General features: G+C 42.9%; 2 protein-coding genes across 15 annotated transcripts; one reads left to right on the forward strand and one right to left on the reverse strand.

Annotated features, from left to right (window-relative positions):
* The first annotated feature begins 10,180 nt into the window (after positions 1 to 10,180).
* LOC129818968 (F-box/WD repeat-containing protein 2-like) lies at positions 10,181 to 30,955 on the forward strand. 13 transcript variants are annotated; one of them, XM_055875374.1, is made up of 10 exons: positions 10,190 to 10,623; positions 10,955 to 11,114; positions 14,822 to 14,890; positions 15,438 to 15,489; positions 22,985 to 23,207; positions 23,473 to 23,667; positions 24,199 to 24,332; positions 25,935 to 26,021; positions 26,222 to 26,391; positions 28,253 to 30,955. In XM_055875374.1, exons 5-10 carry the CDS (start codon positions 23,105 to 23,107, stop codon positions 28,563 to 28,565), a joined length of 1,002 nt encoding a protein of 333 aa, XP_055731349.1. In that variant the 5' UTR covers positions 10,190 to 10,623; positions 10,955 to 11,114; positions 14,822 to 14,890; positions 15,438 to 15,489; positions 22,985 to 23,104; the 3' UTR covers positions 28,566 to 30,955. The 13 variants fall into 13 exon arrangements, 11 of the variants coding, with proteins under 11 accessions (XP_055731343.1, XP_055731349.1, XP_055731351.1 ...); XM_055875376.1 differs by having other exon boundaries at positions 10,955 to 11,108; XM_055875377.1 differs by lacking the exon at positions 15,438 to 15,489.
* A 5,300-nt stretch (positions 30,956 to 36,255) lies between these two features.
* slc12a2 (solute carrier family 12 member 2) lies at positions 36,256 to 111,114 on the reverse strand. Of its 2 annotated transcripts, XM_055875380.1 has the most exons (27): positions 110,020 to 111,114; positions 76,297 to 76,416; positions 73,427 to 73,502; positions 72,902 to 72,997; positions 67,069 to 67,208; positions 65,748 to 65,858; positions 65,381 to 65,489; positions 64,906 to 65,033; positions 64,618 to 64,702; positions 64,373 to 64,539; positions 63,609 to 63,716; positions 63,242 to 63,365; positions 62,921 to 63,022; positions 60,269 to 60,424; positions 58,842 to 58,941; positions 57,048 to 57,159; positions 54,537 to 54,677; positions 53,520 to 53,626; positions 52,831 to 52,910; positions 51,634 to 51,774; positions 49,430 to 49,477; positions 45,578 to 45,694; positions 44,631 to 44,742; positions 43,327 to 43,413; positions 41,314 to 41,449; positions 40,962 to 41,029; positions 36,256 to 39,473 (listed from the first exon to the last, which is right to left on the reverse strand). In XM_055875380.1, exons 1-27 carry the CDS (start codon positions 110,554 to 110,556, stop codon positions 39,338 to 39,340), a joined length of 3,444 nt encoding a protein of 1,147 aa, XP_055731355.1. In that variant the 5' UTR covers positions 110,557 to 111,114; the 3' UTR covers positions 36,256 to 39,337. The 2 variants fall into 2 exon arrangements, with proteins under 2 accessions (XP_055731355.1, XP_055731356.1); XM_055875381.1 differs by lacking the exon at positions 49,430 to 49,477.
* Positions 111,115 to 144,179: the final 33,065 nt, after the last annotated feature.

Below are 144,179 nucleotides of genomic sequence, written 5' to 3' on the forward strand. Positions count from 1 at the left end.
ATGAGTCGCATTGGCCCCTACCGTTTTTTTTGGCCAATGAGAGACGACATCATATGGTACAGACCACAGCATGTGCTTGGACTTGTCCCTGAGCCCCACCCAGTGACCAAAAGGCACATGGAGCTGGATGCCTTTCTAAGCCTTAGATACACTTGGAAACTCACTATACAGTACATACAAAGCAGGGCATAAAATCATACATTAAATAAAACATGTGTAGCTCTCAGTTAACTCTTCCCTCTATATATGTGCTAGAATTGATATTTGTAGGATCTGTAACACATTGTTCTCAAGTGCTAGTTCCAGTGTTTTGGAATCTTACTTTGTCTTATATTAATGAAATGTTTAACAATGGTTATTGTTCAAAATGTTTGCAATAAAATATTGTTTTCATACGTATTTTTTTACATAGATGTCATTTCCACCACTCCTTGTCATTTCCACCACACCTTGTCATTTCCATCACAACCCATATTTTGAGATAAATGAATATATTATGTATAATTTACATACATTTATTTGTTTTAGATATGGAAATCATATGGTTATCATAATCTCACAAAAAGGTTGGGTGGAAATATCTTATTTTTCATGATAAATAAATGTTTTCAGCTGTCACCAAGGTAAGTTTATACATTCACGCCTCATTTTATTATTTATATTAGGAAAACCTTAAACATCTCTTTAAATAATATTCAATACAAGTTCATGTACAAATATAAAAGACATCCATTATAAATCAACTGTTTGATATTTAATTTTCAACTAAAATGGATGTTTAATGACGTGATGGAAATGACATTTGTTTATTGCGGTCTGGGAAAAATGACAAAAATATATACATTCCTGAATAGTACGATCGCAGCCATTATCAGATCAAAGAGTACAATATCAAAGAGTACAATACTGGTAAAATGGTGTTTGAATAAGTTTTAATTGCTGAAAGTTTGCATGGCCAAAGTGCCCGAAGTTGCATAATCATCCATAAATGTCACTAGAAAACTGTTTTCTGGCTGTTATTTTGATGACTAAATTAGCCGTAGTTGGCATTGTCAGGACCCGGTGTGAGAAACAGTCACTAATAGTCGGCAGAACCCAGAAGATGAGGCAGACTCAGCAGTACTAGAGATGGTGGTTTAATAAAAGAAAAAGATCTACAGGCAAAGAATATAAATCCTCAACATCCAAAATAAAGCCAAGAGGCAAAAATGGATATCCTCCAAAATACAAAGAAACTCCACAAAGTGGAAAAAACAGCAGGGAAAAAACAAACCTCAAAAGACTAATCAAAAAATAAACAAGAACTAAACCAGAGAACCTCTGGAAAATCCAACACGAGAAATATATGTTCACAGCAAGGCTGGGGCTGGGTGCTAACATACAAACACTGAGCAAAGAACTGAGGAACACACAGGGTTTAAATACCAACAAGGAAACGACACACAGGTGCAAACAATAATTAGAGCAAGGAAAAAACAAAAGGTTCAAAAAAGGTGCAATGGGGACATCTAGTGACCAAAACCTGAACAATCCTGGCCAAATCCTGACAGGCATGGCTAGTAAGCATGGAATAAGAACTGGCAATGGAACAATAGTCGCGTCTCTAGCAACCCTAGATTTGTGTCGGGACTACATCTTGTGGAAGGATGAAATAGTATGAATAAATTAATCAAAATATATATATTTTTTTTTATTTATTTTTTTTATCCCATTTTCTCCCCAATTTTCGTGGTATTCAATCGCTAGTAATTACTACCTTGTCTCATCGCTACAACTCCCGTACGGGCTCGGGAGAGACGAAGGTCGAAAGCCATGCGTCCTCCGAAGCACAACCCAACCAGCCGTACTGCTTCTTTAACACAGCGCGCCTCCAACCCGGAAGCAAGCCGCACCAATGTGTCAGAGGAAACACCGTGTACCTGGCCCCCTTGGTTGGCGCTCACTGCGCCCGGCCCGCCACAGGAGTCGCTGGAGCGCGATGAGACAAGGATATCCCTACCGGCCAAACCCTCCCTACCCCGGACGACGCTATGCCAATTGTGCGTCGCCCCACGGACCTCCCGGTCGCGGCCGGCTGCGACAGAGCCTGGGCGCGAACCCAGAGACTCTGGTGGCGCAGTTAGCACTGCGATGCAGTGCCCTAGACCACTGCGCCACCCGGGAGGCCAAAATAACATTTTGAATGAAAATATATCAATCATTATTTGAATATGTTGGTAACCCTTTGTATAAAAGTGATAATGCCCTCAAAGCCGGTGTTTGAAGGATATATTGGCACAGTTTGCCGGCCTGAGACGAACCCGTACCAATATATCCTCCAGACACCGGCTTTGAGGGCATTATCACTTAAATAAGGAATCATGCAGAACATTTAGTTGAGAGGAATATGTTAGTTAACGTAGAGACAAACAATTATTTGTATATTTTTTGCCATAAAGTTAACTTACGAAAATCGCTATTTAGCAAGTTGCTGACTAGCTAACATTAGCCAGCTAGCTTGATGGGCATTGAGTAGGTTATGAAATTGTAAGTTGTGTTGTTTGATGTTTTCGGGACTCCTGAGAAAACCACAAACCAGGTTGTCTTGTTTAACAGTGGATGTAAAGAATCTAGCTAGTGTTAGGGTTGCGAAAGTTCAACTGAGATAGGAACAATAGCACACCTGAACTTGGTTAAAATAATTGTTTAATTCAAAAGTTAATAAATGGCAAATACAATTTCCGTATATACGGGTTCAATGTTTCATCACGCAGGATAAGACAGAGAACTGATTTGTTTCTGACAAAGATATTATATTATACTCCGACAGAGGTTAGTTCCCACTTCCGAGCCGGCCTGTCAGAGTAGAGACTGGGCGTGGTTTAGACTCACCCAGCCTATCGTTGATGTTGGCGCCTTAAGCCAGTCCTGGCCCCTTAGCGCATATGATGTCCCAACACTGTTGCTGTGTAGATTACGCTCCTTCACCCCAAAGACTGGGGTCAGACAGTTTTATAACATTGTCTGAGATATCTGCACCTGTATACAATGTCCTCTGTTCTCGCTCAAGGCTAACTACAGCTTCCCAGCTCTTTATCTGAGCTAACCGTTACTTCCAGCACACACACACAGACATCCAGGCGCCCAAACAGTTTGTCAATATCAAATCACATTTGTTATAGTATTCAATCACATATAATATAGTTGCTGATCACGTTTATAGTATTGGGTTATAGTGCATGACTCAGAACCTCACATATGTTTTTCGTGTGTATAGTTTATCTGTTATTGTCTGGTCAGCAGTCTCCTGATTCACCCCCCTCCTGTGTCTCTCTAAGATTAGCACAGTCCCGGCCACATAGTACAGCGCCCACACTACTGATACATTTGTTGCATACACACACATATTTCATACAGTACAGCGCTCTCTTTAACACACACACATTTCAGGCTGATATTCATGGTTAGACAGAGCACTGGTAAGAGTAGAGACTAATGGAAAATGCAGGTTCACAAGAGTCAGCAATTCAAACTTTAATGCATAAGAAGCCCTACTAGCTTATAGTTAGTTAAGCATGTCAAAAAACCTTATAAAAACCCCACACTAGCTAAAGCATTTACTGAAATTGCATACAATGTTGTAAGCTTGCTTTGCTGATACTTGCCATGCAATGCAGCTGAAGTAACATAGCTAACTAACTATGTTCTTGCTTATTGTGTAGTGGAGGATTAAAATAACTGTATGCTATGGATGTGTAGCTGGCTATGTAGCCGATCTGTGTAGGGACCCTAAAATGTTTGGTATAAATATTAGTTCAGAATCTAGCTATGAACCTCAGCTATCATAGCCGGTTGTATCGACTTCAAAACAGTCTGAATGGTATCACTGAAGCCAACGGATTGAGTAGAATATAATATAACTTTATTGTGCCAAGGGTGCAAGTTGTATATACATGTAGTTATTACCAAGCATGAGATCCTCACATTGATGCCAGTACATTGAATATATTCACTGATCATGTATCCTACCTTGGCAAATAAAGGTGCGGTCCAGGTATGAATGTCTGTGAGACATTCTTTTTCAGTCATATCCAATACCAGGAGTATCAAACTCCAGTCTTTGAATGCTGCTGTGTCTGCATGTACATTGCCTTTGGAAAGTATTCAGACCCCTTAATTTTTCCTACATTTTGTTACATTACAGGCTTATTCTAAAATTGATTAAACAAATGTTTTTCCTCATAAATCTACACGCAATACCCTTATGACAAAGTGAAAACAGCTATTTAGAAATACGTTATTTACATAAGTATTCAGACCCTTTGCAATGAGACTCGAAATTGAGGCCAGCTGCATCCTGTTTCCATTAATAATCCTTGATGTTTCTACAACTTGATTGTAGTCCACCTGTGGTAAATTCAAATGATTGGACATGACAAAAACCAAGCCATGAGGTCGAAGGAATTGTCCGTAGAACTCCGAGAAAGGATTGTGTCGAGGCACAGATCTGGGGAAGGGTACCAAAACATTTCTTCAGCATTGAAGGTCCCCAAGACACAGTGGCCTCCATCATTCTTAAATTGAAGAAGTTTGGAACCACCAAGACACTTCCTAGTGCTGACCTCTCGGCCAAACTGAGCAATTAGGGGAGAAGGGCCTTCTTCAGGGAGGTGATCAAGAACCTGATGGTCACTCTGACAGAGCTCCAGAGTTCCTCTGTGGAAATGGGAGAACCTTCCGGTAGGACAACCATCTCTGCAGCACTCCACCAATCAAGCCTTTATGGTAGAGCGGCCATACGGAAGCCACTCCTCAGTAAAAGGCAAATGACAGCCCGCTTGGAGTTTACCAAAAGGCACCTAAAGACTTTCAGGTGAAACCAAGATTGAACTCTTTAGCCTGAATGCCAAGCATGGTTGTGGCAGCGTAATGCTGTGGGGAAGTTTTTCAGCTGCAGGGACTGGGAGATTAGTCAGGATGAGGGAAAGATGAATGGAGCAAGTACAGTGAGATACTCGATGAAAACCTGCTCCAGATCTCAGACTGGGGCAAAGGTTCACTTTCCAACAGGACAACAACCCTAAGCACACAACCAAGACAACGCAGGAGTGGCTTTGGGACAAGTCTCTGGATGTCCTTAAGTGGCCCAGTCAGAGCCCGGACTTGAACCCGATCAAACATCTCTGGAGAGACCTGAAAATAGCTGTGCAGCAACACTCCCCATCCAACCTGACAGAGCTTGAGAGGATCTGCAGAGAAGAATGGGAGAAACGCCCCAAATTTGAACCCGATACAGGTGTGCCAAGCTTGTAGCCAAAAACCCCCAAAAAACAAAAAGCTTCAAAGATGTAATTGCTGCCAAAGATAATTCAACAAAGTACTGAGTAAAGAGTCTGAATACTGATGTAAATTTAATATTTTATTTTTTTATTTTAGAAATTTGCAAAATGAATTGCTTTGTCATTGTGTGGTAATGTGTGTAGATTGAGGGAAATCTACACACAATACCCCATAATGACAAAGAAAAACACTGGTTTTTAGAAATGTTAGAGCATATTACTTAGAGCATATTACTTACTTATTATTTACCTGTGAATAAATTCATGAAATGGAGACTGGATTAAACTATTTACCCATTTAATAACCAGACCTTTATACACTTAATTGTTATGTTGAATTTTTGATGCCTAATCGAAGGTGCTGCTATATGCTGCCAGCCCACCCACAGGCGAACCACTCTGGGCTGCCGGAGCGGTACACGGCAATTTACCGCATACTAATGTACACATATGGTAAAATAGGTTTCTAGCACGTTCAAAATTGACTGGAGTGATATTCTGAAAAGCCCTGCTTGCAGAGGTGTCCATAAACAGAACATACCAATGCTTTTTAGTGGACACAAATACAGTAGGTTGATCATTAGGAGGGATAGGTTTAGGGGTCAATAAACTGTCCTGTGTAACATTACGTACTTTAGAAACACAATTATCCAACAAAAGTTCGTATTACAGAACACAAGAGCAACATCAGAACTGGTGAGATAAGTCCCCTGTAGCCAGACATTTTAAGGCAGTCGTGTCACGTTCCTGACCTGTTTCTGTTAGTTTTTTGTATGTGTTAGTTGGTCAGGACGTGATTTTGGGTGGGCAGTCTATGTTTTCTGTTTCTATGTTTGTTTAAGGGTGACCTAATATGGCTCTCAATTAGAGGCAGGTGGTTTTCATTTCCTCTGATTGAGAGTCATATTAACGTAGGTGTTTTCACACTGTTTGTTGTGGGTGGTTGTCTTCTGTGTCTGTATGTTGCGCCACACGGGACTGTTTCGGTATGTTTGTTCGTTCGGTTTTTGTGTAGTCTGTTTTTCCCTGTTCGTGCGTTCTTCGTGTTGCATGTAAGTTCTTACGTTCAGGTCAGTCTACGTTGTTTTGTTATTTTGTAAATCTTTCCAAGTGTTTGTTTTAGTGTTTCGTCGTTTGTCTAATAAATCAGTATGTATTCACAACCCGCTGCATTTTGGTCTTCCGATCCCTCTCTCCTCTCCTCTCCTCGTCTGAGGAGGAATATTATGACAGTCGTTACAAGTCGCACCTGTGTGCCAACCGGTTCCAGGGCTTAGAAGTTGTACAGCCACTTAACAGAGGGGATAGAGAACAGTTGCTGTTACAGAGTGTCATATTATATCCATGCCTTACAGAGAGGCCTTAGAACTCCTGTTAGTTTGCTGCCTGTGAACAACAGGTGAGCTTTTTCTTTGCTTATTATTTATTGTTAAGCTCTTGTGGGAAACAGAAATTAACGTAAATAATGATTGAGAAAAAAGAAAGAAGCAATACTACAATGTGCCATCCTCTATAAATATGGGTGGATGTATATTGTTCTCCAAATGCTATCACAAACGCGTCAGTTTGTTTTGACCTCTGCTGTAAAGAATAAGACAATAAAACGTAAAGAATATTTCAGTGAGTGTGGGTTTTTCCTTTCCTCCAGTAAAATGTATTTTATAACGTAAGGGCAGAGTGGGGGGACTCCGTAGTTTAAAAAAAATTACGATTTAATGTAACATGAAGAATCCTGGCAGTGGTGGAAAAAGTACTCAATTGTCATACTTGAGTAAAAGTAAAGATTTTAATTGAAAAAGTGAAAGTCCAGTAAAATACTACTTGAGTAAAAGTCAAAGTATTTTGTTTTCTGTATCAACAGTAAATGTAATTGCTTAAATATACTTAAGTATCAAAAGTATAAATCATTTCAAATTCCTTATATTTAAGCAAACCAGATGGCATAATTTTATTTTTTTCCTTTTATTTATGGATAGCCAGGGGCTATCTCCAATGCTCAGACAATTTATACTCAAAGCAGGTGTGTTTAGTTTGCCAGATAAAGTAGTAGGGATGACCAGGTGTTCTCTTGATAAGTGTGTGAATTTGACCATTTTCCCGTCCTGCTAAGCATTCAAAATATATCAAGTACTTTTGGGTGTCAGGGAGTAAAAAGTGCATTTCTTTAGGAAGGTAGTGAATTCAAAGTTTTTAACATTAGTTTTACACAACATTAATGTCATAGTGCTGAGTAGATGATTCAATATTTATGCTGCAGTAACATGATTTTCACTAGGCCTTCCCTTTAAACTTGGTGGTGCAAGTTTGAGCGCATGGAAAGTTGCACTGCCGTTTGGATGACCAGGAAGTGAGACACTGTCTTGCAGCTCTAAGTAAACTTCAGGGTAAGAACAGCTAACACAATATTTGGTTAGTGATAGCATGACTTTCACCATGAAAATACGGTAGGTTTACCACTAAAGTTACCATATGGTTTTAACCATTATGCATTCGATATGGGCAACATGTAACGTTCAATGAGAGCGCCGCAAGGCAATCAATGCACAGGTGGGCTCGTAGTAACGTTTAAATTGCATGGTTTTGATGGGGGTAATCAAGTCTAGTGAAAAGGTAGGAGATGTTGAGGTAGACCTGCTTGCCACTTTAAAATCAGTGTCACCCTCAGCCCAAGAAAGGATTTCCCATGGGAGGCCCAGGTTCAGCACCCAACATGGAGTGGTCTCATAGGGAAGGAGGTCAAAGGGGAGTTTAATGTAGCGGGCGAGGTGAGGTTAACCAGCCTGCCACTTCAAAATCAGTGTCACCGTTGGGCCAAGAGGGAAATTGGTTTCTCCCATGTGGAAATAGCAGCGAGGAAAAAGGAAAGGAGTTGAGAGTAGAGGGAAGCGGTGCGTTGAGGAAAGGAGCTGAGGGAAGCGGTGCGTTGAGGAAAGGAGCTGAGTGAAGCGGTGCGTTGAGGAAAGGAGCTGAGGGAAACGGTGCGTTGAGGAAAGGAGCTGAGTGAAGCGGTGCGTTGAGGAAAGGAGCTGAGTGAAGCGGTGCGTTGAGGAAAGGAGCTGAGTGAAGCGGTGCGTTGAGGAAAGGAGCTGAGTGAAGCGGTGCGTTGAGGAAAGGAGCTGAGTGAAGCGGTGCGTTGAGGAAAGGAGCTGAGTGAAGCGGTGCGTTGAGGAAAGGAGCTGAGTGAAGCGGTGCGTTGAGGAAAGGAGCTGAGTGAAGCGGTGCGTTGAGGAAAGGAGCTGAGTGAAGCGGTGCGTTGAGGAAAGGAGCTGAGTGAAGCGGTGCGTTGAGGAAAGGAGTTGAGTGTAGCGGGGAGCGGTGCGTTGAGGAAGTTTGGCTTCATGTACAAAAAGCAAAAAACGTACTCCGGTAGCTCAGAAATTGAACCTGACAAAAGTTTGGATGAATTACCTGCGGTGGCAGGTGTGGAAGACCGTCAAGTTGGAGCCTTGCCCTGATGATGACAAAGATTATTCTGGCCCGTTGGGAATCACCATTTTTTGAGAAAATGTATCCTTGCCTTCTGGCTGATCCATATGTGGTGTCAGGTTGGGAGGAGAAGAGTTTGGGGACTGTTGAATTCGTGAAAGTAAGTCGAAATGGGCTCGTGATGATTTTTTGTGTCTCTTCTATCCAGAGGGAGTGGGCGTTCGACTCCACACGCCTCGGGACAAGACCTGTGACTTGCTTTGCTCTCCAGGGCGGGGCGCCATTGAAAGAAAGATAAATGAAATCAATTGTATTAGTCACATGCGCCAAATACAACAGGTGTAGTAGACCTTACAGTGAAATGCTTACTTACAAGCCGTAACCAACAATGGCATTAAAAAAATACAAAATGCCAACAAAAATAAGAATAAGAGTTATAAGTAACAAAAAATTCGGCTTGTCACCAAAAACATTCACAAACTTTTACAGATGGACAATTGAGAGCATCCTGTCAGCCTGTATCACCGCCTGTTACGGCAACTGCTCTACCCACAACCGTAAGGCTCTCCAGAGGGTAGTGAGGTCTGCACAACGTATTACAGGGGGCAAACTACCTGCCCTCCAGGACACCTACACCACCCGATGTCACAGGAAGGCCAAAAAGACCATCAAGGACAACAACCACCCGAGCCACTGCCTGTTCACCCCGCTATCATCCAGAAGGCGAGGTCAGTACAGGTGTATCAAAACGGGGACCGAGAGACTGAAAAACAGCTTCTATCAAGGCCATCAGACTGTTAAACAGCCATCACTAACTTTGAGTGGCTTCTGCCAACATACTGACTAATCTCTAGCCACTTTATTAATAAAAGATGTATGTAATAAATGTATCACTAGCCACTTTATATAATGTTTACATACCCTACATTACTCATCTCATATGTATATACTGTACTCTATACCATCTACTACATCTTGCCTATGCCGTTCGGCCATCGCTCATTCACATATTTTTATGTACATATTCTCATTAATTCCTTTACACTTGTGTGTGTATAAGGTAGTTGTTGTGAAATTGTTAGGTTAGATTACTCGTTAGATATTACTGCATTGTCAGAACTAGAAGCACAAGCATTTCGCTACACTCGCATTAACATCTGCTAACCATGTGTATGTGACAAATAGATTTTTGTTTGATTGGGACGTCGTGACCTGTAACATGTTATACCTGAGTAAAGGATTATGCTGGAACTTTACCAAACTCTCCGACCTGAGTTATTCACATACACATAAAAACAGGACAAGTACAAAGCACCCCCCAAATGATTATATATTTTTTATTCCCTGTTCCCTATCCCCTTTCTGTCACAAAGTGAAATGAATTCACACTCCAGAACAGTAGGCGGACACAGCCCACACAGTTGGTGGCGGCATGCAAGAACGCATGCCTTCCGGTCTTGGATACAGTTTGTTAATTTAACGTCACATTTTTTAATGTGCATTTTTAGCTAATCATGACCTAATTCTCCTTATCTGTGGTGTACGTTCTAACCTGCTACGTAAAGTCAATTTTGACAAAAGCTATATCCCTTCTAGACAAAACCCTTCCTTCCCGCCTTTGGGACAACAACTCTGTTAGGGCGGAGACAAGACCATATCTGACTAGCTTCACATTGCTGGCAGCATGCTAGGTAGCTACAGTATATAGTTAGCTTGGTTCTTATTCTATGCGAATGAGTCTGAGGGCAAAATGGCTACAGCTTACAATATGTTTCAGTTAGAAACAACATCGATTATGGCCGTTGTCGTCGAGACGGTAATTACAGAATTTAGTCCATTTTTACGCGTCGTGCCAAACTCGTACAATCCGGAGAGAGAGGTGAGTACAGCGTGACTAATGACGTTACGGAGTTGCACAAGTTAACGTTAGCTAAAGTTGCACCAACATTTACTGGTAACTAACGTTAGCTGCATTACGTTGTCTAGTAGATAGGTAGTTTATCAAACGTTGGTGTTTAACCAAATATGATCATCTCTAATGTAATTGTCAAAGTAAGCTAGCCACTTTAGCTTCATGCAATTTGCTTATCAAGCTAGCTAGTCCTCAGCTAAGCTTGTTGGCGAACGTTATTGGTTTCACATCTTTGATGTAGCACGTATGGCAATCTGGCTACTTAGGTAACGTGTTTTTCCCCCTATTCTTTACACAGTTTTGCACAATTATGAATCTGGTGACGGGAGAGGCGATTCGTAAAATCTGCCAACTATTCCTAGTGGCTTCCTCAAGTTTACAAAATGAGAACGTGAAACTGAAGACCAAGGTCGAGCAGATGACCCAGTTGTTTGAAAACAATACACAGCCTGGTAAAAGTATGCTTATTTTAACGCTCATGTAAAAATGTATGTTGCCATTAGGGTTGGGCGATGTCAACCTTTGTCTTATCGTGATGAAGTACCCATAAAACATGAAAAAACATATTTTTTAGTAACCTATTCCTCTGTTGGAACAGTGACACGTAAAACGTGTGTGTGCGCGGTAATGCAAGTGACAGTCAAGGAGGAGCCTCGTTGGCTGTGCATATTGTGACGTGTTGTAAGATGCAATTTATGCTTGATCCGAAATGTGGTCGGAGGCGCCCTGGATTGTTGGACGTAATTTCGCAACCCCTGGTGGCACACAGCGGCCAACTCGAGCTCCATAACACATCGCTGTGCGCCTGTAATGTTTTGTAAATTCGGAGGGCTCTGGTTGACAGTAGATGAGGGCGGGAGGTCCTGTATAAACACAAACTCACTTCCTTAACTTCCTTTACAACAGCTCTGCGTATGAATGCCCTGGCTTCTGCAGAGGCCAAATCACCATAAATGCTGAACATCAATACAGATAACGGATTGACCATATAGCGCCTTTTAAATCACCAAGGGGGGAAAGGTGGATACCTAGTCAATTGTACAACTGAATGCATTCAACTGAAATATGTCTAACACATTTTACACAACCCCTCTGAATCAGAGCCCTGCTGCAACTCTGCTGTCCCCAGAACTGGATAATCATTCAATGATTCACATTTTTGCACAATCTTCCTCTCTTATTAGGCCTAGGCTTCTATACTCCTATTATCATTGAAAAGGGCGTACACTACACAATTTATTTCAGAAGCTTTGCTCAGCTGTAAGTTCTTTTGACTAATCATTAAATGTTTCCATTTTGATATTGTTTGCTCAATCTCACTTGTTGCCTCTAATATTTGTTATTCAAAATAAAGCTGTGATAAAGAGTCGCATATAGACTGACTTTCAGTTCCCATTTGAAAGCTGATACTTCAGTACATAACATAATAGCTTATTTGGGAAATACTCTGCATAGCTTTTGATAGGCTATTTTAATTAGTAGGATTTGGTGTTTGGTTCCCAACGGCAAGGAGGGGGATGCATGTGTTTCTTTTATAGTAGACTAAGCTTTGCTCAACTGTAAGGTTTGTTCAAACTATTGTAAGGTGTATCTATTTTCCTATTGTTCTACCGCTCTCATTATTACCTTAGGCCTATCATGTTTTGGGGTTATTCAAAAACAACTGAAAACTTTGAGAGCCTAGAAGACCGTTAGATAAATTAATGGTTTGATCATGAGATTAAGCCAGCATGCATAAAAACTGAAGTCATATTCATATATGGACAGAAAATGTAAAATGTGGCTTTTAAAATAGACTCGAGTGTCCGCTATAAAATAAATACAAATGTAATAGGATTAGGCTACAGGGCCCAGATAATGTGACATTGAGAAGGAAAAAATATATTTTTTACTGGACCGTTAGAGCTGCTTTGATTAAATCTTAGCTATGTCTACATTCTCTTGCATTCTGTAAATTGTTTTTAACATATTTATTGAAATATGTTATGCAGTCTATAGCAAAATAATAGGCTACTTGGCATGGTCCTGCTGTGGGCTACCCGGTCGGCTCATTACTGCGTGGTGCCAGTCAAGTTGAAATAGGCTATACATCGTCTGTCATATCACAATGTCGTCATCGACGACTGCTGTCAATCATCTTCGATATCTGATACGTTTCTAATATCGCCCAACCCTAATTGCCATATATTGGAAGACTTATTTGACTAACTAAATTAGACAAGTGTCCTGTTCAGCTGGTTTATTTGTACATCAAGATGCCTCATGCTACACAAACAGGAGATCTATAGGCTAATATGTATATTACTCATATTCCTTTCATCTTTAGGTTCTGCAAATTTTTGCGGTAAACCCACAGAGACATCTTCATTGGAGAATGACTCCTCTCTGGGAGACACAGATGGACTGAATACAGACCTCTCCCCAAGAGACACTGAATCCAACGTTGAGCATATGAGAGCTGCTATGCCAGAGGGCAACGGGAGAGACAGCCATGAAAGCCAGAAAAACAGCAATACTAAAGGGACACGATCCAAAGAAACCAAACGCTTCAAGTGTGATATTTGTGTGAAGACCTTCAGCCAGAACAAACGGCTGATACAACACAAGCTAACTCACACAAGACCCTTCAAGTGTGATGTTTGTGAAAAGACCTTCAGCAGGGAAGGGTCACTGGAATCTCACACGCTAACTCACACAAAACCCTTCAAGTGTGATGATTGTGACAAGACCTTCAGCCGGAACCGCTTGCTGGTACGTCACAAGCTACTTCACACAGGAGAGAGGCCATTCGCTTGTGGTCAATGTGGCAAAACATTCACAATGTCTAAGCAGCTTGAACATCACATGTTGCGTCACAGAGACAAAACGCTCAGTTGCAAAGTCTGTGGAAATACATTCTTTACCAAAAAAGATCTGAAACGACATCAACTTGTTCATGCAGTGGAGAGACCGTTCAAGTGCCTGACTTGTGGAAAGGGTTTCACAAAAAGGAAACTGCTTATCGAGCACGAGAGAATCCACACCGGTGAAAAACCATACAGCTGTGCTGTATGTGGGAAGAGTTACACACAGAGTGGAGGCCTGAGTTATCATATGCGAACACATACAGGTGAACGTCCGCATTCATGCTCAGAGTGTGGTAAGCGCTTTATAACTAAATCCAGCCTTGAAAAGCACAAGGTAATCCATACAGGGCAGAAGCCATTTACATGTGAGACCTGTGGAGCTGCTTTCGGCCATAAAGGAAACCTTGTGAGACACCAAGTGCTTCACACAGGGGAGAGACCATACAAATGTAAAGTGTGTGGGAAAAGCTACCTTCAGTCCACCCTCTTAAAAGCTCACATGCACCGTCATGGGGCAACCAAACCATTTATGTGTGACCTATGTGGGAAGACTTTTATGTACAATTTTCTAATGAGGCGACACCATCTAAAATGGCACACAGCTGAAGGAGAGAAGCAGAAAGAACGAGAGAGAAAAGAGAGAACGAGAGAGAGAACCGCCAAGAGACCGGGAACCACAACAAAGCCATTCAGTTGCGACATATGTTTGAACGGCTTCAGCTCCATGTTAACTCTGAAAAACCATCAACGAATTCACACAGGACAAAAGCAATACTCTTGTTCCATTTGCGGAAAGACCTTTGCCTATAAACATACTTTTGACTATCACATGAGACTTCACAGTGGAGTGAAGCCCTACACTTGTAAATACTGTGAAAAGAAATTTGTTCTTAGGCAAGCTCTCGAAGGACATGAGCGAACCCATACAGGTGAAAAGCCCTTCCAATGCAGTTATTGTGACAAGACTTTTGCAGTCAACACCAATCTCAAAAGGCATGAGCGAGTCCACACGGGAGAGAAGCCATTCAAATGTGACGTCTGCGGGAGAGGTTTTGGCCAAGCCAACAACGTCAAAGCCCACATGCAAGTCCACACTGGAGTTAGGCCTTATTATTGCAAGAGATGTGGAAAGGGCTTTTCTGACATAAGACACTACAAAAACCATAGCTGTAATGGTGTGGCAGTGACACACGATCAGTCAAACAAATCTTCTGACCGCACTTTCAGAAGTAGAAAAGGAGAAATGCGGTAGAGACAGGAGTGCTTGCCTTAATGCTGCTGTGATGTAGACTCAGTGATATAATCTCTATCATTCACAGTGGGGCAACTTCCTGCTTTCAGACATCAGGAACAACAGGGATGTATTCAGCAGGGTGAAAAGTTCTGGGGTGAGTTTCTGGAATGCCTCAGCTGTCATATTACACTTCACAACCCAGGCACAAGTAAATTTGCTCCTCACAACCCAGAGCCCCTATTGCCTCATCCTAGTTTGCTCTTACTTTGAGGCATGCTCACATTGGGGAGAGCCTATTTGACTTTTGTTTTATTTCTGTTCAGCTAAACTACAAAGCTTATCTTTTTTTTTTTTGGAATTAAGGTTAGCTGTTTAGGAATTGAGGTGTGTGCCTGAGGTAATGCTTGGAGATCCAGGGTTTATGTTCATGAGCCCATTATTTTTGACAGTTTGCTGAATTGTCTGTTTAATATAATTTTTTCTATTGTGTAAAGATCATTAAAACACATACAAATATCAGAACTTTGCAGTTTGTCTATCAGACAGGACAGCTTGGTGACACTTATTCAGGTGATGGTGCAGTAGAGGCTGGTGGGAGATGCTGTAGGAGAACGGGCTCATTTAATCTGGAATGAAATGAATTGAATAGTCAAAAGGTTTCCATATGTTTTTTTGACAGCTGTCCATTTTTTCCATTCCAGCCATTACAATGAGCCCTTCCTCCTATAGCTCTGCCCACCAGCATCCACTGCGGTGAGTATATAATTTCTCCTGACTGAGTGGTGAGGTGTTATAAGTAGGTCAGAGTTCTGAGTTATTTGTCTACTGGTGCCTGTTTGACGACACTTCCGACGTCCGAGCCTATGTGTGGAATAGTTACGGCCAATTCCACCATGAACCGTAGTGATTAAATATATATATCCCTGGTGCCCTTTAGCCCCAATAGTGCATTTCAAATGCTTCATGCGCCATCAGGAGTTATCCATAGGAGTACGTGACTTACGTCAGCGCTGTCACCATCTACTGGTTTTAATGTCTATGATATTGACAGGCAGATTAGCTAGGACAAAATGGTGACAGATTTGCACGCAACGTTTGCTGAATTTAAGAATGGTGTGGTAGTATCTAACAATTGCGTTCAAATCTGTCTTTCACACCTTTTTGTCCTAGCTAATCAGCCTGTCAATATCATAGACATTAAAACCAGTAGATGGTGATAGCGCTGACGTCAGTCACGTACTCCTATGGAGCATGAAGCCGGAAGTATTTGAATTTGAAATACACTATTGGGGCTGAAAGGCACCGGGCGAAAAAAATTGCTACTGTTCATGGTGGAATTGACCGTAACGAGCAAAGGATCATGGTCGACGTAGTCGTTTTCATCCTGCCTGAGCGAATCTACCATAGCAAACGACGCATTCTTTATCAGAACGGTCTACCAACCACGAATGTACCCTCCGAAGTGGGAAAAGCATAGCGAAACAGGCAGACGCAGGTCTGTACATATGTTGCACGGTGGGCTAGATAATCATGTTGCCTTTACACATTGTTACGTATCTTGGCATTAAAACACACCGGTAGGTAGCTCTTTAAACAGGTTTTGTACTTTCTTCACTGTCAGTGGCACCACCAGTCTTTGTAATAAGTAGTATTTTGTGTTTAGTGAAGTTAAATTGGTCAGCCAGACACTACATTGCCAAAAGTATATGTGGACACCTGCTTGTCAAACATCGGCGTTCCAATTCATCCCAAAGGTGTTCGATGGGGTTGAGGTCAAGGCTCTGTGCAGGTCAGTCAAGTTCTTCCACACCAATCTTGACAAACCATTTCTGTATGGACCTTGCTTTGTTCACGTCTCATGCTGAAGCAGGAAAGGGCCTTCCCTGAACTGTTGTCAAAGTTGGAAGCACAGAATCATCTGGAATGTCATTGTATGCTGTAGCGTTAAGAATTCCCTTCACTGGATCGAAGAGGCCGAGCCCGAACCATGAAAAACAGCCCCAGACCATTATTCCTCCTCCACCAAACTTTACAGTGGCACTATGCATTCCGGCAGGTAGCGTTCTCCTGGCATCCGCCAAAGCCAAATTCGTCTGTCGGACTGCCAGATGGTGAAGCGTGATTCATCACTCCAGAGAACGCGTTTCCACTGCTCCAGAGTCCAATAGCGGCGAGCTTTACTCCAGCTCACATTTGGCATTGCGCATGGGGATCTTAGGCTTGTGACCGACTGCTCGGCCATGGAAACCCATTTCATGAAGCTCCCAACCGAACAGTTATTTTGTTGACGTTGCTTCCAGAGGCAGTTTGGAACTCTGTAGTGAGTGTTGCAATCGAGGACAGACTATTTTTATGCTCTTAACCACTCAGCGATTCCATTCTGTGAGTTTGTGTGGTCTACCACTTCGCGGCTGAGCCGTTGTTGCGCCGTTATTGAGCCGTTGTCTCCACCACAATAACAGCACTTACAGTTGACCCTTGTTGGAACAGTGGCTTCCTATGACGGTGCCACATTGTCACTAAGCTCTTCAGTAAGGCCATTGTTTGTTTATGGAGATTGCATGGCTGTGTGCTCTTTAATTTGATTTGTATACACCTGTCGGTAAGAGCTGTTGCTGAAATAGTCAACTCCACTAATTTGAAGGGTTGTCCATATACTTTAGGCAATGTAGTGTTCTTACCAACTTGGGAATTCAGGGGAAATTGTAAAAAAGATAATAATAAGTCAGATGCCACATGATAGAATTGTCAGGACAAACCAGTTAAATCCAATGTTATCATATGTTAATAGACATTTGGCTGATGTGTAAAAAATACATAGTGAGCTGAACTAAGCCTCCCAATGATCAGCTGTTGACCCTATCATAGAGGGTGGAAACTACACTTTTTTTATCTTCATAATTAGACTTGCTACTTTTTCGTCCTAGTTAAGGTGGCAATATTGCATCCCGTGAATCCACAATCATAAGGGTGAATCAGAGACAGAAGAGGAAGCATTTTTTTTCTTTTCCCCCCCCTGGTTCAATTAGGTTTTTCAATTATTAGCAGCACAAGAGTGGATAATTGTGAATTAAAGTTAAGCAACTTTTAAAATAAAAACAATACTTTTTCAGTTTAGTTGAACATCTTGTTCATGTCAGTATGCGATCACTTTATTGAAATCCTCCATTAATCTTCTTTGTGGGTTGATACTGTACAGGTGGGTGCCTTCTCCCTCGTTGGTTCAAATGTTTTCAATGAAAGTCAATTAACTAAGACCATACCCAGCTATATTGGTGTCTATGAGAGACCCACCCATTGTGACCTCTTTCCAGTACAAGACATCCTTAAGTCATGCACAGATGCAGTAAGACATCTGTAGCCTAGATTTACGTTAATACTTCTAAACATAATGTTTTGGGTTCTCATACTTACAATGATGTTTTGATTGTTGCTTGACCAGTCGCTAAGATTATATTTGGTTGTGATCTTTGCTAAATAACTATTTTGGATACAGCAGTTGCTTACACTCGTTGAGTCTGTAGCAAAAGCTAACCAAATAACCATTTTACTGGTTGAAGTGTTTGTAATGCAGTTGGTTTGCGATAGTGACAAACATTATTTTAAGCTTTCATACGAGCCTAAATAAAATTACATAAAATTACAATCCAAAAGTAGTATGAAATGCACTCATATGCAACATGTAAATAGCGGCTATTTTTGCTTGTGTTGTGTAATAAATCGTTCGTGTTCTGCCACCAACTTGCGCGCATCGCCCTCGTGCGGAAATGTTTGGCAACACAGAAAGGGCGTCTTTAATACCACCCGGTTAAGGCCTGCGTGAACTGTCGTCAGTTTTCAAATTGAGGCGCAACATCGCGGGAACGCTGGCGAAAAGACCAGGCCGGGGTTTGAGTAGTAAATGACGGAACGTTCTTCATTACAAGTTAATTTACTCATTCTAAAGACCCAGTCCAAATTCAAGCAAATGTCATAAGTAGTTGTACATGTTTTTTTATCCAATCTCGTGAAAGTGACAAACTGACACGTTTTGTCGAAAACAACTTTATATCAAAGGAGTGCATTTGATTTGAGACCCTGCACATGCGCAGTTTAGCACGAGACGACGGATAATATTAAGTGTTTCTGAACATGAGTTTTAGCTAGCCATGACATCACAGGTGCGATCGGGGATTTCTATTGGAGACAGAAATTGCTTCAATCTTTGGAGACAGAAATTGCTTCAATCTTCATACTGTTCTTTCTTTGATATTGTCATTTATCCACGGCCATACGTCCCAACGATTCCGAATAGCACTAGCCATTTATTCACCATCTTGGTGAAGTTTTAATATTTTGACAAAGGTGAAAGAGATTGACCCGGAACAACATAGCTAAGTAGCCGGAAAGAGGTTTACAGAAATAGTAGTTTGCAAAAAAGAGGGATGTATCCAGCTAGATTGGACCTGAATAGCTAACGTTGTAAAACTATTAATCTACGTTTAGGTAAGAAGTATCCCTATGCAAGGTCTTTGGTGCGTGTAATGCTTAGCATTACTTAACCTTTTAATTTACAAAATTCGGAAATAAGCAGGTTCCCTCATTCCAGCTAGCTAACGTAATGCAGCTAGCCAGTAAAGCTAACTAACGTTTTTGTTTTTCTTCACCTGATAAACTAACGAGTTGACATTTGTTAAGTTGACTTTTCTGACTAAGTGTTCTATTGTAAGAGTTTATGTTCTGTAGAATGACAGGCCAAGAATAAGTTTTTCCTGTCCGCATTGGCTGGCTAGCTTGTGAGCTAGCTAGCATAATACCTCCCACCGATACGGGTTCTACGGGAAATGGTACGTTTTGCTAGCTTTTGTATTGTACTATTTACCAACTAGCAAGGTATATACCACTTAAGTTAGTTTAAGTGATAAGGTAACAGTTACTTATCCAAGTTGCTAGCTTTGTACACTAACGGTAACTAAATATCTGCACAGCTAGCTAGTTACATTCCTTGAATTCTTACCGTTGCCCGTTTAAAGTAATAGATAACTAGCTAGATAACTTTAGAACAGTAGCTTTTCTACTCAATACAACAACAAAAGCAGTCTTGCATCTAACGTTAGCTAAGAACTAATTTCGCCGTAAACATGAATCAAACTAGGCTTAAGTAAATTATTTGGAAGTAGACGTTTACTGGTAGTGTTTTCCAAACTGGCAAAGGTGATTTTAAGTAGATAATGTTATGTAGTTAATTATCATTACTCAACCCTGAAACCGCAGGTCGTCGTTCTCATGTGCCCATGGAGAAGGCGGTCTTTGAGGGGTGGCTGGAGTCAGTCTCCGCCTCTTTCCTCTCGCTTAGTGACCAGCAGCGCAACCAGTCCCTGGACCAGCTCATCTCGCTGAGTAATGCTGTCCAGCTCCGGCACCTGTCCAATGGGCTGGAGGCGCTGCTTAAGAGGGATTTCCTGCGCCTGTTGCCCCTGGAGCTCACTTTCTACCTGTTGCGGTGGCTGGACCCGCAGACCCTGCTTACCTGCTGCCTGGTGTGCAAGCAGTGGAACAAGGTCAGGCTCTGTCATGATGGTTGGCTCTCTGGTGTGTAAGCAGTAGATAGAACCAAGTTTAGAATTCATGTTATATTCTTTTCACACCATCGTGCTGTCTAGACCAATATTGGACTATAGGAGCCTAACGTTAGTCTTTAGTCCAAGGACTTTACATGTTCAGTTTAATGGGCGAATTGGCTCTTGACGCTAAAACAGCCAAATACTTAATCTAAATGTGAATCTGTTCTCAATTGCGGTATGGTTCTAGATATATAAATCCCTTTACATTCATATCACTAAATCATTTCACAAATGCAAAATACACACTCTAAACTGTTTTCATACAGTTACATCCAACATTATTTTTAATTGAAAACACGTTTGTGGCGTCTTTCTTCCATTTACTTTCAGGTGTTCGGAGACGCATATAGCTAATTAGCACAGGTAGTCCATTGTCTTCAGTCTGTTTTCTGTAAACAAGCGCAGTAACATGGAAATATTAGTCTGTGTGGGAACCCTAACCCTTTAAAGTTGTTTCTATTGAACCTTTTAGATCTTTGAAAATGTTTTCTCAACGATATTAAAGATAAAGTCTTAATTTTTCCAACGCCGTACCACTAGCAATAATATGTTAATGTTCAGTAAAGCGCCACGCTCTTCACAAAACTTCTCCCTACAGAAGACTCCTTCGTCCGTTGACTTTTATGTGTAATGGAACAGTGATCAATGGCTATGTGCTGAACCGTACTATGCTGGCTCGGTTATTTTCTGTTCACTTTCACCTTTACAGTGTCGTTCTAGCAGCTATTGGTGGATGTATAATAGGAGCAGGACCAGTGGTTAATTTGTAAATCGGGAGGTGCTGGAACAAAAAGTGAATGCGAGCGGTGGGTGACCTGGGGAGTTCTGAGGTACCGGAACACCTTTTTATAGTAAATATCATGGCATTTGCGTAGTGACAGCGCAGTAGAGTGGAGACACTTAAATAAGTTGAACACATGGGGAACATTTTTAGTAGCCTAGGGTCTTGGGAAAATGTGGCCTTTCATAAATGCAAAAAAAAACCAAAGTATTTTCAGCCCGGGCCTAATATTCTAAGAGTTGATCCCGGTTGGGCCGGAATGAGTTTATGGTTTGGGCAACATAGTAACCAGTTTGAAACCAACGCTTGGCCGTGGCTGTGTGAGAAGCGCACCAGTATCTCTCATATAACTAGAATTAGCTAAACGTTCTATGATCTCTCCCCCTCTGTTGATAGTTGAGCCTGCAACTCATCTCTCCAGCGTTGCACTTCATTTATTTCCTTATAGAAGCGCGAAGGGTTCTGAAGGAAGTGCAGCACCCCTGATAAATTGAAATACATTTGCTAAAATGATAGAATTACTGCTGTCTGTTAATGAAATAAATCTGAATAGCCTACTACACCATTGGAAACCATTTGCATTCCAACCTGGGTTTTCTCTCAATTGTATTTGAAGTATTGCTAAAGGCCTCTTTTGTCTGCATTGTTTCTTCAAACAGATTTGCCGCATGTTCCCGACTGTAGGCTATTCCTTGTTATTGGGCTACACCAAGGTTTTTAAAAAAACAAGCTATTGATCCTCTGTGGCTAATTTATAGGCATTCTAATAGTAGGCTAGTAGGCTATTCTGAGGGAATTCATTAACAGACAGTAATTCTAAAAATTTGGCAAATGTATTTAAATTTATCAGCGGTGCTGCACTTCCTTCAGAACCCTTCGCACAGCTATGCTTCTATAAGGAAATAAATGGTGAAGTGCAACGCTGGAGAGATGAGACTTGCAGGCTCATGTCTATCAGAGCAGGGGGAGAGATCATAGAAAGTTCATCTAATTCTCGTTATGTGAGATATACTGGTGTGCTTCTCACACAGCCACAGCCTAGCGTTGGTCTCAAACAGGTTACAATGTTGTGCAAACCATAAACCCAGTATGGCCTCCAATTCATAGAATATTAAGCCCGGGCTGAAAATCTACTTTACTTTTTTTGTGGGGGCAGGAGAATTAACGAAGAGGCAACTCGAATGAACTTTGGTTGCTTTTATTATGATTTTTACATTGAAAAAAGTTAATTATTTTTTTCATGCCAAGAGAGGTACAGGATCCGGCCAAATGGGTTCCGGAACAAAACAGTCCAACACGGAGAGGTGCCTGATTCTGTTCCGGCAGGATCCGTCTCAAATTAAGCACTGAGCTGGACCATACCAGTATCGCCCTTCTCATTAGTATCGTGGCAAGGAAACAAGATATGAAGCAGATATAGCTTCTTTAGGGAAACCGCCCTAACGTTGGATGCACATCATGTTGTCATCCAGATTCACATTTATTTATTTCCCAAGCTATAGCACACACTATTTGTCATACAGCAGGTTTTTAAACAACAGAGTTTGGTCTGCTTCGTGTTAACATTTTTCCCATGTAAAATATTGCGATACTGGCTTCGTCACAGCCCTAATGCCTAACCAGACCAGTGGTTTCATTACCACACCATTATGTATGAAAGGGGTGTTTTGTTACAAGCTGGTGTGCAAGCTATTGAATAAGACCAGGGTCTACCACATGTGACACTGATATTTTTACCCCGTTACTGAGCTTCACTTTGATATTGGCTCTTCACATTTTGTACCTTTCCCCCTAAGATTTGCCACTGTTAAATTTGGGTTTCTTTGTCCCCTGTGGTTTCGGTTGAACTGTGACATTCTTTCAGGTGATCAGTGCGTGCACGGAGGTGTGGCAGGGCGTCTGTCGGGACTTGGGCTGGCGCATCGACGACTCCATCCAGGATGCGTCCCACTGGAAGGGTGTCTACCTCAAGGCCAAGCTGCGCATGATGCAGCTGAAGAACCAGGAGGCGTTTGAGACGTCGTCGCTCATCGGGCACAGTGCGCGCGTCTACGCCCTCTACTACAAGGACGGCCTTCTTTGCACAGGTAGGTTATAGGCTTATGGTTATTTTGGGGTGTAGTATTCTTCTGCCATAATATTGACGGGACGAGCCTCTTCATTTTGTCCTCTGGCTTTTTGGGTTGAATTTAAGGTTTTGGTGTAAGCAGCTGTGAGTGCTAAGTGTTGTTTTTTTTGGTGCAAAATGGAATATCTATAACAATCGCTAGTCATCTTTTGTGGTCTGTTAAAATTATGCTGTTACACTCGGTGTGTAATTCCTTATTGTAAAAGTCACAAATTATTTTGAAGGCTCTGATGACCTTTCTGCCAAACTGTGGGACGTACGCACCGGGCAGTGCATCTACGGCATTCAGACGCACACCTGCGCCACGGTGAAGTTTGATGAGCAGAAGCTGGTGACTGGTTCCTTTGACAACACCATTGCCTGTTGGGAGTGGAGCACGGGGGCAAAGATCCAGCAGTTCCGTGGGCACACGGGTGCAGGTCAGGGGACCCCTGGGTCGTCTCGAACCTTCCCATTTGCTGACTTGAGGTGTTTTGCAGATTATGCGTACTGTGTCCAATTCCTGACATGAAGGGATATTCCACAATAGTGGCGTAATGAACAAGCTTTGTTTTTTTTTAACAAAATATCTCCATATGAGCCAACTTGTGAAGAAATATTTAATTCTGAGGTTTTCTGATAAAAAGTGTTTTGTGGGTGTTGTAGTATTGCAGTCTTTCTCCCATACTTTTATATTATGCCTGGTGGTTCCTAAAGACAGCTGACCTCTGCTGATCTGTGGGGTTTTGATTGACAGGCAAATATAAACTGATTTTATGTATTAGCTGCCACTCCAAGTAGCCTCTGTTGCAGAGAAATTTTCAGTATTCTAGCATCAAATGTCTCTTCACATATCAATCCTTATATTTCTTATGTTACATGGAGAAAATAACTTCTGAGTCTATGAATTATGTTGCATAGCCCTTTGGATTGGTGTACTAACGCCAGGTCTCTCTCCTTGGCTCGGTCAGTGTTTAGCGTGGACTACAATGATGATCTGGACACACTGGTGAGCGGCTCGGCCGACTTCTCTGTGAAGGTGTGGGCGCTGTCGGCAGGCGCCTGCCTCAACACCCTGACGGGACACACCGAGTGGGTCACCAAGGTAAACCCTACCAATATGTCCTGAATTACGTTCAGGATCGCTGCTCGGCTGCAGATGGTTTTGAATCAGAACGTTATATCTGTATGTTTGTGGGGATCCGTTGAGGTCCTGGGGCAGAATAGTGCAGAATTGCAAGTCTTGATCACATAATAAGTAGCAATTTTTGGATACGTGATTTGTAGATCACTGATTGGGTATGTTGTGCATAGTCCTGATTGCAATCTCAAACGTGCACATTGTCTTGTGCAAATGCCCGCAAAATGGATGAAAGGAGAAGTTTGCACAGTGTTGCATTCCTGAGCAAAGCCCTGTCTAGCACACAGCTTTTCCTGTTGGTAAATTGTCTAAAAACTGCAAGCTGCCCAGTGTTCAATAGGAATACTAGATGAAGGATCCATACTAAGCTGCCCAGTGTTCAATATGAATACTAAACACAGCAACATCAAAAAACTTCCTCACTGTCAACTGTTTATTTTCAGCAAACTTGTGTAAATATTTCTATGAACATAAGATTCAACAACTGATTAAGTACTGCAGTGCATTTCCTCCTCATGGACTGCACCAGATTGGCCAGTTCTTGCTGTGAGATGTTACCCAACTCTTCCACCAAGGCACCTGCACGTTCCCAGACATTTCTGGGGGGAATGGCCCTAGCCCTCACCCTCCGATCCAACAGGTCCCAGACGTGCTCAATGGGATTGAGATCCGGGCTCTTCGTTGGCCATGGCAGAACACTGTCATTCCTGTCTTGCAGGAAATCACGCACACAACGAGCAGTATGGCGTGGCATTGTCATGCTGGTGGGTCATGTCAGGATGAGCATCACATGAGGGAGGAGGATGTCCTACCTGTAACGCACAGCGTTGAGATTGCCTGCAATAACAACAAGCTCAGTCCAATGATGTTGTAACACACCGCCCCAGACCATGACGGACCCTCCACCTCCAAATCGATCCCGCTCCAGAGTAAAGGCCTCGGTGTAACGCTCATTCCTTTGACGATAAACGCGAATCTGACCATCACCCCTAGTGAGACAAAACCGCGACTCGTCAGTGAAGAACACTTTATGACAGTCCTGTCTGGTCCAGCGACGGTGAGTTTTCCCATAGGCGACATTGTTGCTGGTGATGTCTGGTGAGGACCTGTCTTACAACAGGCCTACAAGCCCTCAGTCCAGCCTCTCTCAGCCTATTGTGGACAGTCTAAGCACTGATGGAGGGATTGTGCGTTCCTGGTGTAACTCGGGCAGTTGTTGTATCCTGTACCGGTCCCGCAGGTGTGATGTTTGGATGTACTGATCCTGTGCGGTTGTTACATGTGGTCTGCCACTGTGAGGACGATCAGCTGGTTATCCTGTCTCCCTGTAGTGCTGTCTTAGCCGTCTCACAGTACGAACATTGCAATTTATTGCCATGGCCACATCTGCAGTCCTCATGCCTCCTTGCAGCATGCCTGAGGCATGTTCACGCAGATGAGCAGGGACGCTGGGCATCTTTATTTTGGTGTTTTTCAAAGTCCGTAGAAAGCAGGGATGTTTCTTTTTTTGCTGAGTTTAGATGGAGCCAAACTTGAGTCTTAACACTCAAACCTTTTCCCCTGTAGGTGATTCTCCAGAAGAGTGAAGTAGAGTCCATGGTCCACTGTCCTGGCGACTACATCCTGTTGAGTGCTGATAAATTTGAAATAAAGGTAATGTGGTTCATTCATTTCTTTGTATCCAGCGTCTCGTCAACTTTCACGCAACGATTGACCCTGTGCTCTGGCTTGTCACTGTAATACTTAAGATGCCCACACGGTGTCCCCCCTCAGCTCCATTTGACCACAGCACTTATGTTTGCAGACGTGTGTGTGTGTGTGTATATATTTATTCATTTCTATGTATTTCACAGGTTTGGCCTATAGGCAGGGAAATCAACTGCAAGTGCTTGAAGACCCTGTCCGTGTCAGAGGACCGCGGTGTGTGTCTGCAGCCTCGCCTGCAGTTTGATGGCCGCTACATTGTCTGTAGCTCGGATCTGGGGGTCTACCAGTGGGACTTTGCCAGCTTTGATATCCTCAGGTAAAAACTGTCCGGGGCCTTGTTTCCTGATAAAACAGAACTTAGCGCTTCATCTTCTATGCTCAGACAGGACAGGTATGATCGGAAACGCTTACGTGTTCGGCTTTTTTACTGTCTCAAATAGCCGACTAATCAGCCTGTTACCAAGCCTTAGTAAACTTCTGGAAAAAAGGGTGTTTGACCAGATACAAGGCTATTTTACAGTAAATAAATTGACGACAGACACTCAGCACGCTTATAGGCAAGGACATTTAACAAGTACAGCACTTATACAAATTTATTGTCTGAAAAAGATTGGGGGGGGCTGTTTTGTTAAACTTCAGTGCGGATTTTGACATTGTTGATCATAGTCTGCTGCTGGCATTACACCCCCTGCTATATTGTGGATAATGAGTTACCTGTCTAACAGAACACAGAGGGTGTTCTTTAATGGAAGCCTCCAATATAATCCAGGTAGAATCAGGAATTTCCCAGGGCAGCAGTCTAGGCCCCTTTTTTCTATCTTTACTAACGACATGCCACAGGCTCTGAGTAAAGCCTTTGTCTATGTATGCGGATGACTCAACACTATATGTCAGCTACTACAGCGACTGAAATGACCAACACTTAGAGATGCAGTTTCAGAATGGGTGGCAAGGAATAAGTTGGTCCTAAATATTGCCAAAACTTAAAGCATTGTATTTGGAACAAATCATACACTAAACCTTAACTAAATCTTGTAATTATAATGTGGAAATTGTGCAAGTTGATGTTGCTAAACTGCTTGGAGTAACCCTGGATTGTAAACTGTCATGGTCAAAAAACATTGATACAACAGTAGTTAAGATGGGGAGAAGTCTGTCCATAATAAAGCGCTGCTCTACCTTAACTATCAACAAGGCAGGTCCTACAGGCCCTAGTTTGTCGCACCTGGACTACTGTTCGTACTGTGGTCAGGTGTCACAAAGAGGGACTCAGGAAAATTTCAATTGGCTCTGAACAGGGCAGCACGGCTGGCCCTAAATGTACATGGAGGGCTAACATTAATGACATGCATGTCAATCCTTCATGGGCTCAAAGTGGAAGAGATTAACTTCATCACTACTTGTTTTTGTCAGTGTTGACAAGCGGAATGTACCGAGCTGTCTGTTTTAAACTATTAGCACACAGCTGAGACACCCATGCATACCCCACAAGACATTCACAATCCCGAAGTCCAGAACAGATCATGGGAGGTGCAAAGTACCACAGAGCCATGACTACATGGAACTCTATTCCACATCAAGTAACTGATGCAAGTAGTAAAAGACACACAAAGGTACATGTGCACACGCACTCTACACACACACGTATGGTGGTATTATACATTTTGTAGTGTGTGTAGTTATTCAAATGTAGCAATATTCTGGTGGTAAAAAAGGCCTCTAAACATTTGACATAATGATTTTGATTCCCTCTTGTTTAAATGCCATTCATGGAGCAGTAGACATATTTTACCCTTTAAATATGACCAATAGATGTCAATCTTTACCTGATGAGAAGCTGACGGCCTCAGCAGGTCAGTGCAAGTCGCCACTAACCAGGAACAAGTTTTATTAATAAGACAAAGAACTAGAGACCGCTGCAATCAGAATAAGTATATCAATGACAATATCCGTGGTTGCAAACAAAATTACTTGTGTGGGTGTTCATACATAGAATGCAACGGAACTTTACCTGCCAACAATAGAATGCAACGGAACTTTACCCGCCAACAGTAGAATGCAACGGAACTTTACCCGCCAACAATAGAATGCAACGGAAATTTACCTGCCAACAATGGAATGTAACGGAACTTACCTGTCAACAATCAGTTACTGAATTTCCTTGTGCTTCTTTCCAGGGTCATCAAAACGCAGGACCCTGCCAACCTCTCCCTGCTCAGCTTTGGTGAGGTGTTCTCGCTCCTCTTTGACACCGACTTCCTGTATGTCATGGATCTGAGGACAGAAAAAATAACTGGCCGCTGGCCCCTGCCCGCCTACAGGAAGTCCAAACGAGGCTCCAGCTTCCTGCCGGGAGTCACCTCCTGGCTCAATGGGCTGGATGGGAGAAATGACTCTGGCCTCGTGTTCGCCACCAGCATGCCCGATCATAGCATTCACTTGGTTCTGTGGAAGGAAAACACCACTAGAGGTGAAACCTACGATGGCTAGGTTGTCAACTGCCATGTAAACGGGGTGCTCTGACTTGAAACCCATAGCCAAGTTAGATAATGCATGGACCAAAGTGTTAATGTTTTTCTACCTTTTCTTTCTCAACACATGCTCTCATAATCAAACATCATGCAACGTGCTTTCAGAAAGACTATTGGAGATGGTTTCACCAACTGAAACGCTGCTATGAATACAAGGGGATGAAAGGCCCAGTTCAGAGGGCAAAGGCAGCGGTTGGTGTTAGTTCCAACCCTGCCATGGGTTCTCTCTTGAAGGAAATACGACGACTGGGAGGGTGGCTGAATGAAGACGGAACTCTCGAAAAACTGCGTGGTCATGTCAGGCTCTACAGCTGTAGATATTTCCCCTGTATTACTATGTATTGGGACCTTTACACTTCGGACAGGGTTCTTCAAGCAGCTCAGACGGGGAGTTGCCTTAACACAGTACTACTTTACAATGAAATACATTATGACTGTGTCCTAGGTTTTTCATAGACTGTGACCAACCATCCCCATGAGTTCCATGTTGACATTTTCAAAGTGGTTTAGTGCATTGGATTTGTACAATGTGAAGCGTTTGTTGGATATTCAGTGTAACTCCATCGTTTGATAATGCTTTTCTTAGTGGTGCTTGTTTTAAAAGTCAACTTGAGAAATTTAGTCGTGCCTTTTTCGTTTGATTTAAATATCCATCTGTGTGATAAGAATTCCATTACGCAGGCACACTGCAATAACATGACTGCGTTGTACATTTTATTTCATACTATAACAAACTGCATACAATGTATTTCTAATACCACTATTTACCCTACATGATTCACTAGAATATATTTTGTGAATTGCAGTATTTGAAGTATAGACCAAGTTCAGTTCCAGGTTATTTTTCTAAAAGGCTTTGAGGTTGGAAGTTTTCACAATGTAATGATTTGAAAGTGGACAATTCCACTTTGTTACAGCCTGAATTTTAAATGGATTCAATTGATATTTTGTCACTGGCCTACATAATTTGACTAATGTTATGGGGTATTATGTTTACACCACAAAGACCAGGGTTTTTTCTTTTTTTAAAGACATTGAATAAGCATGGTGTAGTTGACACTTTAGATGGTGTATCAATACACCCAGTTACTACAAAGACACAGGCATCCTTCCTGATTCAGTTGCTGGAGAGGAAGGAAACCGCTCAGGGATTTCACCATGAGGCCAATGGTGACGTTTATAACGGTTACACAGTTGATTGGCTGTGATAGAACACTGAGGATGGATCACCAACATTGTAGTTACTACACCATACTAACCTAATTAACAGAAGGGAAAATAAGGAAGCCTGTACAGAATAAAAAATACTCTAAAACATGCAACATGTTTGCAACAAGGCACTAAATGAATACTGCAAAAAATTGGTAAGCAATTCACTTTCTCTCCCAAATACAAAGTTATGTTTGGGACAAATCCAATACAACACCTTACTGAGTACCACTATCTGTATTTTCAAGCATAGTGGTGGTTGCATCATGTTATGGGTATGCTTGAAATTCTAAAGGACTGGGGAGTTTTTCAGGATAAAAAATAAACTGAATGGAGTTAAGAACAGGCAAAATCCTAAGGGAAAACTTATTCAGTCTGCTTTCCACTAGATACTGGGAGATTAATTCACCTTTCAGCAACACAATAACCTAAAACACAAGGCAAAATATACACTTGAGTTGCTTACCAAGAAGACACTGAATGTTGTGGCCGAGATACAGTTTTGACTTAAATCTACTTGAAATTCTATGGGAAGACCAGAAAACATTTGTTTAGCAATGATCAACAACCAATTTGACACTGCTTGAATAATTTTGGATAGAATAATGAGTAAATGTTGCATATTCTAGTTGTGGAAAGCTCTTAGAGACTTACCCAGAAAGACTTACAGCTGTATTCACTGCCAAAGGTGCTTCTACAAAGTATTGCCTCAGGGGTGTGAATACTTATGCAAATGAGATTTCAGGGTTTCATTTTCAATAAATGTGCAAACGATTCCAAAAAACATGTTCCATGTTTTCACCTTCTGCAGTACTGTGTGTAGATATATTTAATCAATTTTGAATTCTGGCTGTAACAGGAAAATATGGAATAAGTCAAAGGGTATAAATACTTTCTGAAAGCACTGCATGTCTTATTGTGACATTAGGTTCAGCAGTGTACTTGGAGGAACTGAGTCACTCATTTCAGAGTTAATCCCAATCCATGCAGTTTTTAAATGCCCATTTCAATACTAAACTCAGCAAAAAAAGAAATGTCCTCTCACTGTCAACTATGTTTATTTTCAGCAAAGTTAACGTGTAAATATTTGTCTAAACATAAGATTCAAAAACTGAGAAATAAAATGAACAATTCCACAGACATGTGACTAATAGAAATGGAATAATGTGTCCCTGAACAAAGAGGGGTCAAAATCAAAAGTAACAGTCAGTATCTGGTGTGGCCACCAGCTGCATTAAGTACTGCAGTGCATCTCCTCATGGACTGCACCAGATTTGCCAGTTCTTGCTGTGAGATGTTACCCCACTGTTCCACCAAGGCACCTGCAAGTTCCTGGACATTTCTGGGGGGAATGGCCCTAGCCCTCACCCTCTGATCCAACAGGTCCCAGACGTCCTCAACGGGATTGAGATCCGGGCTCTTCGCTGGGCATGGCAGAACACTAACATTCCTGTCTTGCAAGAAATCACTCACAGAACGAACAGTATGGCTGGTGGCATTGTCATGCTGGAGGGTCATGTCAGGATGAGCCTGCAGGATAGGCACTACCTGAGGGAGGAGGATGTCTTCCCTGTAACGCACAGGGTTGAGATTGCCTGCAATGACAACAAGCTCAGTCTGATGATGCTGTGACACACCGCCCCAGACTGACGGACCCTCCACCTCCAAATCGATCCCGCTCCAGAGTACAGGCCTCGGTGTAATGCTCATTCCTTTGACGATAAACGTGAATCCGACCATCACCCCTGGTGAGACAAAACTGCGACTCGTCAGTGAAGAGCACTTTTTGCCAGTCCTGTCTGGTCCAGCGACGGTGGGTCATTGAAAGACAGGGTCCTGAGAAAGGGCTGTTTCTTTTTTTGCCGTGTTTATTTACATATGTGATTTTCTCTAAAGATCACATTTGTTGCTCTGAGGTGAATTTTTGCCCAAAGATTGTGTTTCCATTCTCTGAAAGAGACTTCAAAAGTATCAGGACAGTCTTCCCAGTTTCCATGATGTGACAAGACAGCAGCTCATGAGTGGAAAGATGGCATAGATTTTTCACCATGGCTGTTTCTGCTGTTTCATGCTTTGTCTGACCTTGTTTTTTTCATTTTCTTGCCCTCCCTCAAATCTCGGGGAGGGACCTAGGATCTTCTCCTCCAATACACTTTGAGAGGTAGGGCAAAGAGTGGAAGAGCTAATCGTGCACTGTTCTCTGATTGGTTAAACGGACTAAGATTTGACATGTTGAATAGTGGAAACTGAATAAAACAACATGAGACGTTCTAAAACGAGACCGTTCAGATCAAGCAAACTAAGGGCTCTATTCAATCCGTAGTGCTGAAAAGCCGCTTTATAGCGCGATTGACCATTAAAGGCCACGTTTCCCGCGGTTGCGGAGACTGCATTCATTGTAAACGCTGCATACTGCATTTTGGCTCAATCTGAAATTACCTTTAGATTTTAAACAAGGATGGTTTGAGGTACGGATTGAATCCAGCCCTTAGTTCTAAAACTCGATCAAACTGTATCGTCTTTTCTCAGCTGTTAGATCTGCTTATAAAAGTTTACCTCATAGATATTTTTGAAAAACTGAAAGTTAAGATTCTGTCATATGTAAAGCACGCTAAAGTCTCATTTATACCGAGTGCTAACATCCATCCTTTGTCCTGATCTTATCCACATTCTGATTGTAGCCGTTGCGTTTCCACATGGTAGTAAAATGTCTCTCTCCCTCCACTGTGTCCGCATTGTGAAAAGATATCCTGGTCCCTAGCTGTATGTACATTTTTTATTTAACCTTTAACTAGGCAAGTCAGTTAAGAAACAAATTCGTATTTACAATGACGGCCTACCCCCTAAACTTGCTGTTATTGGAGGTTTGTAACTCTTTCTTATTCGTCTAACTAATTTACCGCCTGGTGATGACACCAGGCAGGCCAAAACTCCATCCAACCAAAACAGGCTGAAATGTTGGGAAAATATACAGTGTACAAAACATTAGGAATACTACCTCTTTCAATGACAGACTGACCAGGTGAAAGCTATGATCCCTTGACTTCACCTGTTAACTCCACTTCAATCAGTGTAGATGAAGGGGAGGAGACGGGTTAAAGGATGAGTTTTAAGCCTTAAGACAATTGAGACATGGATTGTATACAGTGCATTCGGTATTCATACCACTTCCCTTTTTCCACATTAAGTTACAGCCTTATTCTAAAATGGATTTAAAAAATAAATAAATCCCCTCATCATTCTACACACAATACTAACGAAAAACAAGTTTATTTTTTGTGTGCATATTTATTAAAAATCAAAAACAAATAAGTAAATAATGTAAGTATTCAGACCCTTTGCTATGAGACTTGAAATTCAGCTCAGGTGCATCCTGTTTCCATTGATCATCCTTGAGATGTTTCTACAACTTGGTTGCTTTGCTTTATCTTGGCCAGGTCGCAGTTGTAAATGAGAACTTGTTCTCAACTAGCCTACCTGATTAAATAAAGGTGGAAAAATAAAAAAATAATAAATTGAAGTCCACCAGTGGTAAATTCAATTGATTGAACATGATTTGTAAAGGCACACATCTGTCTATATAAGGTCCCACAGTTGACAGTGCATGTCAGAGCAAAAATCAAGCCATGAGGTCGAAGGAATTGTCCGTAGAGCTCAGAGACAAGATTGTGTCGAGGCACAGATCTGGGGAAGGGTACCAAAAACTTTATGCAGCATTGAAGGTCCCCAAGAACACAGAGGCCTCTATCATTCTTAAATGGAACAAGGTTGGAACCACCAAGACTCTTCCTAGAGCTGGCCGCCCGGCCAAACTGAGCAATCAGGGGATAAGGGCCTTTGTTAGGGTGGAGACCAAGATCCCGATGGTCACTCTGACAGAGCTCCAGAGTTCCTCTGTGGAGATGGAAAAACCTTCCAGAAGGACTACCATCTCTGCAGCACTCCACCAATCAGGCCTTTATGGTAGTGATCAGACAGAAGCCAAAACGCACCTAAAGGACTCTCAGAACATCAGACCCGATTATCAGTTCTGATGAAACCAAGATTGAACTCTTTGGCCTGAATGCTAAGCGTCACGTCTGGAGGAAACCTGGCACCATCCCTAAGGTGAATCATGGTGGTGGCAGCATCATGCTGTGTAGATGTTTTTCAGCAGCAGGGACTGGGAGACTAGTCAGGATTGAGGGAAAGAAGAACGGAGCAAAGTACAGAGATCCTTGATGAAAACCTGCTCCAGAGTGCTCTGAACTTCAGACTGGGGCAAAGATTCACCTTCCAACAGCACAACAACCTTAAGCATGTCTCTGAATGTCCTTGAGTGTCCCAGCCAGAGCCCGGACTTGAACCCAATTAAGCATCTCTGGAGAAACCTGAAAATAGCTGTGCAGCAATGCTCCCCAGCCAACCTGACAGAGCTTGAGAGGATCTGCAGAGCAGAATGGGTGCCAAGCTTGTAGCGTCATACCCAAGAAGACTCAAGGGTGTAATCGCTGCCAAAGGTGCTTCAACAAAGTACTGAGTAAAGGGTCTGAATACTTACGTAAATGTAATCATTTTTTTTTGTTGATACATTTACAAAAATGTGTTTTTGCGTTATTATGGGGTATTGTGTGTAGATTGAAGAGGGGGAAAAAACTTGAATCAATTTTAGAATAAGGCTGCAACGTAACAAAATGTGGAAAAAGTTAAGGGGTCTGAATACTTTCAGAATGCACTGTATGTGCCATTCAGAGGCTGAATGGGCAAGACAAATTATTTAAGTGCCTTTGAACAGGGTATGGTAGTAGGTGCCAGGCGCACACCGGGTTTGAGTGTTTCTAGAACATATGTTGTACACTCAATAAGTCATGTTAACTGCACTGGGCCTTTGTCACCTAGAAAAATGTGATAAAAACAGCTGCATTAGACCTTTAATCAAATTTATAATCAATGAACATTCTAAATCACAAACTTAATATAGGTGAAAAAACATGAATGGTGCCCTACCACTTGCTGACATAGTGGAGTAGGCACTGGATTAGGGACCAGGTCAAAATCTTGATGCCGTTTCTCAAAAAGTATAGCCTTGGTACACCTTGCATTAACCTATGGTTTTGCTTTCTAATTCTTAAATCATTAGCCTACTACACAATCACTCAGGGTGGTTTAAAGGTATCGCCAGTTATAGGCTGTCAACGTTGTCTTGATCTGGCAGCGGAACTGTTAGCTGTTGTGTGCTAATCGCTCTGTGGCTTGGTCAGAGAAACAATAGCTGTTTAATGAGAGGGACACAGGCACACAGGCAGCTAGTGACAGAGAGAGGCTTACCAAGGCACAGGGAGCTCAATGGCCAGCTTATGCACCATCGTGACAGGCTAGCCAAAGCTACCAGTAATGATCTGTATTAGAGTAGGACAAAGCGTGGGGAGGGTTACAACTGGTGTCAGACTGTTTGGCAATGTGTTTACACTACAGCACAGTTCAGGCAGGCTGCACAAGGGGAGCTATCGTGCTTGATAAACTGGCAAATATTCCCACCTGTAAATGGTTGTTCACAAGTAGCCTATATGAAAGCAAATAAGATTAAGAACATGTGTGTAATTGATTGCTTGAATGGTGTGTGTATTGTACTTAGTAATAGTTTGGAATGTGCTGCTGGTATGTCTTCAAAGTAAATTGATCTATTAAGTATACATTTAGCATAAACTGGGTGAATGCTGATTAGCCGCAGATATATACCCCAGGTATGACAAAACATTTTCTACTGCACTAATCACATTGGTAACCAGTTTATAATAGCAATAAGGCACCTCTATGGTTTGTGGTATGTGGCCAATATACCACGACTATAGGCTGTATCCAGGCACTCTGCGTTGCAGTCGTGGTATATTTGCCATATACCACACCCCCTCTGGCCTTATTGCTTAAATAATCCACAATGTTTTGGGATTATAAATGTACAGTATTCAACAAGATGGCTTCAACGTGTGTCTTGTTAACTGAGCACTAGATGGTGGTAGAGATGTGGATTTTCATCAGCTGTACTTCTGTGCAATGACAAATGAACTGAGGACAGCATTCAATCAGTTCTAGATAGTGGATTTCCAAATAGCGATTGCATGTGACTTGCACAGCAACATCTCCTGAAAGGAGGGAGTTAGACACTTGGTAGAGAAATGTTCAGTCCGGCTGCACTGGATTATTTATCAGACAGGTTTTCAAACTGAACAGGTCTCACCCTTGGACGTCTAGTTTCTAAATCCCAGGTCAACTCCCTCTATTTCAGGAGGAGATATGAAGCTCTTCTGCAAGTGCTACCTTGTTTAAAACCAATCAATAATGGATTGAATCCCAGTCAGACCAACTAGGAAATCAATTTGATGCTAGTTATATTTGGAGAAAGAACCTGAACAAACGTACAATTCCAAGAGATGAGAAAAAAAAACACCCAGGTACATTAATAATGATTGATTCATTTAATTTATTTATTGCAATAGATGTACAAAGTATTGGTAACCTTAAATGTTAAAATGTTAGAAAAAAAACATGTGACAGTTAACAGTACAGTATATCAAACATTACTGTTTCAACCAGCTAGGTAGATCACATCTACCCAGATGGAAGAGCAGGGGAAAACATCTTTAAACTGCTTTGTCAACACAACTTTTCGTTCAAAGGCATATAAAAGATAGAAATGTCCAGACTGAAAAAGAGAAACTGATTTTTTGTTGTTGATCAAAATGCAAAAATTAACATGCAAATTAATTTAAAACAAAAAGAAAAAAAACTTGGAGAATTCTAAACTAAAATAAATATATATCTTTCTCCATATTAACTTGCCATTAATATTCTACTCCCTTAATTTACCTAGTTAGACTACTACTTTTATTTACACGTTAGTTTTTCTTCGAGTTACAGTGTGAACTAAGGATTCTGAGTCATGAGAATTTTTGACTAATGCTTTTCTTCATCCATTGTCATGGCTCACAACTCAAGACAGATGGGAGGGGGGGGGGCTTTGGTTACAAAGAGGATGAAGACGTCTCAACATGGCGTGGATACCAGTTGCAGGCGACATGTTTTGGTCTCTTGGATAGAGCACAGTAGTGTCAAGTTCCTGCTAAATAATGACATTGATTAGGATGTTACAGTATTATACTCCTCACATCAATAAAAAAAAAGAACGCACCTTATTTGGTTGTGACATATCGATAGCAACTTTTTTTGTATTTTTACGTGACATCAACGACAAAGAGCCCCGCCCGGTTGGATTGATACATCTTTTCTTATTCATATATTTAAATATAAAATGTAGAGTAACCCGTGTTTTCGTTTGTAACATTGTCGCTTTGTAACAGTAACTGAGGGTTGAGTGCTTTACACACCAGTACACAGAACAGATCTTGGTTAGTAAGATTGTACCATCTGGTTTCTAAAAAGATTTACAATCCCCCAACCATAAAAAAAAAAAGAAAAGATAATGACATGCTTTGCACATTTGAGAGATATTTTTGATACACTAGTTATATATATATATATATATATATATATATATATATATATATATATATATATATATATATATATATATATATATATATATATATATATATATATTCATTCATAATCACATGGCGTAGTCATGGTCTAGATAAAGAACACAGAATGGGGAGATGCAGTCGTGTGGGTGGTAATAGTACAATGAACCTGAAATGCAAAGCACACTGCATGTGGATTTCCATGTGGGACTGAAATCTAAAAAACCTGTAGCTTGTTGAAAAGAAAAGCAACAGAAAGAGACCATCCCTTCATCAACTCCCACTTTAGTGTTAATCAGATTTACATTCAACTGACCCAAGCCTCCTGCCCCAAAAAAACTTTTTTAATTGCATAAAATGATGAGAACTAGGTAAGAGCGGGGCAATGACATGGTCGGCCTTATGACTACAATTTTTACTCTCCCGGAACAATGGCAAAGTGGGCTGACAATAGGTTTAAGGACCAGCCTAAATGGTCCAAAAATGAACTGAGGGACAGTGGAACCTTTCAAATAAACCATGTATGGGCTTTTATAACAAGTAATGATTACAGCTCATCTGCATAGAGACATGTATCAGTTCCCTCTTGAAACATGCTAATCCATAGCTTCTACCTACAATTTCCCCTCTTTTGAACACGGAACTAACTCAAACTCTGAACAAAGAAAGACACCCAGCAAAGTTAAGGCAAAGTCTTAATTCGGTTGTAAGGGCTAGACCGGTTCCTTTGTAGTCACTCCAATGTGGGGGACCTGAGGGCCTGAGTCCTAACTTGAGATATGAATTACCAACTCAGACTTTCAAGTCTCCTTTAGACATCAATACACAAATTCCACAAAAAGTTTGAGTAAAATTGGAGCGTCTCAAATTAGGATTCAGCCCATAGATTCCACTATGAAGACAGACGTCAATGAGGGGAACCTACTCAAATCCGACGTGGACTAAGAACTCAGCCGAGGGTTTTGCTGCTTTTGGTTGAAACACTTGTTCGCGTTGTCATGCCAGTTGTCTCTCAAAAGCTGCTGAGGCTAATCTGAAGCTAAACCCACTTCTAGTAATTTCTGACAGCATGTTAGTAAGACCCCTGGACCTTCCAAGTGTAGACCTGCAGATATCTTTGTTAAGAGACCATTCTTGGGCACCAACCAAATCAACTTTCAGAGTTGAAGTTGATTGCGTCTACTATAAAGTAAGTAGAGGGTGCTGCACTAAGAACACTGTTCAATTTCCACAGCTTAAAGGAAGACAAATGTGGAGTAAAATTAAATCAGAGGTCAGAAAACAATAGGAAACCGTTTAGGGAGGAGAAATAAACACCAGAATGCTTTTTGTTCCATCAAGTGGAGACTCTTTGCTAACCTCCTACAATCCACTCGCATAAAAACATTCCTAAAAAAACACATTTAAAACCCAATAACAAAATAACTTATCCATCTATATTCTTCATACCATTCAATCTGGGTAGAGTGATTCATAATTATATCCTCTAATTTCAACTGGAAGGCACATCCATAAGGCTATAAAAGGAGTAGCAAAGCATTCGGCATGGTTCTCTCCCAACACAAGAAAAGGAAAAATTAGAGGGTGATTATTGCTGCTTTGAGAAAAGCAAAAATGATCTAAATGAAAAACGTGACATCACGAAGAATCTGAATAAAAACAAGAATGATAATAACGTTGTGTGAATCGCATGAACAGATGCTTTCAAACCAGAGGAAATCAACTTTCAGTAAATTCAAATTGTTCACTTCTTTTGTGTGTTGTGTACAATTTGAAAAGAGTAGTGTGGATTTCCCCCCCGACCGACCCCGCCCCCCATTTCACATAAGAGCCTGGACCTCCAGAGCAACACCATATCCTTCATCATCATCATTATCATCATCATCATCATCATCATCAAATGGCTACGGTTTCTACCTTCATTGGAGTGTGTGTGTGTCTCTTAGGGCTAGCACTGGGATAGGAGGTGTGGGCGGTCCCAGAGGCAGCGTGTGTGTGTGTGATTTTAAGAGTAGAAGGTGAGGACGCTCTGGTGGTTGCCTCGTACCAGGAGGAGGGGAGGCAGGTCCTTGGACAGAGTCTCCAACCAGGACATGTAGAGAGCACTGGATACTGCTCCCTTTCTGGCCAGGGGCATGCTCCTGGAAGAGAGATATTAAGAAGTCATACAGTGTCCTTGGCAAAATGCACAAGAGAAAGTATAACCTATTGAGAAAAATACCCAGGGGGGGGGGGGGGGTTGGGATTGGGTGTATGTCCACGAAAGAGTAGTTCAGATTCACCCTAGGTCTGATTGACCATCACACTACTGTTACCTCACCGATACGGTCCCACTTCCTGGGCAGTTACATAGAGACATCTTCACATAGGCTGACTGTCAATCATGTGACCAGCTGCACCATCCAGTCCCACTTGATTTTATTGCATTAGTCTGGGTTTCCCTTCAGATCGCACTATCCATTTCAGACCTCAACCTCGTGCCCCATCCGTGTATCAGCACAAACTCAATCCCACACGCCTACTTCAATAAAGTGCATTATGACTAACAGACAGCAATGACACATCCTATTCCAAACATCCATTAATGAGACACAAAATGGAGGTCCAGTGACACTGAGGACAATGGGCTCCTTCATTATAGTGGTATCAGTATCAGTGGTGGAGGGGAGAAGAGCAGTGGTGTTGTGAATAGGATAGCAGGGACTGAAGCAAAGCCTAGCCAGTTGTGGAGAATGCAAAGACAATTAACCCACAGCCCTACTGAAAGAGTGTGTGGACTATCGTCTGTCTGTGCGTCGACTATTGTCTGTGTGCGCGTAGACTATCGTCTGTGTGTGTGTTGTGTGTGTGTGCACGTGGACAATCGTCTTTGTGCGCGTGTGCGTGGACTATCGTCTGTGTGCGCGGACTATCGTCTGTGTATGGACTATCATCTGTGTGTGCGTGTACTATCTATCGTCTGTGTATCTGTGTGTACTATCGTCTGTATGGACTATCATCTGTGTGTGCATACTATCTATCGCTAGTCCCGTGTAGCTCAGTTGGTAGAGCATGGCGCTTGCAACGCCAGGGTTGTGGGTTCGATTCCCACGGGGGGCCAGTACAAAAAAGTATGAATGTATGTACTTGTAAGTCGCTCTGGATAAGAGCGTCTGCTAAATGATTTAAATGTAAATGTATCGTCTGTGTATCTCTGTGTGTGTGGACTATCGTCTGTGTGTCCATAGGAGAGGGAAGGATTAGTGAGGAAGCAGTGGGAGAATGAAATGAGGATGAGAGGAAAATGGAGAGGGTAAATATAGCAGAGAGAGAAGAGGATGAAGAGTGGATTGAGAAAGAAAGGAGTGTGAGCAAAGGTGGAAGTTAAGTGGCAGAGAAGTGGGAAAAATTGAGGTAAGGGGAGGCCAGATGAGAGAAGGTGAGACCTGGGGGTGGGTGACAGAGGAAAATGTTTATGGGAGGGCTGCTGGCGTCTCAGTTTACAGGACAGCCAGCTGATTCACTTAGCGCCCATTATTGACAGACACGAGGCCTCCTCCACATCTTCACACTGCCGGTGGTTGCCAGAGGTCAAAGCCATAATGCCCGCACACAGGCAGGTTGCAACACACATTAATAAATCCGCTTACATGACAATGAGGTTGGCTGTGCTCGAGTGCTCCTTCAGCAGTTCGTTCAGTCTGATCTGACGATTAGTCTGAGAAGAATCAAAACAAAAATACAGGTTAAGTTGCATACACAAGCATTGGGTTACGAGATTACCATCTAAGACTGAAGCCACACTTGGCTGTAAGATAGGCTGATATCGGAGCACATTCCTCCCCATATAGCTCGTAAAATACATTGGGCACAATACATCATCGGCTTGGTTCCATTTCATCTCCTAGCATCCTACAGTTAGCCCCTACCAGTCCATGTTCACAGATCTGAAAGGACTGGATAGGAATAAGTGATATGGTGATGGCTAGTGGTTAGACTCACCTTGGCCCTGTAGAGTTCCAGCTCGTTGTCTGTGATCCTCCAGGGCTCGCTGGCCTTCAGTGCCTCTGCTGTATCCTGCTCCATGTCGTCCTCCTTCAGCCGGTACGGCTCGATCATCTCCTCAAAGGCAGTCACACTTAAACACCACAGGGGATCAAAGGTTGTTAAACCATTGCACAACACACAAAGTCAAAAGTTTAGACACACCTATTCATTCAAGGATTTTTCTTTATTTTTACTATTTTCTCCATTGTAGAATAATATTGAAGACATCAAAACTATGAAATAACACATGGAATCAAAAAAGTGTTAAATCAAAATATATTTTATATTTGAGATTCTTCAAAGTAGCCGCCCTTTGCCTTGATGAAAGCTTTGCCCACACTTGTCATTCTCTCAACCAGCTTCACCTGGAATGCTTTTCCAACCGTCTTGGAGGAGTTCCCACATATGCTGAGCACTTGTTGGCTGCTTTTCCTTCACTCTGCAGTCCAAATCATCCCAAACCATCTCAAATTGGGTTGAGGTCAGGTGATTGTGGAGGCCAGGTCATCTGATGCAGCTCCATCACTTTCCTTCTTGGTCAAATAGCCCTTACACAGCATGGAGGTGTGTTGGGTCATTGTCCTGTTGAAAAATACACGATAGTCCCACTAAGCGCAAACCAGATGGGATGGCGTATCGCTGCAGAATGCTGTGGTAGCCATGCTGGTTATGTGTGCCTTGAATTCCGAATAAATCACAGTGTCACCAGCAAAGCACCACCACACCTCCTCCTCCATGCTTCATAGTTGGAACTACACATGCGAATATCATACGTTCACTTACTCTGCATCTCACAAAGACACAGCGGTTGGAACCCAAAATCTCAAATTTGGACTCAGACCGAAAGGACAGATTTCCACCGGTTCAAGCAAGTCTTCTTATTGGTGTCCTTTAGTAGTGTTTTTTTTTGCCAGTAACTCAACAATGAAGGCCTGATTCACACAGTCTCCTCTGAACAGATGTTGAGATGTGTCTGTTACTTGAACTCTGTGAAGCATTAATTTTGCCTGTCATTTCTGAGGCTGGTAACTCTAATGAACTTATCCTCTGCAGCAGTAGTAACTCTGGGTCTTCTTTTCCTGTGGCGGTCCTCATGAGAGCCAGTTTCATCATAGCGCTTGATGGTTTTTGTGACTGCACATTTTCTGGATTCACTGACCTTCATATCTTAAAGTAATAATGGACTGTCGTTTCTCTTTGCTTATTTGAGCTGTTCTTGCCATAATATGGACGTGGTCTTTTACCAAATAGGGCTTTCTTCTGTATATCACCCTTTGGCTCAAACGCATTAAGAAGGAAAGAAATTCCACAAATGAACTTTTAACAAGACACACCTGTTCATTTAAACGCATTCCAAAGCTGTCATCAAGGCAAAGGCTGGCCACTTTGAAGAATATAAAATATATTTTGATATGTTTAATACTTTTTTGGTTACTGCATGATTCCATGTGTTATTTCATAGTTTTGATGTTTTCACTATTATTCTACAATGTAGAAAATAATAAAAAATAAAGAAAAACCCTTGAATGAGTAGGTGTTCTAAAACATTTGACTGGTACATTTGACACACACCGCAGTAATAAGTTTCATTCAAAATATATGTTACAATTCAAATTAACGCTACTGTATGTTACTATGCACAACAATCTGTTTCCAACTCGTAGAAAACATTGCGGCTTGCAGTCTACATTTGCAATACGCCACTTGAGTGTCCAAAAGGGAATTATCCTATTATTCATATTTGTGAATGTCAATATAAGGTTTCCTGTAAGTATTTAAGTGCTTGTAGACTTGTTGACTCCCAGCTCAAAGAACACAGTCTGCTTAGTTACTTCACTTTCTTTTTACATACATTTTGCAATGACAATTCAATTAAGGACAAATTTAAAAAAGAAACGGTCGCCAACCCACACGACAATCTGAGATCTGTCAAAAGGGAGAATCAATCATGAGAGAAAAACAACATACTTCTCTTTTTTGGGCTTGGTGTTGATGTCTCCCAGTACATTGATGTCAGAGAAGTCTATCCTGAACTTGCTGAGAAGTGTGGCCATCCTGAGGAGGAACAAATGCCTGATCAAATACTGAAAAGCCACTTACATCCAGAAGCTTTAGAGAGACTGCAAACACAAGCCACTGAGGGCACGAAGAAGCCATTTTGAAGTATCACATCAAACAGGTGCAAGCTGTAGTTTATATTTTGTAGGGGAAAAGCCGTTGTGGCTGTTGAGAGGCTCTCTCTTTATGACAGTCATTTCCCTAGGCTTTTTTCTTCAAAAGATTGGGATAACGTCTCCTCAAAACATCTTCAGCGTCGGCACACGGCGACTACAAACATGGAATGTCTGCGTGAGAACTGCAACTTTTTTTTATTTTCATATCAAAGGATACCGGAATCCTCAATGACATGCAGAGAGTTTGGATGGGATATTATTGCAATAAAAGAGGTCCAAGTATTGAACAAATGAAGTTCAAGAAAGATGGCTAGCCAGTAGTGAAACTCTGTTCAAATCAGCAAGGAAATGTCTGGTCCTGGTTTAATCAAATGTCTGGTCCTGGTTTTCTCAAATGTCTGGTCCTGGTTTTCAAGTAATAAACACACAAAATAAATGAGTTGTGGCACACGCTAAGATAAAAGGCTTGGGTTGCCAGGAAGGTGGTAATTTTTGCCAACAAAAGGGAGGCAGCTGTGGGGGGACAATAACAGTGAGGGACAGGACATTTTGGACAATAATACTACTGCCATGTGGGTTTGTAATACGCAGAACACAGACAAGGAGAAAAAGAGACAGAGACCCTAACCTGCTTATGTGAAGCGAATGCCACAGACGACGATAAAGCGTTTATATAAAAAGACATGCAGGTTTAATGTGGTGATGCAACAACGTGGGTTTAATCCCATCGGGCTGTGCCCATGCCAGTCAGTGTTTTTAGAAGGCAATCCCTGGCACCATTAACACACTGATATTATTCAGCAGTTTGAGTGAGTTCGCCAGACAGACTTAAATCTAGGCCATAAGAGAAAAGAAAAATGAATAATTAAATTTCTCCCATTATGCATGTAGCATTAAGTGTGTTTTAATTGTTGTTTTTTTAACCTTTTTTAAACTAGTTTTCCCCAGAATTTAACCTAAAGGTTCTTTGTGTGTTTTGTTGTCATTGTATTTCCGCATTAGCCTATGTCAGCAATCTAGCCATGAAGTTATTTCAGGTACTTTCAACACATTGGCATATGTAGAATAGCTCTACAGCAACTAGGACTATCCACTCACGCTCTGCGGTCGTGGTCGATCCTGTTAATCTTGCCTCCGATGAAGACGCGGATCTTGCAGTCATTCCACTTCTTCTTGTTGGTGAGCAGATAGGGGATGAGCAGGGTGAGGCCTGGCAGAGTCACGAGAAAGACAGTCACTCACCATCTGTTTGTGGGGCCATGCTGTGGTTTGTTCTTGCTGATGTGCAGAGTTGGGATATCTCTAGAGTCTGAGGGCTTTCTAGTGTCCTCAAAGCTGCAATGCCCATTTCTGTCCCCATTTCTCAGCCACAGATTGTTGACAACATGTCAACTATATTTAGTCTCCAATGTTTATTGAAACATATACATTTGTACAGAGAGCATTTGTTGTCTCTAAAATAGATTGTTACAGTTGTTGGTTAGCTAGCAAATCTTTGCCATAATAGCATTGACATGAAATCAGTCAAAACACCTCAAAACAAGACATGGTTTAAAGAACAAGATGAAACGAGCCACCTACGTTTCCCCACATGGCAGTTTCTTGTCATTGTTGCTAGCTATCTGGCCATTCAGAATCATAACACACTGACTTTTGCCCCATTTACGGGTGCACAGTTTGTGACGTTGTCAGCTAACCCATCTATAGCCTTAAGTGTTTTCCTGCGTCCCAACTATCTACTCTTTCTCCTGAAGTGCGCATTCTTCCCAACACATTCAAAAGCATTGGGTTAGTGTGAACATGGGCTAGACCAGTGTTTCTCAACCCTGGTCCTGGGGACCTGGTCCTGGGGACCAGGATTGAGAAACATTTGGTTAGACGGTTTCCACCATACTTCTATACAAATCATTATCTTTTAAAGGGGAGGGCAGGGAGTGTTTGTCAACTTAAAACTGGGGTATCAAAGCTGCTCTGTAACAGAAACACTAGGCAGTAAGTAATCATATAGCACCCCCTTGTGCTCTGGAGGACCAGACTTAACTCACCGCCGTCGTCAAAGAGCCACCACACGTCCACAGTGCCTTTGCCTTGTTTCCTTTTGAACAGCTGACTGGCGTCCAGTAGCCTCTGGTCGGCCACGTTCAACGTCTGGGGGCTTTTCTCTGTGGGGCCCAAAAATTGCCATGTCAGACACTAAGATCAAGACAGGACAGGAAGCTGTATGCTCACTTAGGGAGATGACTTCGGTAGGAATTCCTCTCTGTGTGTGACTCAGAATGGGACCGCAATCATAAAGTCTCTAGGATCAGTTTTGTCTTTTAGATCATAATGAACCAGATTATACAGACAAGAGGGACCTGATCCTAGATCAGCACTGTCTCCTAGTTTATATATATTTTTTGCCCTGGTCCCAGATATGTTGTTTGTGTGATCTTGCCAACTCCTAAGGTCATTAGCAAGACTTTGGATCAGGATATGTGTGATAGAAATCAAAGGAAGTGGGATCTTATGTGTATTTTATCTAACAGTCACAGTACAATGGAAACCTTCTCTGAAGTGGGCTCAGTGGAATGTAAACGGTGTGCAGTCAGTGAGTGTCTATTGTAACATTCCTTTCTCTGCTCTCTGTCTGTCTGGGACTTGGATAAGTAGACAGTAGTTATAAAACAGCTGTACCTGAAAAGCACATGACAAATACACACAGAGAGAAGAGGGGGGGGGGGGGGGGGGGGGTAGAGAGGTAGAGAGAATACAGAGAGGGGTAGCGAGAGAGACAGTACAGAGAGGGGTAAAACAGAGAGAGGGGTAGAGAGAATATAGAGAGGGGTAGAGAGAATATAGAGAGGGGTAGAGAGAATATAGAGAGGGGTAGAACAGAGAAAATAGAGAATATAGAGAGGGGTAGAGAGAATATAGAGAGGGGTAGAACAGAGAAAATACAGAGAATATAGAGAGGGGTAGAACAGAGAAAATACAGAGAATATAGAGAGGGGTAGAGAGAATATAGAGAGGGGTAGAACAGAGAAAATAGAGAATATAGAGAGGGGTAGAGAGAATATAGAGAGGGGTAGAACAGAGAAAATAGAGAGAATATAGAGAGGGGTAGAACAGAGAAAATAGAGAATATAGAGGGGTAGAGAGAATATAGAGAGGGGTAGAACAGAGAAAAGAGAGAATATAGAGAGGGGTAGAGAGAATATAGAGGGGTAGAGAGAATATAGAGAGGGGTAGAGAGAGAATAGAGGGGTAGAATGAGGTAGAAAAAGGGGGAGAGGAGAGAAAAGCAGACAAACCCCAACAGCAACAGACATGCCTGCCAGAAAGGAAGGGAGAGAGACAGTGACAAAGTACTGAAGACAGTGTCATCTCCGCAGAAAGAGAAGAAACAGGCACTAAAGACCGGCAGGAAGCCCAGCAAAGAAAGGATTTAGAGAAAATACAACGTCAGAGCAGACACACACGACGGCGCTTCAGGGACTGCGCTAGAGCTACAGGAAGCCGGAGTGAGTGCAAAGACAGGAGAAAATAAACATACAGGTTATTCCCAGAGCTAGGACGCTAGCCCTAACCCAGAGCTAGGACGCTAGCCCTAACCCAGAGCTAGGACGCTAGCCCTAACCCAGAGCCAGGACGCTAGCCCTAACCCAGAGCCAAGACGCTAGCCCTAACCCAGAGCCAAGACGCTAGCCCTAACCCAGAGCCAAGACGCTAGCCCTAACCCAGAGCCAGGACGCTAGCCCTAACCCAGAGCCAGGACGCTAGCCCTAACCCAGAGCCAGGACGCTAGCCCTAACCCAGAGCCAGGACGCTAGCCCTAACCCAGAGCCAAGACAGCTAGCCCTAACCCAGAGCTAGGACGCTAGCCCTAACCCAGAGCCAGGACGCTAGCCCTAACCCAAAGCCATTGACAGCTAGCCCTAACCCAGAGCCAGACAGCTAGCCCTAACCCAGAGCCAGACAGCTAGCCCTAACCCAGAGCCAGAACGCTAGCCCTAACCCAGAGCCAAGACAGCTAGCCCTAATCCAGAGCCAGACAGCTAGCCCTAACCCAGAGCCAGACAGCTAGCCCTAACCCAGAGCCAGACAGCTAGCCCTAACCCAGAGCCAGACAGCTAGCCCTAACCCAGAGCCAGGACGCTAGCCCTAACCCAGAGCCAGACAGCTAGCCCTAACCCAGAGCCAGGACGCTAGCCCTAACCCAGAGCCAGGACGCTAGCCCTAACCCAGAGCCAGGACGCTAGCCCTAACCCAGAGCTAGGACGCTAGCCCTAACCTAGAGCTAGGACGCTAGCCCTAACCTAGAGCTAGGACGCTAGCCCTAACCTAGAGCTAGGACGCTAGCCCTAACCCAGAGCCAGACAGCTAGCCCTAACCCAGAGCCAGACAGCTAGCCCTAACCCAGAGCCAGGACGCTAGCCCTAACCCAGAGCCAGACAGCTAGCCCTAACCCAGAGCCAGGACGCTAGCCCTAACCCAGAGCCAGGACGCTAGCCCTAACCCAGAGCTAGGACGCTAGCCCTAACCTAGAGCTAGGACGCTAGCCCTAACCCAGAGCCAGACAGCTAGCCAGGCAGGAAAGACTAACCCTAGATGACAGAGGAAGACGGTAACAAAGGGTGACAGAGTTTGCGCATGAGTGTGAGAGCAATAGAAACAGAAAAGAAAACCAAACTCAACCAGGTTCCACGGTTCGAAAGCACATGACTGCGAGTGAGAGTAAGAGAAAGAGAATTACAATAAGGCAACATGACAGGAAGATAATGTGTGAGGGAAGGGAAAGGGGGATACAGTCAGTTGTACAACAATGCATTCAACTGAAATGTGTCTTCCACATTTAACCCAACCCCTCTGAATCAGAGTGTGGGTACGGGTGATGCAGGTACGTGTGCGTGCACGTGGGTACGTGTGTGTGCGTACGAGTGCATGCGGTGAGCGCGAGTGAGTAGGTGTGCGTACGAGTGCATGCGGTGAGCGCGAGTGAGTAGGTGTGCGTACGAGTGCATGCGGTGAGCGCGAGTGAGTAGGTGTGCGTACGAGTGCATGCGGTGAGCGCGAGTGAGTAGGTGTGCGTACGAGTGCATGCGGTGAGCGCGAGTGAGTAGGTGTGCGTACGAGTGCATGCGGTGAGCGCGAGTGAGTAGGTGTGCGTACGAGTGCATGCGGTGAGCGCGAGTGAGTAGGTGTGCGTACGAGTGCATGCGGTGAGCGCGAGTGAGTAGGTGTGCGTACGAGTGCATGCGGTGAGCGCGAGTGAGTAGGTGTGCGTACGAGTGCATGCGGTGAGCGCGAGTGAGTAGGTGTGCGTACGAGTGCATGCGGTGAGCGCGAGTGAGTAGGTGTGCGTACGAGTGCATGCGGTGAGCGCGAGTGAGTAGGTGTGCGTACGAGTGCATGCGGTGAGCGCGAGTGAGTAGGTGTGCGTACGAGTGCATGCGGTGAGCGCGAGTGAGTAGGTGTGCGTACGAGTGCATGCGGTGAGCGCGAGTGAGTAGGTGTGCGTTGGTACGTGTGCGTGCGAGCGAGTAGGTGTGCGTTGGTACGTGTGCGTTGGTACGTGTGCGTTGGTACGTGTGCGTGCGAGCGAGTGCGTGTGCGCGTGGGTACGTGTGCGCGTGGGTACGTGTGCGCGTGGGTACGTGTGCGCGTGGGTACGTGTGCGCGTGGGTACGTGTGCGCGTGGGTACGTGTGCGCGTGGGTACGTGTGTGCGTGTGACTGGGTACGTGTGAGTGCGTGTGTACGTATGCGTGTACGTATTCGTGGGTACGTGTGGGTGCGTGTGAGCGGGTACGTGTGCGTGAGTGGGTGCGTGCAGTGAGTAGGTGTAAGAGGACATGTGAAAGCAATAGAAAGAGAGAAAAGGAAAGGTAAAGAAACTCAATAAGGTGGACTGCCTGCCTTTTCTCAACAGCGGCTTCGTTGCGGCTTTGCGTTCATCATCGTCACCTGGATCATGTAAAAACAAAAAAGATGGAGGGAGAGAGAAAATGAAAAAAAAAAATACAGAGAGAGAAATAGAGAACGGAAGGGTTAATGTTTTTGTTGCTGTCGCCATGATGGGAAACCCATCTACCCCACTACAATGAGGGGATTTTTCTGGGGTGGGGAGTGGGTGTGTTGGGGGGGGGGGGGGGGGGGCACTACGTCAGTTAATCCCTGCGCCAAACAAAATGGAATGGGCATCAGTGGTAACACCAACTGTTGGGGTCTCTCAGGGAAGGAACCCCGGCAATGGTTAGAAATCTGGAGTCAGAAATCTCCACTACTGGCTTAGTAGTGGACGAGCACTTTTGAGAGTTTTAAGACAGTGGTTTAGATGTTTGACTCCTTTAAAAGCTACTGGAATAGTGTGAAGACAGATTAGTGTAACCAGTGTTTCTAGCCAGGACTCTTTAGTCTTTAGAGGGCAAAATCATTTTCTAGAGGGCAAAATCAGAAACACTGCTTTACAACAACTTAACAGTTTAAATAACATACTAAATAACTAGGTCTAAATCACTTAACAGTTTAAATAACATACTAAATAACTAGGTCTAAATCACTTAATTCTGAAGAATTTGGGGGAGGTTCTCTGGTAGTGTCAAAAGTGTGAAAGTAATGTACGCAAGTAATCTGAGAAAAATAATTAAGCTTCCGGCATTAGAATTGCTTACTGCTAAGCCGATTATAGATGTGACATTAATCTTCAACTAGCTGTTTTCGTCACTTGGCACTAAAAGGTCACCATGTAGTACAAACATGTACCTTAGTTTAAGTAGTCAACCGGCATGGACACAAACACCCTCTCTCTCCATCAAACAAGTGCACACTGAAGTATTCACACACACACACGTCAGGGTAACATTACAAAACCCACACAAACACACAGCTTCAGATGCTCTTCATTATTGACTGTGGGAGGGAATTGAGTGAATCGTGAGAAATGTCACTTCCTCTGTCACTGCACAGGATCAGGGACCTGATCTTCCCTATGGGAGGAAATAGAATTCAACTGAAGTTCCCAGCCTGTCCATGCTGCACTGTGGGAACAGTTTCCCTGTTTGTTTGGTCATAGTTGAAGGAGGAAAACACACACATTTTAGTGAAGCAATGTGTGTGTGTGTGTATTTGGGTTTGTGTGTGTGCATATGCGTCTAAGTGCATGAGATGTTTGTGTGCATGTGTGTGCGTACACGTACGTGTGTGTAAACAAACAAGGACAGACACACACACACTGTAGTGAAACCATCTGTGGGCTGTGGACTAACAAACTGGGCCCAGTGGGAAGGCTGGGGGTTACGGGGTCAGAGGCCACTTCCTCTCTGAGTAGGGCGACTTACAGGGCCGCCCACTCAGTGGATCCTAGTGACTGGCTGGCGAGATATAAGGGAGGCCTTTGAGAGATCTAGAGGGGATAGGGAGTGTGGCGATAAGAATTCTGAAAGCAGTTTACATCCTGACCTTTCTCAAGCACGTTCACATTGTGATTTCACAAGAAACCTAGTTCACTTTGGCACAGTATCAGACCATCGAATGTCATCAAACGCCAAAGTTTCCATACATGCTGACGTGAAGTTATGGACAATTAGGTTGAGGAAGAGGGGTGAACCAACCTTACTGCTCCTGAAGAGCTATTGTTTTCTTCCTGTCCAACTCTCAGGACCTCCATTAGCTGAAGCAGGTATGTGCTCAAAACCACTGGTGTAGAATCTAAGTAAAAAGGCACTGGACGCGTGTTCCTGTTTATGTGGGATACTTTAGAATGACGCTTGTAATGGGAAATATGATGAATTACTTTCCTGTATTTGAGCCTATAATTATCTGCTGAGGCTCACTACCTTTGACCTGCTTAACTGCCAGTATCAAATGTCTGCCAACGTTGAGCCGAGGACACACTGACAATGTATCTGTGACACTGTGTGATTCTGTAGCAGCTGATGTTGTGACTTCTGTCGGTGCTGTGTGATTAATATCAGAGAAGACTCGTTAGACATTTTCTCTGCTTCTGATCTGGAGGCGTCTCCCTGTTGCAACTTGTAATAAACCGGATCGATTTTTGATTGACATTATCAACAACTGCGCTCCTTTTGGTTCACCTGGAAATTCCCATTACAACTCCTGACCTTTCTGGATGGCTGGGCTGTTCTGGACGCTGGTGGCTTTGGACGAGGGCTTGGATGAGTCTCCGTCAGAGTCCTTCATGTCGATGGACACCACCACATCCTTCATCCCCGACGTTTTCTCCTGCGACGACAGCAGGTCATCTGCAAAACAAAGCTAAACTATTAGCCAACTAAAACTGACGTTACCAGAACATCCTGCAAACATGGTGAACAAATTACCTGCGATGCTAAACTATTAGCATAACGCGAACAGAACATCCTGTTAACATTGAAAATAAATGACCTGCAAAGTAGCCCGGGCTGAGTGGAAAACAACTTGAGCAAGACTCCATTTTGTGTCCACTAAACACAGAAGTGGCCAGTAACTGTTAAAATGTAGGTAATTATCTTGATGATGGGGTTATTTGATGGGTGAAAGGGAAACAGTGTGTTTGAAAATGGCCAGCGAGCCATTTGGACCAATTAAGGTGAATTTGGGTGGACTTTTGGCTGCGTAACAAACCAAGTCAAGTGACTGGACTGAGGAAGATTAATTCAACTGAAAAGTACACAGTTAGGAACTGCTCGGTAATATGATACAGCCGCTTCCCACAAACAAGCAAGGACTTGGGCCTAACTTTTTCCTTTAATGCAATTATCTACATGTATTGACTAAGGTTTATTGGTGAAGGAATGGTGGTCGAGTAACATGCCTACTCTTCAACCAAGACATCATCTTCACAATATGTAGAAGAAAATGGGTTTCAAATCCAGGGGAAAGAAAAAGGTCACCCTTCAGGTGAAGATGAATAAGAAGGTTAACAGGAAGTGACTGCGTGGGACCCACATGATCTTCTACAATCTGCAGTTGGACTGTGTTTGGAAAGCAAATCTAATAAAACATCTCTTTGAGTTACTTGTTTAATTAAATCGCTCTCTCCAACTGGCGAGAGCCACATTGAGTTAAAGAATCACACCTCATTATTGGTTGCTCTCGATTCCCTGTGTAGTCGCAGAACATATTGACATGACGCAGCAAAGCACTGGTGCTAAATTCATTTTCTCAATAATAAAATAACGCTTTATGAGGAAACCAATATGAGACAAGGTGATGAGATTAGTCGTTTGGCAAGAGAGTGTTTAGCGTGTGTGTGTGGGTGGGTGGGTAAGAGTATCATGTCGTTTGGTACAGAAGTGTTACTGTGTGTGTGAGTACACCTTGTTCTGAGATGTGGGACACGTCTAGACCCTCCTTCAGTCTGAGGACCACGGCACCGTACTGATAGTCAAAAGCATCACTGAAAGACAAACAGAAAGAAACACGTGCTGTTGGCATTTCACAGGAAGCCGCTTGACACAGAACTGGGCCCGGCTCTGTGTTTACGTGTATAACACACTACATTAAAACCTGTACTTTTCCACTTGGACAAAACACACTAACCAGGCTAACGCAAACAAACAAGCTAAGGACTCAGGCCAAAGCGAAATGCCTTACTGGTAGATGTGGGAACTTCATGATGATGTGAAAACTGCCAGCCAGACTTCACCCAATTAATAATACTTTGATGTCTATAGGTGAAGCTAGCATAAATTGAAAACTAAAGAGCACATTCCTATAAGTATTAGCGTAGCTTTTAATATACTGTGGCTGAACCATCTCTAACATTCCAATCTAATACAAAAATTCCCACACTTTACACCAGGAACTGATTCAACCTAAATCCATTGGTTAATACCTACGTGACTCTGATTAAGTTGATAAAGGTTTTCAGAAGTCCAAGCTCTGTGTGTGTGTGTGTGTGTGTGTGTGTGTGTGTGTGTGTGTGTATATAAAATGACTTTTCTAATCCGGCATCTTTGTGGACAGCCTTTTGACAAGGTGGCTTGCGAGGCCCCTGCTGACTCACTGGATCATCTGGATGTAGGTCTCAACGTTCATCATGTCTCCGTCCTTCCAGTCGTTCTTGAAGCCAATCACCAGAGTGTTGGGCCTCAGACGACCTAGGCCAGCCGCCTTGAGAAAACACAGGTCAAAACATCCTAAAGAAACAACTAAATAAATCACGGTCAGGAGTTTAACCCCCCCTCCCCCTCAAGTGACACAGCTGTCAAAGGCACTGCATTGCAGTGTTAAAGGCGTCACTACAGAGCCTGGTTCGTTCCCAGGCGGTGTCACAACCGGCCGTGATCGGGAGTACCATTGGGCGGCGCACAATTCACCCAGCGTCGTCCGGGTTGGGGGGGGGTAGGCCGTCATTGTAACTAAGAATTTGTTCTTAACTGACTTGCCTAGTGAAATAAAGGTTCAATAAAACATACATTTCACACGGTGCTGCATCTACCAAAAACCAGCTCACGCAATCGCTTTCAAGCATTAGAAAAAAGGCTGGTTGGCAGGCAATCATATCAAAGAGCACCATCGGCATCAGGGTCAATTCAATCTCAATCCATCATTAATTCTAGTTTTCAGTGTCAAATGACAATTCCATGGAGTTGAAATGGAGTTCACGCCAATGCTCACTACCGTGGGTTTCAATATATTTTCATGCACTTTGACTGAATGTACTTGAACTTTAGGATAAATAACGACAACTTTGTACAAGGTCAAAGGCTTGTGTTTCAAGGGCAACTAGAGTAGGGTAGCAGGTGGCCTAGTGGTTAGAGCACTGGGCCAGTAACAAAGGTTGCCCGTTTGAATCCCCAAACCGACAAGGTGAAAAATCTGTCATTCTGCCCTTGAGCAAGGCCGTTAACCACCCACGCCTCTGTTCCGGTTGGACCTCGTGTCACATTGATGATAAAAATACCTTTAATTCAAATAAGTTATTTTAGTTCTATCACAATTTATGTACTTAAAATTACTGCCCACTTAACTTCTATGGCTTGGTACACTGCCAATAATTGTAACGTTTGTCTGTTCTCACCTGTAGCAGATACTGGGTGCCCTCCCGAATGTCCTCAGCGAACACGGGTGTGTAGAATGCCTTGGTCTCGTTCTTCATCAGCCAGCGCTGGTAACGTGTCTGGTCATTGGACAGCTCTTTGAAGTTGGGCCTTCTGGAGCCCTGTGAACACAACACAAAGAAAATAGAGTCACGCTAAAGGCTAAGTGTAGTATTTAGTCACTCTTTAACAAAACAGAACCAATTCCACCTTGCAGTCAAATCACAGCTGGATATATTTACGGTACTAATCGTTATAAAAGGTTCTCAAGTTGTCCTGAAAAAATCCCTAATTCAAACAACCACTCTTAAAAAGGCCTATCCATGGAGTCTTGCTTATATCTAAAAAGAGGGCCTTCAGCGTAAGAAGCAGCCCTAAGCCAGAAAAGGTACCGCCATTATGAGTGAATGTTTTCACTGTTGGCTTGTGTCGTTGTACTTGCTCTTTTTTTGCAATAGAGAGAGTGAGGGTGTGTGTGAGAGAGAGTAAGCAAGACAAAGAGAGGGCACTATATTCCGCAGTACACCCAGTGGACTTGGAGGGATATTCTGCTCATGGAGAGGCACGCCACATTCTTTCCAACCGCTAAGCTAAAAACTGCTCCTCGCTCAAATTTTTTTTTAAATGCCCCTCTAAAATCACCATTTAATCAACACCCATCTGTTTTTGTGACTACCTGGACCTACCACTTGGTTTTGAAGTATTGAAACCAAACCATATGATTTGAATGACAAGTATTTTAATAAACATGAAAAGGTGAATGTCATATTAAACTGCATATAAACAATGTAAATAGGTCAGGAGCCAGACAGGGAACAGAAGGAATGAAAATGAATAGCCTACAAAGAAATACATTGTGAAGCATTTTCGAGTGCGACACTAGGCTGATAGGGACATAAAGCACTCAGCATTTAAACAACATTTCGTTGTATTAAATCATTAGTTTATAAATTGCGCATATAGGCTGTGACTTACTTAGAATTAAATACAAATTAATCTAAAAATGCCTTATTAGGCTTGGTCTGAATATATTTTTAGAAACACCAGTTTGGCCAGAGTCTGTGGCTTCAGGCTCGTGCCTGGAGAGCAGGCCGGCAGCAGAGAATATCCTCTCCCCTGCTTACAGAGCAGGCCGGCAGCAGAGAATATCCTCTCCCCTGCTTACAGAGCAGGCCGGCAGCAGAGAATATCCTCTCCCCTGCTTACAGAGCAGGCCGGCAGCAGAGAATATCCCCTCCCCTGCTTGCAGAGCAGGCCGGCAGCAGAGAATATCCCCTCCCCTGCTTGCAGAGCAGGCCGGCAGCAGAGCTACTAGGAATGCTGAACACCCTTTGTGGCACTCTTGCCAGGCCGGGCAGAGATGCAGTTGTTTTATTGATTTTTTCTCTCTATAGGTAAGGCCTAAAAGTTCAAAACGTAAAGCTCCTTGAAACTGGGAATATGCCGGCCCTATTGAACCAATATCAATTATGGCCTACTGTATAGATAATATAACAAAAATGAACAACTTAAGAGAGCCAATTTTTTTCTTTATATAAGTACTTTGCTACAATGACACTCTTAGCTAGCTACCCACCTTGTTCCTCTCTGTTAGCATGTGCACCTAGTACACCATCATGCTTTCAGGATACGGGTCTTTTCACATTCTACAATGATTCCTTAGTTGTGGACACCACATCACCACACTCCCTCTCTTGCTCTTGGTCCTCCTCATCTTTGTAAGACACCTTGATTTTTGCACCTGTGTTTCTTCATGAAAATATTTAGCAAACTCCATGACAGTAGCTTAAGTAGCTATAGCAGCACAAGTAAACTACAAATGCATGCTGGTCCAGGCATGCTCTGAGCTCGTGAAGTGGGCGCTACTGGAGAGAAGTTGGAGTGGCCAATAAGGCCGACGCTCCAGCCTCTGGGAATCTCGCTCCAGTCAAATTTGGCACGCTCCACTCACACACTGGTGGAGACAAATTGATTAAGGCCAGAGACTTTTCGCTGCTATTGACAGTAGAGTCTCAGTAAAGTGCCTTTTCACATTGTGGGCACAGCGGAGGGACGATTACATCAGCCTAGTCGTCACACCGTCTTATTGGACAGGTCATTTTATTGCCCCCAGGTGAGGGATTTAGATTTAAAAAGTAGCTAAAAGTCGTAAATACAAAACAACTAAAATGGGAGCAATGACTCACTCAACAGGAAATGTGGATTTTAAAAGTAAACAAGGGACTAATAAGAGCAACACAGGAGTCCAGAACAACACAGGAGCCACTGTGTTCGGTTTCCTGTAAATCGGTCCTAATGGTCTTCATGGGAGTTAATACAGCACTTAGTCACCTGCAGTCAACAAGAAGTAATTATGACATTGTTCATCTATGGCTCAATGGACCCTATGAGACAAGTGAAAAACTATGAAATGGAGCCCACACTGTGCCATGGTACGGTTATGGGATGGAGCCAAAATGGCCTCCGGTTGGGCGACGTCTCTGGTTACTCACCGTGCGAACATGGCCGCAGATCATTAGGCCCACATTCTTGGTGAAAGCGTGGACCAGGTGGAGCAGAGCCGGACGGGAGTTGGGGTAGCCCGTCATCACCAAGCACTGAGGTCTGTTATACAACAAGATCAAAACAGAGTTAGCATTTAGCTAACATCCATGCTAACAGTAAGTGGCGCACAAATTAACACAAAGACCTAACCCAGGAGTGGTAAAGCATGCACCCAGTAGCTGTCTAGGTGGGTTGACCAACAGCCACCGCTGGCTTAACCATTTTGACTTTTTTTTCATTGCTAGGTCACATGCACACAGTACTTAATGCGTCATCTCACACCGTGTCTTCTCATGACCTTGAGAGAAGACGTGGTCATATCCTCGATGAGGATTGAAAACAGACAGAGAGCTCCAGAGTAGCACACATCAAAGCAAATATGTTAAGCACATGGGATTAGGGGAGCCAGGAAGGGGGGAGAAAAGGCCAGGAGTAACATGTTTGAATTCTGACGACAATGTCAGACGCTCCCCAATCCCTCGCCAGCCGACTAATTGCCATTGGAACGCTTCCAGGGCAAACGGCGCAGTCCGAGTAGCATCTGTAGCGCCTCGTACAGTCCATGTGATAGCAATTGAACAATAAAGCGCAAGGTTGTTGTGTTGTGGCTCGGACAACGTCGACAACGGTTTCATCGTTTTTTAAAAATTCATCTGGTTCAGCTCTACTGAAGCACTTTTCCTATATCAGTTTCTGAACGAGACCCACTGGGTATGCTTGATTAAACTCCAGGTAAGTTTAATCAAGCATCACTAAAATGATAGTACTAAAGCATCACATATCTAGTTAGTCAGATAAAAAGGCCACTGCACAGTAGACCACAGTTGAGAAACGCAGTTCTATACCGATACTCTAATCCCCATGCTCTCTACCGTGGCTAGATAATGACCAATGCTAGGTTTCAGAGAATAGATGGTCTAGTCTAGCTCCTTTGTCCTGAAAATAGATGGTTTAGTTTAGCTCCTTTGTCCTGAGGCGAGGGAGTGCGAAGGATGCCAATCATATGCCATTGTTGTCCCAGGTGTGCAGTTACACAACCCTCTCCAGGGGGTGTGTCGTGCCGAGACCAAGAGAGGGCTCTGGCTGCAGCCTGACTCGACAAACAGCAGTTTCCTCCCCCGCTACCCCGCCTGCAGCCTGAGCCTACTGCAGCCTGATCTATAAGTCACAGTGAGCATGCGTTAGGGACGACTCGCCGAGCAGCATCGAACGGTAATTAAGTGAAGGAGTCGTCGTTAATCAAATTTGCCAATCAGATACTTTTAGAACTATGAGGGCAACAGCCTTTATGACAATGTGAATGATAGAGATTTCCTGAATACGATACATTTTACCCAGTAAATATTTAAAAAGTAACATAATGAAACTTAAACACCGGAACGGACGCCGGTGGTGAAAATTAGGCGGTTTAGTGACTAAAGAATCTAGCCTTTCGGGCTCACGAGTGAAGCAGCGGTCTAAGGCACTGGATCTCAGTACAACAGGTGTCACTGCAGTCCCTGGTTCGAATCCAGGCTGTATCACATCAGGCCGTGATTGGGAGTCCCATATGGCGGCGCACAATTGGCCCAGCGTTGTCCATGTTTGGCCGGGTTAGGACATCATTGTAAATAAGAATTTGTTCTTAACTGACTTGCCTAGTTAAATAAATACGGGCGAGCGCATTTTGAAGACGAGACATACCTTTCCTTTGGTCTAAGAAGTGAAAGCGTGTGTATATGGGAATGGGTTCTGTACAGTACCTGAAGTTCTTGATGTGGTCCTCAACACTGCTGAGATGCAGACTGTGGGTTAGGGCTTGGTGGTATGTCAGAGCCTGAGTGGAAGAGCCCCAGTTCACATCTGGAAGACAGGACAAACAGTCACATTCTGGAGTCAGGACCCTGTATGGGTGGCCATTAAGACGGTCAGGCCACTGGGGCAACTTCCATGCAGTGTGGGACTCAGTAGGGATGCTGTGTACGTGTGTGTGTGTGTGTGTACGTGTGTGTGTGTATGTGTGTGTGTGAAGCTGTGATGGAGAGCATTTGTGTATTAGAGATGCATGTCAAACTGAGTGTGTGAAGCCATGTGTGTATTTGTGGGTTCATACAAAGCCTCTCTGTAGATGTCTATATTGGTGTCTGGTGCTCTGCTGGGGTTTCTAGCGCAGGTCAGGTGTGTTTACCCAGAGGTCCCATTTGGGGCCTTCCTATCATCTGGGGACCCAGATAGCCATCTGACCCCTTTGGGGACCTCCACAGCCAGGCCAGAGAGGCTGAGCACCAACACAGGCGAGGGCATGTAGCAGCATGTAGCTGGTCCCCCACATGCTGCACCCTCCCAGCTCTAGACATTTCAAAAAGGCCCCCATTTAATGTCACACTGCCTTGCGTGGGCGGGTAGCTTAACAGAACGAGCCAGCCCTTTGGCAAATCACCATAGAAACACCGGAGGGAAAGTCTCTTCATGTACTAGATAACGTCATAGAAGGAACAAAAAGTTGTTCAGAAATCCATATGCTAATTAACAGAAAATCTAAGTTTCCCACGAAAATGTTATTTTCTAACCTGCAAATGGAGCCACAAGCCACTCTTAATGCAATATCATATTGTGAATAGCCAGCTCATTCCGGTTGAATTCAGACAGTTTCCACAACCCTGCGTTTTGCTATAAATACATTTAAACCGTGTTGGCCTGGGCTGCACTGCAGCAGAGGGTGCATAACAAACACCTCATTGTGATGCAAATGCTTACCACTTCACCAAAATACACATGTGCATCAGCAATAAAATAACTTGAAATATCAATACTGGGACCTGATTCACATTCTGTGTTCAAAGCATCTTTGGGCATCAAGGGACTGACTTCCAGTGCACTGTGCTAATGTGGCTTCATCATAGAGGATGACATTTCAGTGGAATCAAAAGAACTAGGCAATTATTTACGTTAAATGGTGAAAGTGTAATTTACATCGATTGACCTTCAATAGGACCTCTTTCGGGAAATGTTTTTTGTAGGCTAATTCATGAAAGATTCTGCTATAATTTGTAAAGTAAAATAACCGATAATCCACGTCAACAATAATCAACATCAAGTTTCACAATGAGCACCTATCTTGGCAAAATAACACTAGTCGATGTTGAGGCAATCCAAGATGGCCGACTTGGCCTGTTGACGAGTCACTCACCGGGCTTCTTGTAGCTCACGTAGATGTAGAGGCCCATGACAATGACGTTGGTCATCAAGGCTGCCCACCAGTTGATGACGAACATGACCACGCAGCACAGCACGGCTCCAGCCAGGGACACCCACATGTTGTAGTACTTGAAGCTGGGGCGCCATCCTAGGGTTCAGCGAAACGTTAGGTGAACTTCCTTAGAAGGACCCTCATAAAATGCACTTGAGGGGTCAGCCATACCAAGGGGTGACAGCATAGGACATTTGTCCTTGTAAAAGACAGAGGGGCTGGTATGGGAATTATATAACCAAATTTAAGGAAGAAAATGTGAACTTGAAAAGAGGTAGAATCTAAAAGGTTCGATCAAATCTGCCCCTCATGTCTATGAAGAACCAGTGACTCTATGACGAGCCGCTTACCATAGCTGAAAGCTCTTGTCGTAAAGCACATTTACGACTTGCATTAGTCTTCACATACATGGTTTTAGTGAAATTACTGAATCATTAAAAAAACAAAACAATGGGAGGCGGCTTAATATGGCAATGTCACTGAATGAATAAGAGCATGGATATGCACTTGGATTAAAAATGGAGTTAAAATTCAGAGTTAGCAACCAGTTAAAACATTGTAAGAGCATGTTACATCCACGGCTACTGGAAACCCGTTTATTGGGTACTAAAGACACTAGACCAGTGGGAGTTTAGTAAACTGGAACAATGGGGCACAGTTTGACTGTGTGCACGGTTACACAATGACAAGAACTACAAAAAAACACAGGACCTAAAGGGTACATTGTTTGTGACGTCATTCTTTGCCACATGACTGTTTTTACATGCAGTCATGGGAGAGAGACAATGGGCTAGAGCCAGAAAAGAAGGCGTTAGACATTGCCAGGTTGAGAGTTTCTAGAGGTGAGAAGCCAAGTGTCTATTTCCTTGCCTTTGGTGAGTCATGTACCCTTTAAGTCTGTGTAATTGAATGGTCTGTGCGGACAATGTCAGAATTAGATATCAACTCTACCTTCTGTTCTCCTAGGGTTTTTTGGTATTAAGGGAAAAACAAACGTCACTTTATACAACGACTGCTGAACGATACAACAGGTTAAAAATATCACATTGAAAATGGTTCATCTGTTTCTTCCATCATGACTAAAGCATAAGTGATTTCAACTAGGCATTAAAAAAAAGTAAATCTAAGCAGAGATCTTGATTTCTTGACACCGTTAGACTGACAGTCGAAACTGAGTGGACAGCGTCCATCTTTGATCAACCGAGTGATAATTAATGACACTGTCCCATTATGCCCAAGCTAGCTTCAGTACTAAACCCCATCCTCTGGAGGTTTGACCTCGACACAAATCAGTCAGACAAGGGTCAAATCCAAAATAGAGAATGTGTTACATTGAATAATAAAGAGCAGCACGCTGCTTTTCAGCAGTATTGTTTTCAGCCAAGTACAGTATCAATTGCATACTATTGAGTGTGTATTATGAGTCATTGAGCCATTCCCATTCATTCCAAACTACTTCCCTAAGATAAAGATGGCAGTAGCCGTTATTTAAGAAAACTCGCCGGATATGTTCAGATAGCTTAAGTAATGACATGCCTGAGTTATTTGGGAATGGCAAAGATAGATAAGACTCTATGCAACACATTTCACTGGAGCCATGCATATTAAACAAGTCTTATTCACCGAGAATCAGAGTTAGGACTGCCCCATCTCCCTCCACAATGTCAAAAGGGTCTGCCTTCAAGATGATTTGTCAGTCCCTATACAGGCTGTCATAGAATGGCTGTGCCTAGCTTCTAGGAAGACCGTCCATGGAGTGCTGTGTAAGTGTAAACAAATGTTATTTGTAATTATATAGTTGACATCAGTTTAAAAGGTATTCCTGGATGAGCCATTAAAAGTGAACCTAAAAAAGAAAAACACTCCACTGGGTATGATGTCTTCTCCATGTGGCTAGCCTCTATAGTAAATGGAATGACAACTTGTGAGCCACCATTGCATAACTTCATTGAAGTGGTTTAAAGGGATGACTATTGTATGCCTTGTACTGGAAGTAATTAGTGTGGAAGTCCTATCATTTCCTATTAAATCAAGTATTTAAGCCAAAAGGACCTGTGACCACTGACTTAAGTTAAGACTCATGACTTTACTCTTAAAGAGGAAATCCGCAGTTGAAACGTTTAACGCGTTCTTCCCACCCGTTTCGGTAAAAAGCTGTCCATAAAAAAAAAAAAAAGGATTTAACAACTGCAGATTGCCCCTTTAACTAGCAAATCTAGGAGGTTTCTTCAGCAAAGTACCATATTTGTATTTGTGGCTATAGTCAGGACCTTTGTGGCAGTTTTTTTGTTGTATTAAACTTCCGGTCTTTCTGCATATATAACTTTTCCTCAGGAAATGAGGCCTTACCTGGCGAGTGGGCCAGAGAGGCCTTACCTGGCGATTGGGCCAGAGAGGCCTTACCTGGCGAGTGGGCCAGAGAGGCCTTACCTGGCGAGTGGGCCAGAGAGGCCTTACCTGGCGAGTGGGCCAGAGAGGCCTTACCTGGCGAGTGGGCCAGAGAGGCCTTACCTGGCGAGTGGGCCAGAGAGGCCTTACCTGGCGAGTGGGCCAGAGAGGCCTTACCTGGCGAGTGGGCCAGAGAGGCCTTACCTGGCGAGTTGGCCAGAGAGGCGTGGAACACAGAGAAGTTGATGAGAGCATAGGAGGCCAGGAAGAAGTTGGAGATGATGGGAGCGATAATGTTCAACTTGGCTAAAATGAAACAAAAACATGGCTATTTAGATTAGCATTTTGTATATGTTGATTGGCAACTGTCCATAGACATTCAATAGTGCTCTTTAGGTAATTGGCAGTCCCAAACAGGACAGAACTATACTACGGAATGTCACATTCCTGACACCCTACAGAATTCCGTATTGTGAATAATAGTGTTGTCATTCGATGCAGAAACCTGGATAGCGTACTACGTACCAATAAGGATGAAGGCTAGAGCGATGCAAAACGTGAGGATGTAGCCGCGGAGGGGCTCGTTGTTCTTGCCGTAGCCCTTGGCAAACATCTCCAGGCCAGGGTAGATGTTGTCTTTGCATAAAGCCTGGAGGAGAAGGAACAAAATCATTGGAATTGGACACTGCTATACTAATCTGCGGATAGGACACCACATGACAAAGGAACATTGGGATACGAGATCACAATCTTGCCTTTTATCTGCGTCTATGGGACAGTAACTAACATGACAATGTTAGTATTTCATACAGTATGGATAGTATAAGCATAAACTGACTAGCAGGGACAGAGGAGGGAAGTGGTATCTGGGGAGGGTAGTCTAGGGACTTACCTGGAATACTTTGGGGGCGCTGACCAGAGAGGCCAGGGCAGAGGACAGAGTGGCGGAGAAGATCCCGGCGGTGATGATGGGTCCGAAACCAGACACGATGCTCATGACCTGAGGAAAAAGCATGTGAAAGGTTAAATGGCAGAGTTCATACGTTTCTTCAACAACTTATGTCCCACCCGGAATGAAGAGGACCAAGTATGCTTTTTCAAGTTCCCCTCACTACTGTTGGATTCTGGGACACACTTGGAACATGGCTATCCTAGAAACATGATACATCAGAAGTAAAACTATAGTATCTGAGGGGTGATAGAGACTGGTTTTTACATCAGAAGTTAATGGTTATCTGTAAGAGCCAGATGGCTTTGGAATGTGCCGAGTAGACGGGAGGAAGTCACAGGATTGCTATAGGGGATACGGGTGGAGGTAGGCATCAAGGGGGTTGAGGTCAGGTCAGATCCCCTTAAGGGAGAAGGAATGGTCTATTACCCCATCACTTCGTCTTCCTGTCGAACCATAAAAGATGTAAGGATTGGAGAGAAGGAGGAGTGCCTAAATTGGAGTATATATACACTGGTTGTGGTGGAAACATGTTTTGTCTGAATGCAGCTGTATTGACCCTCTGGGAAGAATTTTACTTGGTTAAGCTTCCACAGTGTCCTTAGAGTTTTTTTACTCTGAGAATGAGAACCTAACACTACTCAACTGTGATATTGCTACAAAATGGCTTCCGTTCTAGGTGGGAAACGGCACACATTCAGACATACCTGGAAGTCGTTCTGGAGTCCATATCTGCAGTTGTACAGGCCGTTGTCACTCTTGCAGGAGGAGAAGTCGTAGCCGAACTTGCAGGCGGCGTCGGTGCAGTTGGCCATGATCTGGGCGCTGTGAGTGTCATTGTCGTTTCCTGTTGCGTCTCTCACGATGCATGAACCTTTAATGAAAAATACAAAATGTCAAACCTTGTCTCTGTTATATTTATTTGGTCTTGTTAGGGGCGAATACTACATACCAGTAGAAATTGCAACACCCAGGTAGACAATACCGGTGATAAGAATGGCCAAGAGTGTTCCTCTTGGAATGGCCAGTTGTGGGTCCTGTGAATATAAATAAATGTTTAGTCTCCAACATTGATTTCATATCAAGTCCCCCACACACACACACACACACACACACACACACTAGGCTTTTAAATCAAGACAATATAGGAGTTCCATTGATTGTATTCATTGTAAATTAATTGAGGTTAGTCTTTTGCTTGTTTGTGATTTTGTTTTAAACAATGACCTGGGGTTCTTACAGAAAGGTCTCCTGAGATGTTGGCACCGGCCAGAATGCCAGTGGCTGCAGGGAAGAATATGGCAAAGACTGAGAAAAACGATTCTGTGCCCCGGAAGTCCGGACCCATGTTCTCCATCATAATCCCACCTTAGAGCAATGAGGGGGGAAAGGGGACGGGTTAAGCAAAACTGAGAAAATGCTGACAAAGCAAGCAGTGTGTATGTTAGGACAGTCAGACTCGATCTCAGAGCTGGGAATCAGGTCGCAAAGTTTATTTCAAATAATCCAGTTCGTTTGGTTTTGTGATTTCAGCAAAAACATCTCTGGCACAATTTTAGCCCGTGCTCATACAGAGCTCATGACATCAGAATTATTATAGGTCCACAATCCAACCGCCGCTAATGTGTCAATCTAATTGTCTTTGACAGTCTTCAATTTTGTTTGACAGTCATGTCAGTTTGTGTTATGTAAAGGGAGAACCAAAGGCATCGTACTGTCGTAGCCGAAGAAGCCCTGCGACTCCTTGGACTGGAGGGGGATGAAGGAGCCAATGAAGTAGTTAAAGATGGCCGTGATCAGAACGATCAGCAGGAAAATCTGAGCCTGTGGACAGAATGAACATATGGACAGGTTAGCTCGACTTTCACCACACCTCCCAACTACAACTAGCACTAGTCACATGCATTAAATCTAGCCAACTACACAGCGCACATCAAAGTCTGCATTCACTCAGTCTGGAAGGAATTCTGCTTATTTTAGGCTCGACATCAGAGACAAGTTGCAGTTCAATATCACCTTAAGTTCTAGATAGTCATAGTTTGAGAGCTCTATTCAATCAAACATAGTTGTATGTTATCTTACCTTGGCCTCCCATTCCATTCCTGCCACGGAGATACCCAGGAGAAGGATGACTGTGATGGTTCCGACGATTCGGATGTCATTGATTTCATCAGTCATGACGCAATCCACGCTCTGTGAGAAATTACAGGAGAATATCAACTTCACTGCTAAAGTTATTTTCAACAGCTTTACAATTTAATACTTAACTCACAAAATAGAATGTACAATGCAACATACAGTAATGCCAAGCGTGTGCAAAGCTGTCATCATCGGATGGGGCCACAGTGTCTCCTGACCCCTCCTGTCTCAGCCTCCAGTATTTATGCTGCAGTAGTTTGTCTCGTCTTGGCCATGTTCTGTTATAATCTCCACCCGGCACAGCCAGAAGAGGACTGGCCACCCCTCATAGCCTGGTTCCTCTCTAGGTTTCTTCCTAGGTTTTGGCCTTTCTATGGAGTTTTTCCTAGCCACAGTGCTTCTACACCTGCATTGCTTGCTGTTTGCCGGTTTTAGGGTGGGTTTCTGTACAGCACTTTGAGATATCAGCTGATGTAAGAAGGGCTATATAAATACATTTGATTTGATTTGATCAAGGCAAAGGGTGGCTACTTTGAAGAATCTCAAATATATTTAGATTTGTTTTACACTTTATTGGTTACTACATGATTCCATATGTGTTACTTCATAGTTTTGATGTCTTCACTATTATTCCACAACGTAGAAAATAGTAAAAATAAAGAAAAACCCTTGAATAAGTAGGTGTCCAAACTTTTGACTGGTACTGTACATTAAGCAACCACTTTTAGAAAGGCCCAAAACATCAGACCTCATTTTATTACAGAGCACTACTAAAACACAAAACAAATTGAAGTCTGATGAACAGAGGACATTAACCTCGATACATTTCATGCTGCTTAGAAATGACGCCAATGGCATGCTTCTGTGACTAAGGAGTGACCAAAAGGCCACGATTGTACCGCGCCAATCCTTGGTTAAAATACTTGAAAGACCTCGGAAGGAGAAGAGTCATTATGAATTTTGCATGAGCCATCCTTTAAAAATAACGTGGGTTTTCAGTCCTCCTTGCAAACAACCCAAGAATAAAACATTGAACAACATCATGAGAACCAAAGCCCAATTAGATTAGGCTTATTGCAGATGTTGAAACAATGTTCCAAACGGTAGGCTCGGTCAACATGGACTAAATGAATCAGCAAAACCTTCTGAGTAAAAACCAAAGATGTACCCAGAAAAAGCAATTAAAAAATGCCTAAAAGAAAGTATTGAAAGAGATAGACACGTAACCGTCGATGACGACATGGGGAAAGATTCAGTGACTTACCGCAAGGAGCTCCACGACGGTTTCGGCAAAGCCCACCACGTACATGGCGACGGCCACAGCGTTGGCAAAGGCGAAGATCAAACCGATGGAGCCGCCAAACTCTGGGCCCAAACTTCTTGATATCAAATAGTACGCCCCTCCTGACAGACAGACAGACAGATGGACATGGCATTTAAAACTGGGTTTCATTTAATGTCTCTTATAAAAAGGTTCAACACAAATCGTTTAATCAAATAACTGTCATATGTAGGCTAGCCTATTGCATTCTCCTACATCAGTCAAACCTTCGCTGCAGTGCAGCACACTCCTCTCAACGACACACTTAAACCAACATATCAGCTCAAATGAGAGTGGAGATGGTAGAGTAGCTCCAAGATGGGAGACAAAATTGACACATTTAGCTGCCCGATGAGTTCGTAGAGCGACAGGCTGAGTAGTGTTCCTCGTTGAGCTCTCTTTATGCCATGTCTCTGCTGACAGCTTTGGAGAGCACTTAAGGTGTTCCTACATACACAAGTGGAGGACAAGACAAAGGCAGGAACCAAAACGACTCATCTCTGAGGGCATGAGTAGGTAGAGAAATTCATGTGGGATCATTCTTGATTTTTTTGCTGGCTCTCTTCGTTCCACTTAAATCAAGTACACTCAAGCATCAAAGTCAAATTGCAAAACCATTTTCCAGAGAGCACATTTTGATTTGCCCTTTTGAAGGGGGCATTTTGATATTGAGAGACCATTTGGAGGGAGATGTGGGAATAACTGGAATACTTGGAAAGATTAGTTTGGATGGGATTAGAAACCTACACGGTGCTGTGATTAGGAGTATTACAGTAAACCCTACGAAAGGCATGTGATTTCAATCTACTCTTGACACTCAGTTCACTGCATCACAGTGCACCAACTTCACCCTGCTAAAGCAGGTGCAGTAGCAGCAGGGGGGGACGTTCATGTTTGAACACGTTACAAATATTACCAAGGGGGAAAAAAGGTTTTAGCATTCCACCCAAGGGTAATGGATTAGTCTACTTCGAAATAAATCAATTCAGAGGAGGAGCTGATGGTTACTGTGCTGTTCTAAACAAAAACAGACACTATATGGAGCCTCCCTTGCTGCCTGACGCCAAAGACAATCGGTCAGTGGTAGCCGTGAAACCTTATGAGAATGAATCGAATATGCGGTCTCCAGGAGGAATACCCCGCTGAAAACACCAATATCATTTACTACGATATAGTTTCATCTTTTCCTCACTAGGATATTTGAAACAAAATGGAATCCTTGGTTTTCCCTTGCCCTCACAGAGACAGCATCCCAATATCCATTTCAGACCTACCTGCCAGCTCTGTGACTTGAGGGAGAACCACTGATTTAGAAACACACTATTGAATTTCCCCTCATGCTGCGAAAACTGGGAGCAATGTGTGGCCAGTGTTTTCCCCCCATCCTTTCATTACACTCCAAATGAACCAGGGCACATCTCGTTGAGGTCCTAAGAGAATACATCTTTAGTTCCGTGGATGAGGGAAGTAAACGATAGCCAGGTCCAGCTGGTAAAAATCACACCTGTAGAGGACACCTAATTCCATATCCAAACACAGGAGACTAAGCAAATGTCATGTGAGCCGGCCACTGCTCTGCAGGTTCCATATTTGAATTGATTCCAGAGAGAAGTTCAATGTTCTCAAAGTAAGTTTATGGGTAGCGTGGGAACCCTCAGCCCAATTAATCCAAACATGCCAAGAAAAGGGAACAAAACAGTACTGTAAATCAGCATAACGACACCTTGAGCAACTCGTCAGTCAATTATTATGAGAGACGAGGGTAGAATTAGGATTGCAAACCTGAGCACTGAGCAGATTGTTGGCGAGCCCTCGAATGAATGAATATAAAATGAGCTGCAGTATTAATCTATTGGCGAGAGTCTCATTTCTATGTACCAGTGGCTAGTCTAGTGTTCAGAAGAGCAGAGGTCAGACAGAGCTGGTAAAAACGGTAAACAAACTGGCTGGACTGTAATAGCAACAATGACAGTCTTGTAGTCTTGGTTTCTAACAACATGCCCTTGAGCTTTTTGATTAAGGGTTTCTGTTTTTTGTTATGGGTCCATAACATTATTATGTCTAAGGGCTCTCTGTTCAAGACAGAACCAACAACAGCTATCAAATGTTTGCTTTGAAGATTAAAGGCAACAACACACCTGCAGCCATCGACACCTGAAGAGCTACTGCGTCACCGGAGATGATCAAAGAAAGACTTGTGGCCATTAGCACCAGACATTAATTAGGTCTACGCTGATGAACATTGGCCAGGTGGGGTGGGAGAGGCAGAATAACGGTGTGGTGCCCTTCCCATGACCTCCCAAATCAGCCCACTGATGAACGCTTGGCGATCTGACCTGATGCCATCTCCGATTACACTAGGCAACACCGGGCCAGAACGTTCCATACTCCCAATTAAAGCCACTCCACATTTTCTTTATCCTCTGTTGATGGTTTCTCATCAAAGTGAGGAAGAATTCACATGGAGTGGGCTTGGAAAAGAAAAACAACTGTTTCTGTACTTATTTACATTTGATGCATGCTCTGACACACTCCGGTAGATTTGCATAACTTGACTGAAGGACAAGGATATGATTGGACGAGAGAAGTGATTTGCATCAGAATTCTAGCGAAAGAGAAATCAGCGAGTGATCAGGCAAGTCATTATTAAATCTGGCAAAGGCACTCTCAGTCAGGCTCTTGTTTGCAATATCCTGACCTTCCTCAAGGTAAAGAGATTAGAGAGTGGAGGCGATGGCATATCTAGGGCCCGGGGAAGGAGGGAGTTAATTAAAACCCAATGGTTTGGGATATTAAGGAAAATGTACAGTGAAGTTGTCCTTGACTTCCGAGGGGGAGAAGTTTGAGCTGATAATTAGAGAGAAAAAAATCAGCTTCCTCACAGAAGGAAAAAAATACCTCCGATAAGGGATGTAACAAATTGAAGGAAAACAACAACTAACTTCTGGACTTCCATTCACAACTATTACCAGCTATGAAAATGGACCAATACTAACCGAATCACCCATCTGTTGTCTTGACTAAAGCATGTGCTAATGGTGCAGTGGCACACTCGCACGCCACTATTCGTAGTTGTTCGGCTCTTTATTTTATTTATTTAACCCTTACTTTACCACGTAAGTTGACTGAGAACACATTCTCATTTACAGCAACAACCTGGGGAATAGTTACAGGGGAGAGGGGAGATGATTGAGCCAACTGGAAGCTGGGGATGATTAGGTGACCGTGATGGTATGAGGGACAGATTGGGAATTTTGCCAGGACACCAGGGTTAACTTCTAGTTCCTCCCAAACCCGGATCCGGGAGCACCCCCACCAGTAAAAAAGCTGACTAGCATAGCCTAGCATAGCGTCACAAGTAAATACTAGCATCTAAATATCATTAAATCACAAGTCCAAGACACCAGATGAAAGATACACTTCTTGTGAATCCAGCCACCATTTCTGATTTTTAAAATGTTTTACAGGGAAGACACAATATGTAAATCTATTAGCTAACCACGTTAGCAAAAGACACAATTTTTCTTACTCCACCATTTTTTCACTCCATCAGTAGCTATCACCAATTCGACCAAATAAAGATATAAATAGCCACTAACCAAGAAAAAACTTCATCAGATGACAGTCTGATAACATATTTATTGTATAGCATATGTTTTGTTAGAAAAATTTGCATATTTCAGGTATAAATCATAGTTTACCATTGCAGCCACCATCACAAATCTCCCCAAAGCGACTAGAATAACTACAGAGAGCAACGTGTAATACCTAATTACTCATCATAAAACATTTCTTAAAAATACACAGCGTACAGCAATTGAAAGACACAGATCTTGTGAATCCAGACAATATTTCAGATTTTCTAAGTGTTTTACAGCGAAAACACAATATATCGTTATATTAGCTTACCACAATAGCAAACCAGACAACAGCATTGATTCCAGCCAAACATAGCGATAACGTATTCACCACCAAAATAAATTAATTTTTCACTAACCTTCTCAGAATTCTTCAGATGACAGTCCTGTAACATCATATTACACAATGCATACAGGTTTTGTTCGAAAATGTGCATATTTAGCAGCACAAATCGTGGTTATACAATGTGATCAGTGGCAACAGGTCATGCATTCTGGCCGGCGCCATCTTGGAAAGGCACCTAATCTAATCAATAAATAATCGTAAACTTGACTAAAAAATACAGGTTGGACATCAAATGAAAGATGCATTAGTTATTAATGCAACCACTGAGTTAGATTTTTAAAATTAACGTTACTAGACATACAGTGTGCGTTACAGCCAGACTAGTGCCGCAATAATGGCGGACAAATCCGTTTACATTTTTCCACATAAATACGGAATAACATCATAAATAGCTCTTACTTTTGGACGAGCTTCCATCAGAATCTTGGGCAAGTGGTCCTTTGTCCAAAAGAATCGTTGCTTGGTTGTAAAACGTCGTCTTCAACTTCGGAATTAGCAGCTGACAATAGCTATGTGGCCACAACATGCCCAAATCCTCAAAACGCAATACTAAGGAAATTCCGAAAATAGCAATATACTCGCATAAACTGATATAACTCGGTTTAAAATAACTTCGTTATGATGTTTCTAACACCTATATCGAATTAAATTACAGACGGATATATCTAAGGTCGATAACTGAGCGTTTCAAAATGCCATCCTGAGGTCTTGCTTTGCGCAATGACGAACGTCGAAAAGAGAGCTCCCCTCGTTCCTTGGCCTTTTATAAGCTCTGAGAACTACGTAGAAACTCCATCCCACTTCTCATTGGTTACTGACATCCAGGGGAAGGCGGGTGCAGTTCATGTCGACCCATAGGATACATACAGAGCTTTAAACTGATCTGAGAACAGAGCCTCGTTTTCAGACCTTCGCAGTTCCTGTCATGGATTTCGCTGCAGAAAGAGTTCTGGTTCACCCACAGACATAATTCAAACGGTTTTAGAAACTAGAGATTGTTTTCTATCCAATAGTAATAATAATATGCATATTGTACGAGCAAGAATTGAGTATGAGGCAGTTTAATTTGGAGACGATATTTTCCAAAGTTGAAACAGCACCCCCTATATTGAGAAAAGGTTAACACCCCTACTCTTACGATAAGCGCCATGGGATCTTTAGTGACCACAGAGAGTCAGGACACCTGTTTAACGTTCCATCCGAAAGATGGCACCCTACACAGGGCAATGTCCCCAACCGCTGCCCTGGGGCATTGGGATATTTCTTTAGACCAGAGGAAAGAGTGCCTCCTACACCACTTCCAGCAACATCTGGTCTCCTATCTAGGGAGCAACCAGGACCAACCCTGCCTAGCTTCAGAAGCAAGCCAGCAGTGGGATGCAGGGTGGTATGCTGCTGGCTAAACCTCACAGCTGTTTCAGGTGGACATTTAGCTGAGGTAAGATGAATAGCCCAGCTCAACTCCCCCCAGGGCACCCCGGACTATACCTGGATGAAACCCTGACTGACCGCATCCTGAAGCCAGATTGAGTTATACTTGCCTGCACTGCAATGACTATACCTGGAGTGTCAGATTTATTACACCATCAGAAAACGAGCCTTCCGTTACACAGATAACACTACTTTTCATGATACATTAGCGATCCATGTTGATTTACTCATGCGTTTTATGGTTTCATAGAGGGATGAACATGGCAACTAACTAGTCTTATAGTAGAGACTAGGCTGGGAAGAACCGGGAGTCCTTGGGGGTTCTTTTGGAAACACGTTTTAAAGATGCAAGTGTTCATACCTCCTCGTACAAAGCCGTTGGTCGCAATCGCTGAGGTCGAAAGGCCGGTGATGGTGGTCACAACTGTTGCCATGAGAACGATCACACAGGAGAGAACTGTGAAAGAAAATGGAGGTCATGATTGATTAACAACAACAAAAATAATCAACATTATCATTTCTACAATCTAAGAGGCAAATAATGGCAATAATGAGCAGCCAATTATCTGCTTGTTGAGGCTCTCCCCTCTCTCTCTCTCTCGCTCTACCTCTCCTGGCATTCACACATTCTGAGAAGGCCTGTGAATAGTAGCGGCGCTGCTAGAAAAACAAGCTAGTGCGTGACAGTTGACTGCATATGTCGCCGTGTGGCAACATTTCGCATCTAGACGGTGAATGGTTGAGAGATGAGGGGAGGAGGGATGGTCGGGAAGGTGGGGGTTTGGGGTGAGGTTGTGTGAATAAAACATGTTTTTTTTTTATTAAAAAAAAATATATATATTAATTCACATAGACTCCCAAGCTCAACTCCAGGGCGTCGTCTTACCAATTCCCGCCTGGCCCACGATCCATGACATGCGGATGAAGAGCATCACGCCCCAAATGTTCAACATGCAGCGCACCTGCACAGAGGAAGGGGTGGCAGTTAGGACGCATGTCAGGTAATGTGAACACTTCACTCAGCAGAGAGCTTTCCAATAACCTGGTCTTGGAACATTGCCGGTGAGAATCCACTGATTAGATGTCCAAGACCTGGGCACAGCTTTTCAAAAGTTATCGGATTGTATTTCAATGCATTTAATTCTATGAAAAGAACGGGAGTACCATTCAAGTCAATGATTTCTATGCATTTAATCCTATCCGATAAACTGGGCCCTGGTGAGTATTCAATCAAGATTTGAACCGAATGTTAGAGGGCAAAATTCCAAACCTAGTGAAAGTAGCAGTTTCGCCTTGGCATTGACTTGTCTATTCAAAATTGCTACAAGCGCCAAGATTGCAATTTACGGTCAGAAGAACGGTTCAAACGGGGATTAAAGTCCTGATATAAATTGGCAAACTCTTTGGACAACAATGAAATACATGATATTAAAATGTTGATATCATGAAATAAATGTTGGCTGCCCGACTAAGCCTGGCCAAGGCTGATGTAAGTAAAAAAAAAATATATATATATAATAATAATAATAATAATAATAATAATAACTAGCCTATTCAAATCACTGTCAACCTCTTAAGAACATTCATTAATATCTACCACCGTTTAATCAATTTCAAGTGCATAAAAATCATTGACCATGTTTCCATCCACAGTAAAGACCTAATAAAAAAAAATGATGACAGCAGTGATGGAAACAGGAAGTTTCGTGTACTTTTATAAATGCCGAACAATGTTTGTTCGACATTGTGGGATCTTTTTGTGTTTGTAAAATTAATTATGCGGGAAATGACAGTGGAAAAGTAATTTATGTGCAAATATTGACATAATAACTGTTATTTCTAAGTAAACTTGGAGTCATGCAATGACATGGTGTGTGGTCCTCCCACTACTGCTCAGGAAAGCATGCAGTTCATGAGCCTACTGATTAAATACATTATGATGAACGTCACAGGGTGGTGAAAGTGCATGGTGATGAGCTTGATGCTGCTTTCCAATAAATAATCGAGGGTCTAACTCCGGTGACATGATGATCGATGCTTGAGGGTCTAACTCCGGTGACATGATGATCGATGCTTGAGGGTCTAACTCCGGTGACATGATGATCGATGCTTGAGGGTCTAACTCCGGTGACATGATGATCGATGCTTGAGGGTCTAACTCCGGTGACATGATGATCGATGCTTGAGGGTCTAACTCCGGTGACATGATGATCGATGCTTGAGGGTCTAACTCCGGTGACATGATGATCGATGCTTGACAAATTAAAATATCATATCCATAACAAACTCATCATGTAGACTACCTCCATCAGCCTAGCCGCACTGTATCTGCAAGCTGTTGGCTAGAGCACAGGTGCCAAGACCAGAGTAGACACATTTGATATTTAACTCAACAGTCTGTGACAAAACTATCAGTAGAGTTGAAAATTGAGGATGTAGTTAAAAGCACTGTACATTTTGAAAACTATGCACTGTGTGACAAGTAGCTACAACAAAGTTTCCCCAAACTCGGTCCTGGGGAACCCAGAAGTGTACATTTAGTTTTTTTCCGTAACACTACAAAGCTAATTAAAATAATAACTAATCATCAAGTTTTAATTATTTGAATTCAGCTTAGCAAGGGGAAAAAAATAATAATAATGTACACGAAACCCTTGGGGTTCCGAGGACCAGGTTTGGGGAACACCGTGCTACAACCATGCCAGATGCTCACACTAGAGCAGGGCTGTCAAACTAATTCCATGGAGGGCCTAGTGTTTGCTGGGTTTTGTTTTTTTCCCCTTTCAATTAAGCCCTAGACAACCATGGTGAGGAGAGTTCCTTACTAATTAGTGACCTTAATTCATCAAATGAAATACAAGGGAGGAGCGAAAAACCGCAAACACTCGACCCTCCTTGGAATGGGTTTGACACATGTGCACTAGAGTCTCAGAAACATGCTATGGCCTGGACAGACCTGGAAGGATTAATCAGCAAAAGCTATTCTTGCTAGAATCCTGTAGAGTGTGATCGACACACACATCTCAGTTTGTTTGGTGACATGCTCATGTAATCTACCACTTGTTGAGGTGCCTCTTCAACTGCAATAGGAACTAATAAAAATATGCACACAAAAAACCCAAAAAAGGCCAGCCACAGGACTCTTTTAGTCCAATGATAATATGTGCATATTGATATCTGAATTCCAAATAAAGTTTAAGTAACCACCTGGGAACTTTATACTACAGAGCCTAAATTGTGGGCGTTGGAAAGGAATTTTCTGTACTTTGAATGAGGGGGCTTCTTGCGGTCAATTTGCAGTCTAGAAATGATTAGCATTTATGTCCCGCCCCCATCCCCCGCAACCATTCGCTCAACAAAAACATAGTCCAGCGGCTGAATCTAGATGATCCCTGGTCTATGCCATTGAACATTGTGTTCAAGAATAACTTGAGGACACTGCATTCCCTACAATGTCAGGACTAAAAAGAGAAGTGCTTATGCGGTACCAATTGTAGAGGCAGAAATTTCACATTGGTCCTCTGTAGCTCAATTGCTATAGCGTGACTCTGCAACGCCAGGATAGTGGGTACAATTCCAGGGACCACCCAGGCGTAAAACATTTATGCAAGCATTACTGTAAGCCACGTTGAATGAAAATGTCTGCTAAATGAGAGAGACACACACAGATAGTGTCACATAACAAAAAGGTAACCAGGGGGACAACGCTCTCAGGATGTGAAAAAGGTCCGACCAGAGTGTCGGTTGACTACTCACCAGCACCCCTTTGATCCATCCGAACTTGACTGCTCCCTTGGGCTCGGACGCCTCCTTGGCTGCGGCCTCCTCGGCCGGGGTGAGCTCATCCCCGTTGGCGAAGCCATCCTCAAACGGCTCCTGCAAACAGAACGAGACAGACAGGCTATGGTCAGCACACAATGGAAAAAGACCCTTAAAGTAATGTGCAGTTGACACATCTGAATACTATTATCTCTGAATTAAACGGTTGTTCACCCATGTTCATTAATTTCTATGAACAATCTACAAGATCTTATTTTGATCTTTATCCAACAGAGAAAACACCCTAGCTCCCACACAGACAATGATTCATCTGTGGTTGTATTGGCTGGAGAAGGTCAAACACAGGAAGCATCCCTGCTGTGCAGAGACAATGCCGTGAAGTGGGTGGCTGCCTCACTGGGTTGGTCTCTGTGCCCACCGCCCCATGCTGTTCCATCTATGTGGCCCAGGACACACCCAGTCTGCAGTCCCCCAGCCCACCCTCACCAGGGACAGCACAGGAGAAGCCACGCATTCAAAGGCCTTTATAACATCCCGGCCCTGGTACTCCCCACCTATTAAGGCAGAAATAAGGCCCAGAAAAAGAGGAAGCTTGAAGACAGGATCTTAAATTTAAAAATAAATAAAAATCAGCCTAGACTTCCTGCTTTACGGGCACTGAACCAAAAGTTGACCCCAAACGACATTTACACATGTATAGTGATTAACCCAGTCGCCACTGGCAGTGTGGAAAAATAAGTAACCATCAACTGCATGCAAACGTCCACCCGGCTGAGCGCTCGAAAGGGTATTGATGTTCTGCCAGCGTTCGATACACCACTCAGGCCGAGAGGGCCAGACACGGGTCCGCAGTCTCCATTTCAGGAAGATTGACACAGGAAGAGGAGATAAGGTCTGTCCGACGTGACAATACAGGGCTTGTTCTCGTCCACGGTCGGTCCTTCGTTTACCTAGGATTTGGCATTCCAAGGCCCACGACGCCACAAAGTCAGTTGTCGTACTGTGCCCTCAGGCACATTAGAGGGTGATGAGAGACGACGTGGAGAGTGTTCATTGAATGTATGGATGACCTTGGGTTTATTGATCGCCCCAGTCCGCAGGGTGACCGTGTTACATTACAAAACAGATACAGGCTGGCTGATACAGCAGGGGCATTGCCCTCAGTGTTCAGTGATAAAGACAGTGATGTTCCAGGCACTAGGAGACCGACTCATCATGCTAGCTATCGGGATGGTCAAATTTATTGGCCAGCGTTATCGAGTTGCAGAACAAAGCTCCACCATTCCATGATCATTCATTTAATTTGTTTTAACTTTCATTCTGCCCATCATGTACATAGTGACTCACTTAACTGTTTTGGAATGTACGCTACTATAGCTACTGATCGACCAATGCAGAATGACTTTGCACTATTTTCTACCTGTAAAGATCAATAGATCATGAGTCATAAAAATGAGTTGATGCTAGATGTGGTCTCTACATGAGTCACTCACAGCTCTGTGTGTCTCTAGAGGAAAAAAAGGAAGAGTGGAGCTTCTCCTCCTCCTCACACCCTTCCCTTGGGGCTCTCTTGTCCTCTTCCTCAGCATTATGCGCTCCTCCTTCAAGGATGACCCCCCCCATCCCCTTTCACTCATCTTAGCAACCACCGGCTGATGCCTGAAGTAACGCAGTGCTACACTCAGCCACTTAACAGAATAGCCTACCAAGTGTTTGTGTATTATCTGTAGGTAAAGTGGATTCTGTTGGGAAGCTCTGACACCATCAAACAAAACGTAATCCTCGCTTTGGGTATACAGGAGATTAAACGGGTTCATGGAAGGATGAAACCTATGGGGGGGGGGAAACGTCACCATCTACTCTAGAATGTCGGGTAGGTAAATTGATCGGAGGTGTGGTTCCATTACAATAGATGTATAAATAGGTGTGTAAATTATAAAAGAGCACGGCGCCTCTGGCGTGTACCCCAGCATGTGACGGGGATGGGCTGTGTAGAGGGAAGGGTGCTCAGCTTTGCCTCGCCAAGGCCATCTGTCAACAAGAGCTCCCTGCCTGCGTCCCCTAACAATGACTCAGCAGCTTCGCTGGGGTCTGGTAGTGGCAGGTACACTGGGCTATTGAGGGAGGTGATGGGAGATTCTAGGAAATTAAAAAAGGGACGGTATTGTCGGTTAGGGTTGTCAACGCTTCTCAGTGGGGGACCCGTGAGTCGTTGCCAGGGGCCAGGTGAGGGGGGGGGCATGTGGGGACCATGTGTGGACAAGCATCGGGAGGGTTGGATGAACAGCAACCACATTGAGCTAGGAAATAGGTCTCTACTACTGCCTCAATAGATTTGACTAGTCAGACCACTAAGTAACCAACCTCTTCTCAAACAAACTAGCGCTTCTCAGCTATGATAGCAGTGAGACTCGAATTTGACAGTCCCAATTCCCAGCTCACAAGGAAGAAATCGTCATGAAAAGCAGACAAAGTAAAATTCTTGTAATTTGCTCTCAACACGGGAGGAAGCGAAGATCTGGAAAACAACCAATAGTGTTAGGTCATGGATAGACCAACAATAGATTAGCTGCTAGTGAGGGGCAAGACCCAGAGCCTCAGGAAGTGAGTCATGCATCCCATCTAACTCTGTCTCTTTGTTAGTCAGCAGCCCTCGGGGCGTCTCGGAGAGTTGACTGGGACACAGGAATCCTCTGAAAGTCGTTGAGCAGGTAGGCATGACATCAGCCACTGTTGGATAGGAGCCCTGAAGCTAGCTAGGTCAGTCTGGAATATCTTAAGCGGATCAGCAGTTTAAAAGAATACCCATGTTGAGACATGTCAGGCTCATGTCAGCAACCTAGTGTTCAGGGGAGAAAAAAATGCACTTCAGTAGTCATTTTGGTCTGACTGGGACCATGGATTCTTGACTTTGCAACATACAGCAGCATGGCATTACTCCGCCTTCTAGTGAGTCAAAAAAAAAAAAAGTCTACAATCTACAGGGGTTTTAAAAGTAGGGAAAGAATTCACACATCTAGAACACGTCCTCTAATCACTTTTGGCATGCTCACGTCCTGAGCCCGAGAGATTACTAGCACAATGTTGACCAGGAGTACAGTCTTTAGAGCTAAAAATGACCTTGGCAGTCACAAGTAGGTGTTGAATGTTAACTAGTCAATTACCCGGTGCCTTAAATTAATAGCCAATGATGATATCTTGGTAGAGCAGGTGGTCAGTGTTAGTTACAAAGATGCTCGCTCTATCCCTGAGCACATTATAGGCTAATTCTGTCCTAATTGAGAATTTCATGTGAACAGTCATCCCATATGATTAGGGCTGACCACATTTAGTCAACTGGTCGATTGTTTGGTCGATAGGCTATTAGTCGACCGAGATTTCTGTAGTCGAGCAGTAGCAAAAAAAAATTTAAATCATGGTGTACAAGACACCTGTCTGAGGGGACTAATCCATTGTGGAGGCAAGGGGATGGTACAGTCCATCACTCAAAGACATGTGGTACTGAAAATGTATATGGTTATATTATGTAAGAACAATGGTGCAACACTAATACAAATATTATTTCATAACAAGCGCGCTTTGTCCAGCTTTGGATTGTGGTCGCTGTCCACTGTTCTGAAACACATCAGTACACTGTTGAATGGTCTCCTTTTCCCAGACCTGGTATTCCCAAACTGGATGCCGTCGGGGGTACGCCAAATAAAAATGATTCACTTTTTTTGCCCCTTCACATTATTACAGTCAATTTATATTTTCCAACTGGGCTATACATTTGGGTGAGCCCCCCCTCGCCTGAGTGGCCTTGTTTCACTGTCAAAAATAAAATGAAACCATCTAGTGTTCAGCAAAATAACAACACAATGTCAAATACAAGTAGCCTAGTCAAATAATGAACATCCAATCACATTAACCGTTACTCTCTCGCGGGAAGACCACTAACGGTCCGTATGTAGCTGCTGCTGATGTTGGTATCTGTACTGATGGCACAAAAGCTATGACAGGGAGACAAAGTGGAGTGGTAACTTGCGTGCAACAGTTGCGCCCGACGCCACTTGTGTACACTGCAGCATCAACCGAGAGGCTTTTGATGCCAATGGAATGTCTGACGTTTTGGACACTATGGTGAAAATGGTTAACTTTGTTAAAGCAAGGCCCCTGAACTCTCGTGTACAGTTGAAGTCGGAAGTTTACATACACTTAGGTTGGAGTCATTAAAACTCGTTTTTCAACCACTCCACAAATTTCTTGTTAAACTATAGTTATGGCAAGTCGGTTAGGACATCTACCTTGTGCATGACAAGTAATTTTTCCAACAATTGTTTACAGAGATTATTTCACTGTATCACAATTCCAGTGGGTCAGAAGTTTACATACACTACGTTGACTGTGCCTTTAAACAGCTTGGAGAATTCCAGAAAATGTCATGGCTTTAGAAGATTCTGATAGGCTAATTGACATAATTTGAGTCAATTGGAGGCGTACCTGTGGATGTATTTCAAGGCCTACCTTCAAACTCAGTGCCTCTTTGCTTGACATCATAGGCAAATCAAAAGAAATCAGCCAAGACCCCAGAAAAAACATTGTTGACCTCCACAAGTCTGGTTCATCCTTGGGAGCAATTTCCAAACGCCTGAAGGTACCACGTTCATCTGTACAAACAATAGTAGTCAAGTATTAACACCATGGGACCATGCAGCCGTCATACTTCTCAGGAAGGAGACTCGTTTTGTCTCTTAGAGATGAACGTACTTTGGTGCGAAAAGTGCAAATCAATCCCAGAACTGCAGCAAAGGACCTTGTGAAGATGCTGGAGGAACCCAGTACAAAAAGTATCTATATCCACAGTAAAACGAGTCCTGTATCAACATAACCTGCAAGGCCGCTCAGCAAGGAAGACACTGCTCCAAAACCGCCATAAAAAAGCCAGACTACGGTTTGAAACTGCACATGGGGACAAAGATCGTACCTTTTGGATAAATGTACTCTGGTCTGATGAAACAAACTGTTTGGCCATAATGACCATCGTTATGTTGAGGGAAAAAGGGGGTGGCAGCATCATGTTGTGGGGTGCTTTGCTGCAGGAGGGACTGGTGCACTTCACAAAATAGATGGCATCATGAGGCAGGGGAAATGATGTGGATATATTGAAGCAACATTTCAAGACATCAGTCAGGAAGTTAAAGCTTGGTGGCAAATGGGTCTTTCAAATGGACAATGACCCCAAGCGTACTTCATAAGGTTGTGGCAAAATAGCTTAAGGACAACAAAGTCAAGGTCTTGGAGTGGCCATCACAAAGCCCTGACCTCAATCCTATAGAAAATTTGTGGTCAGAACTGAAAAAGCGTGCGCGAGCAAGGAGGCCTACAAACCTGTCTCAGTTACACCAGCTCTGTCAGGAGGAATGGGCCAAAATTCACCCAACTTATGGAAGGTTATCCGAAATGTTTGACCCAAGTCAAACAATTTAAAAGGCAATGCTACCAAATACTAATTGAGCGTATGTAAACTTCTGACCCACTGGGAATGTAAAGAAATAAAAGCTGAAATAAATCACTATTATTCTGACATTTCACATTCTTAAAATAAAGTGGTGATCCTAATAACCTAAGACAGGGAATTGTTACTAGGATTAAATGTCAGGAAATGTGATGTTTTTTCTCGCCTGAATGATCTGAATCTAGGATTCCAGAGACTCTCTGCAACTATGTTCAATGTGCGGGACTAAATTGAGTCTATGATTAAGAGGTTGGAGCTCTTCTCTGTCTGCATTAACAAGGACAACACACAGGTCTTTCCATCATTGTGTGTGCAAATGAACAAGCTCATGGACAACGTCAAACAGCGAAGCACCCGACTGAGTTGGGTGCGCAATTACACAGGTACTTTCCCGAAATGGATGACAAACTGGATTCGTTATCCCTTTTATTCCCCGCCTCCAGTCCACTTACCGATATCTGAACAAGAGAGCCTCATCGAAATTGCAAGCGGTTCTGTGAAAATGTCATTTAAAATCAGAAGCCACTGCCAAATTTCTGGATTGAGTTGCGCTCAGAGTATCCTGCCTTGGAAAATCACTCTGTTAAGACACTGATGTGGATTCTCGGCCATCACTAGCATGAAAACTAAATACAGGCACAGACTGTGTGTGGAAAAGGATTTAAGACTGAGACTCTCTCCAATACAACCCAACATTGCGTTATGAGCCTCCTTTCAAGCACACCCTTCTCATTAACCTGTGGTGAGTTATAAAACCTTATTAATTGAAAATTGTGAATATGTAAGATGGTTAAATAAAAGAGCACAATTATTGATTATTATTACATTATTATTTGTGCCCTGGTCCTATAAGAGCTTTGTCACTTCCCACGAGTCGGAATGTGACAAATCTCACTCATTCTTAAGTTATTTTTTTTTTTTTTAACCTTTATTTAACCAGGAAAAGCCCATTAAGACCCAGAGTCTCTTTTTCAAGGGAGACCTGGCCAAGAAGGCAGCAACAATCAATACATTACAGAATTAAAACATACAACATGATCCAGCCTAAAAAAGCAGTTATACTCTAACAGTCTCCATTCAATTTTAAATTAATTCAGTGGCACTAACATATCTAAACTCAGCAAAAAAAGAAACGTCCCTTTTCCAGGACCCTGTCTTTCAAAGTAAATTCGTAAAAATCCAAACTTCACAGATCTTCATTTTAAAGGGTTTAAACACTGTTTCCCATGCTTGTTCAATGAACCATAAACAATTAATGAACATGCACCTGTGAAACGGTCGTTAAGACACTAACAGCTCATAGATGGTAGGCAATTAAGGTCACAGTTATGATAACGTAGGACACTAAAAGAGTCCTTTCTACTGACTCTGAAAAACACCAAAAGAAAGATGCCCAGGATCCCTGCTCATCTGCGTGAACGTGACTTAGGCATGCTGCAAGGAGGCATGAGGACTGCAGATGTGCCAGGGCAATAAATTGCAATGGCCGTACTGTGAGAAGCCTAAGACAGCGCTACAGGGAGACTGGACGGACAGCTGATCGTCCTCGCAGTGGCAGACCACGTGTAACAACACCTGCACAGGATCGGTACATCTGAACATCACCCCTGCGGGACAGGTACAAATTGGCAACAACAACTGCCCGAGTTAAACCAGGAACGCACAATCCCTCCATCAGTGCTCAGACTGCCCGCAGGTCCTCACCAGACATCACCGGCAAGAACGTCGCCTACGGGCACAAACCCACCATCACTGGACCAGACAGGAATGGCAAAAAAGTGCTCTTCACTGACGAGTCGCGGTTTTGTCTCACCAGGGGTGATGGTCGGATTCGCGTTTATCGTCGAAGGAATGAGCGTTACACCGAGGCCTGTACTCTGGAGCAGGATCGATTTGGAGGTGGAGGGTCCGTCATGGTCTGGGGCAGTGTGTCACAGCATCATTGGACTGAGCTTGTTGTCATTGCAGGCAATCTCAATGCTGTGCGTTACAAGGAAGACACTCTCCTCCCTCATGTGGTACCCTTCCTGCAGGCTACTCCTGACATGACCCTTCAGCATGACAATGCCACCAGCCATACTGCTCGTTCTGTGCGTGATTTACTGCAAGACAGGAAAGTCAGTGCTCTACCATGGCCAGCGAAGAGCCCAAATCTCAATCTCATTGAGCACGTCTGAGACCTGTTGGATCGGAGGGTGAGGGCTAGGGCCATTCCCCCCAGAAATGTCTGGGAACTTGCAGGTGCCTTGGGGGAAGAGTGGGGTAACATCTTACAGCAAGAACTGGCAAATCTAGTGCAGTCCACAAGGAGGAGATGCACTGCAGTACTTAATGCAGCTGGTGGCCACACCAGATACTGACTAACTTGATTTTGACCCCCCCCCCCCCTTTGTTCAGGGACACATTATTCCATTTCTGTTAGTCACATGTCTGTGGAACTTGTTCAGTTTATGTCTCAGTTGTTGACACGTTACATTTGCTGAAAATAAACACAGTTGACAGTGAGAGGATGTTTCTTATTTTGTTTAAATCCATCAATCAATCCACATATACAGTACTAGTCAAACACACCTACTCATTCAAGGGTTCTTTATTTTGACTATTTTCTACATTGTAGAATAGTTAAGACATCAAAACTATGAAATAACATGTGTAATCATTTTGTAACCAAAAAGTGTGTTAAATCAAAACACACTACCGTTCAAAAGTTTGGGGTCACTTAGAAATGTCCTTGTTTTCCATGAAAACCTACATGAAATGAGTTGCAAAGTGAATAGGAAACATAGTCAAGATGTTGACAAGGTTATAAATAATGATTTTTAATTGAAATAGTGTCCTTCAAACTTATCTATCGTCAAAAAAGCCTCTATTTCCAGCCTTGCAGACCTTTGGCATTCTAGTTGTCAATTTGTTGAGGTAATCTGAAGAGATTTCACCCCATGCATCCTGAAGCACTTTCCACAAGTTGAATTTGCTTGAAGGGCACTTCTTACGCACCATACGGTCAAGCTGCTCCCACAACAGCTCAATAGGGTTGAGATCGGGTGACTATAGAGTGGCCAGCACAGACAACAGACCAGCTAACTACTTCTTCCCTAAATAGTTATTGCATAGTTTAGAGCTGTGCTTTGGGTCATTGTTCTGCTGTAGGAAATTTGGTTCCAATTAAGCTCGGTTCACAGGGTATGGTATGGCGTTGCAAAATAGATGGATCTTGAAGAAGGAAGGCTCTTTTACCCTCCCACTTTACCACCACCAAAGCACCCCTAAACTATCATATTGCTTCCACCATGCTTGACAGATGGTGTCAAGCACTCCTCCAGCATCTTTCATTTTTTCTGCATCTCACAAATGTTCTTCTTTCTGATCCTAACACTTCAAACTTAGATTTGTCTGTCCATAACACTTTTTTTCCAATCTTCCTCTGTCCAGTGTGTGTTATTTTGCCCATCTTAAACTTTAATTTTTATTGGCCATTCTGAGATATGGCTTTTTCAACTCTGCCTAGAAGAAGGCCAGCATCCAGGAGTTGCCTCTTCACTGTTTTTGAGGTACTATTTAATGAAGCTGCCAGTTGCAGACTTGTGAGGCATCGGTTTCTCAAACTAGACACTCTAATGTACCTGTCCTCTTGCTCAGTTGTGCACAGGGGCTTCCCACTCTTTCTATTCTGGTTAGCGCCAGTTTGCGCTGTTCTGTGAAGGGATCAGTACACAGCGTTGTGCGAGATCTTCAGTTTCTTGGCAATTTCTCGCATGGAATAGTCTTAATTTCTCAGAACAAGAATAGACTGATGAGTTTGAGAAGTGCTTTGTTTCTGCCCATTTTGAGCCTGTAATCAAACCCACAAATGTTGATGCTCCAGATAATCAACTAGTCTAAAGAAGGCCAGTTTTATTGCTTCTTTAATGAGCACAACAGTTTTCAGCTATGCTAACATAATTGCAAAAGGGTTTTCTAATGATCAATTAGCCTTTTAAAATGATAAACTTGGATTAGCTAGCACAACGTGCCATTGGAACACAGGAGTGATAGTTGCTGATAATGGGCCTACGTAGATATAAAAAAATATGTTTTTAAATCTGCCGTTTCCAGCTACAATAGTCATTTACAACATTAACAATGTCTACACTACATTTCTGATCAATTTGATGTTTGTTTTTTTTAAATGGGAGAAAAAAGGTCTTTCAAAAACAAGGACATTTAAGTGACCCCAAACTTTTGAACGGTAGTGTATATTTTATATATTTAAGAATCTTCAACGCAGCCACCCTTTGCTTTGATGACAGCTATGCACACTCTTGGCATTCTCTCAATCAGCTTCATGAGGTAGTCACCTGGAATGCATTTAAATTTACAGGTGTGCCTCGTTAAAAGTTAATTTGTGGAATTTCTTTCCATCTTAATGCGTTTGAGCCAAAGGTATGGGTGGTATACAGAAGACCAAGTCCATATTATGGCAAGAACAGCTCAAATAAGCAAAGAGAAACAGTCCATCATTACTTTAAGACACGAAGGTCAGTCAACGCAGAAAATGTCAAGAACTTTGAAAGTTTCTTGAAGTGCAGTCACAAAAAGCATCAAGCACTATGATGAAACTGGCTCTCATGAGGACCGCCACAGGAAAAGACCGAGTTACCTCTGCTGCAGAGGAAAACTTCATTAGAGTTACCAGCCTCAAACAGCAGTGCAAATAAATTCAAGTAACAGACACATCAACTTCAACTGTTCAGAGGAGACTGTGTGAATGAGTCCTTCATGGTCGAATTGCTGCAAAGAAACCACTACTAAAGGACACCAATAAGAAGAAGAGACTTGCTTGGGCTACGAAACACGAGTAATGCACATTAGACCAATGGAAATCTGTCCTTTGGTCTGATGAGTCAATGTGAGATTTTTGGTTCCAACCGGTGAACGGATGATCTCCGCATGTGTGGTTCCCACCGTGAAGCAAGGTGTGATGGTGCTTTGCTGGTGACTGATTTACTTAGAATTCAAGGCACATTTAACCAGCATAGCTACCACAGCATTCTGCAACGATACGCCATCCCATCTGGTTTGAGCTTAGTGGGACTATCATTTGTTTTTCAACAGGACAATGACCCAACACACCTCCAGGCTGTGTAACCAGGAAGGAGAGTGATGGAGTGCTGCATCAGATGACCTGGCCTCCACAATCACCCGACCTCAAACCATTTGAGATGGTTTGGGATGAGTTGGCCCGCGGATGTAATGTAGAAAATAGTCAAAATAAAGAAAAACCCTGGAATGAGTAGGCGTGTCCCAACTTTTGACTGGTACTGTATATACACATACTTTTGTGTGGTCACCCCTTCAAATGAGTGGATTTGGCTATTTCAGTCACACCCATTGCGGACAGGTATATAAAATCGAGTACACAACCATGTAATCTCCATAGACATACATTGACAGTAGAATGGCAAATAACGGGGATGTTGGCCCTGTCCGGTGTTTGGAGAATGTCCTGTGCGACTTGCTTGTTGAAGAAAAAAATCTTTGTCTAATCCGAGGTGAGTGATCGCTGTCCTGATATCCAGAAGCTCTTTTTTTGACGTAAGATACGGTTGCAGAAACATTATGTACAAAATAAGTTACGAATAACCCCCACAAAATAGCACAATTGGTTGGGCGCCCGTAAAACTGCTGCCATATCTTCCGGCGCCATTCATGTAGTGTGTATCTACAGGAATAAGAAAGATCCTGTTTCTGTTGCCTGTTTGAGTGTTTGTTTAATAACCTACTGATTCCGTGAGCAACAAGCGTCACATAACCACGTTAGATCAACAATAACAAATTTGGCAGCTTTTAAATCTTTGCTTTGCTGTAATAAATGCTTGACAGAACACTGTTACAAATTGTCCGAAAATATTTATAATAACTTTCTTTGATCATTATAATAAATAAGTAATGTCATTATCATTAGTGAGCTTATATTACAACCTTGTATAACCACCATTGAGCTGTAGGCCTAAGAGTACGTCCTGTTTAGTCTTCACACTAACTTACTGTACTTAGGCTACTGTATCAATCATTCATTTGTTCATGTCATCACACGAGTCATTCATGATTTGAAATGCAAATAAGCATTTAAATTAAATAAAGCGACCCTTGAATAATTAGCATAAACGATAAATAAACCGTTCAATTTCGGAAATTGCATTCACAAATGAATGCGTCTGTTTTTAGTCTTTGCTGTAATAAAAGCTTTAGGAGAAAAAAAGCGTTAGACTCTGGTACGCTTATAATTTATTTAGTGTTGTTTACATTGTTCCAAACAGTCAGGGAAATGATATTGTAATCTAACAGCACCTGTTTGGCACACATAATATGCAGCGCCTTGCCTTTTTCTTGAGCTCCAGTATTTTCCAAAACTAGTCAAATTTATTCTACACATCCGACTTCCCCTTTACCTCCTGAGCAACCAGTAAACATTCCCGCGTTTCTAGTTCAGTTTATTTGGCACATCCTCTGCATCCATTTTGCTGTCACGTGTTACGGTGTTTGATATCAATAAATTGGTTATGTGATCTAATAATATGCGATAGGTCAGGCTCTATTGGTCACATGCATGCGATGCATACGTGTCACATAAAGAGAGCAAGGCTTGTGGGAATGTTTTTCTTAAATTAGGGATTTCGGTAACAGAACGTTTCAGTCAGAAATGGCTGTAATTCTGTTGCAGGTTTAGCAAAATGGACAGCGCGATAAACACTGATGGTCTGTGGTGGTGGCTGCAGCAGGAAGATGGAGCGAGACAACGGGTGCTAGTCACAGTCACTGGCTGTCTATTATTATCAGTTTATTTTTTAACACAGAGCAGCAAGTCTGAGCCCGGCCCTACACAATCAAATTTATTGCGGTCGTACTCCCTCTAGTCATGTGTGTGCAATGTTCCCTCTAAGCTGCACACTAGCATGCCAAGACTACCGTGCAGCTCCCCCTGGGACACGCAGAAGAAATATCAGCCCACGAGATTGAACTTAACTCTAGAAAGTTGTGTTCACTGTTAGTTGACACAATCAATATGTCCATTTACAGTGGCAATAGAGATCGAATCAATGCAGTATTATCCTTTGCTAGTTAGTGAGTTATTAGCCCAGTTATAGATCATTTGTAGTCAGTAATAGGGGAGTGATTGCATCTTACAAGAGCACAAAGTGTGTACATTTCTAGACATCTTTGAAAAGCAAGTCAGGTAAAGAGTTTTTTTTCTTCTTAATTTGTCTGATTCTTTGTAATAATGGTATGGATATAATAATGCATTTTATTTTGTATGGCTGTTTCTTGCATCAAACAACATTTTCAGTCACCTTCTTGTCTGAAGGACAAGTGGATAAACAGGTTAATGTCAAGCCCTACATGTTTTTTCCCCCAAAAGTCTCATGGAATGTAGGCCTACATTGAACATCACACATTGACTGCTACTGTAGGTGGAATGATAGAACAGCTCTTTCCATGTTAAAATGTTATGGGATTTTCTTCATTGTTTTTGATGGTAGGCCTACATTTTGATCAAATAGCCACAGTAGCCTACTTAAAACTAACTTAAAGCCGGTACAGCCTCAATGTTCACAGTAAATGCGTGCTGGAAATTGCACAGACTTTTCACAACGTTCAAGTTTGCGCTCAGCAGACCTGAAATTTGCTCAGTGATGAACAAAATAAGGGAACATTTATCAAATAATTAAAAGGCACACAAACAGTGCACTTAAAGCATCCGACAAGCTCAGTGCATATAGTTGATTTGACTGAAAACATATAGGATGTGTCTATATGGAAAAATACAAACATTTTTACAAATCGATTGGTCGAACCAATAATTCATTTTTTGGGGTCGGGGACAGTCCTACATATTTTATTTATTCCTCTTACTGGTTTATCACATACAGTTGTTTAGGGTAAGGCTTCTTGTTTTACATTCCCCCAAGAGCGTGTCAAAAACCACTGGCAAAGTGATAGCCTGGTCCCAGATCTGTTGACAAGACAAAAGAAACAGATCTGGAACCAGGCTAGCAAAGTAATACTGTATCACTGGAATCGCCCAGGGGTTTTGACTCCCTTGTAGAAACAAAGCTGGGTCAAAAGGAAGTCATCAGATACACTGTTGTATTCTGTTGCTATTAGGCTATCAACACTAGAGTTGTACCGTGAAAACAACAGATATATATGGTGAACGTATTGTAGTCTAGAGGCAATTATATTTGTATAGATTGGCGGGGTATGCCTATTTATAGAAACCAGATTGAAGGTGAAAATTGACTGAATTAGTGCTTGTGAATCTGAACTCTGACTCCTTAAACCTTCAATACATGTTGAATTCCCATGACAGACTGGGTAAAGTTTGTTCTGTGCTCTCATTCGCTTCCTCCCTCCCTATTTCCCCTTGAGTATTTATGGAGAAACAGAGGAAAATCTAATTCCTTCACACATGGCCATTATTTTTATTTTTTTAATGGGCAAGCTCTCCCTTGGGTGCTCTGATATGAAGAGCATGTTTTTCCTGGTATTCTTACTACAGTGCGTGTTTGTGTATGCTGCGGATTTATTTTGGTAGCTAGCTAGCTAGTTACCAAGGGAAGAAAATATCAAGGGATTAAGGCGCATGATCGCTGGGTCAAGGGAGTTGAAGCTATAACAGCCTAAAAATCTCAAGGGAGGACCGTGAGGTCAAAGCAACTATTTCCCCAAAATCAAGTGCTGCTCGATGATAGAAGTGTGAAAAGGTTGTAAATAGCAACATTAAAAATTAATGTTCTCATCCAAGGAAAGGCAGCAAACACATTTAAAAGGATAGCTTTCTGGCCAGGCCAAAGACCTAGCCAAGGAGTGATATTTAAACAAACTTATATGCCTAAAGGATGGTGCATTACCCATGTTGCTTGGAAACCAGAGGTAGCAGCATCCAGTTGCATGTCACAGTGATGCCCATGCCTGCCCATTAATGAAAGATAAACAGTAATCTGTTTTTTGGCATCAGTGGCATGAACAGCTGGGTGACGGACAGTGTTCATTAAAAAAAAAAAAGTGAGACTGGGTCATGTTATTGGGGCCATTATGCAACATAGTAATCAAGGTCTGCTGCTCTTGCGTAACTCCAGGGAGTGGCTCAGCTAGGCTTCTTTTTGGAGGGAGAATTTGACAGTAATGTAACTTCATCCTGCCCAGAGAAGAGAAAATGTCCCACCACAAATCAGCTAGTTGACCTCTCAGGTCTGGGGCACCACAGGAGGCCCTTTCTCACGTGACCATAGGGCCACACATACCTCCCTATGCAGAGCTCTACACTGAAATGTAGCATATGTGCTCCTGCATTGAAAAATGTAGGAGCACAATGAAAAAATAATTGCCAGCAATTACAAAACACAGGGTAAAGGTGCACCATAAAAAAATATTTTTAAGATGTAGACTACATTGGGCCTATAAGAATCCTAGCTACTTTTGAAGCACATATCCAGAAAAAGCTCTCCCTTTTCCTTTCCTTCTGTTCCACTAAATGTTATCATCTTGGTGATTTTTCTCTTCTTCTAGGGGGCACTGGTGCTTCCAAATTAAAATTCCAGGTAGCACAGCAAAATATTTAGGAGCATATGTGACCCAAATGGTAGCACTGTAGAGCCCTGCCATGACTCAACCACTGATAACCAAGTATTCAAGAGTACACCCCAGATGGGATGCTTTTACATGGGACTGAAGGGGATGAATTACACACAAGATGGATGCTCTTGGGACTGAAGGGGATAAATTATATTCTCTCCGAAAGCAAACCAACAGTCGTAATGCCATCTAGACCATGAATCTTAACTCAAGACAAGCGGATTGAGCATCAAACAAATACAATCTTGGTAGTAGTATGTTCATGGTGTAAACCCTCTTGGTCTTGTCAAATTCCCTGCCCTGATCTATTTCTAAGCCCAGTGGATTGAGATTTATGGGCACGCCTTACAAGCTGACCACACTGCCCATGTTGCGTGGGTGAGCGTTGCAAAATAAATGTATTACAAACATGTTAATCATTTTATCCAAACTGCTCACGAGCGTCTGCATAGCCAGGTGCTAAAATTGAACTTGGTTCTATTTTGGACGCTTGACATGCTGCAAGTCCCGCCTCTTCCATCTCCTCATTGGTTTTTAGAAGCATATACCCACGTGGGTGATTGAAAGATTAACCGAGGTCCACACTCGTCAGTGGCGGTAATGCACCTTAAAGTTGGTTGCCATCCACCATAAAGTCCACAGAAGAAGACTAGAGGAGCGATTACTAGAAACTAACTAGGTTTCCCCTTTTATCTGTGGATTAATTGTCGGAGTACAGCACACACAATTGGTCAAAATTCTACAAAGATCCAGAAAAAGGACCTTGTGCAATTCAGGTAAAAACAACACCTCAATGTTTATATCCCAGAACAAATTAGCTAGCAATGGCTTTTTGACCTGTCCTTAAATTAATATAGTTGGTTCAGAGTTCGTTTTGATATTTTAACCTGAGTGTCCTTAAATCGCATCTGGTGTGGAGGAATAAAAATCAAACATTCGCGATGAGCGGACGCACTCGCGTGTCCAGTCTAGTCAGCATGTTAGGCCAACTTCCTCATTCCACAGTGCAACATGTACGGTGCCTTCAGAAAGCATTCATACCCCTTGACTTATTCAACATTTTGTTGTGTTAGTCTAAATTCAAAATGGAATACATAGTGACGTAGAGTATCTAGGTGACACAACCACATATCACAGTTGTAGCAAGTATATTTTCCATCAAAGTAGTTACCAGAAAATTCAGTGTTAGTAAGAAAAGACAAGTGCATTTATATATATATATTTTTACATTTGATCTTTCTAATATTTTACGGGGTAATTAATTTCAGTCATCCATGTAAAGTAGTACTCAATCACTATTATGAGCCAACTGATTTGATGAATGGCAAACACACTGCCTGTAGTGTGACACCGTGGACAAAGTGTTTTCGTGACTTGGAATTGTGACACAAAAGCTCAGAGTCCAAGCTTGGCCAAATCAGTTCCGCTTCTACTGTTTTGGTAGGGAAGATTGAGGTCATTGGAGGCATAATGTTCCCCCCTCCAGTTGACAGATAAGGAGCTTGGATCTTGTAATAAGCCGCCCTTTGGTTTACTTCATTAGTTGTTTGTTTGATGTCCACTCAAAAAGGTTAACAATAATCTATAAGGTCTGGAACAGTTACGCCAATGGCAGATTAAAAGGATAGTCACCGGGCCTCCCGAGTGCCCCAGCGGTCTAAGGCATGGCAGTGTTGCGGCGTCACTACAGCCTGGGGTTTGATCCCATAGGGCGGCGCACAATTGGCCCAGCGTCATCCAGGTTAGGGGGGGTTTACTTGGCTCATCATGATCTAGCGACTCGTGGCCGGCCGGGCACCTACAGGCTGACTCCGGTCGTCAGTTGAACGTTGTTGCTTCCTCTGACACGGTGCGGGTTGCTTCCGGGTTAAGCGGGCGGGTGTTAAGAAGTGCGGTTTGGCGGGGCATGTTTCAAAGGACGCATGACCTTCGCATCTCCCAAGCTGGTTGGGGAGTTGCAGCGATGAGACAAGATTGAAATCGGGAAAAATTGGGGAGAAAAAAGGGGGTACATTTTTATTTTATAACAAATAAAAGGAGTCACCCGCAGTCAGGTATCAAGGGAAGTATGAGGGTCCAAAAGGTAGGGCTGCACAATTAATACAATTCACAATATTGACATGAGCAATATCCATATCGCAAGAGATCCATATTGCATGCAATATCTTGAAACACTCAGCCACGTGTAACAACCGTTTTTATGGTTTGCTCCTCCCCCCCCCTCCCAAGCCCCACCCCGTCACTCAAGTAGCGCAGTTCCTTCTTCTCTGTTAGATGTTGTTCTGTTAGATCAAACGCTTTACACTTTGCTTCTTATTATAAAATCCTTCTATGATTCCAACAGTTCATCTATAAATCGATTTTTTTTGCCCATATCGTGTAGCCCTACCCAAAAGGCAATAATTAAAAAAAGTGATCTAGGGACCAATGACCCTAAAATTGTTTGTGGAAATCCATGCTTTCCATCTTTCATTTAGCATTGTCTAGTTGTATGCTTACTTCCAAGTGAAACATTACCTACATAAAACATTAGGGATGAAGTTAACAATTGCATTTTGACTACAAACGGTGTCTATATATGTTTCTGTCTACCCATTTGTATTGCTCTGGCTTCAGAACAGAGATCTGATGTCAACAGTGAATTACACAAAGTAGAGGCAATTTGGACCAACTACAGAGACAAAAAAAAAAACGTGTGTGTAGATGGACTGAATAGGAATTTTTATTACACCACATTTTGCTCCCTGGCAGGGACACCAGACTCTGCTTCGAGCTAAAGAGCGAGACCAGGGTAGCTCACATACTGCCTGAGGAGAGGCTGAGAACTGATATTGCACTGCCGACAATCTTCTCAAAAAACATACATCAAAAGTGCTTTACTTCTTCCCCGGGGCTATGACTATCACCTTGTTACCGGTGGATTCTTCAAGACAGTAGCCCACTGGCAGCTCCTGTGAGCGTCAGTCAGCTGACATGCTCGGACTGCTGTGTACCTGGTAGTAAGACCTGATAGTGTACAGACGAGCTGTTCATGTCTACAGAGGAAATGCTGGGATGGAAGAGAACTGGGTACTAGGAGTTAAAACATGGACCAGCTTCTGTTCCCATGTCGCTTCTGTACCCCATCTGTTATTTATTCATTCAAAATCATATAAAGAGATTCAAATGTTCCTGTTAAAAAAGCATTAAGTCTTGGCACATTTTGAGCGGTAATAAAATAAGTGGGCAAAGCAGTATTGAATTCTACAAAATCTGCTTGGTGTGCCAGCGAGAGCCAACGCTTCCGAAACTCACACCACTGGAGAGCAGACGGCACAGAACGAGTCAGAGAACATTATCTACGTGGGTGAAGTAACACAAAGAGCAGAGTTCCACAACAATGCCAAAGCATTAGCTGGGCAAAGGAAACTGTAGTTTGATCAGCCAAGGAGAAGATGGCCTCCCCCAAAAAAAAAAGAAGAAAAAAAAATGACGAGAGAGATCCGATTTCACACCAAGCAAAATTGACCTCAGGAAAAAGAAAGACTTGAATAACGAATGAAAATAAAATCAATAGAGAACAATTGTGTGTGCAAACAGCCAACAATAGGATACAGGTCTAGGCCTTGTAGACATATGAATCCACAAAGGAATCTGGCAATAGAACATGTTTTATAATAAACGCTGTTCTCTCCTGTGGGTTAGCAGGTTTCCAACAATTGACGCAACACCTCTAATCAAAAAACAAATAACACTCCAATTAATATCAGTATTCTTGGAACAGCCCGTTCCCCCCACTGCAATCCCAAATGGCATCACGGAACAAAATAGCGACTGCCTGCATCACAACCCAGGTTCCAATTTGGCTCTGCTAAACAGGCAGCTTTGTTGGGTTGCGTTTTATAGGTGACCCTTATGCAAGGGTGAGCTCATTTCTAAACAGGAAATGAGCACCTTTCCTCTCATACCTGCCCAATAATGAAAATGAAACCTGTCCAAACCCCTGTAACTGGCCCACTCATAAGGTTTTACCTTGAGCTGGGGTTAAGATCGCCCGCCATCTTTCCTCCCATTCATAATAAGACCTTTGTCTATAGAGTGCAATTAGCAGTCGGCATACCACAGGTATATACAGCTGTTGACAAGTGCACTTTTTTTCGGATTTAAAAGATCTAGATAACTAGACGCTCAGAGGTCAGTGAATGTCGAGTTGTAACGGTGGCCACTGCCTATATAGTCTCCCCACGGAGGGAGAAAGCCGGGACCATCAAAGTAGTATAATTGATGACCAGCAGGACACTGGAGCTCTTCAAGGGGCTCTGGGAGCATCCTGGATCCATTAGGATCGATGACGTCACCAAACTCAAGCCCCTCCATGTTGTGACCCAGTGACAGATGACAGCGTTGATTAAAATGGGCAGGCTTCCTGTTGATGTTTATTTGCACCCTTCCACATGAGCGTACACACACACAGGATCTGGCTTATTTGTGCCCAAGTACAGCATCAAATTGTGCTAGACTACCCATATATGGTCGCACAGCCCAAATACATCCCAGCTGCATTGCCGAAAGAAACACTGATGAAATCAATGGAAACCATATGTAATATGTGCACCCACTTACAGCGACTGAATGACGCATACAGACAAAAGTGTGGAGACAAACTGCAAGCAGCCATTGGAGACAAATCACACTAACCCACTTCTATACAAGCTTTTTTTCCCTTGTAAAAAATCTGAAGTCACACCATCTTCCCATATAAATCGGCATAATTTTAGAGGTCTGGGACCGATGATGGCTCCGATTGAATTTAAAAAGTTGAACACACAAAATCTCCACACAATGACAACTTTTTATTTATTTACTGTGTAAATTGTTCAAACATTTACTGGAAAAAATGCAGATGCAAAGTTTGATAAATAATTTTATTCTGTTACAAAACTTTGTATCTGCACAGTTCTTCCTGCAAATGTGTTTTTATGAAATTCAAAATGGTTAAGTAGTCCTTGTTCATAGAGTTCTATGATTTGTTAAACTTAGAAATCAAATGTTTTTTGTTTGGTATACATTTTAAAGTGAAAAATCTGAGTCGCAGTGTAATTCCGTTACAGTGGAATTGCCCTCCAATCAAACCACGATGGGAGGAGGGTACTCATGACTGGCCAGTGGTTAACCCAAAAGGCAAAGAAAGACCAGTTGACATGCAATGCAAAGGGGAGTGAAGGAGTGAAAGCCTGTAGCAGCACACAAACATATAGTTACTAAACTGGCCACAGTTGGTGAACCACACACTGAGGCAGCGCTCTCCCACACACAGAGCTGCTAGTACAATCCAGCAGTGGTCTATGGGAGTGTGAATAAAAAAAAAGGGACCAAACAGGGTTGGGATGGAAAGAAAAGGAGACCATGTTTACTAGCAGTAGCAGGCTGCAGCTGATTGTCATGTGGACTCTGTCTATCAGCCAGCTGTGCATTTATGATAAGATCATTGTTGCTTTGCGGGGTCACATGTTGTTCATTTGAGCAGTGAGGGGAGGGGGGTGACATACAAAATACACGTGGCAGGTGCCATGGGCTTGGTTGAGGTTTCTAGCGTGTTGAAAAGTTAGTCTAAGAACAAACGGAGGTCAAAAGAAGATGTTCTTTCGTACCTGCCGAAAAGTTGGTTGGTTGTTTGAGGCTGTAACAGCCATAACAAAAATTAAGGTAAAAAACAAAAATGTAGGTTTAAGTTGTTTGCAATATCTGATCGATACCTTTATTCTTCAAAGCAATATATATAAAATGAGATTCTTGTTTTTTTATTTCATCAAATCCGCCAAACGAGAACGCCTGAGCCAGTCTTTCACTTCTACTGATGGGACTACCTCGCTTAGCAACAAAGCCCCTCATTGTTGCGGGGGACTCACTCGTCACCGGTTTCACTGTGGTGATCCAAGCGGTAATTCAACACAATTCAAAAGGCAACAGCCAGCAGCAACACAAGGCAGGCCATTGCAGTTCCATTAGTACGACACACTAAGAGCCCTGGGTTCGACTCCCAGAGAGTTTGAACATGGGAGATGAATAATGAATGAAGTGGGGTACTCCGTGGCATCTAAAATGGTTCTCAGGGACCCAGAGAAAGCGAGACATAGAAAAAATAAAAATAAAGATATCCTAAAAAGCCATTACTGATCGACTATGAAAAAGCCATTAATGATCGGCTATGAAAAGCCAACTGACATTTATTCCTGATTATTATTTGACCATGCTTGTCATTTATGAACATTTTGAACATCTTGGCTCTCTCTAATTCTCTCCTTCTCTCTTTCTTTCTCTCGGAGGAACTGAGCCCTAGGACCATACGTCAGGACTACCGGGCATGATGACTCCTTGCTGTCCCCAGTCTACCTGGCCTTGCTGCTGTCCCAGTTTCAACTGTTCTGCCTGCGGTTATGGAACCCCTACCTGTCCCAGACCTGCTGTTTTCAACTCTTAATTATCGGCTATGAAAAGCCCAACTGACATTTATTCCTGATTATTGTTTGACCATGCTTGTCATTTATGAACATTTTGAACATCTTGGCCATGTTCTGTTATAATCTCCACCCGGCACAGCCAGAAGAGGACTGGCCACCCCTCAGCCTGGTTCCTCTCTAGGTTTCTTCCTAGGTTTTGGCCTTTCTAGGGAGTTTTTCCTAGCCACCGTGCTTCTACACCTGCATTGCTTGCTGTTTGGGGTTTTAGGCTGGGTTTCTGTACAGCACTTCGAGATATTAGCTGATGTACGAAGGGCTATATAAAATAAACTTGATTGATTGATTACTGTTAGCCCAATAGCTGAATTTTTTCCCCAACTTTACAGTTCAACGTGCAAAAAATAAATAAACCTGTTATGTAGGTCTAAGGACGGTCGGTCACGAGAGAGAGAGACTTCTTGAAGATGCAGCATGAAGGGAAAAAGTTGTATACCATTCAAAAGTCACCAATACTGATGATAGCATGTGGCCATGGCAAGCAGCGAATCAGTCAGTCATCGGTTCTGATGCTATATGCAATAGCAGGCGACAGGAAATGTGTTTACGTGAAGGTGTTTTGTCCCCAAGGAAATGTTCTGAGAAGCCATGTGATAAGAATGTGGCCTATCAGTGGTCATGTCAAGGGCTACTATTCAGCAAATAAGAACTAGCCACAAGTCTTCTATTAAAGATAGCGCGAATATTTTACACTCACCAACCAGGTTTCCATCCAACCGTTTTATGCGAGTAAAGTACATGTTGGATAAATGTCACGACAGGCCTGACGGAAACACCAAACTTGTCTGGAAACTTTCCAAATGTCGACAAAACAAAAAATACACTAGGCGAGGTGGATCATTTTTGTGTCTGTCAAATGTATTATGAGAGAGTGGCAGCAGAAACACCTTTATGAGCAAATATTTCTATATTAAACTCATCATATGGAAATAAACTTGGAGTGACGTTATGATATGTTGCTTGGTCCTTCCACTATGACTTGGGAAAACACGCAGTCTATTAGGCTACAGAGAAAATAAAGTCATGAACTTTACAAGGTGGTGAAAGTGCAGTGATGAGCTTGATGCTCCTTTCCAATAAATACAGAGTCTTATTTTGGTGACATGAAGATCAATGCTTGGCTGCAGTTTGACAACTTAAAATGATCTTACTAATTTGTACTACATATCATGTAGTAGGCTATCCCTGCACTGTATTAGCAAGCTGTTGGATAGAGCACATGTTCCAAGACCAGAGTGGGCACAATCGCTATAGAAACACAAATGTTTTGACAAAACCATCAGTAGAGTTGAAAATGCAATGTAAACCCATTTAACTTTTTCAAATGTTTTTTTATATAATTAAAAGTTATTCATGTGCATGACGTCATCACAGCCTTTTATCTGCAAGTCAGTTCGATGGAAATATTGCCTATGCGGATTTTAGAATATTCACATGAAAAGCTGTCGCCAATTGCATGGAAACCTAGCCATAGAAATACCAGTTGTCAGTACGGAAGTATTTAGTCCATAAAAGGAGTGAATACATTGCTCCATCTGTGACTGTGTAGCAGTGCCATCTTATGTCCTTCCCAGAGAGTAGGCCTACTCCAAGAAGGGATAGTAAATAGTAATTTCTGACATTCACACTGACACTAATAGATATGACCGTGGGCAAGAGAGAAACCATACGCATACAAGAACATTCACACAAGCACTTACAAGTGACTGCCAAATGGCGTGTATACATTACACAAGCTGCAGGCCTACAACACAGTCTAGAACTGAATAAAGGCCTCCCTCTCCATTCGCAGGCCAGACCAGAAGCCTGCTCCTTCTCCTGTTTCTGACACTGCATACAATCTTGAGAACAACCAGCGCAGAGGCAGAGAGCGAGAGAGAATAAACAAGTCCACGTGGAGTTGTTCCTAGCCAGGCCACTGCACAGAGCCTCCCTTGTGCAAGCTAGTTAAAAGGGGACGCCGTCATGAGGTTAACTGCGACAAACGATGCAACAAAAGTCTTACCTCAGACCTTGTTTACTTGCAAAGAAACTAAGCTACAGGTAGCCTGGCTACAAAACAACATTCAACTATTAATCCTGCTTGACAATCCTGTAAAGGAAGGGTTGATACAGTGGTTGGCGATACAAAGACTATATCCATTTTGTTTTATCAACAACAAAAAAAGACATGCTTAGACTGGTAAGACCGGACTGTGTAATGAACTAATAACAATGGAATGTACCAGAACAAAAACGATGGGGGTTAATGGGGTGCAGTTTTAATATTTGGACAGGAACTCGGGATCCAAATGTAACACAACATTGGGCTTGTTATGGTTACAGTAGAAGTCAGACATAACTCGGGCCTATTCAATTTGAAGGGTGCACCCCCCCCCCCCCCCCCTCCCCCAATATTTGCAGTAAACCCGTGGTGACAGATGGACTTTTTCACAAGTCACCACAAACACGCCAGTGTGAGTGACAGACAGACCTCTGCCATTGCAGGCGGAGGCTCCCAGCGTTGATGCTCAGTTGTGATAGAGCTCCAAGCACATGGGACCAGAACCTACAACTGATATCCGGTTATCAATAATGAAAAGACATCAACAAAGAGGGCTTATCTGGATACATGTGATCTAGCCTAGATCTAAGAAAGTAGTGACATTGCACACAGGAAATGGCAACTGAGGTGAAATCTTCATCAGAACACAACTTCCGCTTTTGAACAACAGAATGGGCATAAGTGTGAGAGATTGAAGGAGAGTATTGAGGGCAAAGCCTAGCTGTGGATTGCATGCTCACTACATTGAGCTGGAAGTGACAATCAGTTAATTAGACCTAGCCTGATCTCCATGCCTCCTGCTCTGAAAAGGGCCACAAGAGACAACCTGTTGACAGCAAGCCCTGCCCACAGGACTGGCATCGCCATGGAGACCAAGGACATGAGTGCTAGGAGACGGGGGCTTTTGTGATGCCTGACCTGCTGGGAAACATCTGCCACGCAAAGCCCTTTAATTCAGCCCCAAATGACCAATTGTGTTTTCACTGCATCCAATAGAAAATGTCCCTAACAAGAAAGTAACATTAGCTGGAGATCCTTCAAAGCAGTACAACAGAAGTGTAATAACAAGGGAACATGTTCCCCTTCTCAACATGAGTTCACTGGAGAAGGGCAACTAAACTAGTATGTGCTATGGGGAGTGTAATTTCAGCAGACTGCTTCATGTCAAAATGTAAGACTATCCAATCATTCAGAATAGGATTCATGTTTAAAGGCTACCTATCATACATTTAAATAAAAGAGTGGGGTGTCACATCACATTTCCCCAGCACCAGCGTTTCCTATTTGAGTTAGTGGAAACATAACTAAAAAGGGTTTGGTTGACTGGGCTAAGCCAGTGAAAAGCACAACAATGTCTATAGGGAGGAACACCCGTCTCTTAATAATTCCCTATTAATATGGCCTCTTGTTATTGAGAGGCCCTGCCTACCCAACACTCCACAGAGAAAGAGAGAGCGGGTCAAGACTTCACACTACGCTTGCTAGCTGCCAGAGAAGAAGGGATTGGTCAGCGTGTAACGACATGAGCCAATAGGAACACAGTAAAATAATGCCACTAGGCATCACCATCCAAAGAATGTAGGAGAACAAAAGCAACATGCGGACATATGTTTGTCATTGTCCTGTAACTGATAGCAATGGCATATGCAGCAAAACACTTTGTAGTGTACCCAACTTGAACTCCTTGGTTTTTGGAAACACACAAGAGGTAGTAATGGGAGCAATAAGGGCATTGCATCAAAAGGCATTACACTTTGACAAAAGGTTAGCTAATACAAAAGGCTTACCATGAGCTGTGCACACTTTTTTACTGGGTCTCACATGTTCAAATTGCATTAAAAATATAATTAGGCTTTACAGGCAGACATGTCTGCTCCCCATCACTAAGGCCAAGAAGGCACACAGTACTACCGACTCATACTAGAGTTGGAAGTTAGCTGGCCTGTTCGTCGACTTTGTGCCCTCACTGTAGTGGCAGTGCGAAGACATCAATATTTCAGTACAATCTGCTTGGCTGCCCGGCGCAGAATAAATCTGTCCAGTCAGGGTTTCCCCTCTGGCTGGTCAATATAACGGGTCTCATGCGGCTTATGCTGCTACTGCCGGGTAACGGGTTCAGGGCCCAATGAGAACACAGTAAAATGCTGCCCCTTTTTATTTTATTTGAATGGAATTCGCAACTGCCGTTGGTTTCGTTACAGAGTTTGTGTGTAGTACGGAGCCAGGGTGCCCAGCAATGGCCAGGTAACTTTAGCAGGCTATCACTCAAGTCCACTTTTATCAGCACTAACAATGGCTATTTGGTTTACTCATTGATTTAGGTGTAAGTCCACAGGCACAGGTCGATTAGCTACAATGGAATTTCCATTTCCACAATGGAATTTCCAATTTCCATCGTTAGTTCGCTCTACTGATGAAAGGGGAAAAAAACATATGTAAAAACAAATCCATGTTAGTTTAGATCTTGAAGCAACTAGAATGAACAGACTGCATTTGAAAGCTTCATCTGTGGCATTGAGCAAAAAAATGATCTAGCGTTGAGGATGAGGGGTCATTGATTTGATTATTCTCTTTTAGTCCTCATTTGGACTAATCTTCCAGGACTCCTTAAAACACAAATCAGATATGACACACTGTTACAGACATACATAATACACTGACATTGATTGACTAGAACATATAGGATATGTGGCAAACTGCCAACTACAGCAAATGGCCTCGTGTTTTGAACCATGTGTATCAGTTAATGCCATGAGCCCAAGTCATTCTAAGGTGATGAAATAACATTTAATAGTGCCCGACTAGTCCTAAAATGCATTCAATAGGGCTGCTCTGCCAACTACATGACCTTGGACCAATAGGACACTACTTTTCATTAAAAACCTGGATGTCTGGACAGCGTGTCACCCTCTTGATCGCCATCGATAACTAAGAGCCTAGGGTTTTGGATTTACTTTGCTACTTTTCTACATGACAGTGAATGCCAAGCTTCAGCATTCCGTGCATGCATGCAGAAGAAAAAAGTGACATCTATATTTATTGTCATAGCAAAACACGATGCGTCACAGTACATTTTACCAGTGTCCAGTTACTGACAGATGCCAATGTACAGCTGCTCGTGTACAAAGGCAAGCATGTGGCCAAAAATGGCACATGTTCAACTGATGCATCCAGGACAAAAATGGTGACATCTAAAACAAAATGTGCTGACTAAGGCCCTGTTTGGAGTAGGAAAAAAACACAGATCTTTCTTGAAGTAAACACAGATTAGGAAAGAGTTGGCTGTGCGAAAGCAGTACAAATCAATCCTTAATCTACTTTAAGGAAGGAAAGAGTTATCATAAAATCACCTTCATTTCACCAAATACATTTGCAAGTAGAGGAATTTGACTGAAACTTTGCTGCCACGATAAACAGGACACAGACAGAAAACCCGGATAAGTGGACAAAATATAGTGTATTTCGGGCCTCTTGACTTTTCCCACATTTTGTTACGTTACAGCCTTATTCTAAAAATGTATCACAATTGTTCCCTCCAATCTACCCCATAATGACAAAGCAAAAAAATGGTTTAGAAATCTTTGATAATTTATAAAAGGAAAAAAAAAAAAGAAATACTACATTTACCTAAGTATTCAGACTCTTTACACCTAGTACTTTGTTGAAGCACCGTTGGCAGCGATTACATCATCGAGTCTTCTTGGGTACGACTCTACAAGCTTGGCACACGTGTATTTGGAGAATTTCCCCCATTCTTCTCAAGCGCTGTCAGGTTGGATGGGGAGCGTCGCTGCACAGACATTTTCAGGTCTCTCCAGAGCTGTACAAGCGGGTTCAAGTCCAGGCTCTGGTTAGGACACTCAGAGACTTGTCCCGAAGCCACTCCTGCGTTGTCTTGGCTGTGTGCTTAGGGTCGTTGTCCTGTTGAAAGGTGAACCATCACCCCAGTCTGAGGTCCTGAGCACTCTGGAGCAGGTTTTCATCAAGGAGCTCTGTACTTTGCTCCTTTCATCTTACCCTCGATCATGACTATTCTCCCAGTCCCTGACACTGAAAAACATCCCCATAGCATGATGCTGCCACCACAATGCGTCACCGTAGGGATGGTGCCAGGTGGTGCCAGGTTTCCTCCAGACGTGAGGCTTGGCATTCAGGCCAAAGAGTTTCATCTTGGTTTCATCAGACCAGAGAATCTCCAAGACTGTCAAGTGCCTTTTACGGAGGAGTGGCTTCCAGCTGGCCACTAGCATAAAAAGGCCTGATTGGTGGAGCGCTGCAGAGATGGTTGTCCCATCTACACAGACGAACTCTGGAGCTCTGTCAGAGTGACCATTGGGTTCTTGGTCACCTCCCAGACCAAGGCCCTTCTCCCCCGATTGCTCAGTTTGGCCGGGTAGCCAGCTCCCGGAAGAGTCTTAATGGTTCCAAACTTCTTCTATTTAAGAATGATTGAGGCCACTGTGTTCTTTGAGACCTTCAATGCTGTAGAAATATTTTGGTACCCTTCCCCAAATCTGTGCTTCGACACAATCCTATCTCGGAATTCCACTGACAATTCCTTCGATCTCATGGCTTGGTTTTTGCTCTGACATGCATTTTCAACTGTGGGATCTTACAGTTGAAGTTGGAAGTTTACATACACCTTAGCCAAATACATTTAAACTCCGTTTTTCACAATTCCTGACATTTAAATCAGATTAAAAATTCCCTGTCTATGCTCAGTTAAGATCACCACTTTATTTTAAGAATGTGAAATGTCAATAACAGTAGAGAGAATGATTTAGTTCAGCTTTTATTTCTTTCATCACATTCCCAGTGGATAAGAAGTTTTACATGCACTCAATTACTATTTGGTAGCATTGCCATTAAATTGTTGAACTTGGGTCAAACGTTTTGGGTAGCCTTGCACAAGCTTCCCACAATACATTTTGGCCCATTCCTCTTGACAGAGCTGGTGTAACTGAGTCAGGTTTGTAGGCCTCCTTGCTCGCACACACTTTTTCAGTTCTGCCCACAAATTTTCTATAGGATTGAGGTCAGGGCTTTGTGACAGCCACGCCAATACCTTGTCTTTGTTGTCATTAAGCCATTTTGCCACAACTTTATGAAGTACGCTTGGGGCCATTGTCCATTCGGAAGACCCATTTGCGACCAAGCTTTAACTTCCTGACTGATGTCTTGAGATGTTGCTTCAATATATCCACATAATTTTCCTGCCTCATGATGCCATCTCTTTTGTGAAGTGCACCAGTCCCTCCTGCAGCAAAGCAGCCCCACAACATGCTGCCACCCCCGTGCTTCGCGGTTGGGATGGTGTTCTTCGGCTTGCAAGCCTCCCCCTTTTCCCTCCAAACATAATGATGGTCATTACGGGCAAACAGTTCTGATTTTGTTTCATCAGAGCAGAGGACAGTTCACCAAAAAGTACGATCTTCGTCCACATGTCCAGTTGCAAACCGTAGTCTGCTTTTTTATGGTGGTGGTTGGAGCAGTCGCTTCTTCCTTGCCGAGCGGCCTTTCAGGGTATGTCGATATAGGACTCGTTTTACTGTGGATATATATACTTTTGTACTTGTTACCTCCATCTTCACAAAAGGTTCTTTGCTGTTGTTCTGGGATTGATTTGGACTTTCGTACCAAAGTATGTTCATCTCTAGGAGACAGAACGAGTCTCCTTCCTGAGCGGTATGAAGGCTGCATGGTCCCATGGTGTTTATACTTGCGTACTATTGTTTTTACAGATGAACGTGATACCGTCAGCCGTTTCGAAATTCTGAGGTCTTGGCTGATTTCTTTTGATTTTCCCATGATGTCAAGCAAAGAGGCACTGAGTTTGAAGGTAGGCCTTGAAATACATCCACAGGTACACCTCCAATTGACTCAAATGATGTCAATTAGCCTATCTTCTAAAGCCATGACATTTTCTGGAATTCTCCAAGCTGTTTAAAAGGCACAGTCAACTTAGTGTATGTAAACTTCTGACCCACTGGAATTGTGATAGTGAATTATAAGTGAAATAATCTGTCTCTAAACAATTGTTGGAAAAATTACTTGTGTCATGAACAAAGTAGATGTCCTAACCGACTTGCCAAACATATAGTTTGTTAACAAGACATTTGTGGAGAGGTTGAAAAATGAGTTAATGACTCCAACCTAAGTATGTAAACTTACGACTTCAACTGTATATAGACAGGTGTGTGCCTTTCCAAATAATGTCCAATCAATTGAATTTATCACAGGTGGACTCCAATCAAGTTGTAGAAACATCAAGGATGATAAATGGAAACAGGATGCACCTGACCTCAATTTCGTGTCTCATAGCAAAGGGTCTGAACACTTACGTAAATAAGGTATCTGTTTTTAAATTCATTCGCAAAAAAATCTAAACCCATTTTCACTTTGTCATTATGGGGTATTGTGTGTAGATTGATAAGGGGATTTTGTAAAAAATTTAAATCAATTTTAGGATGAGGCTGTAACGTAACAAAATGTGGAAAAAGGGAAGAGGTCTGAATACTTTCCAAATGCACACAGAATTTACACAATCCACATACAGTATGTACACAAGGCTAAAAACTAGACTACACTATAAACATGAGCTAAACTGTCAAAAAATATAAAACGCAACAATTCAAGATTTTACTGAGTTACAGTTCATATAAGGAAATCAGTCAATTAAAATAAATTAGGCCCTAATCTATGAATTTCAAGACTGGGAAATACAGATATGCATATGGTGGTCCAAGATATTTCAGGAAAATAAATAAAAAAGTAGGGGCGTGGATCAGAAAACCAGTCAGTATCTGGTGTGACCACCATTAGCCCCATGCAGTGCGACGTCTCCTTCACATAGAGTTGATCAGCCTGTTGAATGTTGTCCCACTCCTCAATGGCTGTGTGAAGTTGCTGGATATTGGCAGAAACTGTCATACACGTCAATCCAGAGCATCCCAAACATGCACAATGGGTGAAATGTCTGGTCAGGGAAGAACTGGAGCATGTTCAGCTTCCAGGAAATGTGTACAGATACTTGCGACGTGGGGCCGTGCATTATGTCGAAACATGAGGTGATGCCGGTGGATGAATGGCACAACAATGGCACAACAACAATCAGGATCTCGTCACTCATCTCTGTGCATTCAAATTGCCATCGACAAAAGGCAGTTGTGCTTGTTGGCCGTAGTTTATGCTTCCCCATAACATAACATCACCACGGGGCGCTCTGTTCACAACAAATCGATCGCCTACACAACGGCATACACTGTCTGCCATCGGCCCGTTACAGTTGAAACCGGGAGTAATCTGTGAAAAGCACAATTCTCCAGCGTGCCAGTGGCCATCAAAAGTGAGCCTTTGCCCCCAGAAGTCAGTCACGATGCCAAACTGCAGTCAGGTCAAGACAATGAGCATGCAGATGAGCTTCCCTGAGACGGTTTCTGACAGTTTGTGCAGAAATTATTTGGTTGCGCAAACCCAGTTTCATCAGCTGTCCAGGTGGCTGGTCTCAGATGATCCCGCAACTGAAGAAGCCGGATGTGGAGGTCCTGGGCTGGCGTGGTTACACGTGGTCTGCGGTTGTGAGAACAGTTGGATGTACTGCCAAATTATCTAAAATGATGTTGAGGTGGCTTATGGTAGAGAAATTAACATGACCTTTTCTGGCAACAGCTCTGGTGGACATTCCTGCAGTCAGCATGCCAATTGAACACTCCCTCACATCTGTGGCATTGTGTTGTGACAAAATTGCATACATGCCACACCTGTCAAGGATGCATTATCTTTGCAAAGGAAAAATGCTCACTAGCAGGGATTTAAAGAAATTAGTGCAAAAAAAATGAGAAATAAGCTTTTTGTGCATATGGAAAATTTCGGGGAACTTTAATTTCCGCTCATGAAACAAACACTTTATATTTTGTGTTATATTTTTGTTCAGTGTACATTATAACTAATGCATTCCTTTAATTTGTATTCAAACAGGAACTGTCTGGATCTCAAAATGTCTATGGCAATGTGTTGTGCTGCTGAGATATATGCTGGGATAAGGAGACGACCGCAGATCTATAGTAGGAAACTGAAGCGGCGATTGTAACAAGACTAGAAAATATTCTCAGTCTTGAGCATGAATGAACCATTATTCATTGTGTAGCCTATATTAGGCCACAAGAGCATAGCACACAAATGCCCTCAAGGACATACAGTATGTCAAAGTTAAAATGTAGAGCACGTGTCACTCATTCCACAGATGGTAGAGCGTCTGCAGATTTTTCACACCTCTCTCGTACTTAATTGATAAATTAAGGTCACTAATTAGTAAGGAACTCTTCTCACCTGGTTGTCTAGGGCTTAATTGAAAATAAAAAATAAAAACCAGCAGACACTAGGACCTCCATGGAATTAGTTTGACAGCCCTGATGTAGAGGGTTGTCGCTTCATGAGTTCATCATGCCAAATATATTAGCCCACATGCCTTATCAATATCATAACCATGTTCTCTACATACAAGCTGTAAGGCGTGTGGTTATAAAAGCCATATGGGAACGGTCTCCATACATACTGGCAGCTCGAATGGACACCACCAGAATACTACCCAAAAAAAGACTACAAAAAAATGTAGGTATTGAGAAGACATGGGTGAAAAGTGGAAATTCATGTCTGGAGATATGGAGCCTAGACAAAGACTAATGGATAAAGGGAGGGGTCATGCTGCCAGTTAACCTTGAGCGTCATCCCATGTGTCAGTCAGGAACGCCCCCGCCTGCTTACCAGTCCTCCAAGACATAATGGCCCATGGAATGTCAACATGGCACACGGCCTTCAGTTGTTTTTCTTTCATCCGCCAATAAGTTTTACAGAACGATATGAAGAGCACAGGACTGGCATGCCATCTCAATGCCGGGGAAATGTGTCAATGCTTAGCAGTAATGTTCTGGAATTGAGAGCTACGTTTTGGTTATTATGGGGGGCAAGTTTTAAATAAAGCAGGATTTACATAGATTTGCTGACCAAATATAAGGGCTGACATTGTGGACAATGGCCAGTGTGCTTGGGATTGATTTGTCATGGTCAAGTGTAAAAGATTACATCAGTACTTAGATAAACCCATTAGCTACTAGACACTGAAATTGTATTACTTAGTTGTAACCAATATTATCAGGTAAGTTAATTTAAATTAGGACGGGATGAACTATTTGACTACTGGGTCAGAAAACTTCTCATGTTACAAAGCAGGAAGTCCGGGTGTCTACAGACCACATCAAAAGCCAAGTAAAATGTATCCAAGCAAATATACTTCAACAACCTATCATGTGAATACAACTGCATAACCAACACCAATAGAATACTTAAATAATAGCTCTACCAGAATGACTGATTATAAGTAGGCCTAGTTAGATACAGTGTAACCGATAGCTGAGCTGCGAGATAAATGTTGTTTTCATCCTAGTGGGGGTCTCACGTGAGCACAATTGTTGGACATATTCGGGAAATATTAGCTACTCTAATATATTACTCAGTTGGGAACTATCAAAATATACCTAAATATCGATGACTTACCATAGCTAGGTAAACAAATGTGTTTTTTTGCTAAGTAAAACGTAATTTTGCCAATTCCTGATTCCAATTTCCTACTTTGTGACAAAAGCTTTCATTCTTGTGATCCGAAACCATGCATTCTATGCGCTTGTAAAACTGACAAATAATGTGTGACGACATCATTCAAGTACAATGAATACGTGGTGGAGCCTATCCACATGCGTTTCTATTGAAGAATGCGCACAGTTCCTCTGTTCCACACTGACATCACACCAATGTTGCTAATGACAGGCATGTAGCTAGCCATCCTTTTAACCAAGTACAATAAACGAACATGAGACTGTAAAATGAGCCACTGGCCACAACGTGGTCTAAATACAGAGGTCTAAATACAGAAACTAATGCTAACAAATGTACGCCCCACAAGCTTGGAACGTCGACGCAGCAGCGGCGCCCCATGTGTGCTCTGTCCTAGCACGCGCTAGCATCCGTGTCAAAGCCATGAGTTTGCTTACTTTGTCTAGCTCGTCGTGCAGCTCCGAAAGGGTGGGTCTTATCAGCTTGTCCCCCAGAGGCGCAGCAGTTTGCCGGTAGAAATCGATGTTCGGCACGGCATCGATGGTGTTGTGACCAAAAGTCCTTAGGTAATAGGTGTTTGTATGGGTGTCGTAATGGTAGTGATGTTGGCCTCCTGTCGAAGAATGTAGGCTGCCCTCACTCATCACGGTGTCTCCATTCTGGAAACCTTCAGCGGGCACTGCTTCTGGTGGGCTTGCTCCACTCGGATCCACAAAGTTCACTACCCGGAACCGACCCTTTGCTTCCTCGCCACCCGCCGCTGGCTCCGAACCTTCGGGGGCGGCAGCGTCTTTATCGCCACATGCGAGCGTTTTATCAGCGGCACCGGCTGCTTCAGCCACCAGGTCCACCTGGAACCGACTCGAGCTGGGTGTCGGGCCGGCGGGCTTCAAACCTGTATCCACGGCCAGACCCTCATTTTCTGGCGCGGGGTTCTCTCCCTGGGCGGGAGGCAAGGAGGATGGCGCCGACATTGCAAATATTACCGGTGAATTAAGGACCTTTAAGGGTGGAAAAAATCCTAGCTAAATGTCCGGCACAACTCGTGTGCAATAGCAAAACTACACTGCTTCTAAACCCCGGTTCTTTCCGACATATAAGTAGTCAGCTCACACTCCTGGTACCGCCCAAGTGGTGGAGACCGTCTGGATAGTTGGTCCCAGAGAAACGCGGTGCTTTCGAATTCAGAAAAAGCCGAATGCCACTTCTGCCTCTCTCAAAAAGGTAGCACAACCACAAAACATGCAGAGCTACAAATGGAGAAGGATGGCTTGCTAGCTGTCTCAGTATACGCTCTCAGAGATTAAAAAAAGGCATCAACTTTCAACCCTAGCCAACGCTACTCATCAAGAGATGAAATCTCCAAATAGCCTCTCGGTCCTCTAGCTTTCCGCACACTTGTACGAAAGCGAATAAAATCCGCGGTGTGATGTTTTTTTTTAAGAGTAGGATGCTCTATCGACCTTGCCGCAACTCTTCCGAGATTCCCAAAACAGCCCTCGCCTCGCTCATATATACACACTGCAGTAAGGCAACGCTTTAGGGTGGGTTCCAAACGGGAGGTAGAGCTCGCGAGATTTCAGCGCAGCGTGTTATTTGCACTGAGGTATGTTTTTTTTAACGTAATACAAAGGATGTTCCAGAGTCTGTAGGTAGAGAAAAAAGTACAATCATTATAGTAACACCACCTATAGATATGCAAAAATGTGGGTAACTTTCGTGCAATTGCGTATGGTAAATAGTATATACATCATCCCAAACCACAGAGAAGGAATATGATAATGAAATTAAAGTTGCCTCACACACGTTCTAATCATAGAAAATATATTACACACACATTCAAATAACAGAAAATATAGTACACACACATTAAAATAATATAAAATATACTACATACACATTCAAATACTATAAAATATATTACACACACATTCTGATCATAAAAAATATTACAATTTTGAAGTACTAAGTGTCAATTCATAGTGTCACTTGCAGGTCCAGACAAAACCAAGGATTTGGTTTGAGTTTTATCGCAATTTAATTCAATCATTTTTATAATTTTAAAGTTACAAGTGAGTTATGTGTCCAAAAGATAATGCTTTTTGGATTGGTCCACTAGCCCACACATTATGATCATATACGGTATGTTAAAACATTTTTTACGGTTTACACTATACCAAACAGTAATTGGTCTGTGTTTGGAGGTTGGCCGGGTCAAATGCACCGGCTGTTGTACTTTTTGTTTATCACATGCTCAATTAGGGCCACCCTAAACTTGTTGTAAATGTTGTTATTCATTGTTACTTTTGTCCAGCAGAAAACGATCCATTAGGGAGGGCCGAGTGTCTGCAGGGTTTCTGGTTATTCCTTTCGATTAAGACCTAAACAACTAGGTGAGGGGAGTTCCTTACTAATTAGTTACCTTAATTTATCAATCAAGTACAAGGGTGGATTGAAAACTCTCAAACACTCAGCCCTCCTTGGAATGAGTTTGACACAGACATTATAGTCTAGATTAGATACAGAAGAAACAAAAGACATTGGATTGCATGGGTTTGTAGTAATTTTTTTTGCAGGCTACCTTTCTGACGCGTAATAAGGACCTTGGATGTCTGTCTGGAGAAGAGCTGTGTCCAGTGCACAATGCTGTGGGTTTGTTTACTGTTACATCCACATGCATACCGATAGATCATACTCATATCAATGGATTGTCAGCAATGTGACACCACACCCCTAATTCCTGACCCTTCCCACCCAACAACCCTATCTACCCTCTCCAAATCAACCAATGTCCTTGTTAACAAAAAAGTTGGGGCTTAAAGTTGGGAATATGGGATATTAATATTGGAAATGTGGAATATGTTTCCACTGAATATTGGCAATAGAGGGGATTTTAAATGGCAATGTATAATAGAAAATTACATCCGCACCACATGAAGACATCATCGTGAATGATTATGAAATTTTAATGAATGACAAGTGCATTTAGAACAATACATTATTAATTAGAGCCCTATGATTGTCTGTTGATTTTTTTCCATTAATCCCATAGCTTTCTTTCCTCACTGCATAATACACTACTGTCCACTGTCCATCATTTGGTTGCAAATTATAAGATTTCCACTTCAATGGTCTGGAGGTCTGCCTGTACTGTGGAAGTTGGAGAGCTTGCTGCTTCAGTGTGCACTGCAGCTCTTTGCTCTTGGCACCGCAACATCTTTGCCCAGCAGTGTTCTAAGGCCAGAGGTCAGACCCATCAGAAAGTTTCTTCTCCTCATTACCTAGCTCCTCTCTAATCCTGTTAATACAATTCTCTACAGCCCAGGAGCTCATTACAGTGAGCCAGTCAGCCAGGTCAAGCAATGACAGCCACTCACTCAGTCTGTCTGTTAGCTAGCTCACTAGCTCAGACACTCACGACCCAGTCAAATAAGTGTGCTGGTCACATAATTGAATTATAAAAAAATTAGCTTTGGAGAGGTTGAGGGTAAGTAAATGTATAAGATCCTTGCCTGTCAAATGGTCCTTATGAAAAGCAGAGAGTTTAGGATGGGGCATAGTGGCCAGGGGATGAAATGTGGAAAGGCCAGACTGGTTCAGAAGAGGAATGCTTCTTATGCATACGTACACTACCAGCATCAACGCATGTTTGTCCAGATTGGCAAATGTGGAAGACTCCATTGCATGCACTGGTGGGCAATAGGCACCTGTTGTTGTGAAATTATTTAATTATTTGCGCAGGTCTTTTCATTTGAAGGTAATCTGTTATTTGAAATGAAATGGTTGCAGTGTATTTGTGAAAGTAAAAGAGCAAAATGGTGGAAATAATGGATCGATGATGGCCTTTAACACAAAAGTATACAACTGCCCAGGACCTTGATCAGCTGAACTAGTCTGGTTATGGCCAGGCAACTCCCCAGGACTTTGATCAGCTGAATTAGATGGCTCCCGAGTGGTGCAGTGGTCTAAGGAACTGCATCTCAGTGCTAGAGGTGTCACTACAGACCCTGGTTCAATCCTGGGCTGTATCACAACCGGCCGTGATCGGGAGTCCCATAGGGCGGCGCACAATTGGCTCAGCATCGTCTGGGTTAGGGGAGGGTTTGGCCGGGCCAGCTCTAGGAAGAGTCTTGGTGGTTCCAAACTTCTTTCATTTAAGAATGATGGAGGCCACTGTGTTCTTGGGGATCTTCAATGCTGCAGACATTTTTTGGTACCCTTCCCCAGATCTGTGCCTCGACACAATCCTGTCTTGGAGCTCTACGGACAATTCCTTCGACCTCATGTCTTGGTTTTTGCTCTGACATGCACTGTCAACTGTGGGACCTTATATAGACTGGTGTGTGCCTTTTCAAATCACTTCCAATCAAATGAATTTACCACTGGTGGAATCGAATCAAGTTGTAGAAACATCTCAAGGATGATCAATGGAAACAGTATGCACCTGAGCTTAATTTTGTGTCTCATAGCAAAGGGTCTGAACATTTATGTAAATAAGGTATTTCTGTTTTTTATTTTGAATAAATTTGCACACATTTCAAAAAATATGTTTTTGCTTTGTCATTATGGGCTATTGTGTGTAGATTGCTGAGTTCTTTTTTTATTTCATCCATTTTAGAGTAAGCCTGTAACGTAACAAAATGTGGAAAAAGTCAAGGGGTCTGAATACTTCCTGAAGGCGCTGTGAGTGAATGTAGGAATTTTGTGTGACTGAATGAAAGAAGTGCTTTTTTCATAAAAGTGAATAATTCAGGGCAATAATCTGATGGGAGGAGGAGTGGGAGGGTGGATGGAAAAGCATCCTTGATTGCCAAGCAACCTTGGATGTTTAAGTTTGTGGGGGGGGGGGTGACTTAGGGGTGGGGGTGAGAGAAACTTCTAAGTACATTTATTATTACTTTTTAACTCTGTAATATGATAAAAATTATCAATACTTTGTGTTCATTTAAATTTTTTATGTTTATTTTACATTTTTAAGTGGTAGCCCACATATAAATGTGAAATCAACTGAATATGAAGTTATATGAATTTGTATATTGTACCTGTAACCTCTGCAATGAAAGAAATTACAAAAAATGTAATAAAATTGGTCACACTAAAAAAGTTCATTGTTCATCAAATTTAAATGAGTCATTAAAAGAGAAAAATTCCACTCTGGCTTTTTGTCTCTGTCTCTCCCCTTTCTCCCAGTCTTCCCGTCTCTCCCCATCTCTCTCTCTCTCTTCTGTTTTCCCTCCCTTTCTCTCTCTTCTGTTACCGTGACACCCCACACCTCCCTCTTTATCATTCCTCTGTCACTTTCTCTGAAAATCATTTTCACCTCTTGGTCAGGAATCACAGCTTGTCTCTAAAACCACAGAAGACAAAGTTTCATCCCACTTGAATGTCTACACCTCTAACTAGTTTTGTAATCCATTTTGGAGTGTCCACACTTACCTTGGTGAAGACTGTTCGACTTTCCCTAGTAGGTGTAGCCACTTGCAATAACACACTCTATTTTCCAACAATAACATGATATTAAATGTTGGAAATAGTGATTACTACCATACCCTTTAGGTTATAGCAGTATATGCTGTTATTCACAGTGAAAATTGAATTATGAATGTGTACCGGTCCTACTAGTTAAACTCTTGTGAATTGTACATTTTGCCGTATGATATTGTATTAAGCCATTTCAGAAGTGTGTAGCCTAGTAGTTACACTCCTTTTGAGTGAATTATAGTAAGGCTTCTCTCACAGACAGCCAGTTGTTCCGAGCCTCCACACTAACAGGAAGGCTCCTTTGACAGAGTCACTGAAGAGGAGCGCAGGGGTGTCGTAACCAGCCACTTTTGGAGGATGGATAAGGGGATTGTTCACAAAGCCTCGCCGTTGGGACTTCACAGGTCATCGCTTGTCTCTTCCAGTCTTTTCCCACAATTACCCCCTTTCTTTCTGGAGCCACAGAGAATCACAGAGATTATCTCTCTGTGTCCTCCTGGCTGAAAAAATGTATATAAATTCCCATCTGGGCTGAGGGCTGAAGGCTTCTTGCAACTGAAAGGGAGGGAATCCACCTGGCAACAAAGCAGGGGTGCCTGGGAGGTTTGGGGTCAGATGAAACAGGTCTTGTGGAGATTCTAATGGTTTTATAAAGGGTCACTAACACTTTATCTTATGTTTTTAAAGTATAGTCAATACTAATCCATTTGACTAAAAAAATGTACCTAAATGTTATCAGGGTGAACAACTAGTGGTATGCTACATTATTATTATTTTTTAAATATTTTTTTCAAATCTGACCTAAAACTGTCAATGACTGAGATCTGTTTTACACCTCTGATTAGGTTGAAATAGACTTGCAGTTTGTGCTCAGCAAAAGACAAAGTCTCCCACATGAGTTCTCACTGATACATTACTCAAATGTCAACCAATTCTGTTCATTATGTCATACGATTATGAACAGAATTGGTATTATGTAAGATGTATCCTTTTTAACTACGAAATGTATTCTAAATGTACACCAGTCAGTATTTCAGACGAGGTCATAGCACCATCTCTGCTACTTCTTTGGATATAAATGATGTTCTTAACTGGTTGGATAAGAAGAAACACAGCCCTTTTTATTGTCCTGTCTAAAGCAATGGTTCCCAAACTTTTTAAAGTCCTTCAAACATTCAACCTCCAGGGGCCTCCCGGGTGGCGCAGTGGTCTAGGGCACTGCATCGCAGTGCTAACTGCGCCACCAGAGTCTCTGGGTTCGCCCCCAGGCTCTGTCGCAGCCGGCCGCGACCGGGAGGTCCGTGGGGCGACGCACAATTGGGCTAGCGTCGTCCGGGTTAGGGAGGGTTTGGCCGGTAGGGATTTCCTTGTCTCATCGCGCTCCAGCGACTCCTGTGGCGGGCTGGGCGCAGTGCGCGCTAGCCAAGGGGGCCAGGTGCACGGTGTTTCCTCCGACACATTGGTGCGGCTGGCTTCCGGGTTGGAGGCGCGCTGTGTTAAAGAAGCAGTGCGGCTTGGTTGGGTTGTGCCTCGGAGGACGCATGGCTTTCGACCTTCGTCTCTCCCGAGCCCGTACGGGAGTTGTAGCGATGAGACAAGATAGTAATTACTAGCGATTGGATACCACGAAAATTGGGGAGAAAAGGGGATAAAATAAAAAAATAAAAAAATAAAAACATTCAACCTCCAGCCTTTATTTAACTAGGCAAGTCAGTTAAGAACAGATTCTTATTTACAATGAGGGCCTACACCGGCCAAACCCGGATGACGCTGGGCCAATTGTGAGCCGCCCTATGGGACTCCCAATCACGGCCGGTTGTGATACAGGCTGGATTCAGGCGGAAGTTAGAGGGCCTTTTTACTGAAGTGTTTTGCTTTCATTGCTTTCTGTTTTTATGTAATGTGTAATTGATGTGTATATAGATACTGTATGTATAGTGTAGTTTTTGTGTTCATGCACGGCTCATCTGCAAAAGAGATCGTGGTCTCAGCATGACTCCCTGCTTAAATAAAGGTTAAATAATAGTATAGCATTTATGAACGGTCGGTCACAAACTCCTTACCCACAGACTTCCATGTTTTATTGATGGTTATTCCAATTTCAATTATTTTCTCATGAAAGTGTTTTTACAGAGCACTCAGTGATGTCACTGGTGTAAATAATCCTTACATATGCAAGTTTCTCGGTCTTCAGTCATCTCTCCAACAGCTTTTTTTCCCGAACAAGCCATACTATGTTGATTACATTGTTAAGCCTAAATCCAGGAACCATTTGTTTCACATGAGCGCACCTAAGTGCTCTTTAAAGACCAGTGTGATTGGTGAGAAACTTGTGTCCTACGAACCATGACATTTAAACACCCAATTCATGACTCTTATATTTGTAGTAGTGATTTAAGGTTAGAAAATAACTTGACTCCACTAAGATCCAATAAACGTCCATCAGTAATGATAATATGACACCTAATGATGCTTTTCTCAAAGGTCCTAATTATATTTCATTTAAAACTACTGTATATAAGCAAAATAAATGTTTATATAAATACTGGTAGCTACTTGTCACAGTTAATTAAGTGTTCTCAGAAGATTTTAAAAAATGGCATATTTGTATTCCTTGTATTGTGTTCCATTCATAGAGAACCTCCCTAAAAAAATGTGGGAAATTAGCATTGTGGGAAAACGATATAGTAAAACAAAAGTACCTACTTCGATAGAAGGTAATAATGACATAAGTTATACATTGGTAGTTACCCTGGTTTAACGCCTAATAGAAAATGAGACCAATGTTTGTGAGACCCTACTCCCTGTAACTCACCAAAACCTCTACTATGACATCTATTAGGACACTCACTGCAAAGTCAAGGGAATGTGTCATATCTGCGTGTCAGCTTCAGTGATGGTTTGACGCCCTTAGAGCCAATTGAGCGACCAAGCGGGCTTGCCTGTCGTACATGGAGGTGAATTTTGAGGAGAGAGCCGGGAGGACACAGGCAGAGTTGAATTTGTAAATGGAGGTGAGTTTTAGGGAGAGAGCCGAGAGGTGAGTTTTAGGGAGAGAGCCGAGAGGTGAGTTTTAGGGAGAGAGCCGAGAGGAGAGTTTTAGGGAGAGAGCCGAGAGGAGAGTTTTAGGGAGAGAGCCGAGAGGAGAGTTTTAGGGAGAGAGCCGAGAGGAGAGTTTTAGGGAGAGAGCCGAGAGGTGAGTTTTAGGGAGAGAACCGAGAGGAGAGTTTTAGGGAGAGAGCCGAGAGGAGAGTTTTAGGGAGAGAGCCGAGAGGTGAGTTTTAGGGAGAGAGCCGAGAGGGGAGTTTTAGGGAGAGAGCCGAGAGGAGAGTTTTGGGTAGAGAGCCGAGAGGAGAGTTTTGGTTAGAGAGCCGAGAGGAGAGTTTTAGGGAGAGAGCCGAGTTTTGGGTAGAGAGCCGAGAGGTGAGTTTTGGGTAGAGATCCGAGAGGAGAGTTTTGGGTAGAGATCCGGGAGGACAGAGGCAGTGGTGGCATTCTAGGATGACGGAGGCCTCTGAGGTGTCAGGTGTCAGAACATGACACTAGATTGTTGTTAAAAAGTGTCTTCCAAAATGTTAGTGATCTAACTGTTGTATGCATGTCCAATTGGTAGTTCTCAGTACTGACTGCACAAATATTGTGTCCATTCCTTTTCAAAGGATATGATCCAGATTTCTAAATGTAGTCTACTGCTCACCCTGAAACCGACATAGACTCATTCATCTCAATATTATCAGTACCCAAAAAATAAACCACACAACCCATCTTATTTGCTTTTTCAAGATAAGTGTCTATGTGCAGCCCCATTAAATGTAACATTTAGCCATGCAGGCTGCTGGTAGCCTAAACCACGTAAGCCCTGCAGCCAGTGAGCAAGACTGAGCCACTGCACACAAACAAAGGCTGCATGACGCAGGTCCCCCGAGAGGGTGACGCAATGAGAGACGATCAGGCTCGATAACGAACAGCAGGCTCGTTGACTATGAACGTATGGCGCTCATATGCTGCGTTCAAAACAACTGGGAACTGGGAATCTCCGACTTCCGACTTCAGTGCTTTCAGGACAACTGAGAACTGGAAAAATAGTTTTGAAAGGTTATCCAACTCGGAATTCCAAGTCGGAAACTCAGGCATCTTTCTAGTGCTCTGACTTTCCAACCTGAAGATCACTGAAGTCATGATTTGACCTCGTTTTTTTCTGAGTTCCCAGTCCTCTTGAACGCACCAATAAGTGCACAACAGAGCCTGGAACCACCACAACACATCATTAATTGTGCCTGGGTCACAGAACCAGCAGGATGTGTAGTCAAATGCAACAACTTGAATGCGTAGGCATAGCTTAGGCTTTTTCAATGATCAAATCAAATCAAATCACATTTTACTAATCACATGCACCGAATTCAACAGGTATTCCTTATATTGAAATGCTTACTTACGCACCCCTAAACAACAATGCCGTTTAAAAAAACATAAGGATAAGAATAAGAAATAAAAGTAACAATTCATTAAAGAGCAGCAGTAAAATAACAATAGCGAGACTATATACAGGGGGGTACCGGTACAGAGTCAATCTGTGGAGGCACCGGTTAGTTGAGGAAATATGTACATGTAGGTAGTGTTATTAAAGTGACTATGCATACATGATAACAACAGAGAGTAGCAGCAGTGTAAAGGAAGGGGGTGGGGGGCGCAATGCAAATAGTCTGGGTAGCCATTAGATTAGTTGTTCAAAAGTCTTACGGCTTGGGGGTAGAAGCTATTTAGAAGCCTCTTGGACCTAGACTTGGCGCTCAGGTACTGCTTGCCGTGCGGTAGCAGAGAGAACAGTCTATGACTAGGGTGGCTGGAGTCTTTGACAATTTTTAGGGCCTTCCTCTGACACCGCCTGGTATAGAGGTCCTGGATGGCAGGAAGCTTGGCGCCAGTGATGTACTGGGCCTTTCGCACTACCCTATGTAGTGCCTTGCGGTCGGAGCCGAGCAGTTGCCATACCAGGCTGTCAACGGCGTGCGTACTGGGAGCGGAGTCAGGTGCAGGAGAGCAGAGAGTGGTGAACAGGCGCACACTTTATTGAGGCAGGACAAACCAACAGACGGACGCCACTGCGTCGAAACCTCCAGCCAATGCAAAAGTGCAAACGCGTAAACAGTCACAATAATATTGTATAAACACAAGAACATACCTCATGAAATAAAACACGGAATAAACGCATACCAGTAAAGCGCCTCAACATAGACACGTAACATAAAACAATCTCACACAAAGACATGAGGGGGAACAGAGGAATAAATACATGTAGTGTGATTGGGGAATGAAAACATGGTGTGCAGGGAACAAGACAAAACAAATGAAAAATGAAAAATGGAGGGGCGATGGCTAGAAAGCCAGTGACGTCGACCGCCGCCCGAACAAGGAGAGGGGCCGACTTCGGCGGAAGTTGTGACACAGGCAGTGATGCAACCAGTCAGGATGCTCTCAATGGTGCAGCTGTAGAAACTTTTGAGGATCTGAGGACCCATGCCAAATCTTTTCAGTCTCCTGAGGGGGAATAGGTTTTGTCGTGCCCTCTTCACGACTGTCTTGGTGTGCTTGGACCATGTTAGTTTGTTGGAGATGTGGACACCAAGGAACTTGAAGCTCTCAACCTGCTCCACTGAAGCCCCATCGATGAGAATGGGGTGTGCTCGGTCCTCTTTTTCCTGTAGTCCACAATCATCTCCTTTGTCTTGATGACGTTGAGGGAGAGGTTGATGTCCTGGCACCACACAGCCAGGTCTCGTCGTTGTCGATGTCTACCACTGTTGTGTCATCGGCAATGATCTCATTAATTCAGTGCTAGTATCATTGACTTCCTTTATGTGTAGCCTATTATTAGAACTTCAATATTGCTTTAAAATTCTTTATAGCAGCTATATTACTCACATCCTGTTTCATAGCCAGTAATATCAGGAGTTGAGATTTTTCCAGGAAAACTGGAAGCCAAATGGAGCCAGAAAAGTAATGTTTGTGGTCTGATATAATGATGTTAGAAGTGAGAAAGTTTTTCCATTCTCTCTTCCAAATTGAAACCAGTTCAGTCATTGATCCGATTGACGACATGGAAAACCCAGTATAGGAGGATTTTAGTTCCTCTCAGTAAAATAGAAATTGCTTACATAATTCTTCAATGGAACCAATTGGTGGCTCTGCACAATGTACACACGACTGGTTTACGGATTGATTAGTTTAGGACACATCTGTCCAAGAAGTAAAGGTCGTTGAAAGGTCAACGTTGTAATACAGGATTAGCTGTATCAAATGGATGCCATGACGACCAACAATGTCATTTGAAACATAGTTATGCCTTGACATTTCAACCTTATACTGGGCGAAACACGAGGCGATTGATGTTCAGTTGTTAAATCGTTCAAAACCTAATTTTGTCCCGTTAAGATATAATTATTCTCTCCAATTAAGCATCTGGACTATATTATGACTCAGTAGGGGGATGATGAGGATAAGTCCCATAAGCCAATCAAAATGATACTCCCTTAATGTACCAGTGCAATTGATACTTACAGTTGGCCACCTAACATTTCAATATAATATAACATAGCTACTTTGGAAGACGTCCAATGTGCTGCTCCCAGTTCTTAGTTACTAAACTTAATTTTTAAGCCCATGTTATATCATAATTATTTTTTTAAAGATCTCTCAGCTGTATTTTGTGGAGGGGGCTAGATGACTGGACTAGGCAAGGCATGTCAACACTTCTTACAAAAACAAGTAATGATGAAGTCAATCTCTCATGAGAGATTTACATGCCAGCAGCATACCACCAGCAGCATATCACCCTGCATCCCACGACCTGTTGGCTTCCCTGGACAGGAACCAGATGCTGCTAGAAGTGGTGTTGGAGGGGGAGTAGGAGGCACCCTTTCCTCTGGTCTAAATAAATATCCCAATTCCTCAGGGCATTGCCCTGTTTAGGGTGCTGTCTTTCGGATGTGTCCTGACTCTCTGTGGTCACTCAAAGATCCCATGGCCCTTATCCTAAGAGTAGGGGTGTGCTAGGGTCCTGGCTAAATTCCCAATCAGGCCCTCATACCATCATGGTCACCTAATCATCCCAAGTTTACAATTGGCTCAATCATCTCCCCTGTAACTATTCCCCAGGTCATTGCTGTGAATGTGTTCTCAGTCAATTTACCTGGTAAAATAAGGGTTAAATTAATAAAATAAACATGCATATTATTAACGTTAGCTCTCTGTGTACATTTAAGGGCCAGCCGTGCTGCCCTGTTCTGAGCCAATTGTAATTTTCCGAGGTCCCTCTTTGCGGCACTTGACCACATGACTGAACAGTAGTCCAGGTGAGACTAAACTAGAGCCTGCATGACCTGCCTTGTTGATAGTGTTGTTAAACACGCAGAGCAACGTTTTATTATGAACAGACTTCTCCCCATCTTAGCTGTTGTATCAACATGGTTTGACCATGACATTTTACAATCCAGGGTTACTCCAAGCAGTTTAGTCACATCAACTTGCTCAATTTCCACATGATTTATTACAAGATTCAGTTGAGGTTTAGGGTTTAGTGAATGATTTGTCCCAAATACAATGCTCCTAGTTTTTTTTACATATTTAGGACAAATGTACTCCTTGCTACCCATTCTGAAATTAACTGCATCTCTTTGTTAGGTGTGGCAGTGATTTCACTCGCTGTAGTAGCTGACGTCAGTAGTGTTGCGTCATCCGCATACATAGCCACACTGGCTTTACTTACTGAGGGCACACATTTTCTAGAGGGCTTTGATTGAAGATATGGCAAATAGGAGTGGCAATATCGTCCGCTATTATCCTCAGTAATTTTCCATCCAAGTTGTCAGACCCGGGTGGCTTGTCATTGTTGATGGACAACAATAATTTTTCTCGTCTCACTTCATGGAATTCTAAATTACAATGATTGTCTTTCATCATTTATTTATAAAAAGAGCAAAGATATGCTAGGCAGGACGCTAGATACTCTAGTGCGTGTGTAGCACATGGGGATGTGTGAAACTTCTGCCTCCATGCGACGCGACTGATAAGACTTTTTGTGAGGGTGGTCACGTGTGCTAGCAAAGCAGAGGCCCTGGGTTCAAGACTCAGTGTGAGCCGAATCAGGAGGAAGTGGTACTCGCTAAGCAAGCAGCGTAATGTCCTTTACAGTGGTACCTAGTGGCTGGGATCTCAGCCAGGGCGGGCCTCAGCGGGCCAGGAGGTACGTTAGGGCGGGCCTAGACCATGTATCTGATGCTGTCTGGACCAAAAGAGTATGGTATGACATTGTCTTTTTTGCCAGACCGCATCGGATACGTTGGGTTACATATTGTAATCTGTGTTGTAATAGGGCTCCATCCGATCGCTGTTTCAGTCGATCGGATGCTAACGTGCTAAGGTAACCTACGTTTGGAAGTGATTTGTTTTACAATCAGATGAAAACACCATGACTGGTTGTATTCATGCAACATAATTTTTTTTTTACATACAGTTGAAGTCAGAAGTTTACATACACTTAGGTTGGAGTCATTAAAACTCATTTTTCAACCACTCCACAAATTATAATTTGTCAAGTCGGTTAGGACATCTACTTTGTGCATGACGCAAGTAATTTTTCCAACAACTGTGTACAGACAGATTATTTCACTTATAATTCACTGTATCACAATTCCAGTGGGTCAGAAGTTTACATACACTAAATTGACTGTGCCTTTATTAAATAGCTCGGAAAATTCCAGAAAATCATGTCATGGCTTTAGAAGCTTCTGATATGCCAATTGACATAATTTGAGTCAATTGGAGGTGTACCTGTGGATGTATTTCATGGTCTACATCTCAAGACATCAGTTAGGAAGTTAAAGCTTGTTTGAGATTATTTGTAACGGCGGTCCTCCTCCTCTTCATCTTCGGAAGAGGAGGAGTATTGAGGGAACCAAGGCGCAGCGTAGTGAAATGACATTTTATTAACGAAAAAACACGAACTTGAATAAACTAACAAAAATAACAAACGGTGTAGACAGACCTATACGACGAACTCACATAAAACAAGAAGAACGCACGAATAGGACAATTAGACTACACAAACCGAACAAACCGTAAACAGTCCCGTATGGTGCAAACAATTACACAGACACGGAAGACAATCACCCACAACGAACAATGTGACAACGCCTACCTAAATATGACTCTTAATTAGAGGAACGCCAAACACCTGCCTCTAATTAAGAGCCATACCAGGCAACCCAAAACCAACACAGAAACAGAAAACATAGAATGCCCACCCAACCTCACGTCCTGACCAACTAACACACATAACAAACTAACATAAATAGGTCAGGAACGTGACATAACCCCCCCCATAAGGTGCGAACTCCGGGCGCACCAGCACAAAGTCTAGGGGAAGGTCTGGGTGGGCATCTAACCACGGTGGTGGCTCAGGCTCCGGGCGAGGTCCCCACCCCACCATAGTCAATCCCAACCTCCATCTACCCCTAAAAATGTCCACCCATATCCCACAAAATCCTCTTTGTAACATCCATGACAGGGACAGCACCGGGACAGAGGAATAAATCAAGACAGAGGGATAGATAAGAATAAAGAGGTAGATCAAGAAAGAGAGGGAGATCATAATAGAGGGGCAACTCCGGACTGAAAGGCAGCTCCGGACAGAGAGACAGCTCCGGACAGAGAGACAGCTCTGGACTGAGGGGCAGTTCTGGGTATATAGCCATTTCTGGCTGAAGGGCAGCTCATGGCAGGCTGACGGCTCTCGACGCTCATGGCTGGCTGACGGCTCTCGACGCTCATGGCAGGCTGACGGCTCTCGACGCTCATGGCAGGCTGACGGCTCTCGACGCTCATGGCAGGCTGACGGCTCTCGACGCTCATGGCAGGCTGACGGCTCTCGACGCTCATGGCAGGCTGACGGCTCTCGACGCTCATGGCTGGCTGGCGGCTCTCGACGCTCATGGCAGGCTGACGGCTCTCGACGCTCATGGCTGGCTGGCGGCTCTGGCAGATCCTGTCTGGTTGGCGGCTCTGGCAGATCCTGTCTAGTTGGCGGCTCTGGCAGATCCTGTCTGGTTGGCGGCTCTGGCAGATCCTGTCTGGTTGGCGGCTCTGGCAGATCCTGTCTGGTTGGCGGCTCTGGCAGATCCTGTCTGACGGGCGGCTCTAGCGGCTCCTGTCTGGCGGACGGCTCTAGCGGCTCCTGTCTGGCGGACGGCTCTGTAGGCTCATGGCAGACGGGCGGCTTTGCAGGCTCATGGCAGACGGGCGGCTTTGCAGGCTCATTGCAGACGGCTGGCTCAGACGGCGCTGGGGAGACGGATGGCTCAGATGGCGCTGGTGAGACGGATGGCTCAGATGGCGCTGGTGAGACGGATGGCTCAGATGGCGCTGGTGAGACGGATGGCTCTGGCCGGATAAGGCGCACTGTAGACCTGGTGCGTGGTGCCGGAACTGGAGGCACCGGGCTAAGGACACGCACCTTCAAACTAGTGCGGGGAGCAGGAACAGGGCACACTGTACTCTCAAAGCCCACTCTATACCTGATGCGTGGTACCGGCACTGGTGACACCGGGCTGAGGACAAGCACATCAGGATTAGTAGGGGGAGAAGATACAGTGTGTACACGGCTCTGGAGACGCACAGGAGGCTTAGTGCGTGGTACCGGAACTGGAGGCACCGAACTGGATACACGCACTACAGGGAGAGTGCGTGGAGGAGGAACTGGGCTCAGGAGACGCACTGGTAGCCTAGTGCGTAGTGTAGGCACTGTAGGTACTAGGCTGGGGCGGGGAGGTGGCGCCGGAAATACCGGACCGTGGAGGCGTACTGGCACTCTTGAGCATTGAGCCTGACCAACCTTACCTGGTTGAATGCTCCCGGTCGCCCGACCAGTGCGGGGAGGTGGAATAACCCGCACCGGCCTATGTAGGCGAACCGGGGAAACCATGCGTAAGGCAGGTGCCATGTATGCCGGCCCGAGGAGACGCACTGGAGACCAGACGCGTTGAGCCGGCCTCATGACACCTGGCTCAATACCCAATCTAGCCCTACCAGTGCGGGGAGGTGGAATAACCCGCACTGGGCTATGCACTCGTACAGGAGACACCGTGCGCTCTACTGCGTAACACGGCGCCTGCCCGTACTCCCGCTCTCCACGGTAAGCCTGGGAAGTGGGCGCAGGTCTCTTACCTGCCCTTGGCCCACTACCTCTTAGCCCCCCCCCAAGAAATTTTTGGGTGTTACTCACGGGCTTTTTGGGCTTCCGTGCCAGACGCGTTCCCTCATAACTCTGGTTCCTCTCTCCGGTAGCCTCTGCTCTCCTCAGTGCCTCCAGCTGTTTCCATGGGAGGCGATCCCTACCAGCCAGGATCTCCTCCCATGTGTAGCAACCTTTCCCGTCCAATATGTCGTCCCAAGTCCATTCCTCCTTCTTCTCCTGTCCCTTACTCCATTTACTCCACTGCTTGGTTCTGGAGATTTGGTGGGTGATTCTGTAACGGCGGTCCTCCTCCTCTTCATCTTCGGAAGAGGAGGAGTATTGAGGGAACCAAGGCGCAGCGTAGTGAAATGACATTTTATTAACGAAAAAACACGAACTTGAATAAACTAACAAAAATAACAAACGGTGTAGACAGACCTATACGACGAACTCACATAAAACAAGAAGAACGCACGAATAGGACAATTAGACTACACAAACCGAACAAACCGTAAACAGTCCCATATGGTGCAAACAATTACACAGACACGGAAGACAATCACCCACAACGAACACTGTGACAACGCCTACCTAAATATGACTCTTAATTAGAGGAACGCCAAACACCTGCCTCTAATTAAGAGCCATACCAGGCAACCCAAAACCAACACAGAAACAGAAAACATAGAATGCCCACCCAACCTCACGTCCTGACCAACTAACACACATAACAAACTAACATAAATAGGTCAGGAACGTGACATTATTTGTCAACACAGCCTGGTTTGTCGGGGCATATTTCTGGCCTTTCAGTCAAAAGGGATCCAAGACGTTGACTAGAGAATTTCCTCCTAAACCACGCTAAGGTCTGTGTTAATAACTGTCACTGAGCATCATGGGAAGACTTTCAACAGGAAGAGATGTGGGATTGTATGGTATTAGGACAGCTAGTTTCCGACCTCCTCTAAGGTACATTGAACCTAGGAGGCTACTGATTCTCACATCCTTCCATAGACAGTAATTATTATTATTATTTTGTACTTTTACCTCTTTTTCTCCCCAATTGGTAGTTACAGTCTTGTCCCATCGCTGCAACTCCCCTATGGACTCGGGCGAGGCAAAGGTCGAGAGCCATTCGTCCTCCAAAACATGACCCTGCTAAGCCGCACTACTTGCTTAACCCGGAAGCCAGCCGCACCAATGTGTCAGAGAAAACACCAGAAAACACCACCAAGTCAGCTTGCAGGCACCTGGCCCGCCACAAGGAGTTGCTAGAGCACGATGGTACAGGGAAATCCCACCCGGCCACAGCCTGGGATCGAACCCGGGTCTGTAGTGACGCCTCAAACACTGCGATGCAGTGCCTTAGACTGCTGCGCCATTCGAGAGGCCCTTACACAGTAATTATGACACCTTCCTCCAATCTATCAGAGCTCGTGCAGTGTGAACTGACATGTTGTCCTTCCAGGATCAGAGAAGGAATCTAGTCTGAAAGAATAAGCTACAGCTAGCTAGCCATGCAGTTCATAAAATGCAGTGAGTAGTTGACTCAGAGAGAGAAAGACAATAGTTTAACAGTTTTGAACAAATGTTTCATTTAAAAAGGAAGGAGAAACAAGATAGATAGAGTGAAATAAAGAGAGAGAGACAGAGAGAGTGAGAGACAGAGAGAGAGAGATATTTAGTTGTATTTTTTTCACTTTCACTTAGCTAGCGAATGCAGTTAGCTAGTTTAGCCTACTCAAATACCTGGCTCAAACAGAAAGGGATGCTATGGTAGCTAGCTGGCTATGGCTATCCAACACTGGAACTCTTCCAAGTCAAGGCTTTTGGTTTTATTAATTTATTGCCACCGGGGCCCGCGGGTGTAACTGCTAAACTGCTTGCTGACTGTACGCTGCACTGCATGACTGTAGCAGGTTTACTAACGTGTTAGTTGTAGTAGCTATGTAGACTATGACGTTAGCTAATATACACTGCTCAAAAAAATAAAGGGAACACTTAAACAACACAATGTAACTCCAAGTCAATCACACTTCTGTGAAATCAAACTGTCCACTTAGGAAGCAACACTGATTGACAATAAATTTCACATGCTGTTGTGCAAATGGAATAGACAAAAGGTGGAAATTATAGGCAATTAGCAAGACACCCCCAATAAAGGAGTGATTCTGCAGGTGGTGACCACAGACCACTTCTCAGTTCCAATGCTTCCTGGCTGATGTTTTGGTCACTTTTGAATGCTGGCGGTGCTCTCACTCTAGTGGTAGCATGAGACGGAGTCTACAACCCACACAAGTGGCTCAGGTAGTGCAGCTCATCCAAGATGGCACATCAATGCGAGCTGTGGCAGGAAGGTTTGCTGTGTCTGTCAGCGTAGTGTCCAGAGCATGGAGGCGCTACCAGGAGACAGGCCAGTACATCAGGAAACGTGGAGGAGGCCGTAGGAGGGCAACAACCCAGCAGCAGGACCGCTACCTCCGCCTTTGAGCAGGAGGAGCACTGCCAGAGCCCTGCAAAATGACCTCCAGCAGGCCACAATGTGCATGTGTCAGCATATGGTCTCACAAGGGCTCTGAGGATCTCATCTCGGTACCTAATGGCAGTCAGGCTACCTCTGGCGAGCACATGGAGGGCTGTGCGGCCCCACAAAGAAATGCCACCCCACACCATGACTGACCCACCACCAAACCGGTCATGCTGGAGGATGTTGCAGGCAGCAGAACGTCACGTCTGTCACATGTGCTCATGTGCTCAGTGTGAACCTGCTTTCATTTGTGAAGAGCACAGGGCGCCAGTGGCGAATTTGCCGATCTTGGTGTTCTCTGGCAAATGCCAAATGTCCTGCACGGTGTTGGGCTGTAAGCACAACCCCCACCTGTGGACGTCGGGCCCTCATACCACCCTCATGGAGTCTGTTAATGACTGTTTAAGTAGACACATGCACATTGTGGCCTGCTGGAGGTCATTTTGCAAGGCTCTGGCAGTGCTCCTCCTGCTCAAAGGCGGAGGTAGCGGTCCTGCTGCTGGGTTGTTGCCCTCCTACGGCCTCCTCCACGTCTCCTGATGTACTGGCCTGTCTCCTGGTAGCGCCTCCATGCTCTGGACACTACGCTGACAGACACAGCAAACCTTCTTGCCACAGCTCGCATTGATGTGCCATCCTGGATGAGCTGCACTACCTGAGCCACTTGTGTGGGTTGTAGACTCCGTCTCATGCTACCACTAGAGTGAGAGCACCGCCAGCATTCAAAAGTGACCAAAATATCAGCCAGGAAGCATAGGAACTGAGAAGTGGTCTGTGGTCACCACCTGCAGAATCACTCCTGTATTAAGGGTGTCTTGCTAATTGCCTATAATTTCCACCTTTTGTCTATTCCATTTGCACAACAGCATGTGAAATTTATTGTCAATCAGTGTTGCTTCCTAAGTGAACAGTTTGATTTCACAGAAGTATGATTGACTTGGAGTTACATTGTGTTGTTTAAGTGTTCCCTTTATTTTTTTGAGCAGTGTAGTTACAGCAATGTAGGCTGTGTGTAGAGGTTAGCAGTTATGATATGAAGGTTTGGCCTGGAAAGTTTTTTTTGCCTGGTCACAGACAGCTGATGTGTTGTGCACTGAAGTCCACAAGCAAAGGGAAAAGGTGAGAGGAGGAGAGCATGTAGATGCGAGAAGGAACTATCAATGATCAAAATGTTCATGCTGTTTGTATGTGGCTGGTCTTAAAGTGAACTGTGTTTTTGTGTGATCATGTGTATAATCATACCGCCGATTCTATTGAAAAAACGCTTCTTAAATGGAAGCAAACGTAACGAAACGGGCATAAACATACCTGAATTTGTCCAATAAAAACTCTTGTTTGCATCTGTTGGACTAATGATTACACCCCAGATTGGCTAGATGCAGGGAAGGGTGTGCAAGGCGGTATTGAATGTGTCACTGTCTGTCACCTTGATTACTCCAAATTTTTCCCTCAACCTGTACGCTGCAACCTTTCATTTCAAAGCTAGGTTGTAGCACCTCATGATGGGTATAGGGAAATTAGAGTATCATGTATTAGCCTTAACCTATCGATGTTACATTGAGCTGAGGGAATGGAATATAAAATGGCAGTCATCCAATATGCTGTCATAGAAATAAGAATAAAAATGATCGTCCTCCCTCATCCTAAACGTCACCAACGGCCACTGGTACTGATGTGTCTACCTTTAACCAGTTTAACTGCCTGCATCAAATGTCTGCCAGTGTTGAATGGTTAAAGTTTGACGCCAGGCTGAACCGAGGACACACTGACAATGTCAAAATCAAATCTTATTGGTCACATACACATGCTTAGCAGATGTTATTGCGGGTGTAGCAAAATGCTTGTGTTTGTGACAATGTGTGATTCTGTATCAGCTGATGTTGTGACTTCCTACAAGCCTCTCGGGCTGGTGTTTACATCACCGTCGGTGCTGTGTAGTTCATTCTCAGAGGCCTGTTTTCTCAGCTTTTTATCTGGATTTGTCTCCCTGTTGCAACTTGTAATAAACAGAATAGATTTTTGACTGACATTATCAACGACTGCTCTCCTTTCTGTTTACTTGGAAATTCCCTTTACAATAAGAGAGATGTTAAAGGGTGTTAGATTAGTATTAGCTCTCTTCCAATGAGGATAAAATATACTGTATTGCCAAACACAACACCACAAGAGGGTTTCCATTACAGATAGGATGCAGGTGAAAATATTTATACTCAAGGAAGAGGCACTGTGGATTTGCCGGCTAAAGGAATTGAACTTCAGTGTATGGATAGAACTTCAAATTTGGATGAATCCTACAATGACTACCGTATGTTCAAACTGCAACTAACAGTAATGTGGTTCAAATCCATTGGGCGAGGAGACCTTTTGCGACCAACCCCAATACCAATGGGAAAAAATTGCTATTGTTCAACTGTTGTGCTCCAGTTCTGAATTACTGTATTATTGTGTGTGCCCTTACTCTCACAAAGTGATGAGCAGTGTGCGAATTACAGAGAGTTCCTCTGTCCAGTGTCTGTGTTCTTTGCCCATCTTAATCTTTTCTTTTTATTGGCCAGTCTGAGATACGGCTTTGTCTTTGGAACTCTGCCTAGAAGGCCAGCATCCTGGAGTTGCCTCTCACTGTTAACGTTGAGACTGGTGTTTTGCGGGTACTATGTAATGAAGTTGCCAGTTGAGGACTTGTGAGACATCTGTTTCTCAAACTAGACACTCTAATGTACTTGTCCTCTTGCTCAATTGTGCACCGGGGCCTCCCACTCCTCTTTTCCTCTTTCTCTTCTGGTTAGAGCCATTTTGCTCTGTTCTGTGAAGGGAGTAGTACACAGTGTTGTACAAGATCTTCAGTTTCTTGGCAATTTCTCGCATGCAATAGCCTTCATCTCTCAGAACAAGAAGAGACTGACGAGTTTCAACAGAAAGGTCTTTGTTTCTGGCCATTTTGAGCCTGTAATCAAACCCACAAATGTTGATGCTCCAGATACTCAACTAGTCTAAGGCCAGTTTTACTGTTTCTTTAATCAGCACAACAGTTTTCAACTCTGCTAACATAATTGCAGAAGGGTTTTCTAATGATCAATTCGCCTTTTAAAATGATAAACTTGGATTGGCTAAAACAACTGTCACGCCTTGACCTTAGAGATCCTTTTTATTCTCTATTTGGTTAGGTCAGGGTGTGACTAGGGTGGGCAATCTATGTTTTCTATTTCTTTGTTGGCCGGGTATGCTTCCCAATCAGAGGCAGCTGTCTATCGTTGTCTCTGATTGGGGATCATACTTAGGCAGCCTTTTTTCCACCTTAGTTTGTGGGATCTTGTTTTTGGATAGTTGCTATGTTAGCGCTACAAAACTTTACGTGTTGTTTATCTTTCTTGTTTTTTGGTGTTCATTTAATACATTTATGACGTACGCCTACCACGCTGCACCTTGGTCCGATCCTTTCATCGACAAACGTGACAACGTGCCATTGGAACACAGGAGTGATGGTTGCTGATAATGGGCCTCTGTACACCTATGTAGATATTCCATTAACAAAATCAGCCGTTTCCAGCTACAATAGTTATTTACAACATTAACAATGTCTACACTGTATTTCTAAACAATTTGATGTTATTTTAATGGACAAAAAATGAGCTTTTCTTTAAAAAAAAAGGACATTTCTAAGTGACACCAAACTTTTGAACAGTAGGGTACAGTTGAAGTCGGAAGTTTACATACACTTAGGTTGGAGTCATTAAAACTCGTTTTTCAACCACTGCACAAATTTCTTGTTAACAAACTATAGTTTGGCAAGTCGGTTAGGACATCTACTTTGTGTTTGACACAAGTCATTTTTCCAACAATTGTTTACAGACAGATTATTTCATTTTTAATTCACTGCATCACAATTCCAGTGGGTCAGAAGTTTACATACACTAAATTGACTGTTTCTTTAAACAGCTTGGAAAATTCCAGAATATTATGTCATGGCTTTAGAAGCTTCTGACAGGCTAATTGACATAATTTGAGTCAATTGGAGGTGTACCTGTGGATGTATTTCAAGGCCTACCTTCAAACTCAGTGCCTCTTTGCTTGACATCACGGGAAAATCAAAATAAATCAGCTAAGACCGCAGAAAATAAATTGTAGACCTCCACAAGTCTGGTTCATCCTTGGGAGCAATTTCCAAAGGCCTGAAGGTACCACGTTCATCTGTACAAACAATAGTAAGCAAGTATTACCACCATGGGACCATGCAGCCTTCATACCACTCAGGAAGGAGACTCGTTTTGTCTCCTAGAGATGAATGTACTTTGGCACAAAAAGTGCAAATCAATCCCAGAACAGCAGCAAAGGACCTTGTGAAGATGCTGGAGGAAACAGGTACAAAAGTATCTATATCCACAGTAAAACGAGTCCTATATCGACATAACCTGAAAGGCCGCTCAGCAAGGAAGAAGCCACTGCTCCAAAACAGCCATCAAAAATAGCCGCACTATGGTTTGCAACTGCACATGGGGACAAAGATCGTACTTTTTGGAGAAATGTCCTCTGGTCTGATGAAACAAAAATAGAACTGTTTGGCCATAATGTCCATTGTTATGTTTGGAGGAAAAAGGGGAAGGCTTGCAAGCCGAAGAACACCATCCCAACCGTGAAGCATGGGGGTGGCAGTATCATGTTGTGGGGGTGCTTTGCTGCAGGAGGGACTGATGCACTTCACAAAATAGATGGCATTATGAAGCAGGAAAATTATGTGGATATATTGAAGCAACATCTCAAGACATCAGTCAGGAAGTTAAAGCTTGGTCGCAAATGGGTCTTCCAAATGGACAATGACCCCAAGCATACTTCCAAAGTTTTGGCACAATGGCTTGAGAACAACAAAGTCAAGGTACTGGAGTGGCCATCAGAAAGCCCTGACCTCAAACCTATGGAAAATTTGTGGGCAGAACTGAAAAAGCATGTGCGAGCTAGGATGCCTACAAACCCGAGTCAGTTACACCAGCTCTGTCAGGAGGAATGGGCCAATATTTAGGATTAAATGTCAGGAATTGTGAAAATCCGAGTTTAAATGTATTTAGCTAAGGTGTATGTTATCTTCCGACTTCAACTGTTAATATAAAAATAGTTTTTTATTTAAATTTTTAAAGCCCAGCTCATGAGGCCCCTTGATGATGTGAGGGCTGAGGCAATTGCCTATTCTATCTAATGGTGAGTCTGCCAGTGAGCACACTAACACCTCGATCCTTGGATGGTGGAGGCTTACCATGCCATTTTCCCATTGCAAAGAGAAGGGCAGGACATGGTTAAAGATGATGACATTTTTTAGATGTCTTTTTGTTTTTGGACATAAAATACTGTAAAAGCACCAGGAAATGAGCTGAAAGTGATTTTAATTTAGGAAATATTTTCCCAAGTATTCCCATGCATAAATGGAGAGGCATACTTTATGTGATCGTATCCCAATGTAATCAATTTTTTTAATTAATCTATTTCGGATTCTTGCAGTCAATTTGCAATGTATAAATTATTTATAACCAGGTTCGGGCCCCCAGACCATCCCGCTCAAGGAAAAATTGGCTCACGGCTGAATGTAATTGGGGACCCCTGCAATTAAAGGAATACAGTACATAAGGAGTCTTCAGAAAGTATTCATATTCCTTGACTTATTCCACATTTTCTTGTGTTACAGCCTGAATTCAAAATTGATAAAATATTTTTTTCTCACACATCTACACACAGTCTCCCTTAATGACCCTTAACCTTGTTCTGAACACCTCCAAAACAAAGGCCATGTGGTTTGGTAAGAAGAATGCCCCTCTTCCCACAGGTGTTATTACTACCTCTGAGGGTTTAGAGCTTGAGGTAGTCCCCTCATACAAGTACTTGGGAGTATGGCTAGACGGTGCACTGTCCTTCTCTCAGCACATATCAAATCTGCAGGCTAAAGTTAAATCTAGACTTGGTTTCCTCTATCGTAATCGATCTTCTTTCACCCCAGCTGCCGAAATAACCCTGATTCAGATGACCATCCTACCCATGCTAGTTTACGGAGACATCATTTATAGATCGGCAGGTAAGGGTGCTCTCGAGCGGCTAAATGTTCTTTACCATTCGGTCATCAGATTTACCACCAATGCTCCTTATAGGACACATCACTGCACTCTATGCTCCTGTATAAACTGTTCATCTCTGTATACCCATCGCAAGACCCACTGGCTGATGCTTATTTATAAAACCCTCTTAGGCCTCAATCCCCCCTATCTGAGGTATTTACTTCAGCCCTCATCCTCCACATACAACACCCGTTCTGCCAGTCACATCTGTTAAAGGTCCCCAAAGCACACACATCCCTGGGTCGCTCCTCTTTTCAGTTCGCTGCGGCTAGCAACTAGAACGAGCTGCAACAAACACTCAAACTGGACAGATCTATTTCAATCTCTTCATTCAAAGACTCAACCATGGACACTAACTGACAGTTGTGGCTGCCTTGTGTGATGTATTGTTGTCTCTACCTTCTTCCCTTTGTGCTGTTGTCTGTGCCCAATAACGTTTGTACCATGTTTTGTGCTGCTACCATGTTGTGTTGCTACCATGTTGTTGTTATGTTGTGTTGTGTTGTCATGTGTTGCTGACTTGCTATGTTGTTGTCTTAGTTCTCTCTTTATGTAGTGTTGTCTCTCTTGTTGTGATGTGTGTTTGTCCTATATTTATATTGTGTTTATTTTTAATTTTTAATCCCAGGGCCCCGTCCCTGCAGGAGGCTTTTTGCGTTTTGGTAGGCCGTCATTGTAAATAAGAATTTGTTCTTAACTGACTTGCCTTGTTAAATAAAGGTCTAATAAAAAAATACAAATAAAATAATGACAATGTGAAAACAAGTTTGTGCAAAGCTTGTCGTCAAGGCAGAGGGTGGCTACTTTGAAGAATTGAAATGCGTGCGGCAGAGAAGTCAGGCGCAGGAGAGCAAAGACTGTGTTACAACGGTGCAGTTTAATAATAAAAAATCACAGTGAACAAAAACAATAAATAAATACAATGGGACGAAACCCTTCGCACGCCAGACATAACGTGCACAAACTCTTACAATCAAACAATACCAGACAAGGACATGTGGGGAACAAAGGGTTAAATACACAACATGCAATTGATGGGATTGAAACCAGGTGTGTGGGAAGACAAGACAAAACAAATGGTAAATGAAAGGTGGATCGGCAATGGCTAGAAGACCGGTGACGTCGACCGTCGAACTTCGCCCGAACAAGGAGAGGGACCGACTTCGTAGGAAGCCGTGACAAGAATCTCAAATATAAAATACATATTTAGATTTGTATAACACTTTTTTTGTTACTACATGATTCCATATGTGTTATTTCATAGTTTTGATGTCTTTACTATTATTCTACAATGTAGAAAATAGTAAAAATAAAGGAAAAACCCTTGAAGGAGTAGGTATGTCCAAACTTTTGACTAGTACTGTATATACTCCAGACTCCGACATCGCTCTGCCTAATATTTCAATATTTCTAAATTCCATTCTTTTACTTTTAGATTTGTTATTGTTAGATATTACTTTACTGTTGGATCTAGGAACTCAAGCATTTCGCTATACCCGCAATATCATTAGCAAAACATGTGTATGCGACCAATACAATTTGATTTGATTTGAATGATCATGTGTTCTTACTTTTTTGAATACTCAGTGTACAAACCCAATACATAGGTTTCACCCCACCTTGAGCGATTACATTTTTATCTTTAACTTTAAACTGTTGGAAAAGTAACCATAAGTATGCGTTTCAATGTTAGTCTACACCTGTTGTTTACGAAGCATGTGACAAATAACATTTGATTTGATATTGATTGATTTTGAATGGGACATTGAACGGAAAGTTTTTGCCAATTCCCCTTTGGCCACCAGTGTTTGTTGTGACATGACACAAGGTTCTAACCCCAGAATTTAGATTTGGATATTAGGCGTGAAGTAATGAAGAGCTAGCTGCTCAAGTGGCTGAACTTTGAATTAAAGTAAACATTATGGGTATCAATATTGATGGTGCTCCTCAGGTAGGCAGGTTTTTATGCTTCGGAAATGTCAAATAACAAAGGCCCAGAAGGCATATTCCACCTTGATCACAAACCCAATAACCCAACTACAGCCTTTTTGAAATGAGTCAATGAAGGAAAATTTAATTTATGACATTTATTCCATAGAACACCAGATGTCTCTTTACCATATTACTGGAATATTTTATATAAATCAAATCATTGAAAAGCAAAATAGTGTTTTTCACTACTATTTAGTTTGACAATACTATGTTAGGTTACACCTACTGGTCTATAAAAAAAAGCAAAGATGATATAGAGTATAGAAGACCACCATTGTACCACTATTTCAATAGCAGGGCGCAACAAAGTGTCCCAAAGTAGAATTTCCAGTCCAGTGTTTAAAGTTGGAAATGAGCTCAACAGATCTGAGATTTTAAGATATGAATGATTGGAATAATGCTTCTAATCCCTGCATAATCCTTCCTCTGTCATTAGTTTGCAGAAATGATTCATATTTCATATTAATATGGTGCTCACTCCCTAACATTACATTTACATTACATTTAAGTCATTTAGCAGACGCTCTTATCCAGAGCGACTTACAAATTGGTGCATTCACCTTATGACAAATGAAAGAGCAAATGAAACAAATGAAAGAGATGCAATGGAAGGTGTTATGAAATCCTGTGCTGCCCAGTCACAACACACAGTCTAATTTAGACTACTCCATGTATTGGTTTTGAGGTGGACTGTCTGTGTTTAGCTGCAAAAATACCTCAGGGCTATTCAATGAGGCACACACTGGTTGAATCAACGTTGTTTCCACGGCATTTCAATGAAATTACGTTGAACCAACGTGGAATAGATGTTGAATTGACCTCTGTGCCCAGTGGGATGTGACTCAAACATTACAGTCTGTGGATTGGTAAATAGCTAACTGTAACCTTATTTAACCTACTGCCTTCCCCATTGGGACACCCACCTGGCTGTAGGCTATGGAGACAGAACACGCAGATAGCTAGCCAATGTCTTTCCCCAAGGCAACCACAACAGATGCTAACGATAGCATTAGCATCTTTGACACCACATTCAGTCAATAGCCATATTAATTGCCTAGGAGGTTGCAACCAATACAACTAGAAAACCACATCATCATTAGCGCCAATAGATTCTGTTTTAATGGCCAAAAGCCAGGTCCGGTAATGTCATTTTTTCCCTAAATCAACAGAGATAAGCATCTGCTCTCTTGAATGGGCATATAGCCTGTGTCCAGAAAATGGTAGCTACCTGATAGGGGATCCTGTCAAAACCAGCAAAGTGACACTGGAATAAATTGACCATCTGTAACAATGATTTGAGATTTTGAAGTGACCACTTTCTCTCACCCGGGTACATCAAAACCAATTGTCAGCGAAGGTCATACATTTATTTTGATGCAGGGCAAGTCTGTTGGATTGGCTTTTGGGGATGTGGCAATACTCAAGTCCTCTTGCCTCTCACTGCAAAATGATGCAGTGAAGTATATGACACATGGTATTTGCGCCTGATCGGCCATTGTCACTTTGAAGGCTATTCACCTAACACCACTGTGTGTGTCAAGACAATTGGGGTCGAGAGAGAGACAAGTAGTAGCTTGGGGCCTCCCGGGTGGCGCAGTGGTCTAGGGCACTGCATCGCAGTGCTAACTGCGCCACCAGAGTCTCTGGGTTCGCGCCCAGGCTCTGTCGCAGCCGGCCGCGACCGGGAGGTCCGTGGGGCGACGCACAATTGGCATAGCGTCGTCCGGGGTAGGGAGGGTTTGGCCGGTAGGGATATCCTTGTCTCATCGCGCTCCAGCGACTCCTGTGGCGGGCCGGGCGCAGTGCGCACCAACCAAGGGGGGCCAGGTACACGGTGTTTCCTCCGACACATTGGTGTGGCTGGCTTCCGGGTTGGAGGCGCGCTGTGTTAAGAAGCAGTACGGCTGGTTGGGTTGTGCTTCGGAGGACGCATGGCTTTCGACCTTCGTCTCTCCCGTGCCCGTACGGGAGTTGTAGCGATGAGACAAGGTAGTAATTACTAGCAATTGGATACCACGAAAAATTGGGGAGAAAAGGGGGTAAAATTTAATTTTAAAAAACAAACAAAAAACAAAGGAGATGATCGGGACAGTAGTGGAGAAGGTGGAAAGATCTAAGATCTATTAAGATCCTCGGCGTACACATCACGGACAAACGGTGAAGGCGGCTCAAAATGGTCCACCCATACAAACAGCATTGTGAAGAAGGCGCAACAGCGCCTCTTCAAACTCAGGAGGCTGAAGGAATTTGGCTTGTCACCTAAACCACTCAAAAAATTTACAAACCATCTACTGCATCCTGCCTATGCCGCACGGCCATCGCTCATCCATATATTTATGTACATATTCATCCCTTTACATTTGTGTGTATAATATTGGTTGTGAATTTCTTAGATTACTTGTTCGATATTACTGCATTGTCAGAACTAGAAGCACAAGCATTTCGCTACCCTCGCATTAGCATCTGCTAACCATGTGTATGTGACCAATCAAATTTGATTTGATTTGATGTGATTTGTCATACCTCTCCCCACATTACAACGGTGTGTTTGACTCAATAACCATTGAGTTGTATTTGTTACACCTAAGTATAGTTTCATTGGATAAATTAATGCAAACACTCACTCAGTAAGACAAATGTTGTTCTGTCTTTCCTCATAAGACTCGGACACCAGCTTAGCTATACAGCAACATCTACTCCAGGGCTTCCGTTCTTCTAAATAAACTTGTAAATTGATCTGACTCTATAATGACTTGAATATATTACTATAATTCCTACAAAAACATTTTGATTTACAAGTTTATTTAGAATGGGAGCCCAAAAGTAGTTGCTATATCTAAGCTGGTATCCAAGTCTTATGATCTGATTGGCTGTATGTTAATGTGTATAATGTTGCACAATATTACTTGCTTGATTAATGTGTGGCTTGTCCTTTAAATGGTTTCCTTTAGAAAAAGTGATGATGTTCTCTACAAATGCTTATCTGACATCTCAAATCGCTCCAAATGTAGCTATATTTTCTCTTTCCTTTCCCGTTCACCCCCCGTCTTTGTTTATCCTTTCTTGTGGGAGTCAACAGATTTGATTGGAACAGTTGATGAAATTATCCAGTGTTTTTGCACATATTATACCATATAGATACAGTATTAAAGAATACAGTTTCTGTAGGGGAAAATAGCGCTGCTTTATTTTGGCCCGGTTTACCAGACACAGATTAAACTAGACTAGGTTGATCTATGTCTGGGAAACCAGCCTTTTAAGGTAGTAGTTTGGACAGATGAGTCATCTTTTCAGAATGTCTCCATAGAACAGTAGCACTACAATATTGTATATCCTACATGATTTGGAAAGGACTTGTGGCAGCTAATGGATGGTTATGTACATTTACATTTGAGTAATTTAGTCTTGTCCAGAGCGATTTAAAGTGCATCCATTTTAAGATAGCTAGGTGGTACAACCACATATCTCAGTCGTAGTAAATACATTTCCCTCAATAAAGTAACTATCAGCAAAGTCAGTGCTAGTAGGGGGAAAAAGGTTAACGAAAGGCAAGGGTGTAAATTTGTTCCCAATTTTTTACAAGAGGGGAAGTGCTTGGAAATTATGATGTCATGATCTTAATATCCACCAGAGCACTTCTGTCTTTCAGGAGGAATGTTGTCCTCTGATTGTAATAAGATTGCATTAAATCGAAGTTCAAGCAAGCAGAAAATACATTGACTTAATTCAATCAAATTAAATCTCACTATAACTACGTGGATAATGGTTAAATGTGGTGGATGGCCAAGTGAGGGAGTGACAGCGATGTTTTGGATGAGTTTAAGCTCTGATAGATTGACTAATACTAACTGATGCACATTGTAGAACATGGGCGACCAGCCCGCAAGTGATTTGATAAAACTAGGTGATTTGAGCTCTGAATGCTGATTGGCTGACAGGCGTGGTTTATTTAAGCAATAAGGCCCACGGTGGTGTGGTATATGGCCAATATACCACGACGCAACGCAGAGTGCCTGGATACAACCCTTAACCTTGGTATATTGGCCATATACCACACCCCCCAGTACCTTATTGCTTAAACATATTGAAGAATCTGTTTTTGGTTAAAAAAAAGACATAAAATCACAAGCAAAAAATGTGTTTCCATGTATTTCCACAAATAAAAGAGAGACAAATGAGATTTGGTCTCAATGTAATCGAGTCATTTTCATATACATTCTCATTCTCCCTGTCAATTTGCAGTGTACAAATTATTATAATTATGTTCCCCCGACTATCAGCTCGGGAAAACATTGTGCGGCTGAATCTACAATATTTGCCTACCCCTAGTATAGAAGCTTTGATTCAAGGGCACTGTCATTTAAATCAAGGTTGGGGTCTGCTGCCTCCTATTGACGAATAGGTGAATTACATTTCTACTATTCATTCAGACATTGCCAATTGGTATACAGTACATTATGGAACCATGCTGCATTGTACAGGTAACTGCCAAAATAAAGTAAATATCAACATAAAGTGTCTTGATAGGGCATTGGACCACAATGAGCTGCCAGAACAGCTTCAATTCACCTTGGCGTAGATTCTACAAGGGTCTGGAACTCAATTGGAGGGATGCGACACCATTCTGCCAGAACAGCTTCAACGCACCTTGGCTTAGATTCTGGAACTCTATTGCAGGGATGTGAAGCCATTCTTCCACGAGAAATTCAATTTTTGGTGTTTTGTTGATGGTCGTGGAAAACGCTGTCTCAGGCGCTGCCAGAACCAATTGGGTTGAGATCTGGTGACTGAGACACACACACTGAGACACACACACACAGAAATCAGAATCATGGACAACCACATCCTATTTAGCTGACGTTGATTTGATTAAATTGTTTTTGGTATCTTTTAGCATAGCTGATTTGATGATGTTGAAATGTTGAAGTTGAAATGGTGCTGGAATAGCGGAGGGAGTCCTGTTTTCTTTGCGACTTGTGATAACTCTGTGGTTCTAAATCAACAGTTGTTTAGTGGTCCGGAAATGTCGGAAACATTAACTTGCTTGATCATGTTGTAGGTCATGTAACTGTTTGTTACATGCAATACACTTTGTGGACTTCACTGGATAGAGGTTGCTCTCCGGTTTTGTGATGAAACAAAGTTGTGGTTGAATTTATTCTGACATGGAGATGCAGCCCATGATATCTCTAGCTTAAACAGATGGATTTTGATGGGGATTTATTTATTTATTTATTTATTTATTCATTATTTATTCATTATGTCTTGAGCAGAGCATAAGGGGGGCTCAAGCGGAGAAATTGAAAAATACAGTCGTATGAAAAAGTTTGGGCACCCCTGACAATTTCCATGATTTCCATTTATAAATAATTGGGTGTTTGGATCAGCAATTTCATTTTGATCTATCAAATAACTGATGGACACAGTAATATTTCAGTAGTGAAATTAGGTTTATTGGATTAACAGAAAATGTGCAATATACATCAAAACAAAATTAGACAGGTGCATAAATTTGGGCACCCCAATAGAAAAAATCACATCAATATTTGTTAGAGCCTCCTTTTGCTAAAATAACAGCCTCTAGACGCTTCCCATAGCCTCTAATGAGTGTCTGGATTCTGGATGAAGGTATTTCGGAACATTCCTCCTTACAAAACATCTCCAGTTCAGTTAGGTTTGATGGTTGCCGAGCATGGACAGCCAGCTTCAAATCATCCCACAGATTCTCAATGATATTCAGGTCTGGGGACTGGGATGGCCATTCCAGAACATTGTACTTGTTCCTCTGCATAAATGCCCGGGTAGATTTTGAGCAGTGTTTTGGGTCGTTGTCTTGTTGAAAAATCCAGCGCCAGCGTAACTTCAACTTTGTGACTGATTCTTCAACATTATTCCGAAGAATCTGCTGATATTGAGTGGAATCCATGGGACCCTCAACTTTTTATTTTTATTTTTTTAAGTATTTTATTTTTGCATTTTCCAATTAACAACATTCAAGACAAACATGACAAGATATTAGACAACAATAGGACAAAGTGACAATAACAGATGAGCGTAACAAAGAAAGAAAAAATAAAACAAATTATAATTATATATACAGACATACAATAAAAAATAAAAATAATAATGAGACATTGGATCATAAGGTCACCTGCCGTAGGCTACATATTATACGTTACGTGTGAAACATTATATAAGGATAATCTAGAGGTTCATTCAATGTGATGTGGGGGGAGATTCTCCATATAGTCAATAAAAGGTTGCCAAGTTCTGTAAAATGTATTTAACTTATTCCTCAAGCGGTAAGTAATTTTCTCCAGTGGGATACAACTATTAACTTCTGATAGCCACATTGCAACTGGCAGGGGGGAATCCAATTTCCATTTCAAGGCGATACATTTCTTGGCAATCGCTAACAATATTTCTGTTAGCTTTATAGTATGGCTTTGCCTAAGATTGGTGTTAGTAAAGTTGCCCAGTAGACAGACCTCCGGGTCTAGAGGGAATGCAACCCCATGAATTGAGGATATGGTATCGCATACCCCCTGCCAGAAACTGTGTAGTTTTGAACACTGCCAAGTGGAATGGAGGAATGTTCCTTCATCTGAGCCACATCTAAAACATAGGGAGGAGATATCAGGGTTGAACTTGTGCAGTCTAGATGGGGTGATATAAAGCTGATGGAGGAAATTAAACTGAATCAGTCTGTATCTGGAGTTCAATGTGGATGTAACACCATCCCTGCATAGGTCACTCCATAGACCCTCATCGAGATCAATACCCAGATCTTTTTCCCATCTAAGTCGGGGTTTATCTAGCCCAGGCAGTGTTAGTCCTGACATAAGAGCATCGTAAACACGGGAAATGGTCTTGAACAGTGGTTGGTCTGCGTGGCAGAGTTGTTCAATAGGTGACATCTTAGGTAGGTTCCATTGTCCCTTGAGAGACACCCTAATAAAGTTTCGTAGTTGTAGGTAGCTAAAGAAGTCCCTTGTAGGCAAGTGGTATTTCTGTTTCAGCTGATCAAAAGACATAAGAACTCCCTCCTCGTAACAATGCTCCAGAAGGGTGATCCCCCTATCAGACCATGGTCTAAAGTTACTATTCTGGAAAAACATAGGAATCAATCTATTTTTCCATAAAGGGGTTTTAGGGGAAAGGAATCCCCCTCGTCCGAACAGCTCATGTAGTTTGCCCCATGCCAGGACAGAATGTATGATTAAAGGGTTGTCTGTGATGGTTTTTATAGATTTTCTGTCCCATTTGTAAAAC

Source organism: Salvelinus fontinalis, chromosome 21 (genome assembly GCF_029448725.1).
Source record: "Salvelinus fontinalis isolate EN_2023a chromosome 21, ASM2944872v1, whole genome shotgun sequence".
In the NCBI taxonomy this organism is placed as follows: Eukaryota; Metazoa; Chordata; class Actinopteri; order Salmoniformes; family Salmonidae; genus Salvelinus; species Salvelinus fontinalis.

Coding starts and splice junctions, on each gene's coding strand:
- LOC129818968 (XM_055875368.1), top strand. CDS start 10,495: ATGGCTACAGCTTACAATATGTTTCAGTTAGAAACAACATCGATTATG. Junction 10,624..10,954: donor CGTACAATCCGGAGAGAGAG/GTGAGTACAGCG, acceptor TTCTTTACACAG/TTTTGCACAATTATGAATCT. Junction 11,109..12,982: donor TGAAAACAATACACAGCCTG/GTAAAAGTATGC, acceptor TTTCATCTTTAG/GTTCTGCAAATTTTTGCGGT.
- slc12a2 (XM_055875380.1), bottom strand. CDS start 110,556: ATGTCGGCGCCATCCTCCTTGCCTCCCGCCCAGGGAGAGAACCCCGCG. Junction 64,703..64,905: donor ACATCTCAGGAGACCTTTCT/GTAAGAACCCCA, acceptor TTATATTCACAG/GACCCACAACTGGCCATTCC. Junction 41,030..41,313: donor TGGAACTCTACAGGGCCAAG/GTGAGTCTAACC, acceptor GATTCTTCTCAG/ACTAATCGTCAGATCAGACT.